Below are 144,179 nucleotides of genomic sequence, written 5' to 3' on the forward strand. Positions count from 1 at the left end.
GGAGAAATTTAAAAACGAATCCCCCCCGAGTCCCCAAACCCCTGCCCTCCATCCTCTCTAGACCCTCTCCTGTGCCTCAGACAAAAACGCGGGCCAAACGCAGAAAAGCAAGAGGAGCAGCGACTGAAGAGGATCCGAGGAAACTCGCAGGAGGAAATCCAGCAACCGAGATGCTGAGGGGAGATGTGATGTTGGCGCTTTTTTTTTTTTTTTTTTTTTTTTCAACTCACGGATTAAACCAAAAATGAAACCAAGCCAAAACCAATAGACTAAAACTGAACTTTACTCAATGGAATGAAACCAAATACTAGGAGTGGACCACAGGAGGTGCACGAGGAGGAGGTTTTTAAGAGTAGCAAGACTCTTGAAAAACTCGACATGGCTTCGACCAGAAGATCATTCCTTCACCTCCTCCCTCCTCCTTTCCGTTTAGTCGATGCTTTCACTCTCCTTCCTGGACGGGAGAATATTTATTAACCTCATCGAACTGAACTTCAGAATATATATATATATACATATATATTTTGTTTTATTGCTTTTTCCTCTTGGTCTGTCTGTTTATGCTGTATGACTCGTCTCATTGCTTTATATTTTTGGAATAATGGGGTGACGTATTGCCTATTTTCATATTTCATGCGTTTCATCATTTTGAATTGATCGTGCCGGGGAGGGGGCTCCCTCATAAGGCGGTTTGAAACAATACTGTGAACATGTAGCTTCTAAGTTTTGCTTCGATTGCGAATGTTGTGAAATGATAAGCCAAAACTGATGACATACCAAAAGCAAAACTTTTTCTTTTTTGACACCAAATAGCAACCTAACCAATGCACAACGCGTGGAGAAAGACCATATTGGTGCTAGGTCTCTTCGAGGAGAGATGGGGAGACTTGTGTGAGACGTGTGTGAATGTGGAAGCTCATCTCCAGCATGGAAACCAAACCGAAACACGACCGATAGGCCAATATAACTTTCGCACGGTGTGTCGGTGAAACTGTTTTTAACTATGTGATCTTAGACGCATACAAAAACACACACAAACGAGAAATGTAGAGGTGGGTGGGACGGGGTGGGATGGGGGTTTCAAAAAAACTGGAAATCCAGTTGACATTACACTTCTAGAGGGAATGTACCTGTTAGTGCTTTGATAGATTTTGTAGGAAAAAAAATCTATGTTCAACTGCTTACTATTGCTAATGTAAAAAAAGAAAAAAAAAGGCTGTGATAAAAATAGTCCTTATGAAATGTTGATGATGATGATGACTTGATTTTAGACCAAAAGCTTTAAACTGTCTCTCTTTGATTTTTTTTTTCCCCTCAAAAATTTGTATTTATTGTGTGAGGGGAGGGTGTATCAATGATTTATGTTTCCAACTCTTCATCTTATTTATTGGCTTATGTATATTTATAGCATTTTAATTTATCAATTCAGTCTTTTTTTTAATCTTCGTAAAACCAAACTGGGGAAAATTTGGGGTAGCTTCAGGACAAAAGCGAGTGTCAATGTTTAACTGATGACAAACCAAAACTAGCTACTAAAAGTGACTGCTGTTTTTGTGGGCACCTTTTAAAACAAATGTGTCCACCGCTTTCGAGAGATGACAAGTTTCCAATCTATATCTCTCACACTTAGTTGATGTAATATATAGTTATGGGCTAATTTTAAGTATAACTCTCGTTCCAACTGTTGTTTTATTTCGATTTTGCTTCGTTTTTTTTTTTTTAGATGCGTTGGATGAGGGAAAAAGAGTGAGAGAGATACGCTTCTGCATATACCTCATGTTTGATTAGAAATGCCAAATAGATGGGAAAAAAGCTTTAAGAATTTGACAACGGGGAGCAGAGGAGATGTTGCTCAGGAGAGGGTCTTTTTCGCGTGAGTATAAGGGTTCACAGATTTCCCCAGATTATCTATCCTACGTCCGGTTCAAATATCTGGCCCACGATCGGTTTTGAAGGACAGTTTATGGCAGATTTTGTTTTCACAACGGTTTATGTATGTGTATGTTGCTCATGTGATGATTAGTTTTTGTATATATCTCTGTGTGTCGGTGTGTGGACGGCTCTGCCCTAGAGGGCCCTGAATGATACCAAAGTTAAACCTGTACCGCGGGACCTCTCACATGCTAGACGCGCTCAAATGCATGGACGTTCTTGTAGACATGCACACGAAAAACTGTTCTTCAACCATTTACAGCAGGAATGTCCATGACTGCATCGTTGTCATTGTGTGCAGTATGTTCTGTTGTTTTGCATTGCCAAATAGAGGTGAATCTCACATTTAAAAGGAATTATCAGAAATGTCATTTCAAATTAGAATTTAGAACAGTTATTTTGTCTGAGTTTAAATTAATATCCAATGCAACATGCCATTGCTTTTCCTGTTTGTTTCCCTTCGGCTTCTACAGCTTCAATCCATAGGTAACTGATTAGGTCAACAAAGGAAGATTTTCATGCTAAAACCTCAAGAGTTGAAACCAAAGAGTTCTGCCGTAACATTTTGTCAGGAAACATGCAGATGCTTTCCTTTTTTTTCTCAGAACACATACCCGCTTCTCTTTTTAACATGTGATGTTAACTCCATGACGATGGTCACTTTCGACTCTATCTGCGTTTGTGCGAAGATCCTTTTTCCTCTCTGTCGGTGTGTGTCTCGCTCTTACCTCAGAAGCTCTTCATGGAATTTGTAATCCGCTCTGGATTTGAATACGGTTTTTGTTTCAGAACTGTTGAACTGTCTGTTACTCATCGCTCTCTGTGTGCCTGTTGTATGGGGAGGGAACGGGGTGGGCAAAGAGGGGAGGGGGCCAAACAGCCAATAAGTGTTAGGATTAAAGTGCAACTTTAGACCAAAAATGTGTCCATGTCTGGTTCTGTCTTCTCCTTTACCTTTTAAAAATGCTTTTGTGTGTGTGAAAATAAGGATTTTAATTCTACACTTAACTCTGGGTTCATTTCTTTTTAACCCGGGGTTAAAATGAGTTTAGTTTCGAGTGTGAAAAGCCCAATTTAATAGTTTAATCAACAGCATTAGTGGCATAATGTTAGTTACTACAAAAAAAAATAAAATTCAATTTGTCCTTTTGACTAAAAATTTTAATAAAAATAAAGTCCGCCATGATGCATTTACAAAAGACTGATTTTTGGAAGGTTTAAAAAGAAATTTTAAATTTCTATAAAAACAGTTGCTACACATTTCACAATTCTTCTAAAAATTGACAGTTAAAACTTACATTACTTGAGCTGTAAAGCTGTTTAAATCAGTCATGTTATGGTAGGGTTTATACTGTTATGTTGCAGTTGTTGCAAATATTAGTAAAATTGTTTACACAAAAGAAGGTATGATTTTATCACACTAAAATCATTTTGATTTGTATATTAAGTCTTGTGGCCATACACTGAGTATTTTAACATTCACGGATTGGCCTCTTTCACTTCCATTGTAAGTGCTTCACTGTAACCCAGATTTTTGTGATTGAAGCGTGCCACAAATGCTGTTGAATTAGTTTGTTGTTCTGAACCTGTAATAGTCCTGGTGTAAGTATTAGAATGTGGTGGGAGAGGCTATAGAAGCAACTTTCAATTTGCATTAAATTAATTTGCAAAATTGACGTTGCTCACTTCTGGCAAACTTTCAGTTGCCTTTATATATCTGATCTGACACAATTTTATATACCTAACTTTTTATACATTGATTATTTTTGGAAACGAAGTGTTTGGAAAAACTTTTATTCTAAATTAAATTTAAACTCTGGAAGTATAAACTGAATACGGAGCCCCTAAAGGGACATTGGCAAAAAAATTAAGACTTTCGCGTGCACACGACAAACTATCGCGTGCTCACGAGAAACTATGGTGTGCGCACGAGAAACTTTCGCGTGCTCACGAGAAAGTATAGTTTCTCGTGAGCACGCGATAGTTTTCTCGTGAGCACGAGAAAGTCTTCATTTTTTGCTAATGTCCCTTTAGGGGCTCAGTAACTGAAGGCCTGGAAGGCTAACACTATTATAATTGCACTGTAGGTGAACTCTGCAGAGTTGTTCTGAAGAAACCATCTAATATTATTCCACAGAGCAACCTCACATTACTCCAGAAGGATGTACACGTCAGTAACTGTGTCTTCTATAAATGACACTTAACTGTCCAAAGTTAATTTTATGTTAGCTAAGGAATGGTTAGTTCTAACAAGAAAACGTTCATACCTGCCAACTGTCACGCAAGGCATTCCCAAACACGTTCAAGTTTTAACACTAACAAGCTGGAGTCTCTAAGAGCCACTCTTTTAAAAGCTGGTTATGAGGTGTTTTGAGAAGTCAGTCAAGAACCACTTTTTAACATCTACAGCGGTTCTTGACCTCTTTTGCTGTGTGACATCATTGTGCTGTCACTTCTAAAACTCATGACACAAATATTTGGACATTTTAAAATCCCTATAACAGTCTATTTAACTTCTATCAATCTACCTTTAATGAAGCACAACATAGCTAGTCTCAAATAGCCTATGTGGCAGCACCATGGTACAGCGTATGAGAGATGGTACGTCCATTTGGTACTAAATAAGCACAGTATTCATGTAGGCCTAACAATACACTTTTAAAGATTCATTAGAAAGGTTGTAGCCTACCTCCACATTTCATAAAAAAATGAGAGTTTTAAACAAATACTTAGAAACTACCCTGCTGGAAAAAAACAATGAAAGCCATCACAGAAATTCTAATGGTTTCCATTACAAACCATCAACTTTTAACCATTAAATCCATTAAAAATGGTTTTCTGAAGTGTGAAATATTCCAGTTTTAGTGGTTTTAACCAATAGAAGGTGGTTTCCATTAAAACTAATGCAAGTCCCATAATAACCAGTAAAACCATTCAAATCTCTGATGGTTTATTTTGTTTTTTTCAGCAGGGCACCTACAAAATAATTTGTTTCTAGATCCACTGTTTTGGAACATATGTTTCACAGACACGGTTTAAAACTAGTTCCAGACTAAAATAAATAAATGAAATAAACTCGCACTGACTGATCTTAAAACATTTCAGTGTCTTTGTTTTGTCTCAAGATGCACGCCAGTAATGTATTTTTCTAAGGCATGTTAATAAAAATTACCTAATTGAACTATGGCCTAATCCTGGTTTAGTCTAAACCCTGTCTGTGGTTTCTAACTGGTTCAAGTGGGTTGAGAGCAGCAAACAGCACCATTTGTTCCTGGTAACTATTTTGAAGCAGCTAATGACCAGGTAGAAAACAGCACAGAGCAAACCATTTAAACTAGACTGAACCATTGTGTCACTTATTCACACACGCTTTTCGCCTTTTTTCATTCTGACTGGATTCACAGAGATGTGCAATACCAAGATTAGCCACTAGATAGACACCAACCTCTATCTGATTTCACACGGCGGTTTACAGCATCAAGCCAAACAGATTTGACTAGATTATGAGAATTCATGTAAATAACCTGACTGTTAACTTCCCATCTCGTAACAGAACCCGGTGTTATTTTGAATACAGATTTGAATGTCGACTAAAAACCTGTGGATTTACTACAAACACGTTCTCACGCAAGACAAACTTATTTTTTAGCATATTTAGTTACACTTAAATGACATAATTTATTATATTTTACTTTTAATTATAGCCTACCAAAGTATTTACATACATGAAGACTAAACATGTGATGTAATTAAATAAGAATAGTCTAAATTAGTGAATTTACAAAGGAACTAAAATCTTTAAATGGTCGATTTTGTTACAAGTACTTTAACTATTTAGCATTTTGTCATAGAACAGCTTTATTACTCAGATTGTAACATGGATGGGTCTCAAAGGTTGTCCAACTAGTCTATTATTAAAGCAGACTAGCTAAAGGCTCCTATAGAAAACACATATAATTCGGAGTGAACCTGAAACCAGCCTATTTCTGTAAAACTTATGTTGGCAACCCACCATAGTTGTTGTTGTTGTTCACATCCCTATTAACTAGTTAACTTTAATATGTATCATTGAGCTGTTGTCACTGATGAAACTTTTTATATCATTCATATTGTAATATTGACGTGTGCAATGGCAGACATTCAGAATCCCTCAATAAGCATATAATGTTATTTGTATAAAACCACACAAAGGCAAGACATGAGAAGATATCCCACTCTCGCTAATTTACTCATCCATGTCCTCCGCATTTAAACACAAAACTAACAGTTCCAACAAACAAGGTTGTTCACATTCAAGGCCTTGTGTTATACATCATCCGGCCAAACATGTAGGCAGGAGTACTTGCAGAGGCAAGAAAACAAGATGCGGAAGACATCGACACAATGCATGTCAGCTTACAGTTTAAAATGTACAGACTCACAAGCAGTCGGCAGAATCCAAGGCTACATCCTCAATGCATACAGTATCCTTTCACAAGAATATCTGAGGAAATGCTCATTCCAAACCTCAATGACTTTATTTCTTCTGCAAAACAAACAAGAAAATATAAAATTCGACTTTCTTTGTCCATATAATAAAGGTCAGAGGGGTCCAAAAGAGTATTGGATACCATAGACTTTCATAGTATTGACAAAAAACACAAAACTTTGCTGAAAATGTGCTCACTCTAGGCCATCCAAGATGTAGATGAGTTTGTTTCTTCATCATCTGCAGTGAATGGGTGCCGTCTGAATATCTGATAAAAACATCACAATAATCCACACCACTCCGGTCCATCAGTTAATTTATTGTGAAAAGCTGCATGTTTTTAAGAAATCCAAACATACAAATCCATTTTAAATTTATACTGTTTCTTCTGGCCAAAATACGAGTCCATAATAACGTTTCCTCCAGTGAAAATGTCCCCTGTTGTCCTCTCACATCGAGATCCACCAATATATTTGTTTAGAACCATTTTGGACTATTTTTGCTTGTAAATGATGCTAGATCTGTTCATATTTCTCTTCTGATTTAGATGACTTTTTCACAGGAGAAAGCAATCTTATGGATAGAGGACTCACATTTTAGCTGGAAGCAACGAGTTGAAATTAAGAATGTCTTAATGATGGATGTGTTTATACAAACACCCAAGACGTTAATTGTTGGACTGGAGTGGTGTGGATTACTTGTGGATTATTGTGATGTTTTTATCAGCGGTTTGGACTCTCATGCCGACGGCACCCATTCACTACAGAGGATTCATTGCTGAGCAAGTGATGCTAAATTTCTCCAAATGTGTTCTGATGGAGAAACAAACTCATCGAAATCTTGGACGGCAAATTTCCAGCAAAGTTTCTTTTTCAGGGCTAGTCTTTTAAGTGGTAGATGCATTTGACTAAATTTCACAGCCTTCGAGAGGTCACACTGCAATTATATAGCGCTCAAACAAAAAAAAGGCCTAAGATTAAAAGTGTTAAATATAGTTACTCGAATCTTTTGTTCAGTATGCCAAACTGCGACGTAGGCATCACGGTGGTTTGTCATTAAAACAGAGTTTAATGATTATGTATTATTATCTTGGCTTATATCTATGTGCGGTTGGAGACTAATGACCATAGCAACAGACACTGCGAGGTGTTTCTTGACACCCGACGAACGTGATTGAGGTTGGAGCGTTGGCAAGCTGTCGGCACACCACAGTCATCCTGGCACTGGGTACTCAAACACATATTCTCACCCTCTTTCTTTATTTCTCTCCCCCTCACAAACCGACACTGTGTTCCTCTCACTGCAACACACACAAACACACACACACATTTCCTCTGTGTTAAAAGGCAGGGCCGAGTCTTCATTGCCAGTGAGGTAATGAGGCCGCAGTTGCCACACAGTCTGCAGTGTTCAACAGACTCACCCCGGGCAGCGTTTCACTCTTTCCGAACCCTGCATTCTGCCTCAAGTTTACTTTATACCCCGTATATCCCAATGTTACCCCATCATTTCTATCCCCTCTCCATTTTTTCCTCATCTCACTGTCCTTTTTTCTTAAATATAACTTTGAGCTTTGTTGCTTTAATATGAAACAAATTATCGGGAGACTTTGAGGACGTCTCCAACCAAAACAAAGTGTAGATGTCAGTTTGAAATTTTTCACTCCGCAACTATTCTGGGCCAAAAGAAGGATGGAAAGAGTCCGCGTTTGTGCACGGGAGGGCGGTAAAAGAAGAGTAGGAAGTCGCGAATAGTGCGAATAGGAGTAGGAAGAGCGAGTTCCTAGCTGAGATACAGGAGACGCTGTCAACACGCACATGCCGGGCCCGATATAGACCGACACCATACCAGCGGCCCTCGCAGGCGCTTATAAACACGTGTACGCTCTCGTGGCTACGTTCGGTGTCCTCTAACACTTAACCTCGCTCATGTTTCTTGCGGCTGGTGCCCTGTGTCTCTGCTCCACAATTTACTTCTGTTCTCACTTTTAATTCCTCACCCTCGTTCCATCGCTCTCTCTCTCTCCCTCACACGCGCGCTCTCATAGGCTTGGCACAGCGCTTGGCAAAATGCCTGAAATGGGTCAAATATAACTCCTGCATTCCTCTCCTTCAGTCTCTTTTCCTCACTGGCTTTTGAGGCCTCACACACACATACAAACAGTCTTGCTCTCTCAGGGATTACAGTCGACTTTATTTACATCTAATCAAGTGGTCGCAGGGCACATGGTTTTACCACTTTTGAAATATTTACTTTAAATAGTTGGAGGGTGCCCATGTACGCGTTGCCTGGCGTGTGTGTACGTGTGTGTGATGAATTACCGCTGCATTCTCATTGCATTTGCTTATAGGAAGGAGCTAGTCAGCATCACAAGCCCCACATGAGTACAGTATCCACCTGTTTTTTTTAAATGAATTGATCTGTATTTAATTTTCCATCACTTTTTCAGTCTTTTTCATTTATATTGCTCATACTTGGTGGTAAGCCTGAGTATTAAATGTCAGCGAGCGCTCCCAGCACAGGTTTCCATTGAAGGAGGGATGTGAGCCATATCTAGGGACTAGGATATCATTAGCTTTTTAATTTTTCCATGCACGTTATGAATGTCATTTGTGTGGAAAAATGGGAATATTTGCAAAAACAATTGGGAAATAAGGCAGTGCTTCTGTGCCATGTGTTAGTGGATGATTTAGTTTGATTTTGGGGCAATAAATGCAAATTGAATAAAATTAGAAAAAAAATTGGAATAATAAAAATAGAAGTTTATAGAAGCAGCCATTGCAGATCCCATGTGGCTAAATTTTAAATAATTTTAAATATATATTTATTAATTATTCAGTCATGTACATTGACTGAATAATGTCAATGTACGTGGCTGAATTTAAAAATTCAGTTTTTAAAAATTTAAAATGTTTAAAATTTATTAGTTAAAAAATATTTAGATGACTTATGAAGTCAAATTTAGCATTTTTGACTGTTGGTAAGTAAACATTTTAACACTCTGACAAACACCGGGAACACATTAGCAACCACCTTCAGAGCCAGCAATGTCCTAGAAACCAAAAACACCATAGTAACTGCATAGTAACCCCCTGGCAACCACCCAGAATAGCCTAGAAACAGCCTAGCAACCACCTTCAGGGCCAGCAATGTTATAGAAATAGTAACTGCATAGCAACACCCTGGCAACCACCCAGAACACCCTAGCAACAGCCTAGAAACCAACTTCAGGGCCAGCAATGTTCTAGAAACCAAAAACACCATACTAACCGCATAGCAACACCCTAGCAACCACTCAGAATAGCCTAGAAACAGCTTAGCAACTACCCTCAGGGCCAGTAATGTCCTGGAAACGAAAAACACCATACTAACCGCATAGCAACACCCTAGTAACCACCCAGAATAGACTACAAACAACCTAGCAACTACCTTTAGAGCCAGCAATGTCTCATGCCACCTCACTCATGTTTCAGCAATATCCTAGAAACCAAAAACACCAGAGTACTTGCATATCAGCACCCTGGCAACCATCTCGAAACATCCTAGCAGCCACCTTCAGAGCCAGCCATGTCCTAGAAACCAAAAACACCATAGTAATTGCATAGCAACACCCTAGCAACCACCCAGAATAGCCTAGAAACAGCCTAGCAACCACTTTTAGGGACTAGCAATGCTCTAGAAACCAAAAACACCACAGTAACCACATAGCAACACCCTAGCAACCACTCTGAATATCTTGATGTAGTTTTGCATATGCAAGCACCATTCCATTTCTCTCTCTTCCACATTTAACCCCATAAACTGCTTTCCCTACCTCGTATCTTCCACCCCTTCATCCCTCGTATACATCTATCTGCTCTTCCCCAAAGTGAAAGTGTGCTAATCCTATTAGACGTGTGTGAATACCAGCTGGGACAAGGAGAAGCAGAGAGCGAGGGGACACTGAACAGGACGAGAGGGAAAGTTTATGTGTACTTGAGAGAGAAAACATGGACGTCAATTTGCACGCTCCTCATCAGGAATCCCTTTGAGATGTACATGCGCGTTTGAACAGGAAATATCGTCCATAGGATCGCTTCACTGTAAAGTCTGTCTCTGGAGTCAAAGGTGTGTGTCTCGAGGTTAGTGTGGCAGACGGCGGAGAGACAGGCCAAATGTGTTTCCTGAAGAGTTCAAGTGCCGAGAAAATAAACAAGTCTTTTGATCACAAAGAGTCTATTCACACGCTCCTTTACACGCACACACACAGATGTATACATAAACTCTCTCTCTTTTTTTCTTTCCCCCGATGCCCTTCCCCCTCCATTTTTTGGGCTGCTGCTTTTACCCCTTGCACTTTCAGCATTTTAGCCCCACCCCTTCCTTTCTCTCTCTCCGACACTCTTTCCTAATCCCTGATTCCCTTGAGAATTCCTCCCTGTTGGTCCCACAGCACTTCTATATCTCGGCCTCTTTTTCTCTCTCTCTCTGCTAGGAAGATGAGACCTTGGATGCCGTAGTTTAACTTTTTGAAAACCTGGTGAGAAAAATGAAAAGGTATGCCATGCCGCTGACTTTGAGACCTTTAAACACCTTCGTAATAGCAATTACACATGCACACACACATAAGAACCTTCCATCATTGCTGCACAAAGCTCCCTTTGTGCATTTGAGTGTGTGTGTGTGTGTGTGTGTGTGTGTTTGGATTCTGCATGCGTGCATATGTGGATGTGTATATTGGGCCCCCTTCACGGGGTCAATGGAGGGCATTTACTTGTAGAACTATAGTTGTGTTTGGAAGATGACTAAGAGAAGACGCTTTTGCCTGCTGAACCTCAATCGCATTATCATTAGATTTTCTTCATCAGAAACACCCTTCCGCCCCATTCTGCCTTGCTCAACAAGCTTCTATTTGTTGTGCTGTAAACCTGGCCGCAACATGTATACGAAGTTGCTTTGATCAGTCCTTCATGAAGTTTTAATGACCGTTCATTAATCAGTACTTTTAGCTGTCAGTGATTAATCTTCCTCATTCATTCTGAGTCCTCGTCTGAGTGATCATTGACCTCAAATGTGTGGGAGATGGGATGCTAATTGCAGTGATTGTGGTGTTTTGTGTAGACTTGTCAGCGGGTGAGAAGTTGAAGTAAAGGACAACAGGCTGATGGATCACTTTGATTTGTTATGACATCTATCTTGTTTCTGTGTAAGACAAGTAATTTAAAGCAGCATGACTGATACGCCATAAAGATGCAGTCATGCGTAGGAGTAAAGAAATTGGTAATTGTTTGAATTTGTTGGTTATATAATTCAAGGTGTTAATTCAAGCTAAAATCTATTAAAGTGTCCATTTTACTGATTTCACACTTGATTTGATTGCTTGGTCTAAACGTTATGTCCTCAGTTCCCTATATAGTGATCATTTTAATCCCATAATGCTCTCTGATTTATGGTGTACAGCTCTTTCACTTTTTATCAATTGATTAAAGAAACATTAAAATTTAGTGAGTTCAAATTATGTATTATGTTTGTTTTAGCTGTTAATTAAGTTTAATGCCATGTTCATCTTTTTTGATGCTGTATTTCAATTTAACCAGTTATTTCTGTTCACTTATTTTCACTTATTGTTCAAAAGTTTGGAGATTTTTTAAATGGAAAAAGACTTTGAAAAAAGACTTTTATACTGACCAAGGCAGATTTTTAAAAAATCATAAATAGAGTAAAAACTGTAAAATTGTGAAATATTAATACAATTTAAAATATCAGTTTTGTATTTTAATATATATTAACATATAATTTATATCTGTGATGCAAAGCTGAATTTTCAGCATCATTACTCCAGACTTAGTGTCATTCTAATATGCTGGTTTGCTGCTCGAGACATTTTTTTTGAGAACATTTGTGCTGCTTAATATTTTTGTGGGAAATTTTTCAGGATTCTTTGATAAATAGGAAGTTCAAAAGAACAGTATTTATTATGGTTTTGCTGAATAAAAGTATTAATTCATTTCAAAGCGGTAAAATACATGTTGAAAATTGTGATTAAGTGAACAAGTGAGCAATTTTGGACACAGCAACAGTGCTCTGGTCCTGTTTTCGTCTTCACATGATCACGTGCATGTCAGCGTTCAGATTCGTGAACACGCAAAAGTGTTCTGTGCATCTGAGAATACCATGGAAAAAACAGCACATAAATTACCTCTTTCTTCTCCCTACGAATCCATTTTGGAGTAATCTTTATGACGTATTTACACTGCTATGTCCTTCCATCGCTTTGATATTCTTGGATTCCCAAAAAAGGGTTATTTCTGTAAGCGCACGGTTATGGTTTTCATTAAGTAACAAGAATATGTGAATTGTCCATTAGTGCTGCACTAAAGAAGAACTACAGGTCGTCCTGTGCCGTGCACCACTTTGTAGGTTCCCAAGGCCCATTTGCTTTGAGTTTGACTCCTCTTTTTCTCTATTTTTTCTCATCTCCCTCTCTCCCCCCTCTCTTTCTCCATTGCGCGTCTGTCTGTCATTCTGATTAGAGACGGCGGGGTCGTGCCACAAAGGAGAGGAGCGAATGAAAACATCTCCGAACGAGGCCACAAACCAGATCTCTGTCTCTTTCTCTGTCTTACTCGTTTTGAGTCAGTTGCTTATGCACCAGCAAATGGCTGTATTCAGTGATTTACACCCAGAGCCGTCTTTAAATGAACATCAATTACTGGTAGACGTCAGTTTTTCCTCCAGTGCAAATTAGAGCGTAATGATTGAGGTTGAGCATTATGTGTGAAATGTATCATGGCTATTGAAAGACAAATGTTGTTTATCATTTATTTTGCCATCGCTTACATTTAAAGATTAAGTGTGGGGTTTCGTCGCGTTCTCAATATTTGGAAGTCCCCGGAGATGAGGTTTGCATACATGAAGTCAAGTCCTGGCCTATGTGCGTGTGTTTGCTGGTAGCATTAACGCTGAACTGGTAATTTAGCACTTACGTGCAAATGCTTTACAAATGTCATCTACCCTCCTTGAGTTTCCACTGACAACTGCTCCCGTTCTGAGAGCGAGAAAGGGAGGCGGTGGAGGAAAAGAATGAGAGATAAGGAAAAGAGAAGGCCACCTACAGACTCTCATTCGTTTCTCACTCCAGCCCACATTTAGCACTCTCTATAACAATTGCATTTTTCTGAGTAAACAACCTTGAAGAACATTGTCGCGTTCGATCCATATGCTCCAACACTGTGACACTTCGCTTCGCACAAATAAGCTATAATTTCAGCATCTGTTGGATCCATGGCCTTTTCTGCAAAAGGTTATTGCTCGTTCTATATTTACAGTCCTCTGCTTATATTTATGTCTGTTAAACTTACTTTCAATGCCAACAATGTTGGTTTCCAATGTTACTTTTTTAAGCAAGCTCATCCTTGAACTTTGAGTCATATCAGCAGGGGCGAAGGAACATACAAAAAAAAGTGTTTGTTTCATTGGTTGAATAACCTTAGTTGCACTTTCCCACAAAAATACAAGTTGTGAAGCTTTAAAAAATTACTAAATTAATATCAAAGCATCAAGTATGCACAAGTTGTATGCGCTACCTCTATAAACTCTGCACTGATATTCTTCTAAACTGAGTTCAGAAGAATATCAAAAAAAGAAACAAATAAAACAAAACAGATTTGCAGTCTCTGTGTGAGCCATTATTCACCAAGTAACACAACAAGCCCTAATACAAAGCTCATTTTTAGCAGTGTCAACTTTGAGAAATGTGAGACCACCACTGATGACAGATTTGAATGGTTTTCGGTGTTTTTCTGTGGGACATGTCATCAGCACCTCGCTATGTTAGCAATTTTTTTTTTTTTTTTTATTGCATCAACTTTACAACCAAACAAGGTACATAATCACATTCAGTATATAACCCATCTCATTCAGCCTTGGTTGAGCATAACCGAAAACAGAAAAAAATTTAATTAAATTAAAGCGTCAAAATAACCCAAACTAAACCAGAAAAAAAAAAAAGAAAAAAAAAGAAATGCATAAGATGCTTCAAAAATAAAATACAACAAAATGGGCTATTAAAGTAAATGATAAAAATCCAAGAGAGAAGTCAGCTTAAGGGCTTTCTTGTTCTCATTTAAAGATTTGTGACCCTGGACCACAAAACCAGTCATAAGTAGCATGGGTAAATTTGTAGCAATAACCAAAATACATTGTATGGGTCAAAATTATATATGTATATATATATATATATTATGCCAAAAATCATTAGGATATTAAGTAAAGATCATGTTCCATGAAGATAATTTGTAAATTTCCTACAGTAAATATATAAAAACTTAATTTTTGATTAGTAATATGCATGGTTAAGAACTTTATTTTCTGAATATTTAGATTTTATTTTTTTGCACCCTCCAGATTTTCAAATAGCCTATAGTTGTCTCTCGGCCAAATACTGTTATATCCTAAAAAGCCATGGAAAGCTTATGCATTCGGCTTTCAGATGATGTATACATCTCAATTTTTAAAAAAAAAGGACATTTATGACTGGTTTTGTGGTCCAGGCTCACATTTTCAGATGATGTATAAATCTCAATTTTTAAAAAAAGGACATTTATGACTGGTTTTGTGGTCCAGGGTCACATTTGTATAAGGCATGTTAGCCAAGATCAGACGGCCTTGGCGGTCTCCGCAGCAACGCGCTGCAGTGACTGAAGCACAAATGGCGAGTGGGCGTGGCTACGCGCGCTCTCCGTCCCTCCTTCCCCCGCTTCGTGTGGGCTGTAGAAACGAAACACGACACCCAGATAGAGGAGGAGGAGGAGGAGGAGGAGGAGGGAGAGAGAGTTACACGGAGTGAGTGGAAAAAGAAAAAGTCCGTGGAAAGAGAGGGAGAGAAGTGGATCGGGCATTTCTGCCTTCTCGTTTGTTATGATTTTGTCGGCTTCGCCTCGTGTTTCAGCGAGAAGGCTTGAATATGCAACTTCGCAGCGTATATGAAGTAACGTTAATCAGGAGTTCAGCGCGGACACGGTCCTCCTCCATCGGCACGACGCGCTCCGATATCTGACCGTTAAAGAGCGATTCTGTCCGGCCACAAGGCAGCGGCGAGCGTCCTCCACGTTGGGGAGGAAAAACAAAACGCGAAAACTCCAAACAAACCGGGGGAGGACGAGTGAAGGGGCTGGATTTGAGGAGGAAAAGTTTACAGAGGAGCTTTGTGTGCGATCCTGAGCTCACCGAGAGGAAGAAGTTAATTTAATCTCTCTCTCTTTCTCAGTTAGCACGACTGCTAACGAAGCGGCTAAACTCTCCAACATGAAGACCCCGGGCGATACGGGTAAGTTTTCCCACACAACAACAACAACAGATCGGTTTAATCCAACTTTAGATTACTGTTATAAACAAGTCAAGATGCCAGAAGCGTATTTTAGAGAGTTTTTGTCGTTTTAGATGAGTTTAACTGCAGCCCGCTAATTCCGCTCGGATTGGGTTAACGTTATGTGTTTATAATATTAGTATTTCAAGCTACTTTTTGTGCACAGACTTTAGTCAGACAAGTGTTAAAAGTCACGGTGTGCCATACAGTGGTTTGTGAAGATGAAAGTATGAACAAGCTGGCAGCTAAAGTTAGTTTTAATGAGTTTTGGGTCTTTCGTCAGGTTTTGTGTTGCTATACAGATCACTGCCATATTGTATGGCATCTACAGGTATTTGTTTGTAGCTGTCATTCTGTCTGGTTCGTTTACCCAAAAAGTTTGCTTATAGAGATTAAAATCGATATTTTGGAGCACACAAGTTTTCACAACTTTTGAACCGTCCCGACTTGGACAGTCAGGTCTGTTTTAGATGTAATTCACATGGTAAACGCGTTTATTACGCTCCCAGGTGCATATAAACATTATGAGAAAATGTGAAGGTGTTTAAAACGGCTTTATAACCGCTTGTGTTGATCCAGTATGGCATCCACCATTTGCGAGCAACTTTCAGCCATTTGGCCCTGAGAAAGTGGCATCCCATCACAGCGCCTCTCTGTGTGTGCTGGAGGATTTTACACAAGATATTTCACATTTCTGCTTTGTTTGTGTTTACTGGTGTGTTCAGTTGCTTTAGAGGGTCTTGTGTCTACAAATGTAACGTTAAATGTCTTTTAAATGTTTCACGCGGCTACAGCTCTTTCAGTATGTCCTACTTTTCTTTGTTTACTTTGCACGGAGGCTAAGCTGACAATCACTTGGTCTGGTTGTTTGACAAGCTAAAACCACTTTTCTGTACCCTTCAACTGAGCAGGAACGTAATAAGATTTTTACTTTCAGTTTTGCGTTTCGTAACTGTAATATAAACAACATGTCAAAGATATGCAAGTACTAGATTAAGACTCTACTACTAGATGAACTCATCTGACTATTTGTAATATCACCCTTGTGCATCTGCTATCTTAAAGTAGTCTTGCATTGTAATCTGCGCTTTAGCAGCTTGATTCATAATAACCTGGTGAATATTCATCTGCTTGTATGGAAAAATGCTGCCAGTTCATGTCAGTTCAGTCTCTGTTGGGTGTCTGAGCTCCACCAATGCTGAAGTCGTGGTCTTATGCATTAAACCATTAGCTAATTCTTCCATTCGTCCTCCCCCTCATTTGGTCTGCAGTATAAAGTAAGGCTTCTTATGGTATGGTAGAAGTTTTCCATGTTGTGCGTCGTGTCTGGGACGCAAGTCTGCGTTTTCGTGTGGGTGTTCAGAGGTGGGGTTCTGCACACACTTACTAGCTCATGTCAACTCCAAACAAAGTGGGATTTTAAAGGTAGCAGAACTCACAAAGTCTCTGATCTTAGTCATTTTCATTGACCCCAGGGCATTTAATTTAGTGTTCCTGCATGAGAAGTGCATTGTGGGTAACAATGCCCAACATGTAGGTCAGGTATGTGCTGGAATTGATTTTATCCATCACCCAACCCTTTACTTTAAGATTGGAAAACAAACAGAAGGTGAAAAGAGTTTCTACAAGCGGAATTGAGCTGTACGTTTAGTCTTTGTGCCATATCAAATTGTTCTTTTTAGGTGAAGTCTTCCCCGCCCAGGTCACCTAGGCTTTGTGTTGGAGCGATGAGATCGGCCCCTTTCTTTTGAATAGCTACTTTGCCACCCAAGGGATTAAAGAGTCACCTAAACCAGCTATTTTACTTGCTGGTTAATAATATTGTGTTGGAATGAAGTCACTGCCGTACTGCTTTGATCACATGTCAGCTTTTTCTACTGTTAAGTTTTGTATCAGAATTTGGCTTAGATCACAGAAAAACACATTTATTTTGTATTAAACCGCTGCTGTTGTAGGTCCAGTGTGCTTCTCACTAGGGTTTATGCAAAAAGATACACCGTTGCATCAGTTTGTTTGCACTTTGGCACTCTTGTTTGGCCGTCAACTCTTGCCCAGCTAAGCATGATATCTGTCTGTCTGCCTTGTAGGCCAATAAGTGGCCTATTTTTGGTGCCTTTTTCCAATTGCGTTATTCGTTATATCAACAGTTTACCACATGTGGGTCTCACATCTGGAACCGGGCTCTCTGTTGTCTCTTCCAGCGTATGAAGTTAAAGGGACCCACATGGGCAATTAGCCAGCGCTTTGGGAGGGTGGAGGTGGGTACCATTATTTTTCAAAGGACGGTCAGGGTGGGCTGAGCATAGGTGTTGGTGTTTAATTTCTCCTTCGCTGCATCGGCAAGAACGTGCCATGGGTGTTTCTTTTTACTATTTGGATGTTTTTGCATATTTTTTACTCTTTGTGAGCATAAGTCAGTGAGATGAGTGTTAACGCTGTGTTAAATTCACCCTGAAACCTTCAGTTTGAAAATGCAGCTTCTCCATAACAAACCATTGAGTATGGAGGAACCTTTTGTTTCTGTTTTAAATGTTTGGATTCCTTTTAGACAACTAGTCTTGCTTTTTGAGTTAACATGTGTAATCAGGCCCGCTTACTTGTCTAGAGTTGCTCAGGAAGTGTGCATGCGATTGGCTGGTGTGTTTTATGTGGCTCAGCAGATTGGCAGTGTTTCCTGGCCTGTTGTTTTTCCTGGAAACACTGTCTATAGAAAACATCTAACCCAGCCACACAGTGAGACTCGTTTACTACGATTTGACCTATAGTGACACAGTTTACTTTCTCCCTATTAAGCTTCTTTTCAGAATATTTAGAAAATTATCCTTGCAGAAGTGAAGTTTAGATATCAGCTACCAGATACTTTGAAGCTTCCTTGTCACATCTGTAGACTTTTTTCCTTCCATTAAAAAGACACACGAGTTATTATTTTTCAATTTGAACGGGGATGACTTCTGCCAGAGCTAAAGTTAGTTCAAACAGAAACCTCTGTCCTAAATTTTCTGCTTAAAATATAGACAGTAATATATAGTAGGAAAGCTTGTGATGAGCTCCTGTTGTCATAGGACATCCTGTTGGGTTTGTGCAAGGCATTTCCCAGCATCTCAAGATGGATTCAATCACTGTGACCTGAATAATATTGCCCATCTTATTTCAAAAGGGCTTGAAATACCTTCTCTTTTTATCTTTCTTGAGTCAGTCTCATTTGTTTTCCTGTTTGTAGTCTCAAATCAATAGGCCTACCTGTCTGTCGGATTCAAGCTAGTTTTCTTGAAAAACAGGGTTGATCTTATGATGAGCAATACGGTTTGTAACGGTGTGCTCATCGCATATCTTTGTTTCTCTATAGTACGCAGGTGGTGTAAATTTCAGGTGGCGCTTTGGCATCTAGCGGCACACCTTTCTTTAATCTGCATTTCAGGTGCCTGTGTATCTAATGCCATGCACGCTGTATCTTTGTGCCAAGCAGGTTGCTAACCGAGGTTTGAGCTCAACCGACTTGTGTCTAGTGGAGACCACGGTTTGGTGGGAACTCTGAGGTTTTGTCGAGACTGCGGCTGACAGTTTTTCCCCCTGTGTGTGTTTGTCTGTGTGAGCGTGTGGCTTTGGCCGTCCTTTTGGTGTGTGTGGTCTCGCTCGTGTAACAATTTGTGAGTTTTCGATAATTTCCCTGACATTTTCAAGAACGTTCCCCTTTGGAGTTTGTGCCCGGGCTTATGGTGAGGAAAGTTGTGAAGTGTTAGCGAGCATTCGAGAGTTTATTTTCAGTTTAGAACTCGATCTGAAAAGGAAGAACGGGGCAAAAAAATAAATTCCTGGGTTACTAGGTTGGGAAGATTTGTTGGCGTCACAAACACCACAAATCAGGTTTTTATGTCACGTCATATTGCACACTGCAGGCAAACAAATTGTCAAATAATCAAACACACTTGTCTGAACTCTCTGTCTCTCATATGAAGTATTGCAAAGTCCTATTTGTTGTAGTAAATCAGTTTGTTTGGAATGTTCATTTCAGAGAACTAGTTAAAAATGATATGTTCTCTGTGCAAACGCTTGTTTTATGTTTTCTTTTTGTACAGAATATTTGTGGCTTTAAATGCTGTGTTTTCAATGATAATTATAAAATTTGAGTGTTTTTTGGTATGCATGAGTCAGGATGGATGACTAGTCAATTTGTTTTAAACACTTTTTTAATAAAAAAAAAAAAATAGTTTCTGTTTTCTAGGTTTAGCCTGTTTTAGTGCACATTTATCTGTTAGAATGTTTAATTTAGGACCTTATTGTTTATGTACATTTTTCTTCATAGCTTGTTGTGAACTATATTTTCCAGAGTAACGTTGAACAACTTAAATAGGCAGCTTATAGCTTTGTCACCATTTTAAAGTATTGTCCCCAAATAAAATTAATTGCATTGAACTAGTTTTTGAATTTGTCTTTTATAGATTCTATACTAAGATTCTAGATTCTATCTGTTATTTTGGTGACAAATATAAATCTGGGTGATTTTGTGACAATGGTGCACCCTATTCCCATAATATGGTTGTAATGAAGACAAGAAGTCATGGTTGAAGTATGTGTGTTTTGTGTGCGTATGTGTGTAGAGCACATAGTTTATTAGTGGGGCCCAGACCCCCCACATTCCACTTTAATGGCTGCTGTCTGTGTTGCATTACACACACACACCAGCCTACGCTCAAGGAGGCGGCACACACACACACACACGTTCCTAATTCTCACAGTTGCACGCTTTCTCCGTCTCTTGAGCTGCCATCTTTGTGGTGACGCCACTTTGACTTGCTCCCACTTTTATTTTTATGCAACCAATTTATTTTTGCAGGCAGGATCCAGTGCTGGTGCAGCATGGCTAGGAATACAGAGACAGAGAGGAAGCGAGTCAGTGATCATGATTGATACTACATAAGGGTCACACAGACTTGGTCTGGGCTCCTGATCTGAGTCACGGAGGTCTGCGTGGAGGAGAGAGTACTTTCAGAACCTGTCAGTGGGTTTCCGATTCCGTGTAGGCCACTGAATGTGGTGGTGGAACTTTTAGCCACTTTTGCAGAACAGTGGAAATTAGAGTATTAACAGACAAAATTATTCGCGAACCGAACTTTTTCAGTGGGATTCTGATGTCTTGTGGCTCTTAGGTGATTTCCAGACCTTTTAAGCGTGTGGTTTTGAGTAGAACGACCTATAAAGTCATGCCGGCCTCAATGGGACATTTAGCCTAATTCTAACTTCATCGAGAGCTAGTGGCTGTGACTGACATGTGGCCGTGCATAGTTTGCGGAGGCCTGATGTCTGTGCGCTAATGGAAAGCTTGTAAATAAAAGGCCCATTAGCAGCGAGGGAAAGGATTGGCGAGGGTTCTGGGTGCTGCAGTCTTGGCCCAGGGTGGGAGAGAAAATAGGGAGCGACCGTGGAGACGACGTTCTAATCCCACAGCTGGAGCTGCGGTGTGTGCCGTCAGCAACTGTGTGCGTCTCTGTGCGATCGTCTTTGGAGGAAAATGAAAGTGAAGCCCAAGTCTAGAGACTTAACCACAACACAGAACTTGAAAAGAGGCAATCTATTGACTTCTCGTTCTCGGCCCCACACCGCCACCTCTTTTTCCACTCCATCATGCTCTTGATCTCTTTTGTGATATTACGTTCTTGCGCGTTCTTAATTCTTTTTTATTTCAACCCTCTTTCCAGATGGGTGGTATCGGCGCTGAATGCGCAGCACTCTATAGTCATTGTGGTACTCTACAAAATAGTGTCTAGGAAACTACGTAATACAACACACTGATATGGAGGTGGAAAGTGGAATTAAAGTCAATGTGAAATCAAAATAGATTCCCATTTACTTTCTAAATACGCACTCATGGTTTTAATGTGCTCAAATGATCAGTAAGCTTTTTTTTTAAATGAAAAAATAATTCCTTTTTCATTGTTTTAACTTTTTTTTTTGACAAAAATGCATGCTAAATTGAGCATCAATCTATTGTAAAGAGACCTCAAAATGCTTTCATTGCTCTCAGCCTTACTTTTTAAGACGTTTTGAACTCCTTTTTCAATATTGTCTAATATGTTTAGATAACAATGGTTGCAAATGCCAATTCTTGTTGACTTTAGAAGTGAGATGCAAGCCATACTCATTGCCCGCTGTGGTTGGTCGTTAATGGGGGAGGTTGAACACACCAAACGTTGCCTCCAGGGTCCCCATGGAGATATTCAGACACCTAGTCTCCTGTCTGCCACACTCTCAAACTCGTTCGCTTTTCTTTAGACATTCCACAACACACACACACTTCTCAGCCAGGTCACACACATACAATCTAGAGAATCACCTGGGGCCCAGATGACTGTCTCCTGGCCAGCCTTTGGGTTTAATGGTGCTTTCTTGCAGTTGATGTGGACCAATCATAGCTCTCAACAGGTTGCCAGGGCTTGAAATCAGACAATCACGTTGCCGTTTCACGTTATTAGACGTTGCATCATTGGCAAAATGCAAGCTTAGGTTTATTACAGTGCTGGCTCCACCCGTTACTTCAAATACAGCATTCAAGGTTTGAATGATGCTGTTATGGCAACTATTTTTTTGGTATATCTTCGAGTCAACATTTGCTAACTTGACCGATTTTGCATATCAGTTGAGTACCTGTCCCCATCCCCCAATCGACAGGTAAATCTCACAATGGGGACATCAACCGAGAACGTCTTCAGACGTGCTGCAACAAGTTACAGAGCTTTGTGTTAAATGCTATCTTTTAGACGTTGTTGCTGGAGAATTGTCTTAAATCCTGTTTTCAACATCATGGAAATTGCAGGGTTCACCAGCGAATACGCCTCGTTTTTCAGCAAGACAGAAACTTGCACAGCTTTGCATTGCTGCAAGGGGTAGGTATGGCGTCTATCGCCAGTTGCAGCCACGTGGAAATGGCAATAATAGAACAATGATCTCCGACAACTGGACGAGGAAGAATCGGAATCAAAGCCCACAACTGGGAGGGAACATCGTAGAGAATTTAGTAAGCTGTCTTCTGAACAGACCAATAATAGGGAGTGCAGTGATGGGGCGAGACAGACGCACACCATGTTTATTGCTCAGCTAAATCGGTTTAAGTTTGTGTTGCTGTTTTCGGCAACTCTGGAGAAGAGTTCTCCTGGTCGGTCCTGCCCAACCCTGTATAATCTGGCACAGGCTGGGTGATGGCAGTTAAAATTAGCTGCTCTGAATGAGCTCGGAGCATCAAGGAGAAAACGCTGAGCTTGATGATTGTAGCCAGATTCAGTCTGGCTGACTTCCACCTGCCCTCCAAGACCAGGAGGGTGAGGTTCGCTTTAGTTTCTCTCAAGTCGTCAGCATTACCATGCACAATGTCGCTGAAAAATATCTTGAAGTCTCCCATTCCTTGTGTTTTTTGACCATACAAAGTCAGCAATACTTCAAAATGTCTTCCTCCTTTCTTCAGGTTCGGGTGAGTAATTGATGACATAATTTTGGTGAACTTGCTGAAAAGTTCTTTTAAATTTGGAAGAACATGCACCTATATAGCGGGAGCATTAAACACACCTAGGTTGAACTTTGTGGCATAGACATCTTATCAGTTTTTTGGGGGTTTTCTTATCTATAACCGGTATCTGGAACTGGAAAAATCAAGCAGATCTGCACTGGTTTTCCTTTGATTGATCTTGAAGTGCGAACAGAAGTGGGGGAAGGAAAAAAAATTGGTTAAAAGTTCATGTAGAAGTGGCTCCCAGCAGGAGATAAAGCCAGGATGAAAGCTTTACTCTGATAAGATATTAGAAATCCACGTCTCTCTGATAAAACGTAATGCCACTATCACCCTTGCAACCTCGGCGGTTCTAATGACTTTTGCTCGGCTGCCGGAGCGAAGGCCACTGGAGTGTGTGTGATTTAACACTCTGATGAAGAGAACATGATGGCTGGGAGACTTTCAAGATTGAACCGTACCAATTCCACATTACCAGTTAACTGAAGGGCTTGCTGTTTTCTGCTTCTTTTAACTTTTTTCCTGCACTGGTAAATCATGTTTTTAATATCTTACATTGAAGGAATTAAACTCTGTTTTCTTTCAAGAATAATACGGGTATAATTTACGTTTCCTATTGAGTGGCCAATATCCATTTTGAATTCTTAAGAGATTGCATCAAATATAGGCTTATAATTAGAGGCTGGCTTGTAGGATGATTTAAAGGATGGTGGCTGGCATTGATTAATTGACCAATTTATCACACATACTTAATCTTTACTGCCCTGGAAAATAAACTGATTATGTTGTATTAATTAACTTGATTAATAATTCATGATAACTTGATTATGATAATTTCTTTTGAAGAAGTTTGGCAAAATTATACCCAAAATAGATAAAAAAAAAAAAAAAAGAGTTCTTGTTTTTCATTCTTTAAGCATTGGTGTTTGTTTAGGTTTTGTGTTTTTTTTTTTTTCTTTCAGTTTTGTTGTTTGATTTTCCTCCGTATTAAATACTTGTTAAATGTATTAAATATTTCTTAAGTATGGTTACTTTAGTTTCGGATTAGTTTAGTTTCTTAACGTATTACATAGTATTTCAGTTCTGTTTGATTTATTCAAAGAATTTGATCGAATTTCATTTACATTTTGTTTTCTTTTTTGCAAATTATATTAGCAGCACTGAGCATAACATGTTTACATGTGCACCACATGTCAAACAACAAACCGTAAGCTGTGCATTTTTATAGACTTGAACATTTGCTTTCTATAGTAAATCCACAATTAGTTCTTGACAGACACTGAACTTTTGTGCAGCTAAATCCCTTTCTAAGGTAGGAATAATACAGTTCATGTTTCTTGCCATCTTCAAAAAAAAAAACATAAATATCGGCTAAGTTTTGGAACAAAACGCATGCAAAAACATGTATAGTCTTCAGGTATTATGCTCATCTTGCATATTGAACCCAAACAGCCGAGTATTGGTGTGTCGTCATGAGGCACAAGCTAATGTTTCAGAGAGGTTTCTGATGATGCTTGCAGGCCCGGTTAGCGAGTGCACACGTGGTTCAGGAGACCTGCACAGGCCTGTTGGTAAGGATTATTTGGCAGGTGGCCGTCACAGGCTGCTCCTCATGCTCGGCAGTCCTCACATAGCAGGAAAATTGGCCCAGAAACTCGCCCTGCCTGACCATTTATGGTTGATTTAATCATATCCCTACGAGGAACTCCCCTGTGACGTGTCTGGTTTCTGTCTGGGCAGAGTTGGCCGTCGCGTTGCGGCGTCCCGGACATCTGGAGCGCTGTCTCCACCGCCGTGTGCCGGTAACTGGAGTTTTTGGTCTCGCTGGTATTGACTTGAAGATTGTAGACATGAAAATAACGGCTACTTGATGTTTAGCTTACGGAGCCACAGCTGTGAAAGTATTAGACATAGCTAATGGCTCCTCCTTGGCGACGGCGTTCGGGACACAAGGCGCTCTTCAGTGTCTGCTTGGGTGGGAAATACCCTCATGGTGTGACACGGGTGGCAAAATGACCTAGAGTCTTGCGTAGTGCGGAGGATAACGCGCGTGCAAACATAATTAAACACTTGATCCCTTTTGCCCTCGCTTCTCTCATATTTGGGTTAAAGTGTTCCCAAAACACCTGTCCTAGTGCGCAAAACCACACACTTTAGATCAAGGAGACAGATTATCTGTATTTTGACTATAATGTAGATTGTTGGCACAGGTTGCCCGTTGCATTATTTTCATACTATTGGGATAGTGGAGTCTACGCTTGAGTGTGAAAAAAAAAAAATTCTGGGTTTTTTTTTTTTATTTATTATTTTGCATTTCACATTTTAATGGTTTAAAAATGGTCTTTAATGTTAAAAATGGCAATATTATCATAATAAATAGGAATGCACTATGTGTGCAACAATGTGTTGTTGCATATTAGCTTGTTTTTTTCCCCCATTTAATTATTATTGTTATTATTATTATTTTGTATTGGTCAATATTGGGTTAATTTTTTATTGTGCATGCTCATTTCCCCTAGTTTTGCGTTTAGATTATTTTTCCCTCTTTTTAAACTTTTTAGCACTCACTCAAGTTAAAAACACTAATCTAACACTAATAATTTAATAATATTAAATAATATTTTAAATAATAATTTATTAATAAATAAATAATTTAAATAATATTTAATAGCACTGTTAAATTTAATTTATACATTATTGTACAATTGTACATGTGTAAATTCTGTTTGAGCATTTAAATGTTTGATTTTATTTTATTAATTTGTTTTATGTAATGTGAATAAAACAATTTGATTTTGTTAGTGTGCATTTGGTGCAAATCTTTTGCTGCTTGTTTATTACGTCAGTTGCGTTTCACTCTGTCAGCTCTGAATTAGCTTTCCTTTATTCTAGAGATGCCGCTATCTGTGTAAACTTGATGCTGATGCCTTTTCTATAAGTGCTTTTCAATTTCATTTTGCACTTTGTCACGCCTCTGTAAACTTCTGCGATGGCCCTGACGGAAATAGCCTGCTGTGATCAATCAACCTTGACTCATTTACAGTTAAAGTGATAATGCCACACTCGCGGCACACAGGCAAGTATTATTCAGTCAAATAAGCTAGTTGTGCTGTGTGTCAAACACATCCTAAATTAAAACTGTCGCAGCGTTTACCTAGCAACCGTACCGTTCATTTTTCAGTGTTGTTGAGAGCTTATTATTTACTCCACCTTGGTCTGTGCGTTGATATTAAAGTCATATTGACATCATATGTGATGAATTTTGTTGCAGTAAAAAGGTGTTTAGAGTGTCAATTGAAGTTTAATGTTAATGCATAAGTAAGCCGCCTTCATTATATATTAAACTAGCATCCATTTTGCAACCAAGTGCAACTGTAAACCTTTGCGCTTTGGTGGCGGCACTTTATTAGCATAGACGGAAAATCAATAAAATTAATTTGGAAGCATGTAAACTGGTTGTAGCAATTATTTGAATCTTCTTCAATACAGTATTGAAGTCAGCTGTGTAAGCAAATTTCATTGGATGGCTGCATGTATGTATCATTCATCCACTTTCAGACAGTTTCTCTGCCCTTTTCCAGTCTCATCAGTGTCCTCAAGAAACTCACACCGCTGGCCTGACCCTTCAGTAGGAAACTAGAGATTAACCAGCAGAGTATCAGCACACCACCTCCAGTTAGCGCTGCACCGGTGGCTCAAATGCATCCGAAAGGTTGTTATTTGCTTTGGGGGTTATAGAAATGAAGTGGAGGGATTTACGTGCCTGTCTGCTGCCTGTTAGGGGCAACAACCCTGAACCTCTCCTGTCAGGGTTGGCAAGAGGAGGCATGACTGTCTTGTGGGCAGGCAAATACACACTCGGCACGTTATGTAAGAGCACATGGCGGCGATCATGTGAGGGCTGCAGGCTAGTGCTGCGCATCTACAGATACCTGGCCGACGCTTTGATCCTCTCCTCTCAACCTGAGTGTTTGTTCTCTCTTTCTGGTTGACTCGCTCTCTCCATATTCTCCCCTTTCCCTGTCTGTCTGTCTGTCTGGCTGTTGTCCACTGATCACCTTATTCTGCTCAGTGTTATTTAACATTTTTCCTGTGTACACTAAGAGCGATAACTATAAATATTTACTATTAATATTTATTAATGCTTTCCACACCAACAAATAATATTATTTCAATGCTCAAGCTCTTTAAGTTTTGATGGATTCTGATTGGCTTTCAGTAGGGATGGGACGGTACACCTACCTCCCCGATTTGATACTATCGCGATACTTGGGTGCCGATATGATATGTATTACGATTTTTTATTTTTTTTTCTAAGAATTTTTATTCTACAAGTATTGCAATTCGATATTGCTATGTGTTGCGATTTTTGTTTTTAACTCTAGACCATGGGAAAAAGTTGAAAGATACATTTAATATACAGACTGTCACAAAATACAACAAAAAAACACACATCTTAGCAGTTACTACTGCGATTCGATATTACAATTTGTGATTTTTGATTAAAAACTAGGCAATGGAAAATAGTTGATTATACCCTTAAAAGAGACTGTATATGATGAATCATATTAACAAAAACAATGCATCAAATTTTTCTAAACTTTTATTTCAGGAGCAAACGCATACACAGTGTATGTTTAAAGGACCTTGAACCATGAAACTTTAAAGTACCAAAACCATGAACTTGCAAATGGATATAATAGTCAAATGTTCAACAAAATGAACAGAAAAAATACTTTCTGAAATAAAATGAAGTGCTATGTTACTTTGCATACCATTTCAGTCATGTTTAGTCATGTTTTCCCAGCAGTTGGGATTCAAAACGTGAAGGTGCAGAAAGAATTCTGGAAGAGGTTTGATCTAGGGGTGTGCACGAATAGTCGAACATTTGAATATTCGGTCTGTAATTATTATTCGAACAATAAAAACACTATTCGAATTTTACTGTGTTAATTTGCTGGCTGTAAATGCAGGGAATCCATGGTAAATCCTAAGCAGTTATAGCTACATGCACTGGGTGGCGCTGTGGAGCATGTCAACAAGTTGATAGTATTTGACTCGAGTATATGTAGCTTACGTTCTGTACTGTAATTGGCACAGTGTGCTTGATTTTTCCGTTTGCTCTGCTTGATCGTGAATGCTTTTTAATTTTTGTTTACATGTTTTCAACCAAAATAAAACCTTGCGATATAACGTAACGTTGTAGAGCATTGCTGTGTAACGGCTAATCATAAGCTTGTTCAGAAATAGTGATAACTTGAAAATTAAAAATAACGTCTTTCTCATTAAACCTCATTTACATAAACGAATATTAGTTTTTTATGAGCCCTATTCGAATGCTAAATTTTTGGAAAATGACCATCCCTAGTTTGATCCTCTGCCTCCGTCATGGATTTGCTTTCTCACGCTGACTTTAAATGTATATAATGTCATCTAATACAGCGGCACTGCGCACACAGAACGATCGTTGTATGGCATCAAAGCACCGCGAGAGCTACAGAGAACAGATAGCTCCGCACATAGATATGTATACGGCTCCGCATGCTTTCGAATCGCCCTCGCTGTACTTTGATGTCATACATTGATCGTCTGCGCGGTGCTGCTCCAAGTCGAACACACCGATACATTTCGCCCTCTGTTGGAATTACAAAGCGCTAACTTCTCCCCGCCACCTCTTAGGAAAAATAAAATTATGAAAAAATTGATTCTGAGGTAAACCAATCAATTTTTAAATCATTTTAAAAAGAATTGCGATAGTTAGGGGAATCGATTTTTTTTTTCTCCCACCCCTAGCTGTCAGTATTTGTATCATTCTTCAGTAGGAACAATTTGTTCTGGAAGTGATTATTTATACTATAATTTGGTTCTTCTGCAGCATTAATGTGGACTTGCCTAGTATCATAGATTTAGAGTGATTATTAAGTAAAAATTATAGTTATTGTTATAGTTATCGTCCCTTTAATACAGCTAAAAACTGTATAATATTTAAATAATTTTATTTATTTATTTTTGCTAATGTTCTTAGTATTACTGGCACTTTTTAAAAAATATTTATTTTAAGCTTTTTTTTGTCCTTTTTATTAGTATAGAACAATGTAGAAGTGACAGGAAGCGAAGTGGGAGAGAGGGGAGGGGGGGATCAGGAAAGGTCCTTAAGCCAGGATTTGAACTCGGGACGTCCGTTGTGCAACAGCGATATATGTTGGCGCGCTGCTAATGGTGCGTTCACACCAGACGCGAATGAAGCGTTAAGCGCGAGTGATTTACATGTTAAGTCAATGCAAAGACGCGAATAGACATCCTGCGGCGCGAATGAGGCGGCGCGAATTGAGCGTTTCGAGTGTTTGACCGCGCGGAATGCGCGAATCGCGCAAGTTCAAAAATCTGAACTTTGGCGGATATTCGCGCCGCGCTAACCAATCAGGACTTTGCTCTAGTAGTGACGTGATTACGAGCGAGGCAGAAATCAAAACAACAATAGAGGACTAAATCATCGTAGCTGTATCCGGAGCTGTACTATAGACCAAAGATTACCTGTTAGATTTACCCAAAACAAATTATATCTTATGTTTATCCACTACAGAGACATCAGAGCCAGCGGCAAATGTCAGAAGGACTAGCCGAGGTTATGCTCCTCTCTTCGGGATACATGAGCACGAGCGCCCGGTGATCACCTGGAGCTCACGGCTCCGAAATCGGCGAAGCACATTTTCAAATAGGGGCTGTTTTTATGAATAAACCGCAGATTTGAGTTTTAAACAACTACATTCTCGGCTGAAATACACGCGTCCAGTGTTTCCATAGCACATAAAGGGCTGATTTTATTTGCCAAATTCTATACATATGCTCTCTCTGGCAGTCATTGTGCCCCCTGGCAGAAGCCCCGCCCATGACGCGAATTCGCGTCTGTTGTGCAGTGAATTTCACGCGCGAATGAAGCGAATTTCATGCGCGAATGAAGCGAGTAAACCCAAAATGTTCACGCGTCCAACTACGCGCGAATAGCGCGATTTATTCACGCAAGTCGCGTCCGGTGTGAACGCACCATTACAAGGCTATCGGTGCTGACTCGTGGCAGGGTATCTTAAGTTTTATTTTTATTTTTTAATGGCTTAAAAGTTGTTGGGTTTTTTTCAATCAAAAGAACCTTGATAAGTTTGACTAAACAGCCTTTGTTGAAAAGTCTTTGTTAAATCATTATATATAAGTGATAAATCAGTGAAAGTCTTATAATTGTTCCCTTAATAGGTTTTTTGTTAATTATATTTTTGCTTAATGATGCAAACAAATTGCTGAATCAGTGATTAATTTAAACAGACAGTTCAAAAGAACTGATTTGTGGAAATGAATCAACTCTTCAAACAACATTGGCATTTTTTATTCTTGAGGTTTAAATCAGAGTTGCTATTATAAATGGCACAGTCTTGACACTTTCATGTAATTTGTGACCAGCAGCAGGCACAAAACTGATGGTAGAAGTGTTAATTATCACAACTTTCTTGGTAATGATTAATTTTGTACTGGTAACAAAATAATATTGAATATGTCATAAATATTTCTCATATCTCCATGCTATATTGACTGCTCAGTCGTTATGTCATTGTTATATCTTATATGACTGATTATGTGTCTCTAAACAAAGCCTCCAGGTATCACCCAGATTAGTTGTCTTAACGCAAATAATAAGGGGAGATCCGTATCGCCCCGAGAGAATGTGAAACACATAAACATGCAGTTGCAGGGTTTTGTTGTATTTTTCATTGGGGGCGTTCTAATTAATGCAAAACAACACTGACTCATTCCACGCAGCTCGGATCAGTGCAACCAACTGCTGAACGTACGCGGACCGACGCCAACGTGCCCCATATCAATCGATCGTCAGTATTTTTCAAGGCAGAGTGACATTGTCGATTGTAAGTGGAACATTTACCAGAGTGGCTCGTGGTTCTTTTGTATTACTCATCATGCACACATTCACGTTGGCACACACTCATACCCTTTTTTTTCCCTGTCGCCACCATCATTAGTAGATGAGAACGACCTTTTCCTCTGCCTAAATATAGAGCCCACAAAGAATAGGAGGAAGGGAGGGAAGTGGGGGAGAGATGGAGAGAAACAGAACGAATGAGCCCAGGGGCCCTAAACATTTCTGAGCCTTTAAATACAGACCAGAGACGGCGTTTTTGTTTTCTTTTTCGTACTTGCGTCATGGCCTCGCCATAAAAAAGAGCTGTTGCAGCTGAACACTAATCGCAAACAGAGACTACGGCAATAGGTGCTGTTTTTAGAGACTTTACACACAGAAATGGCAAAAGAGCGATGCCAAGGCAGATATTAGTGTCCAATTTCCTCCAACTTGCATGTAATGTTCGGTCAGATGTTCGTCAGCCGGTTTGTTTGTTCGTGCCGGTACAGTTTGTACAGGTGCTATCATGTGAGGCTTATGTCATATTGTTTTTGTAAGCGTGTGTACAGGGCCCTGTCAAGTGAGGGTTTCGTCTGGCGGTCTCCTGACTCGTTACCCATTAGTGACAGTAACCGTCAGAGAAACAGCAGTCCCTACAGAATCCACAGACACCAGGGGACGTGCCTGTTTTAGCTGTTATTGCGCTTTGATTGAGCGTGTTTGTGTGCACGTGCTAAGTTGTCTTGTGGGCTTGTTGTGGTCTTATGTGAAAAAAAAGTGTATTATGGCACACTTTGTTTTTTTTTTGTTTTTTTAAAGTACCTCAGAGCGGTTTCTTGTAAAGTCATTCCTCGGCCTTCCCCGGAGTTTGGGGTTTATTTTATGTCCCTTCTTCTTATTAAGGGATGTCTACCGGCTGATCGTCACCATATTGCCAATTGTGGCTTTCTTATTCATTCTTTTTGAGCAAAAATCACTGTTACCAGTTAGAGAACAAACCCTGAGCGTTTGTATTAAAATTTGGCACAGAACTCATTCCACTACAGTCGAAATGTGCGGCTTATTGAGTACTTTTCAAATATTTTTGATAAAATGTAAGTAAAACTTATTTTGAAGCAACCACCTATCAATACCGTAGCAATAAACGGACTTGGATACTTTAAGGGAAAGTTCACCCATAAAAAAAAGTCTGTAATTTTACTTCATATATTAAAATTATAATGTATATAATTATGTAAAATTCATTCTTGCCATTTCAAACCTCTATGACTGTCTTTCTTTTGCAAAACACACAAGAAGTTATTTTTAAGAATGTTTTTGTCCATTTGTCCGTGTTTTTGACAGTGAAAGTCATTGGGGTCCAAAACAACTCTGGAGCCCATTGACTCTTGTATGGACAAAAACAGATATTTCTTCATTTTTTGTGTGTTTCAAAGAAGAAAAAGTCATACAGGTTTTGATACGACGTGAATGATTTTTCATATTTGGGGAAACGGTCCCTTTAATCTCTCTTTGTTTATTAGAATCAAATGTACTTTTACAAAATGTATTTTAGCTTGTGCGTTTTGATTTCATTAATTGCATTCATTTTTTTTTTCTCTCTCTGCTATACGTGTATTTTATAGCACTAAAGTGTCTTGTTGCTAGGAGATGGTGTGGGAGCCAGGGACCCAACGCACAAGAGAGAGAAAAGGTAGAGAGTGGAGGGAAAAGGCGCACTTTTTGTGAAAGCTGAATGACAAATACACTCACGCATACGCTGTGAGTCAGCGCTGACGTGTACACGCTGTGGGATGCTTTGTGTTTCTGTGTGCCCACTCGCTCGGTGGAGGTCTGGTCCCACAAACACACAACTAATCATATAGGAGCCGTTTAATGTGACATATCTTGGTACAGTTGCCATGAATGGTGATTAATGATGAGAAGACTTTTTGAAGTTACGTTCCTATAAATCTCTTTAAAAAAGGTGCCGAAATTACAGGCCCATTTGGTGGGGTGCATTTTTTTTATTTTAGAATAACCAGTTGCAAATACTAGTTTGCAGTCTGATTTGAGTGATTTGAGTGAATAATGGCAAAAATGCATCTTTCTGTTGAGTTGATTCAATAGCAAATGACTCTTATGAGCTGGATCTTTTTAGTGAATCAAAAACTGTGTAGTCCATTCATGATCGAATGTCTCTTATTTGCTGGAATCGGAAGCATTGTCTGATTGATGAGTAAACAACTCTTATGAGCTGGTCTGAATCAACCTGACGTATCCTGCACTGAATGAACTTGCCAAGTGCTTACTGAATCAACATCTGACTCACTCACTGAACTGCAAGTTGTCATTACTTTATACATGAACCAAATTTTTGTCCTTAATGTTTTTGTAACTTAAATTCAGGATATTCACTGACTTGTTGCTCATTGTGTTGTTTACCTCAAGAAATGGAACTGATCTGCTGCTTTTCAGTGGGTCAAGTGAGTTTTACATCTCCGATCTGCCAGATCTCTCAACCAAACATCTCAATCATGAGTCAAGCCATATTGCCGACTGTTCAGCAGTTGCCACGGACAGTTAGTACCAGCCCACGGTGTCCAAGTCATCCTACCGCCCCCCTGCGCAGCGTGGGTCCCCGCAGCACATGTGTGCGGTTGGCGGTGGAGGCATTGCTGAGCTGTTCTGCGTTTGCTACCTAACACGGCGATAGGCTTTATTAGCAGCCAAGCTCTAAACAGTCTGAAAGGGGCATTCCAGTGAGCACAACAACACGTTGTGCGCCAAGACCCTCTCTTTCTCTTTTGTGTGCGAGTGTGGGAATTATGCTGTTATTTTCGGTCGTTCCCACCTGACATAGCGCGCCTGAAAGATAAAATCTCGGTTCATTGTTTTTTTGCTCTGATTTAGTTTTTTCGTTCCTAATAGCACATTGTGTCTTATTTAGAGCTGGCAGAAATACTTCACCTCGTTGGGGTTGTTGCTTTTTCGTACCTGTCCAAATGCACCAAAGGCTAACGTTCTCAGGTGTTTCTCGTGCTCCTTTCAAAGAGCTCTTCCGCCATCTCACAATGTCACGTTGATTCAGCGTTGTGCATGGATTCGTAATAGGTCTGTCACTTAGCATGATGTGTAACCATCTGTCCGCGTTAACGTCTCAAAGTACAAACAGTTCCTGTAATGAGACAGAGGACCGTTAAAGTCACGGCTGTGTTTTTGTCTCGCCTCCAGCAGCCTCCTGCTTCTTTTTCTGCAAGCATTGAGTCTAAAAGTAGAGACTGTGTACCGTCTCTGTGTGAATATATGAGTGTTATTTTGACTACTGTCTCAAGGTTTCTGGATCAAAGCGCTCGTTAACTAGACGCTAAGGAATTTTTTACAACTTATTCAGACTTGGAGGTGATTGAGAGATAAATAGAAATCGCAAAAACTTTTACCAGACCAAAGTCTAGAGAGTGAGTCTACATAAAGGCCTACAGCCTTGGAAACGCATCGTTCCCTTGGCTCAATGTCCTTTAATAAACAGCAGACGTGGTGAAACGTGCCCTCACTTTACTCTCGCCAAACGCTGGCTAGATTGCATCGAAGTGGCAAGACTCAAGTGTTTTGTGTCTGACCTCTAGGGTTTGCCTTCCCAGACTGGGCCTACAAGCCGGAGTCGAGTCCTGGTTCCAGACAGATCCAGCTCTGGCACTTCATCCTGGAGCTGTTGCGGAAGGAGGAGTACCATGATGTCATCGCCTGGCAGGGGGATTATGGCGAATTCGTCATCAAAGACCCGGACGAGGTGGCCCGACTGTGGGGTGCCCGCAAGTGCAAGCCCCAGATGAATTATGACAAGCTCAGCCGAGCGCTCAGGTGAAGACTAAATCTGCTTATTAAATCCTTATTAAATCGTAATATGTCATTTTCACCCACTGTATCTTTGCTGATGAAACCCAGACAACATTGATAAGCACTCTACTGATGCAGTGACTGGTCCTAGATGTGACAAAATGATCTTATTTTGGCCAAGATCTTTGATAAGACATTTCCAGAACAAGCTCAGTTAATATTTGATCAAAAATGGTGTCAAGAAATGTGGATTATACATATATTCCATGTTACACATTATTTTAGTTTATTTAGAGTGTAGACCTATTCCACGCTAACTATATTAACAGTCACACCAATGGACAATAACAGTTTGTGTATTATAAGTGTGCTGTTATGATGTCTTCCACCTTAAATGCTCGTGCAAAAACATTTTGAAAGTGCTTCCAACGTTTCTGTTTCGTTATAGAAGTAATGTGAATGCTGCTATTGTCATAGAATTAGAATGATTACTAAAACTTCAGTTATATAGTTAGCATTATAGTTCTCGTCCTTGGTGTGAATGGGCCTCATCACTTTTGGCAAAATAACTTAAGATAACATGCTAGCTTAACAATGTGCCAACACACTCTATAGCAATAGATATTAGATATACACTGCATATTCAATTGTGTAATCATTCAATTGTGCTTAGTGTCAACTTGATATGCTAGCATAAAAGTAGAATGTTAGCAGAGCAAAATGCTAACAACCAGACTGATGATGCATATTTATGCTAACGTAAAATAGCATCATAGATTAGCAACTTGACAGCATCAGATTATTGATGTTGATGTCAAGTCTCTCTTGTGGTTCATTTTAGTAACCGTTAGCTGAGTTGCTTCCCATGAAGAGCAATACATCTCACTCACTTTAGTCCATTTTGTTTCACAAAAAGTTTGGAATTGCAAGACTGTGATATAAAGGGAATGAGTTTTGTACAAAATCTGAATTTTGTGCTTCCAGCTCAAGGTAAAGTAGGTAAATATTGCTGCCAGTTTTATCTTTGCTCAGTCTAGAGCACTGTTTCTTTGATTTGATGTGCTCTTGTTCTTGTATTAACTGACTTTGTGTTCATCAACGACACCTGCGTTGCTTGTCTTTCTGTGTTCTCGTTCCTCCCCGTATACCATTCTTCCGCCTTTGCCTTTTTCCGTCCTCATCTGTCAGTCGCAATCTGTCCAGTTTTGTCTGTCTCTTCGTGTTATTCAACGCTTTGGACCGGTCACCATAGCAACCTGCGGATGCCCACTCAAACCTGCTGAACCTGCCTTCACTATCCCAGAATAATCAAGCCCACTTAGCGCTCATCAGCCATCACTTACAGGACTAGTGCACGTCCTCCACTTCCGAGAACTCTCTTCATTTCTCAAAGAGAAATATGGACATATGAATGGAAGAGGAAGGGAGGGGTAAGAAGAAAGGCAACAGAAAGCTGTGTACAGTTTAGATGTAAAGCAGAAAGTTCCTCAGTGTCTCACTTCTGAGAAAAGAGAGCGCTCTCCTCTGTTCAACACATGTGGAGGAGACAAAACATGTCCTCCTAAGTTAACTCCAAAAAGCGCGCACACACACACACACACACACACACATTCTACTGTGACCTCAAATTGACTTTTTTGTGCTCTGTTGAAGCTGGGTTTCTTCATTCGCGTAATTGTGAAGTTCGGGGTTCTGTACTTGCGCTCATTTCTAGGCCCACACAGAATCCTCTGACAAAATCTTTGCAGCTTTCTCCAAAATTTGATTGCTTGGTGTTTCTTAATTTCGACAAATCTTTCATGCATTGTAATTTCATTCAGGCAAACATCACTGTTACTTAAGTTTAACGGTTTGTTCAAATGTGACCCTGGACCACAAAACCAGTCATAAGGGTCAATTTTTAGAAATTGCGATTTATATACCATCTGAAAGCTGAATAAATAAGCTTTCCATTGTTGTATGGTTTGTTAGGATAGGACGTTATTTGGCCGAGATACAACTATTTGAAAATCTGGAATCTGAGGGTGCAAAAAAATCTAAATATTGAGAAAATCGCCTTTAAAATTGTCCAAATTAAGTTCTTAGCAATGCATATTACTAATCAAAAATTAAGTTTTGATGTATGTACAGTAGGAAATTTACAAAATAGCTTCATGGAATGTGATCTTTACTTAATGTCCTAATGATTTTTGGCATAAAAGAAAATTAAATTATTTTGACCCATGCAGTGTATTTTTGGCTATTGCTAAATATTCCCCAGCAATTTAAGACTGCTCCAGGGTCACACATGGCTAACCTTAAGTACTACATTTTGGTGTTTTATCTGCATTGTTTTGCAAATTCTTGACTCTGGCCAGTAAGCAACAACCTAGCAACCAACCAGAATAAACTTGCAACTTTAAGGTAGAGCTTAGTACTGAATGATTATTATTAAAACAAAATGAAACATGATAATACCATCAGACTCTGTAAGTATATGATTGCATTTTAAAAGAGATTTGAATAGATCAGTTTGGAGTAGACGTCACAGTTACATAATTTACAGCTGCACGCACATAGGGTTGGGAATCGAAAATCGATTCCGATTCCAGAATTGGATACTTGTTGTCAAATTAACATTTGGATTCCGCCTATCGATTCCTCTGCGTTTTTTATCTATTTACATAGATAAAACTCTATTCCTAAATCACAATGATTCGTCTGTTTCATTCCTCAACCTTTGACGTGTGCGATCAATTTTGTGATCACTTGGTTCGTCCATGCAGCGTACGATCACACCTGCCGCTGACCTGAAGAGAACAGCTGTCATCTGTCATGAATGAAACCGCTTCAGTCTTTTCAACCACATAGTTAAACCACATCATTATTTCTGTTACAAACATTCAAATCACAGAAGTACTGGGATAAAAGTTTATAGCTCGGATATAAACTCTGATGTGTACGTATAGCAATTAAAATAAAGTAAATCACCTTTTGAATGTAATTTGATACTTCAAAGTAAGATTTATCGATTACATTGTTACGCCAGTAGGTGGCGAAAAGGGGCTGTTAGTCTTTGGCTGTGTCCAAATTCAGGGTCTGCATCCTCCTTAGGATCCTTCCTACCCGGTTGAAGGAGGAGGGATCCTCCGACGTCCGCAAAACCCGGAAGTCGGTGTTTGTGAATTTGGACAGCCTACCCTTCTTTCAGTTCCCTCCCTTACCCGTTGCTCATATCCTGTCGCCTAGCAACCGTGACAGCGCCAAGCAAGAAGCGGGAAAATGGACAAACAAAGAGTTATTCTCCTCATTTTAATTCTTTTGGAAGAAATAAAGCAATTAAATAAATTAAATACTTTCTTTGCTCGTTGTCGGAGAGTTTTTTATATCAGACTACAAGACAGTCACATCCAGGTAAGCCATTATAGCCTATTTGTATTTGTTTTTAAGTATTCTACTAATTTCTCCTACAAATTCATTGAGCCGAAGCATAAACTTTAGCTTGTTTTGTCAGAGAAACTCCTCTCCCACTCCGCTACCGCTCGCTTCGTCCGCCATTACGCTCTGCCGAAAAGAATTATGGGATAGGTAGGACGGGAAAGGATCCACCACACCCATCCTTCCAATTCGGGGAAAAGGAGGACGTATTTGTGGGCCGCATTTGAAGGATCCTACGAATTTGGACAGCCTTCGTCGCGGCGCTGTGACGTAACATCCTTCAAATGAGTACTCCGAAGGATGCAGACCCTGAATTTGGACACAGCCTTTGAATCATACAAGAGATTTGTTCAACAACACTGATTCATCCAGTAATGAACCAAGTACATCTTGAGTGAGTCATTGAATCATTCATTCATAAATTACATGTGATGAATGATTTTTTCTTCAGAATCATGAGAGAATCACAACTTCCATTGGGGAAAAAAAAACAAATTCAATTTATCCAGAATCATGCAGTCATTCTAAAAGAATCGGAATTGATAAAATTCAAACGATATCCAACCCTAGTGGTGGCAGAAGAACACTCTTAACAAGTGGAGGGAAATGTGTAAAATCCATGGAATAAGAGAAAATAATTATTTTTGTGCCTTTTGGATGTCAGAATTGGAATGGAAAACCTTTTTATTTATTGCACGTGTTCCCTAAAATTCAAACAATATTCAGACAGACTCCAGACTGCACAGGCATCTCATTGTTGAGCTGTTGAAAATGAACAGACTGCAGGCCAACAGACAATGCAAAACAACATGTACACACTCGTTGTATTTACCTGATACTGCTTGTAGACCATCATATAACCAGACCACTGCTTTCATAATGGATGTCATCCGTGTTAAGTTTAGTGAAAGTAAACAAACGGTCATTTGGATCAGCTGTTTCACTCAACAGCATATTTACTGCATGTTTGTGAATGTCTGCATAACATGCGTGTGCAAATACAGACACGCTTAAGAGTTCTTGTGCTCTTTTGAAGCAAGTTCAAATGCACTTCAAAGTGTTGTGCATGTTGTGTATGTGCCCTTTTCTTTGTTGGTTGAGTATGTGCCTGTGAACTTCGCAGTGCCCTTATTCACACATCATTGTATATCACAATCATGTCTTCTCACACATGTATCTCCACGCCCTCAGTGACATCTTAATTAAACACATTGAACCCATAAATCATCTTAACATCTGAAGCTTCAAATAGCCATAAAGTCACGTATCTGCTCTGCACATATCTGAATCTAGTTGGCTGAATCCTTTCATGTATGGAAGAATTTAACGTGTGTTTTATATATATATATATATATATAAATAATAATTTTCAGTGCTCCTTAACGATACAGTAATTACGTAAAAAGGTTTGGTTTTTCTCTCTTTGGAAAAGCTGGTCTGACATTTTGCTTCCTGACAGGTGCTGTATATGATCATAGAATTTTGGCTACACAAGATTTTTAACAGATCTGTTTAAAATTAAGAAAATTTAAGCTTAAGAAACAGTGTGCATGTGATCTGAACTAAGTCAGTTGGATTTAATGTAATTTTCTGTTTGAACGATGTTTAATTGTTTTTTTTTTTTTGTTACATTAAGGCCAGTCCAATTAGAGAGAGAAGAAAATTGACTTCAAATATTTTAATAGAATTTTGAATAACATTTAGATTATTAATATATTTTTTTATAGGTATTGAGAAGCTCATTTAAAATGAACAGATTGGGGGTTTTGTCCCAAGTTTTCAGTCTCAGCCAAGAATTTTCATTTTTGATCTATCATTTATTGCAAGAGAACTATATGTTGACGTGTTCGGAAACCAGTCACTCTGTTTTTGATTAAATGTGCAAATTCCGTTCTTCCGTTGTAACTTTCACCTCTACACTGGTCATTGCCTTTGCAAAGTTTAACAAGTACAAGAATGTCAAATACATACAAATGGGCTGCCTTCAACAAACTGTGACGCCTAATAATGGCTTTGGCAAGTGTGTAACCATGCCAACACTGTCTCTGCAGATACTACTACAACAAAAGGATCTTGCACAAGACCAAAGGGAAAAGATTCACCTACAAGTTCAACTTCAACAAGCTGGTGCTGGTCAACTATCCGTTCATTGACATGGGCTCTGCAGGTGAAGACCCCTGCTTCTTGATCTCAATCTTTCTGAAACCCACTCATTTAGTTTGATGTGCAAAGTAAAACAATTATTAACATTTCTAAACCTTTCTCATAGGTTCTGGTGTTCCACAAAGTGCACCGCCTGTCCCATCAGGTGTAAGCACTCATTTCCGCTTCCCTCCATCCACGCCATCGGACGTCCTCTCTCCTAGCGAGGAACTGCGCAGTCCTGGTGTCTTCAGTGCTGTGCCTCGACGCATAGCTCGTGGCTCCGTCTCCGACTGCAGCGATGGCACCTCCACCAACTCGGAGCTTGAGGAAACTGGCATAGCTCCCGGTGACGATCGCCCGGCCGACCGTGCCTTCAGAAACCTGCTTCATCCACGCTTGTCCCACGATTCCTTGTTCCGTGTCTACGGTGCACCGCCCAACCCAACTGGGCTCCCCAGGAGTGGGCACCATGCGCCCCCACACAGGGTCCACCCTGAACCCTTGTCTCCATTCCCAGTGTCCCCTCTCCCAGGCCCTGGAGGCTTGCTGGCTCCTTCTCCAGCTCTCTCCATGACCCCTACATCTCACATGGCCTACACACCTTCTCCATCCCTGTCACCCATGCTGGGCTCCCACTTCTCGTTCAATCCAGAAGACATGAAGCGTTACCTGCAGGCTCACACTCAGAGTGTCTACAATTATCATCTGAGTCCCCGTGCGTTCTTGCACTATCCCAACATCGTCATCCCCCAGCCCCAGCGCCCAGACAAGGGACTGGGAGTGCCAGCGGGTGTAGGTCCACACCTGTCAAGTCACCCTCTGCACCATCAGGCTGAGGAGCCTCATCTATCTCCGTTCAAGTTTAAGTTACAGCCACCACCACTGGGTCGCAAACAGAGAGAAGGGCCAAACCCAACTGGAGCAAGAGCTGCTTCCTTCTCTTACAGCGGGGAGCCTGGTGCAGCCTCAAACTCTGCTTCATCCGGAATGATGACCAACAACTCAACCCCAGCTGGTCCACCAAAGATCAAGGTATGTTCACCTTTAAAAAAAATCCGCACTGTAGCTCCTTTGAGAATGAAAATGGTTTTCTGTAACACTCATTTTACTTTCTTCTGTAGGTTGAGCCCATCTCAGACATGGAGTCGGAAGAAGAAGTCGAGGTCACCGACATCAGCGAGGAGGAGCATGAAGAGGACGATTGTGATGTCTTTTCCCCTCCCCACACAAATGGTGGCCTCGCCCCTCCACCCAACCACGATCGCATGACTGATGATGATGATCTCGAGGAAGACGTCTTCAAGACCCCAGCTGCCCCTACCTCAGGGCTTGGGGTAAATCTTTTAGGTCTTAAAGCAGAACCCCGAGAGCTAAACCTGGGCCAGGGTGCTCCCATTAGCCCCGGGGGTACACGCTGCATCCCTCTGAAGCTGCGTTTTAAACGCCGCTGGAGTGAGGACCAGCGAATGGAGGCGGAAACCGAAGATGCTGAGGACAAGAAGAGCAGGGCAGAGAGGGAGGAACTTCCCCAGGAGGTGGAGCCTAAACTGGGGGAGGAAAATGGAGAGCGGAAGAGTCCTGAGACTTTGGCTGCACCCCTGGGGACGGGCCAGAGGAGGGTGAGCTCTGAGCTGCAGCGAGCAACAGCACAGCTGTCTTTAGAAAACAACGTTTGCTGAAGAAGACATGGTCAGACACATAAACTTACCAACACAGAGCTGTTCTCCTTAAGGGCTGAAGGCAACTGTTGCTCTCAGAAGTTACGTGAAGACCATCCATTCAGCATGTTCGGATGCCCAAACCATCTTTTAAACTTCTGTACATGCAGGTTCACTCACTTCATAATGTTGCAACACTAAAAATGATTAATGCTGACATCTTTTTAATGCATTTTAAGTAACAAGGCCCCTTTCTCAAGTTTAGCCAGAGCCCCTTGCTTATCGAACCCATTCCTTTTTGTTTGCTGTGTTAGGCTAACATCATCCCACTAGTATTCTTGGACACTTTTTTTCCCCCAAGAAGATCTCCGTTAGGATTTAGGGATCAACCCAATAAGGTTTTTTCTAAATCAAGAGATTACAGAAGTGCCTAAACTGTTGATGTTGGATGTTGATGCACCCCTGTAAAATATGAGTAAAGATAGTGATCTTTTTTTTTTTTTTGCCTTGTCATTCATGCTCATGAAATTTAGTCACATGGTCACAGGAAAGTGGGCATCGTCTTATTTAAACAGACACTCTTGGATGAAGTAAAAAATGCAGGAAGGATGCTGGCCCAACCTCAAACTCGATCATAGTTCTCAGACTTTGCGATTACAGACACTCTTTCATTTTTTTGCATACCAAGATTCAAGTCACAGACTTTTTGCAGAACCAGCTTGCCTTTCACTCTCAAACCAGGCCCTTCATGTCACTGCCTTCAGAGCCATTAACGCTAGCGTGCTATCAGCCTTCACTGCCGGCTCCGGACACCAACTTTCCTAGCTGTTCAGCTAGCTCAGCCGGCTGACGGGACCACTCAACAACCTCTTAACGTATCTTAACATGTATATACATTGGGGGATTCGTTTTATATGTTAGTCCGTCTTCATGACCACCAGCTGGATGACAAATTATAGATCTCACATGATTATTCCTTCACCAATATATTTATTTATTTTTTATAATGCAGTTTTAACCCTGAGGGGAATGTAATAGGAACATTGGGGCAAGGTATCAGAGGGCCCTTTATGATATATTTAGCTTCGTAATCATCCCTGAAACCACTTAAACAATCCTGTACACCCTGCTGAACGCAAATCTTCATGGTTTGTTGGCTGTAAATCTCAGGCATACCACCCCACACCCCTTTCCTCTACCTAACAGGTTGTCTTTGAATATAAAGCCTTCAAATGAACAAACATTTGTGCCTTTTTACGGAAGACTGACCGCCCAGTGCTTTTCAATGGGTTGCTTTATCGACACGTACCAACTCACATACAGCAGAGGCCTTAGAAACATGACCTCAAACACTGCTTTTATGCCTTATTTAGTTTTGTACCTTAAAAGAAACTATCCTAAATAAGATTTGCATTTAGAGTCCATATATTCTCACTTTATTGCACGATAGTCGTATATATTTGATAAAAGAACAAACGCTGGTTTTGATACAAATTCTATTTCAGAAGGTAAATCTATGTCAGCGGGATGTTTAGTTTCAGGGCCCTACAATGCTTTACTGTGAAAGAAAAGTGTTGTTATAGACAAAGTTAAACATAACTGACCAATCATTGAGAACCCTGAAGGACACAGCTCACCTTGGCCTTATAAGGTCTGCGTATAGTTTTAACTCGACCCGTTGCATTTGCATTCTCCATCTCAGTCTCTCTGCAGTGTTTTAGTTGCAGGAGGCTGTTATTTATCTACAATGATCAAGATTGAACAGGTAACGCATCTTATTTGGCTCAGCGTTTGGCTACGGCCAGCTCCATTTGTAGCGAAATGCAGGGACTTCGTGGTCAATGACGTCCTCGAGAAAGGGACCTCACTTCACCGAACTGACAACATTCAGCCTCTTAGCCCTCATCTGAGGAGGAAGTATAGGACCTGACACACTTAACACTCATTTATTTCCCTCTTTTGACTTTTTTTGGAGTTTGTTTGGCGGCCTTACACCGGTTCAGTATCTGTATTTTAACTGATAGCTGCCTTATTTGTTAGAAAATCCTTTGTTTTCCTCTTGCTCTCTATTCAATATAAACAGTGCTGTTTTATTATACTTTTTTTGTTTATATTACCATTTATCATTTTTAATGTTGATATTATTGCTGGTATTTCGTTTGTACCCCTTACCTGGGTTTTAACCTGTCAAGATGAACATTTTAATAAAGCGTATTCCTCTACCCTCTTTGATACCATGATATAAAAGTGCTCTGGCTTTGTATTATTGCTGGTTTTTAGTTGTAATTAAGAAAACCAGGTGAAGAGGGAGGGGGACATTATGCTATAACATTTTTATTTGAATGTTTTTTTTGGTTGTGTACATATATAAATATATATTTTCCATTTTGAGGGGATGATGTAAGAAAAAGACCATTATTTCTTTGTTCAAGGTCTCCTTTTGCTTCTTAAAGCTTTCCATCGGTCTCTCAACGGTTATGTAATACTTTGTAAAGAGAGACAAAACTTGACGTTATAAGGAACCGTGCATACTTTAGTTTCTCATGTGGTTTCTTTTGCTCTTGTAATTAAAACTGTAATGAGGGTTCATTAAAACAGGTCAAAATGGATCTGGGGTTCTTGTCCTTCATTTTCATCTCCCCTGTTGATGGTATCTTCCAAGTACTGGTAAATGCAACTAAAATACACTTCAAAAACTAATATTTCAACATTTTAACTATACTGTCTATTACAGCAGAGGTGGGTAGTAACGAGTTACATATACTTCGTTACATTTACTTGAGTACATTTTTTGGGTAACTAATACTTTTAGAGTATATTTAAAAATGGGTACTTTTACTCTTACTCAAGTACATTTTTAGTGAAAAAACGGTACTTTTACTTAGTTACTGTGGGCGACTCTCCTCTCGTTACTTTATCTTAATGCAATACGTAATAATAAACAGAGTGTCTATTTACACTAACTCCGCCCACTAACGTGTGATTAGGTTAGTCAACATTACAAAAAGAAGCTAGTTCAACATCAGTTTCAGTGGTGTAGATGGTAAGGCGCATGCTTTTTGACCCGAGTTCGAGCCCACCTTTTGCCAAAAAATTTTTTCTCCCTTTTCAAATCTCATATCGCATCAGAAAGGCATTTATTTTCAATAAAAATTAAGGAAATAATCAAAAAGTTGAAAATAAAGTATCAGGTAGGTGTAGGGAGGGCTTTATTGTCCCAATAAGGTGGCATCCATTTAATAAATCGTTATTATTGCGTACTGTTTTATAATATACTACAATACTGAGGTGCAGATAATTGCCACTATTTGCAATAAGTAGTATAAATAGCAGAAAATCTTGCTATTTTAACATAGTGTAAATAGAATCCATCGCTATTTGCACTTAGTGTAAATAGCATCTGTCACTAAAAAAATATGCTATTTGCACTTAGTGCAAATAGCCGCTGCCAATAATAAAGTTAAAAATGCTTCAGTTTATTCCAAACGCGCCGTCTACTTTTCTCTGGGCAATGAACGATGCCCATTCGCGAATGATTCATTCTTTTGAGTCAATTCTGTTCGAAGACTCGAACAAACCTGTTGGCAAACCAGTGAATCGGTTCGTGAATCAGTTTGTGAATGATTCGTTCAGTGTCGTCTGAAGCGGTTCTCTCTCAGATAACAGAAAGTTTAAGAACATCAAGAGCGATGAAGACGTGGCTTTGGATCTACAGTCAGTTGAAAGCAAATCTGCAAAGGCTGTGGTTTGCTAGCTATGAAGATCTTTATTAGATGAACACCGCGTGTGCTGTCGGTTCCACAGGAATAGATTCGATTGCACTGACTACACGATGCCACTATGACATTACCAGTTAGTTATAAATGTACCTTATACATTAAATACAATCTAGAATTAATTCATTAAATAAGCTGTCACAGAGTATGAAATGAACACCCGCCAAACCCGTGTTAGTTCCAGGAGGAATGCCTTTGCTTAGACACAATTAATGTTGATATTTTCACAATATTTACGCTTGCAGAAATAAAAGCTACATTTGTTTACATTTTGCGGAACAGACGGAAGAAGATCCGTCATATGCATTTATTTCGTTATGTGCAGATGTTCTGTAGCGGTCATGTGAGCAGATTTCTCTCTTCTCCATGTCAGAGGTTATATACATACACAATACATAATTAATAATTAATTAATATACTTTAAAATATAATTTAATTCAGTGATGCAAATCTGAATCTTTATCAGCTTACTCCAGTTTTCAGAGTCATATGATCCTTCAGCAATCATTCTAATATATTGATTTATTATCAGTGTTGTTGAAAAAAACAGCATATGCTAGTTTGGCATGTTTTGAAGCTGTGATGCTGGTTTATGCTGGTCTTTTGCTGGTTTATGCTGGTCCTTAGCTGGTCATGTGCTGGTCTTAAGCTGGTCAGACCATTTTAGGACCAGTTTAAACCAGCATCCCATGCTTCAAAACATACCTATACCAGCATATGCTGTTTTTTTCAACAGGGTTTTGCAGTTTTTTTTTGGAACGTGACATTTTGTTAAGGATTTTTATTTTTTTTATGAATAGAAGGTTAAAAGAACAGCATTGATAATAAATCAACATATTGGAATGATTTCTGAAGGATTATGTCACACTAAAGACTGGCTTAAAGGCTGATAAAAATTAAGATTTGCATCACTGAAATAAATTACATTAAAAAAAAATATTTTGAACGGCAGTGTGTATGTATATGTATATATATATATATATATATGTGTGTGTGTGTGTGTGTGTGTCTAAATTGTATCTAAATATCTATATATCTAAATAAAAATAGACTATATTCAGTATATGATCCAAAGTAGCGAGTAACTAACTACTTGAGTAGTTTTTTTATCCGATACTTTTTTACTCTTACTCAAGTAACTATTCAGACTATTACTTTTACTTTTACTTGAGTACAGTTTTGGGCTACTCTGCATTACACCTCGACCCTTAAACATTTTAAACTAATAATATACTGAAATGATCTAATTCAATCTAAAACTAACTCAAACACCAGCAATCAAATTCACTAAACTGATATAATGTGTTTTATTTGTCGTAATACTATGGTATTTTTTTGGACTGGTTGGGACAGTAATTCTTGAAGCTGCTAAACATGAATCCAGGCCTGTACACACACACACACACACACACACACACACACACACATTTAAGGTCTTCATGTTATCTGTGTACTCCAGTTATGCTTCTGTAGTTTCAGTTTCAAACACAAAAGAGCAAGGGCTGTTATTCCAGATCCTGTTTGAGGTGAAGCCAGATGCAAAATCAGGATTTGCTTTCCTAATGAACTGGAAATTCGTGCCACAGCAAGACAGCTAACTAACGTTCCTCCACAAACCAGACAGCATTTGTGATCTTTCGTTTTAGAGAGAAACCTGGAATCAAATGTACACTCAAATAATTTCCTCAGTTAGACTGCACAACCGTGCAGAAGAAAACGTAAAACTTGAGAATTTTATCCACATGTAATTATTGGTAAAACAGCGCCCTCTGCTGCTAAAATATCGCCATCGTTCACTTTTGTTTAGAAGCGGTTCTCGAGGCTCTTAAAGGAGAAGTGTCATTTTAGATGATTTAACACTTGTCTCCTATTCTAGTTTAATGTGCAAGGCCTATCGCCCGGTTTCACAGTCAAGGGCTAAGTCTAAAATTAAACTGTTTCAACTGAAAGAAACTTGCACTGACTGATCTTAAAATAGATCAGTGCCTTTGTTTTGTCTTAAGATGCACACCAGTAATGTTTTTTACTTTATAAAAATGACTTAAATGTCCTAATTGAACTATGGCCTTATCCTGGCTTAGTCTAAGCCCTGCCCTATAAATCAGCCACTCGTAGTCATCAATAATCACTATTTTTGCGATTAAGTTTGACACCGCTAACAGTTCACCTTTAAGATAATGTCCATATCTTCCCGAGTAAAAATGAAGCTCCTTATCTTTCAGAGCAGTTCAGTCTTGATGTCAATATATAGGCCAACCCAGAAAGCCATGGGTTTACTCCAAAGGGTTTTTAAAATAACAATTTAAAGTTTAAATCAGAATTTTCATTTAAACTTTTTAAATTAAACAAAGTTTTAGGAATGCCTTAAAGTTAATAGTGTGAGTTTGAATTATGATGAAATACAGTGGTGGCCAAAATTATTAGAACACTATTATTTTCACCAGCTAAAATAAAAATGGTTTTAAGTCAGTTATTTCTATCTTTTATTTTATTATTTTATTTAGTCATTTAGCAGACGCTTTTATCCAAAGCGGTTTACAAATGAGGACAACAGAAGCAATCAATTGTAATATTAAAACAACTAAAAACAGATCCAAAACTAAAAGCTAAAACTTTATAAATACTACCTATACACATTTTAAAAATAAAGAAATTCAATAAAAAGGACAAATGCATACAACAAAATGTCAAAACTTAACATTTAAATGAAAACACAAAAAATAAAGCCAAAAACAATTCAAAATATTAAAGAACAGGTATAAGAGTATAATAATGATTCTAACATAACACCAAAAAAACAACTATATATATGTACAACCACACACACATACATAAATATATATGCATGCACATTTATAAATTCAATATATATATCATTTCATTTCCATTTAGTTTGTTGAAGTATTAAAATAACTCAAATAAAACTTAATAAAAGACTTAAACAGACATAATAAATTCCGACATAATTTAACTCAAATTAATAACAAATACAAATCAAATGACAGTATAGTTTATCAGTAATCCTAAGAAATAACACTGATCCAAACACACATGCTAAAAAACAACAACTTACACATAGCGAGAAATGGTTATAAAACCTGAAACAGAAGTGAAACAAGTAGTAGGAGACTTATTTAGTTTATTTTTGTTTACTTTATTTATATACTATCTTTTGCTGCATTGTGTCTGTAATATCAGTTTACATTTCCAAATGTTCATTTTACCATTAATTGTAATAATCCAGTGAGATTTTTCTGTTCAAAGTTTTAAGCACTTGTGTAAAAATTCTGTAAAATGAGGATGCTTTCAAAAATAATGTCATAAATAGATTTTCTTTATCAATTAACTTCTATTAACTAACTTAAGTTGTGACCATCCTTTGTGTTTAAAGCAGCTTTTGGCCTCGGTGCACTTGCGCATAATTTTTCAGGAAGCTTTGCAGGTTTCTTGAAGCATCTTGGAGACGTTGCCACAGTTCTTCTGGATTTAGTCCGTCTCAGAATTGCATATTCTGTTTAGGTTTTTCATCACTTTACACTATAGAAGTCTGATTTCTTTGTTCACCGTGAAATAATAAGATGTTTTACAAAAGAGTAGGGGGTGGAGGAGTTGAGGTCACACACTGCTTGAGTGACAGAGAAGCCTGGACGCTTGCTGTGAGGGCTCGTTGACCTGGTAAGGGGAGGTCAAAGGTTACGTTTTCCTGGAAAATCAGGCACAGTGGTTGGTCGTAACAAGGAGGCCTAATTTGTCTCTGATTGCGATTGTTTGTGTGTTTTGAAGAGACAGTGTGTATCCGTGCCATTTGACTTGATTGATTGACAGGCTTTTGACTTTCTCTAAATGCATCCAAATAAAGAAACAGGAAATACAAAGGAGATAATGCAGTTGTATAGCAGATTATTATATAGCCTAAATTAATCATAAGTAAATATTTTAAAATTAAAAGCAGTTTAATTAATTTTATTATAATAATTAACTAATTTTGTGTGTATATGTGTGTTTTTTAATATACAATTATATATATTATAAAATCCGTGTGTGTGTGTGTATGTATATATTGAAAATATATACATACATGATTGCAGGGAACACATGATTTTCATTTTAAAAGTATTGTTTTGGTGTTCAAGAAAGTTTACTGTAGGGTGTGTTTATATGTGAATTTTCTAATGATTCCTTTCATGATTCAAAATTTGATCTCTATGTCCTCTCAAGACTTTTACGTTCTCAGACTCTTGTAAACATGTTTGAGTGTTTGTGTATAAGTCAGACCACAGCGGTTGGTTGTTTCCTCATTGAGTCAAAAAAACTCAAATTGTCCCTTTTATTCTGAAGGCCTCATAACTTTTCTTTGTACTTCATAATATCCCCATCAAAGTGTGAATCGAGTCAACCTGAAAGTCTCATTATGACTGAATAAGATACATTTTGGCCTGCCTTTCTCTTTCGTTTTCACTTTGTTTTATAGGTCAGGCCGAAACTGGCCTTTGAGCACTGACATAACTTTATCTTCTCGTAGTTAAATGTTAACCTTACACAAGACAAACAAGCGCTCACGTATCTGTATTGGACATCAAGGTCTGCCAGGATTTCTGAGGAGCTTTAACAGAACAGGGTGTGGTGTGTACTAAGAGATTACTGTCACTGTGTGGATGACTGAGTGCTTAAGTGTGTGTTTGTGTTATGTAATTTTCCATTGCATGTCATAATTGCATGCAGAGTGCGTGATGATCCAGCTGAGCAGTGATGCATAAACTGATCATCTCCATAGAATGCAGTTCCACACACAACCATTTGCATTCGTTGAAACCACACATCTATTCAAAGGAGGCCATCCACAATGATCACACTAAAACTGAATTTGCAATGCAGAAACCTATAACTGCTACACTCCCACTGCATTTTAATTCCACATTTAGACTAATTTACTCTAAAGCCTTCCTGTTTGGTTGCAGTGATGGCAACAGGCGTAATGAGCTCATCACATGGCTTGGTCATTGGTCTGGAGACCCCTGCAGCTTGACCAATCACAGGTCGATTAGATGACGCTGCCGGCGGGAGGCGGGCTTAAGACTGCCCCTGACGTCACAAGTAGTCTGAGCGAGCTCTGTGATTGGCTGGATTCGTGAAGCTATAGAATGTGTAAAATGAAGCTGGAGTCGTTGAAGTTGTTGTGTCTGGTTTAATTTTGCGTATTTCTTTTATGAATGCTAAAATAGAATTAAGCATACTCAGACCTGGACGTGAGCTTCCTTCCTGTTTATTATTGAAATGAATGTCATCCCTGTTTGAAAAGCGCACAGCTAACAGTTTTACTGGGATTTTCCAACGGGGCTGATGTTTTTTTGTTTTTTAAAAGGGCTGATTTTTTTTTTTTTTTTTTTTTTCTTTAACAGGGCTGATGTTTTTTTTGGTTTTGTTTTTTTTAACAGGGCTGATGTTTTTTTGTTTTTGTTTTTTTTTACAGGGCTGATGTTAACGTACATAACAAACAGGAAGGAAACTAATTTGTAAGTATGTTTGTGCTATTTGCATAAAAAACAGATAACTATGTTTTATTCATTAGTCTGCACAAGTGATTTTTTGCATCTTTTAAAGGTTTTTAAACAATTTAAGACTTAAAAAATAAAAAACAAATAAACGTATACTTTCATTTAACCAACAACTAGGCTTTTTGCATTTTTACAATCACGAATGTCCTGCAGAAAGTTTATTTTAGTCATTTTGTTAACATTACTGGCTCGCTGTTTTTGTTTTATTCGTTTATATTTTCTCTTTTATGTCACATTTGCTCAAATCGACTGCAGGAGTATTTAGACATCGCAAATTGTTAATAATCCCACCTACTCGCTTCGGCTACCCCTCCCTTTGAATCTCATTGGCTGATGCAGCGTCAGGATCGACCAGCTGTTTCTTGTTTTCCCAGAGCGCGATTGGTCCGAACGACCTGTCGATCAACGGGATTTTGACAGGTGACTCCGCCCTCATCACCGCTGCCCGAGTACTGATAGGCTACTGTACCCTTTTGTGAACGCTGATTGGCTGAGAGCGCTGGTTGTCAAGGCTTAGTGCTTCATTCACCATTTTGCGACTGTAGAGTACCCTGGAACCTCAACGGCTGGACTTTTTCTCATTTGCGGAAGAAAAACACTCTTTGCAAAAGCTTTCTCGGGGATTCCGTGGTTTTATAGGCTTGGTTTTCGCATCGACGGCACTGTAAATATTCACGGGGTGAGTCGAAAGCTTTCATCTGCAGTACTGCAGTGAGCTGCCTATATATTTAATGCTGTGTTTTGCTTTACGTCGCGGATCCATCTACAATGTTTCGCCGTCAGTTGTTTAATTTTTCTTAGTGGATTGGATAAAATGGCGGAGTAAGCATTTTAACACACACACACAAATTGAAAGGGAGGGGTGGAGGTGCACAGTCAGCCTAAAAACTTTTTCTCCTGAAAATATTTTTGTGACACAACAGCTACAGCTTCAACAAACTGCTTTTGTGTGTTCCTTTAGCTTCCAGGAGCTGTCACTGCTTCTATCCATAGCTTTTTACGTAAACATAACGCGATTATTTTCTTCCTTAAACTTGACTATAATATAATAATATGTTTTCAGTTGCATTCAGTAAATTTAATTCGGATGTTTTCATATTTATAGCCTATAGGCGCGTATATTTGAGAAGGATTGTATGTTTTTTCTCATTTTTAATAATATGGGCCCCGTCGCCCTCGCTTCAGGAGCCTCAGGAGACGGGAACTGCTCTGCGGCCTTGTGTTATGGAGGAGGCCTACACCACTCCACTGTGTCGTAGGTGGTTGTAAGCGTAGAGTAAGGCACTACGACCAATAAAAGCGCTTGACACACATACGGCGGTGTACTACTACGACAGCAGCACCATTGTTGATGGGAAACAGGGCTTTTACTGTGTTTCAGGACATTTGTATTTATTTGGAGACTTGCTGTTGCATGGGAACATTTATTATTGTGCATCTGGCGAGTCATTATAAGATTAAGTTGTTATAATTACTTGAAGGGTCAGTGAGTGCAGTGAGGACAGGCCGAGAAACCTAAATAGCTATTTAGTGCATTGCACATAAACTTGCCAATTTTTTTGCCAGTTCAAGTTCAATTTTTTGCAGACATTTCATCCAAAGTGATTCATATAGCATTCAAGGTTTAAATTTTTTACCAGTTCATTCATTCTCTGGGAATCAAACCCATAACCTTGATATTTCTGGTGTCATGCTCTACGGTTTGAGTTACAAAATCATTAAAGTTATATATATATATATATATATATATATATCCTATATGGGTTGACATCACATGACACGTGTGTCATGCAGGGTTGAGTTACTGCTATTTATTATATAATTATAAAACATAGGCCTATAAAAAATTATATTAGATTAATAGTGTTTATAAAATATTGAATATTTTACATTTATTCATTCATTTAGCTGAATATGAATATCTTTATTTTATTAAAAAAAAGCACAAACATAACCATAGTGATGTATGAGCATGCAATCATACGGAATAAGGATGCAATGAGTAAAAACAAGTGATATCAGTATAAAATCTGAACCAGTGGTACTATTGGTATACAAACCGAGTGCCGAATATAACCTTTCATAATTTTCACTTTGTGTTATCTTATATGCTTTGGAATAATTTAGTGGCCCAAAAATTTTACTCACCTACATGACCAAGCAATAAATGTAATAGCAGGTCTTAGTAAACTATTTTATGATGAAATTTTCTTACTGGAGGTTATATACTGCATATCTTAGATTTGCATATTGTCTGCAAACTAGGAGTGTGCGATATTGAAAAAAAATGATATCTCGATATATTTGGGGATTTTTTTGATAACGATAATTAGGCGATATTTTGCAGAGTGTGTTAATTGTGCTGATATCTGACTACCGTGGACAGCTGCAGTTTTTGATATTCTTCATATTCTGTGTGGTCAGTTCACATCAGTGATTAATTAATCCTTTCATAAGTTTAAATTTATTTTGAAGTTTTATGGGCATTTTTACCTTTAATAAATCCTTTTTTATTTTTTTCTAAAAGTGTGCATGTTTTGAGTCAAATTGTTACATTTAATCAGTCAATTAGAATAAAAAAAAAAAAAAACATGCCAAAAGTGTAAGCGCGGAAAAATGGAAGTCATAAGAATGCAGATCATATTTATTTTGCGCTAGCATGAAGCTGTAGTTTCACAATACATGAATTACACTTACGAGTAACAGTAAAATGCTGCAAATAATTTTTTCTTGCGCTTGAAACGCGATTTACACCTTTACAAAGCTTCTCTTGCGCATACAAATTTAATTTACGCTTACAGTCTTATGTACACTTTCACAAATCTTACCCTGCGCATGCAAATCTTTATGACATCAAATTACCTTCATACACCCCTACTGCAAACTTGTATTACAGTGCAAATGGCAGTGTGGTTACTGTGGTTTCTGCTCACAAGAATGGGACAGTTTTGCATTGCGTACCTAAAACGATCTGTTACATCTTTATCAATTCCAGCATGCATTGGCTCATCAAAAGAGGTCATTCATGTTCTGACCTTTAATTACAAGATATTAGATGCACATCCTTAATTTAATAAAAACCAGTCAGTCGTATTTTATAGTTATAAACCCTGCATGCAGTTTTTGAGGATATTCAAAGCTTAAATGAATTGTCATTTGACTATACTGAATTATTTGTAATCTGCAGGGTGTATTTAAACTGGGTTGTAGAAAGTGTATCCAAGTGTCTAAATATATTTATGCAAACATTAATGTTGATAACATATCTGTGGGTTTTAAATGGGCTTTATGGATGGTGAAGAAAAGGGTGTTTTGGTAGGAGGAAAGAATGTGTAAATAGTAATGTGTAAGGATGGTATTGTACATTGAGATGTTGTAGTGCTGTGACAGGAAGTGAGGACTGTAGGGGTGGATTGCCTCTGTAACGAATGCAAAAAGGTCATTTGAAAGAGCGAGCGAGAGAGCCTTAGAGTCACAGAAATACCACTGAGCAAGGAATTCCCCCGCCTCCTCTGATCCAGCAAAAAAAAACAAAGTGTGTGTGTGACTTGTCTGGCAAGCATTTTTCTTTGTGTTCTGTCGTTGTCAAATTTTCTTGTATTAAATTGTTTTATATCCACTTTTTAAGGCTACGTTATATAAATTCACACTGAAGATGTTTTGATGAGATTAGGCACTAAACTTAAAACTTTATCTTGTGCACTAACTTGTTTTTGGTTGTATAATCTGTTTTCTATACTTCCAATACTGAATTACAAACTGATCCATCTCATGTGCTGTGTTTCATTGCAGGCTATAATTTAAGAAGGAAAGGACAGCGCAAACAGGAAGAGGCTTGGACAAGAACAGAAGAAAAAAAGAAGGGGCGGGATGCAAGAGGGAAACCGAGTGGAAGATATTGATAGGCTGGGACTTGCAGGAAATCAAGAGGATTAGAGACTCTCTTAGAGCAAGACAAGATGAAGCCCATTAAAAAGCAAGAAAGGCGGTCACCCCCATCCACTCGCGCCAAGGGAGTTAAGAGGAGGACAGCGGACAGTAGCCCACAGGAAGAGAAGAGAGAAACAGAGGAAAAACCCCAAATTTCACCTACCTCTCCCAAGACACATATCTCCTCAAATTCTGACTCATCACAGGAAGGGCCACTGAGAAGAAGCGGGTCTCCGGAAAAGGAGGGGGTCCTCAGTATAGCAGGCGATTTTGGGAAGACAGAGGAATGCCCTGGGAGCTCAAAGTCGGGCAGAACACAGAGTGACAGCAACAGTAGCACGACCAGCGCCAGCAACAGCCCCAACCCTTCGTCTAGTCGCAAGACGGCCACTTTTAAGGCCCGCGTGCCCAAGAAGAAGTACACCTCGGAGCACTGTGCCGGAAACCATGGCAACGGCAGCACTCCCAGCACACCCCCACAGAGCAGCAGCAGCTCTCATAACGGAAGTGGTGCTAGCCAGGGCCCATCTGCCTCTGCTGCACACACGGACCTACACGGTCAAAGTCAGGTGGCTGAGGACAGCATCACTGGGTACGGACACAAGAATGTACCTGTGCCTACAGGTAGAACTGCAGGCGAGTGCGGAGAGAGGGATGGGCCGAGCGCATCCAGCCCACAGCGTTGCTCCTCAACCGACACAGCCAGTGAACACTCAGCCGACCTAGAAGTGACAGCTTCAAGACGTGATTCTCACTCCAACTCCCAAAAGGCACAAGCACATAGCACTTCAACATCCTCACAGGAGAGCCTGTCATCTGGTCTAGCCGGGGTCCTCGCCAAAGGTCTCAAAAATCAGAGAGTTCTGGCCCGACAGGGTCCCAGATTAGGGGAAGGCTGGCCTCACGATCGGGGCCGGGAAATGTCTGATGTGTTTCGCACTGGAGTTGTGCGGAGAGTTAGCGAAGAGCATGGGACTGTGGAGGTGCAATTAAATGGAGAAAAGACCATATGCAAGTACCCATTTCGAGTGGCTACTGATTCTGTTGACCTTATTCTAGATGCATCACCTCCCGGTGTGACCCCGGTGGCTATAAGCACACGAGTCTGCATCCCCTTCGGAGGAGGTGACGAGGGCAGTGAGGGAGCGCAACAGTGGTACAGAGAAGGTATAGTCACTCAAGTAGATCCACACCCAGCTGTGTCTTTCCCATACCGTGTTCAGCTAAGGGAAGATCGTTCTGACGAGAGAAGGGAGAGGAGAGGTGTGGAAGATGACGGAAGGGCACAGGCCATTTGGGTCTCACGACAAAATCTCCGCCTCTTGGTTCCTCCTTGGGACTTAGAGCCGCCCCAGCCAGCAGATCCAGGGATTGGTGGTAGGAGGGTAAGAGAACGAGAGTGGGAGGAAAGAGAGGACATGGAAGTGGAGCAGGAGGTGGTTCAACTGACTAGACCAACATTTGTTCAGAGTTTGCTGCAACCTTTCCCCTCACCCCATTCTTCGTCTTCTGTCGTTAACACTGCCATCACATCTGTACTCAGTGTGGCCCCAAACAGAGACTGGGAACATCACAGAGAGAAGGATCAGGAAAGAGATTTGCATAGGCACTTGGAGAGAGAAAGGGAACGAGAACGGGAGAGGGAGAGGCAAAAGCATCATCCTCTTCATTCATCCACCCCAGATGGGGTGGACTTGGAAGTCAGCTGTCTTAGCCAACTAAGGGATGGTGGCATCACTGCCTTGGGAAGCAAAGCTCTGGGGGCTCCTTCTCAGAATCGGCCCATTCTTTCTAAACCAAACTACCTCAGCCCTCACCTTTCTTTGGTGAGAGGGCTCAGCACCCCGATTGCACCCCACCTGCCCCTTGCTCCCCACCCAAATCACCCCCCTATGCTCCTGGGCCTGGATTCAGCCACAGGTGCGGCAGTCATCTCCTCCACATCCCAGCTTCCTCCCATGCCCCCAAGCTCTTCTCGAGGCTCCCTTGACAAGACCCCCAGCTCCAACTCGCATGGTGCATCAGGGGGTGGCTCTGGATCCTCGTCCTCTTCATCACGTTCCCGCACACCCCTCACGGCTGCTCAACAGAAGTACAAGAAGGGCGATGTGGTGTGCACTCCTACAGGCATCCGCAAGAAGTTCAACGGCAAGCAGTGGCGCAGACTGTGCTCACGTGAAGGCTGCTCGAAGGAGTCGCAGAGGCGCGGCTACTGCTCGCGGCATCTCTCCATGCGCACCAAAGAGATGGAAGCCGGAGGCGGGGTTGGCCGAGACAGGAGTGGCGCCAGTAGCACGGGCACCCTCACACCTGACCTTCGTTTAGGTGGACGCACCAGCAGCGAGTATGACTGGGACGACAACTCAAGAGACAGCAGTGAAGCCAGCAGCCGTGGTGGGGACTCTCGACCACGTCTGGTGATGACTTCTCTTATACCACAAGAACTGCCACGTGACATGTCGCGCTTTGACTTTGATGAGTGCGAGGCTGCAAATATGCTGGTCTCACTTGGCAGCTCACGCTCGTGCACACCTTTGTCCAATCAGTCACCGTTCTCACCTGCACCGTCCCCCTCACCCACACTATTTGGCTTCCGCCCAGCTAATTTCAGCCCCATCACAGCACCACTGACCCCTCGCCGCCCTCGCCACCTCAGTGGCACGAAAATCCCTGGCACTCCCTGCACAGAACGTGAGCGCCACATCTCTGGCATCGTCCCCACTTTTCAGACCAACCTGACATTCACTGTACCCATGAGTCCCAGTAAACGTAAGCTGGATGTCCCTCCACCCCCACTGCCCAGTCCATCAGACTATGTGAAATCTGATCCCCAACTCAATGACCACGGCCTCAGCCTCAACGCAGCAGCATTCAGGGTTCTATCCCCTCAAAGCCAGCCTACCACCCCCTCATCTCTCTCATTTCCTCGACAGAGGAGCATCACAAGCCGACCCTCATCCTCTGCCGCTTCCACTCCACCTCCTATGCTGGTTTCTCCAACACCACCCTCACCACTGCCACAGGATCCCAGCTCACGTCGTATCGTTCCCCTACGCGATTCGCCTGTCATTGTTCGTAACCCAGATGTGCCGTTGGCAAAGTTCACTGATGGTCCCCTGAGCCGTAGAGCAAGCTCACGCTCTAGGGAGTACAGCCAGCCCCCTCACCATGCCATTGGCCTCCAGGCCCCTGTGCCCATAAATGGCGCCGCCACCAACGGAGCCGTTCTCCTTCGTAATCCTGCTCCCACCTTAGTCCTGGTGACTTCCTCTCAGTCACTGACGCCTGTGGCTCCTGGACATCCTGCCCATTCAAACTCTGCTGCTTTGAATGTGTCCACCTCTAATGCAACCACTGGACCTGCCATTGTACTATCTGGCTCAGGAGGTAAAGAGCAAGAGAGGAAGTCAGGTGGGCCTGCAAATGCAAGTGGTGCTCTCCCACAGCCTGTGGCTTGCCATCCTTCACCCACTGCTCTGTTGCCCCTCATCCTGCCAGCCGAGTCCCCTCACCCTGCTCCTCGCAAAGACATCATCATGGGACGACCTGGCACTGGTAAGAAACCTGAAAGATAAATAAAACTAATTAGAACACTAACGTTTGTAAATTGATCTCCATAGCCACCAAAAGTTTAAAGTATGTAAAATAATTTTATAATGTGAATGTGCTAACTTTATATTATTTGTACACTATGATACAAAAGCATTATTAAAATAAATTAATACATTATTCTTCAAGGATGCATTAAATTAACGGTTATCCCTGTAAAAGATTATCACGTGTCTCTAGAGTTTCAGAGTACATCTCAAAATGTCACACACTATGCTTAGATTTCCCAAAGTAACAAAGTCAATTTCAATGTTCTTTTAAAAATTAAGTATCAAATTCTTCCAGTGCCAAATTATATAGGCAGTTCTATTCACATTTATTTTATTCAAATAAATGTATTGCGCAGTTTGTTTATAGTTTATTTTTACAAAAGAGGAAAAATAACTTTTTTTCTGGACTAGTTTGTGCAGGCCAGAATATGTTGTTTTGTAAGTTGGAGGACACCAGCAAATACTTTCTATTTCCTCTCAGACTGACAAACTGTAAAAATAAGGGTGACTTTGGTATGCTGGTCAGCAGCAGGTGTGTTTGGGTGTGTGTAGTGAAGAATGCACTGTGCTTTCAGGGTCAGTGTTTCTTTAGACAGTTGCAGCATGTCTCAAATGATACACGGGAACTTGCCCAGACATGCATGGCTAGAGCGTGATTGGACCGCCCTGATTCTCATGAGTACTTAATCTGAGATATACAGATCCCTTGAATGACAGATGCACAGGACAGTTACACTCTTTCTTTTCACCAATCACTGATACACAGACATATGTACATGAATGGCTTTCATTCAGGTTCACTCTGACACAGAAATGTGCCTTTTCACCAGTTCCTTCCGAAGAGAATAGAGAGGCTGTAGGTTTTCCGAAAGAGTCGTGTGAATACATAATAGGTTTGTCTGTTTCTGCATTTAGTTTGGACCAACGTGGAGCCCCGCTCTCTGCCAGTGTTTGCGTGGCATTCGTTGGTTCCTTTTCTGGAGACCAGCCAGACAAAAATGTCCATGCAGCCTGCAGATGGCCAAACACTTGTAAATCAGAGCAAAGGTAACATCTGAACACTATAATTTGACATTGCAACACTTTCTTGTATGATACTGCATAGAATATACACAAAATGACATTCAGTTGAAATTTTGAAACTGAATAAACTTGCAGAACCTCGCTGTGGAGTTGCCCTTGTGACTGAGGGACCTACTGACCATCCAGCACCAGAGAGAGGTTCTCCGTCTTGCCCCCCTCCTACTGCTGAAGACCCACCCATGGAGAGAGGAGGTGACAGTGAGACTGAGAGTGATGCTGACGACCTGTAAATATCTGTTTGCATCTCACCTCTTGACAATGACAGCAAACATTTAGATTACAATATTTTAAAAACAATGCTTTGTAAGGACATGCAATATATACACATTATGGGAAAAATATTTTTATAAAAAAAAAAAAAAATCACAATAATTTGTTTTTACTGTTTTTGATGCAGTTCTCTTTTTTTTTTAGTTTTTTCCCAACTCAGGACACTGCTCCATCCATCAGCCCAGGGAAAAGGCGCTCACAATCTCTCAGTGCTCTCCCAAAAGAAGCTGACAAGAAGGTAAGAACTGCTATTTGTGTCCTTTTATTAAAAATTTTATCAGCTGCCTGGTTTCCTTTGAGTATCACCAGACAGCCCCGCCATCTCTCTTTTTAGTGAGTGCTGAAAAATTACCCGGAAACTTGTCAAGGGTTTCAGGCTACAGTTGTTAAGCATTGCCATCATTAATTTCCCTTTATATCGTCTGTTAAAAGTATTATACAAATATAAACTCATTATTTCTCCAATCTATCTCTCTCAAACCACAAAGAGGGAAAAGGACCACATCAGACGGCCAATGAACGCATTTATGATCTTTAGCAAGCGTCACCGTGCGCTGGTTCACCAGCGGCACCCCAACCAGGACAACCGTACTGTCAGTAAAATACTGGGTGAGTGGTGGTACGCGCTGGGACCCAAAGAGAAGCAGAAGTATCATGATCTTGCCTTCCAGGTACAGTCATTTTGTGAAATATCATGTAAATATTTATCAAATACTGCATAAGAGAAAGATGTCATGCCAATCTGTTGTACTTCCTTTGAAATTAGGACATAACGTGGCATTAAAACGTGGTTTTGCATCTGAATTAGTGATAGACCGATATCAGTTTTACAGTGGTCGATATACAGTATGTACTGTAGATGCAAATATCTGGAAAGGAGGATGGTTGATGGCCAATTTAATGCCAGTATGCACTAGTATCATTCAAATTGTTTTAATGTTTTTTTCTCTCATGCCAATCAAGGCTCCTTTGTTTGCTCAAAAATACACTAAAACAATAATATTGTGAAATATTAATACAATTAAAACAACTGTTTTCTATTTGGATGTATTTTAAAATGTAGATTATTTCTGTGATGCAAAGCTGAGTTTTCAGTCCTCAGAGTCACGTGATTCTTCAGAAATCATTCTAATATTCTGATTTACTGCACAAAACATTTCTTCTTATTATTATTATTATCATTAATGTTAAAAAATCATCAATGCTTAATATTTTTGTATCAACAATGATACATTTTTATTCAGCATTTTTGATGAATAACAAGTTCAAAAGAACAGCATTTTTTTTAATAGATATCTAACAATATGAATACTATTATATTATATATATATATATATATATATATATATATATACTATTAATGTATAAAATTCATAATGATTTTTTTTAATCTGACCACAAACATTTAAACGGTAGTGTAATGTAGTGTAGTGTTATCAAAATTAATTATTCATCATTTAGTAATACTATAGTGATTACAAATTTATTAAATAAAATGATCATAGATTTCAAAACTATGCATTTACAGACATCTGAATATATGCATGATCCAAGGGTTGCACTGTTAGTATTGATTAAGCCTGTTACTTTATTATTAACTTATTAGTAACTCCTCCAGTACAAAAGTAATATATTTAAAATACATTTATTTCATACTAACTATAGTTCAAATCTATTAACATATTTACTGACAAATCGCTTGAGACTTACTGATATAAAATTATAATTAAACTTTATTTGCTACTTGTGCACAATGCACATTTCTTAATTAATATCAAGCCTAAAATATGTTTTAATGTCACTATTGACGAGAATTGTATGATCTTTGAATAATATTGGTCTTTAAATGCAAGATATTTAAGGTGCACCTAAAGTATACTTGCAATAGTTCCACTTTAGCACAATCAAATATACTTCAGTATATCTTTAGTTGGACATCAGCACTACTTCCGCACAATTAAAGTGCATTAAGTTCAAAATTAATTGTTCCAGTTTAGCAGACTTTAAGTATACCAGTTTAGTATATTTTAATTAAGTACACAAATATGTAAATGTATTTATAGTATACTTAAATATACATGCATGAAATAAATGTATTACAAATTTTAGTATATTTATTTTTCACTTTTTTTTTTTGCTGGTTTTGCTGTCTTTTAGGTGAAGGAGGCTCATTTCCGAGCTCACCCTGATTGGAAATGGTGTAACAAGGATAGAAGGAAGTCCCTGTCTGAGGGCCGGGGAACTCCAGGGGCCAAAGAAGCTCGCGAGCGCAGCGTGTCTGAAAGCACAGGTCTGTGTGGGAGTTTGTTTATATGCGTGGGCGTTTGTTGGGCTTGTGAAACTATGAGTGCATAGTAGTGTGAAACACAACTGATGTTGAATTAACCTTCTTTGTTTCCCCAGAGGCCCATTCCACATCTCAGGGGGCAGACCACAAAGGAGCAGGGCCCAGCTGGACTTCACCTCGATCTGACGGTCACGGAGGATTAATGGGAGTGCAGCTTCATCGGCCTCGCGCCTTTTCCCAGAGTGCTTTGCATTCTCTGGAGAGGAGGGAGAAGGAGAGAGCAATGGAAAGCACGGGACTGTTTCATCCCCGTGCCCCTGCTCACCATCGACGACCGAGTGAGGATGTGACCAGTGATGAAGAGCCTATGGTGATCTGCGAAGAGGGGGATGATGATGTCATAGGTAAATTACGTGCCTCATTTTGCAACACAAAAGTGAGCTGTTTTCTGTGAATATGATTCATTAGCTGTTGTAGGTAAATAACTGGAGTGCAGCAAATGGTAAAACTATTTACACTACAAACCGGTGTGTTTATAATACATTAAAATATGATAAGAAATCCAGGTTTGCTATATCAAGCGGATGTGAATGACATGGAAGTTCTTGCACATTCAAGTTACAAATTGCCGTACATTAAAAATAAGATGGATACATCTTTGTCAATATGATAAATAGCAGCAACCCAGAACACCCTAGCAACCACCTTGAATGCCCTAGCAACCATCCAGAACTCCTTAGCATCACTGTGGCTAGTTTTGCATATGCACCACTTGTAGTTTCTTCAGAAATGCAAAAAGTGGTTACACTTTATTTTAAGGTGTCCTTGTTACAGTGTAATTATACATTTAAGTATTGAGTATTATTAATGAACTATGTACTTACTATATGGTTAGGATTAGGATTAGGGTTTGGCTTAGGGTTACTTGCATGTAATTATGCATTATTATAATAGTAGTACATGTAATATGTGTGACAAGGACATCTTAAAATAAAGTGTTACCTAAAAACTTTCTAAGTAATAACCTGTCAAGAATTAACTATTGTTTTAATGTTTATTAATGTAAGTTATTATAAAGCATTGCCAAGAGCAAGCCTCACTTTTTATGTTAGAGGCCTGGATCTGTTGAAAACCTAGGGTCTTTATGAAATCTGCTTTATTTTGTCTGGATTCCATATTTAATAGTTTAATTACATTTTAATAATTAAGAAGGATAACAAATCAATTGATTCATACAGTTTTAACAATTTATTCAAAATTGAACAATATTAGAAACCTATGAAATCTATTTATTTTTTGTTTCGAAATTCCATTTTTAATAGTTTAATTAAATGTTAATAATCAAAAAGTATAGCTAATCAATTGAAGTCATAACCTTTTTATAATTTAATGATTTATTAAAAATGTAAATAATAGAGCCTTATAAAATGTGTTTTATTTTTTTCTGAAATTCTGTGTTGTCTGTTTTAATTTTTCTGTATTCTGTGTTTTACAAATTTATTATTGAAGTGGTAATAATTGAACAGTGGTAATCGAATAAATATGTAAAACCTTAACAATTTAATGTATCTTAAAATGTAATCAAATTAAATTTGAACAGTTCCTTTTATTTTTTGCTAAACAAATTGTCACACAACAGAGTTTGAATGTCCTCGTATAGTGAAACGGTAGACGAAACTGCATCACTAATTTACACAGGCATGCAGAACATGCAGAATTTTCATGGTTTAATATTCACAGACACTATTTTTTATCAGGATTTGTGTACAGCCCTACGTTTGATTTATTGATCCAGATATAGTCAAGTTCTATGACAATCGGCGTTATACAATAAATTCCATCTCTATGACTGGATTCTGCGATTCTGTCTATGTTTTCTGAATTTTGAAAAACATAGGACCCCAAAACCCCCAGATCTGTAGATAACGCTGTTATATGTGGAACGTACCCACCATCAGAAAATGATTATCTTTCAGCGATTCGGTTTTGATTTTACAAGTGTTTTGCGTTCCATTCTCATTATTAGTCAGTCCTGACTGATTCTTGAGTCTGTGTCTCCCACGAGCTCTGTGCTCTCTGATGCACCACCACCACCATCCAAACATCATTAATTCATTATGGAAAGGCAAAATCTGCTCACTGCTCGGCGCTCTCAGTCCCATGAGTGTGAGATCTGCAAACCTTGGTCTCACAGCTAACGTGTGATTCCCCCACAGAAGACTCGTTTGCAGACGGCTCCATTGACCTGAAGTGTAAAGAGAGAGTGACAGACAGCGATGACGAAAACGAGCATGCAGATGAAGCTGACAGCAAGGTAACACTTAATACATCACATGACGTCAAGTAATATGTCCCGCATTGCATCTGTTACAGTTCAACAATTTTCCCATTTTTTTTAAACTCTTGTTAAATTATTCATGCAGTTTTAAATCATTTTTAAGTGAATAAAGTTCACTACTACATGCAAACACCAAATTCCTTTGGAAATCTGATTCAAAACAGTGACAAAAGCACACTTTCACATTATGCAAGTTATGAAATCTCGATGTTTTAAAAAAAAGTTATTCACATCCTAACCACATCCAGCTGTCATATGTTGTCTAGAATAAAGTTCATGTTCATATTTAATTGATGAAAAGACCATAGATCTCTTTGTTGAGAAATATGCTTTAAATTAGATAAGTCAAATTACCATAGCAACAGAAATGATATTTGCTCTCATCTAGTTATTATTCATAAAAAACAGATTATTTCAGCATCTGTGTGTTTGGTTGTCTGGCAAGTAACTATTATTTCTTCAGGATTTTCTCATGAGGTTTTCCACGCCAATGGATATACTCACAAGGCAGCAGATGTCTCTAAGCGTTCTGTCAGTTTTTATTTTTTATTGTATTTTATATTGTTATTGTAGTACATCAAGTTAAATTAAATGAGAAATGATGTCTTGGCTATATATATTTTTTCCCTCCAAAAACAACTAAAATATATTAAAAGTAGTCCATGTGACTTTTGCACTATATTACACATTGAGCCTTCCTGGAGCTAAAACAGTAAAAAGCATGACGCTAACAGCACGAAGGTCATGCATCCCAGGGAATGCATGAACTTAAAATTTTTTTTAGTTTGAATGCAAAGTTGCTTTGGAAAAAAGTGTTGGCCAAATGCATAAATGTCAATCTAAAACCCAAGTGGTCTGTAGCCATACATGAACTTTGTGTAGAAAACTGAAGCTGTTTTTCACTTAAAATTTTATTCTGTATTCCACATATGTGAATTGTAATTTTATGTACAGTTGCGAAACACACACACTAACACAGACATCAAGTCCAGCATGAATGTGAATGAAATAATTATCAGAGTATAATAGTGATCTTATCTCACAAATGATCTTTTTCTCTTCAGCGCACGTTCCAACCAGTCCATTCCTCTTTGGCGTTCTCTCCGAATGGAACAACTGGCAACAAATACAACGAAGAGGGGCGTGACAAGAACCTGGAGAAGAAGGAGAAGAGAGGCATGGGTGGTGCAGAACTGGATAATGGGGGGCCCAAAGAAGGGAAAGGAGGAGGTGGAGGAGGGCAGGTTCCTTTCCATGTTAATTCGGCCTCTGTTAATTCGGCCACTTTGCCGCACGATGCCGGGACATACCTTTCACGAGGCGCTGTCAGGATGGCCCCCACCGTAGTGACCAATGTTGTTCGTCCCATCACTAGCACCCCTATCCCCATCGCCAGCAAGCCAGCTGATGGGGGTGTGGCTGTTGGGACCCTTCCTCCAGACGGGAAGCCCAAGCTACTGATCGGTGCCGGCGGAGCAGGAGGAGGTGGGTACTTTCCCTCCTCTTCTCCCAAACCTAATGGGCAAGGAAGCTTAGTAACTGGCCTAGTCCTGGGAGGAGCCTTCCCAAACCAACCCACAGTTCAGCTCATCACCCCACCCCAACCTACATCATGCAACGGAGCCCCTAGTAACAGTGCAGTACCCCTTCCCTTGCTTCATCATCAGTTCCTCCCTGCTGCCTCCATTACGCCGCCTAGTGGCGGGAAACCCGTAACACAGGTGCAGTACATCCTTCCAACTCTGCCTGCAACTGCCAATCCCAACAGTTCCTCCTCCCAGCAGACCCAGCAGCCCTCCAGCATCCTTACTTTGCCCAGTGCCGCACCCACCCATGTGACTCTGGCCAATGGTGTACACTCAGGGGCGGGGCAAGGAATAAGATATGCTTCAGTCCCAGCGGTGGGAGGAGTCAGCTCGGGAGGTGGAGGTGAGATTTGGGGCAGTTAAATTGTGGTGAAGAAACCGGGCACGCGCTAAGTTAAATTCAGGGTTCCCACACGGATTTTCAGGACTGTAAAATTCATGGAAATTAATCAAATCTTTAAATGAATGGACAATTTTATAGTAAATAATAGACATTAAACTTCATTTAATTTTCTCTCTTAAAAAAATTATTTGATCAGTGTAAATTACCATACCGTTTAGGGGTTAGCAAGATTTTTTTAATGTTTTCGAAAGAAATATCTTATGCTCTCCAAGGCTACTTTTATTTGTTAAAAATACAGTAAAAATTGTAATATTCAGAAAGATTATTACTATATAAAATAACAGTTTTCTTTTTGAATGCATTTTAAAAAGTAAATTATTTCTGTGATGAAATCGCATTTGAAGTCATTGTAATATGCTTTGAGTTGGTGCTCAAAAACATATCTTCTCATTATCAATGTTGAAAATAGTTTTTTTGGTGAAGTTCAAGAGAATTTTTATACATTTATTTAACTGTCACTTTTAATCAATTTAAAACACCATTGCTGAGTAAAAGTATTATTATTATTATTAATATGATACTTCATTTTTTGGAAATAAGAGGTTCATTTTAAAAAAGTTTAATTATTTTAATATTTTCAAGTTTCTGTTTTAGAGGCTTAACAGAGCAAAACCTGTGGTTGTGAATGACTGGACTGGATATTGCATTTTGTGTAAAACAGGCCCAATATATGATATATGAGTGAATTGGTTCTTTTCAGTGACTCAGTCGAACCACTTCACAAATTAATCATTCATGAACAAGTCAGTGAAATTCATTTCTAAACATGTGGGAAGCCTATAAGTTATATGCTGTGTCCTCATCCAAGGGAATGTGAGCTTTATTGATGGTTTTCAACACATTTAATCAGGTTTCCCAAGCTTACAAGGATCAGGATTATGTACACAGTGTTAGGGAAATGAGTTTATGAAGTCTATTCTCGGTCTCTACTATATCAGTCCTTTTCATCTCTTTGCACAGTTCAAGCGCAGTCCCCAGTCACACAGAGCAAGATGTTGGTTCCCATGGCAACAGTCGGAACAGGATCTACACCTCCGCAGCCAATTTCCCTGGTGGGTCCACCCCTTCCTGTTCAAAATGGGACTCAACCAGGAAGTAAGGTAGATCGGCTCGGCTTACTATCCTGGTACATGAGCGAGAAGCATTTATTGTATTTTGCAACAGATGTGTCGGATTCATGAGCTGCTTTGCTTTTCAGATCATTCAAATTGCACCAATGCCTGTGGTCCAAACAAATGTGCATCCTGGAGGATCAGTGCATACTGGCAGTTCGTTTCCTGTCTCTATGCCAACGGCAACTGTCATGGCCCCTGGGCCCACCCCTCCTCAGACGGTGCTCTTGACGCCACAACCTACAAGGTACTTTACTGCCCGCTGTCTCTTTAAAACTGCTGCCAGACATCTGAGCACTGAAATATAACACAATCTAACCTTCTAGTGACTGTGCCAAGTAGGACATGTTCATGGAACAACATCCTTGTTGGTCTTCAAACAACATCTGATTTAACAATGTACTAACACTGTTTGTTTTTAGAAGACAAAAATCTTTATATTCTTTTATATTATACAAAAATATTGATTATTTCTTTGCCTTATACATAATAATAAATACATTTTGACCATGGGCGCCAAACGCTAAGAAATTTACTAAATTTGTTAGTTGACAAAAGTTTTTAAGATGAAATGAAAAGATGCATAATTATGACTATAATTAAAGGATTTTACTGAAAACATGCTGATAATACTGTCATACTGTTACAAAATAACACTGCAAGATTTAACAATGCACTAACAATGTTTTTAGAATGTGTGCATATATCTATCTATCTATCTATCTATCTATCTGTCTGTCTGTCTGTCTGTCTGTCTGTCTGTCTATCTATCTATCTATCTATCTATAGAGACAGCCATATCACCCTGTAGCCCAAGACTGGTTGCCCACTGAAGCTAAGCAGGGTTGAGCCTGGTCAGTACCTGGATGGGAGACCTCCTGGGAAAACTAGGTTGCTGTTGGAAGAGGTGTTAGTGAGGCCAGCAGGGGGTGCTCACCCTGTGGTCTGTGTGGGTCCTAACGCCCCAGTATAGTGACGGGGACACTATACTGTCCAAAAAAAAAAGCACCGTCTTTCGGATGAGACGTTAAACCGAGGTCCTGACTCTCTGTGGTCATTAAAAATCCCAGGATGTCTTTCGAAAAGAGTAGAGGTGTGACCTCGGCATCCTGGCCAAATTTCCCCATTGGTCTCTGACCATCATGGCCTCCTAATCATCCCCTTACACTGATTGGCTTCATCACTCTGTCTTCTCTCCACCAGTAAGCTGGTGTGTGGTGGGCGTTCTGGCGCACTATGGCTGCCGTCGCATCATCCAGGTGGATGCTGCACACTGGTGGTGGATGAGGAGACACCACCCCTCACAATGTAGAGCGCTTTGAGTGCTTAGAAAAAGCAGAAAAGCGCTATATAAATGTAATGAATTATTATTATTATTATTATATAATTATTATTATTATTTTTTTTAATTATTTTTTTTATTCATTTTTGATTTTATTAAATATTGAAATGTTTAATCATGGGCACCAAATTATAAGAAAAAAGTCCAAAAAATGTCACTGATAACAAAAATGGGATTAAAAGGATTATTTTTAATTTTAAGGATATAATTTTTATTTGTAAAATTATATGCCATTTCAGTCGAAGTGAAATTTTTTTCACTTCGAAAAGAGTTTTGAATATGGCATGATAACTAAATATCTACGACTTTTTTGTCAAAAAACACAAACTGTCTAAAACTAAAATAATGGTGTAAAAATGAACACTTCTATACCATTTTATCAATTATTCATCCTCTGATTTTAGTAATTAGGGTTAGGGTTAACATTTCTTTGACAGGAGTGTTAAGAGAGATCCAGATACATGACTTGGAAAAGTCACTTCTGCTGTGCTTTTGTTGCACAGGATCACATATGTCCAGTCATCTCCTGGAGTTGCAGCTCCTTTGCCATTGGGTTCAACACCTGCAGTCTCTTCCACCCACCAGACTCCGTCACCTGCTGGCCCATCATTTTTGCAATCTCCAGTGGCGACCCTTGGCTTCACGGCAATTGCGCCAGCCGGTCAAACCTTGGTTCAACCGATTGTTGCAAGTGAGTGTTACGACTGAGAGTTCTTTAAACCACCAACACATATTTAACACTGCGTGACAAACATCATCAAATTTCTACCACAGGTCAGCCCCCCCTCCTAGCTCCATGCCTGCCCCAGAGCGGATTGTCACAACCTGCACAAGCCTCGACGGCCACCCGTCAACTTGTGACCGCCATTTACCCCGGTGTCAGTTTAGCCGGAGGAGTTGTGTCAGTGACAGCCGTGCCACAATGCACAGCAAGTTCCATATCAGTTCAAGCATCATCCTCGACGCCTCAAGCGACGACCCCCTCAGCCGCAACAGATACGCAGCTGCAGTCTCAGGTAAACATGCACATGGAAAATGAGAGAGGACCAGAATCTAGGAAGGAGATGGAGAAACAGAGAGACCTGGTGGTGTCAAATGATGGACATCAGACGCCACCTAGTGGTTTGGAGGAATCGGTGCAACACACACATAAAGGTAAATCTAACCTCATTATCAAACCTTGTTAATTTCATTTATAAATTTGGCTTTAAGTTAAGGTGTGTTCTTGTTACAGTGAAAATACACATTCAAGTAATGAGTAATAATTAACAGCATGTACTTACTGTAAGGTCAGGATTAGGAATAGGGTTTGTTTTAGGGTTAGTTGCATATAATTATGCATAATTTACTGTTATTACAAAAAGAAGTACATGTAACGTGTAAAAAGAACACTGTAAAATAAATGTAGTTCAAAAGATACTACAAAACCGATATTATGGCTATTTCAAGGTCTTTAACAGCAGTTGTTATTAAATATTAATCAAGCATTTGCATTACTGTATGTTCTTGCAGTCCCTCGAAAGTCATGTTCAAAATGTTCAATAGGTCAGCATTGTGAAGGGAAGGAGGATGGAAAGAAAGGGAGCAAAATGGAGCGAGAGTCTGAGAGAGACGTAGGAGGGGGCCCGTCTCAAACAGAGAGAGCTGAGAGAGCAAGAGCGATGGAAGAGGAGACAGAAAGTCAAGCTGAGATCAACCGCAAAGACGAGAGTCGAGAGGTGAGATGCTTTTCACAGCTGTACAATACAACTCTGGTAAATTCAAACAGTTTTCATATGAAACTGAACTGTGCATGTTCAGATATCCACATTATTCTATAATCACTTTTTGATTTTTGTTTTTCAGGCAGGACGCAGGGAAGCTTCTGTTTTGGACCCCCCGCCACCCCCTTTGCAGACTGACCCCCCTTCAGTTAAAAAGACCAAGTTCCGCCCACCTCCACTGAAAAACACCTCTGATACTGGTGACAAGTGAGTGGCATTGCCCGTGATGTAGGGATGTACTAGGATGTAGTGTGATGAATAAATAAGGTTATTGCACATTTTTAATGCACAGTGGGAGAACATTTAACAGTTCATGAGGTAGATTGCCTGGGGAAATAAACTGTTCTTGTGCCTGACTGTCCTGGTATTCGGTGCTCTGTAGTGCCGACCAGATGGCAAAAGTTCAAAAAGGAGATGGCATGGATGTGAGGGATCCAGGGGGATTTTCTGAGCCATTTTTCTCACTCTGGATATATACAGTTCTTGGAGGGTGGGAAGGGGAGCACCAATAATCCTTTCTGCAGACCGAACTGTCCTCTGTAGTCTTCTGATTTCTGATTTTGTAGCTGAGCCAAACCAGACAGTTATTGAAGTGCACATGACAGACTCAATGATGGCAGAGTAGAACTGTTTCAGCAGCTCCTGTTGCAGGTTGAATTTCCTCAGATGGCGAAGGAAGTACAACCTTTGTTGGGCCTTTTTAGCAATTGAGTCTATGTAAGTGTTCCACTTCAGGTCCTGAGAGATGATAGTGCTGCCCAAGAACCTGAATGTCTCCACTTCAGTCACAGTGCTGTTCCTATTTCATTTTTCAACAACTATATTTGATCTTTCACAGGGCGCTGTTTGGCTCCTCTTTTGAAGAGCGTCTTAAAGAGCTGCCGGAGTTCAAGCCTGAAGATGTGCTGCCCTCTCCCAATTTACAGAGTCTAGCAACTTCCCCTAGAACCATACTGGGCAGCTACCGCAAGAAGAGGAGGAACTCTACAGGCGAGAGAAGATTATAAATATAATGTGAAATTGCACAGTCCAATACCATGGTTTTTCTCAGACAATCACATGTACATTTATGCATTTAGCAGATGCTTTTATCCAAAGCAGCTTACAAAAGAGGAACAAAAGCAATTCATCAAAGAGCCAATAATATTTGTTATATACGATGCCAGGTTTATTAGACATATTTATTGAGAAGCAAGCTAGAGAAAGGGATCTAGGGGATTCTTTTTGCCTTACCTTTTTTTTTTTTGATCCCTCCTTTCATAACATTTTCTTTCCTTCCCTAGATCTAGAGTCCGCCGACGAACCCAGTTCACCACGGAGGAAGAGTCGCCGCCTGTCCAGCTGCAGCTCAGAGCCTAACACGCCCAAGAGTGCTGCCAAGTGTGAAGGGGACATCTTTACCTTCGACAGGGCTGGTGGGCTCAGTTTTATGTTTAAACTCAGTTTCATGAACGCATGCATAAAGAGATATATTTATATGCGTTTTCTCATCTTCTGTGTTTATCAGTTGGAGACACGGAGCATATTTTGGAGGAGATGGACCGCGTGCCGTCTTCGTCTCTGCGTAGGATGTTGGACCAGCGGCGTGCGCTCGTTATGCAGCTCTTCCACGAGCACGGCTTCTTCCCCTCAGGTAACATCAAGTTAACCATATCTCAGTATAGCACAGCCAGACTATTGACTTAAATGGACCCTTTTCACATTTCCGGGTTTCTCAGCAGAGGAAGTCGTTATAGTTGGGTAAACTTCAATAGCAGTGAATGGGAGACTATCACAAATATATATTTTTTGCATCCCCATTTGCTCAAATAGCAAAAGAAAACTCCACGATAGTGTTTTCATGAGTTTCGAAAAAAAGAAAAAAATAGAGAGAGTGAGAACGGCAGTCAGAAGAGAGAACAATGTCAAATTTACCGTCACTCCCTAAGCCACTGCATTAGAAACACCCTCGCATTAGTGTTAACTATTTTTTTGTAATTTGACGCAAAGGTAATATAATACAAAGTATAGTGTTATAAATGTACATACACGTTTTAAAAAAATCTAAATCTAAAACATTTGGAAGGATTTATGATGCTGATGACCAGTGAAACACGACAATCACAGTCTTATAAAAAGGGTCCATTTAATTTATACTTGTATTGAACAAAAAAAAAGTCAATTTCAAATAAATGCTGTTCTTTTGAATGATCTATTCATCAAAGAATCCTGAAAAAATATCAACATTTCCTCAAAAATATTAAGAAGCAACTGTTTACAACATTGGTAAGAGTAAGAAATAATTGAGCAGCAGCATACAGTATAAGAATGATTTCTGAAAGATCATGTGACACTGAAGACTGTAGTAATGGCTGCTAAAATCACAGGAATAAATTAAACGTTTAAATTTAAATTTAAACTATGAATGTTTGTTTCCACCAGAAACAAGTTTGTTTCTCACAATTCCAGTTTTTCATATCACAGTTCTGACTTTACATCTCAATTCTGAGAAAAAGTCAGATATAAAGTTAGAATTGTGAGATATAAACTCAGAGTTGTGAGGAAAAAACCCTCAAAATTGCGAAATGTGTGATTGAAAAGTAAATTTTTATAAATTAAAAAATACATTTTTATAATATACATTTAAAAAAGAAAATGGCTTCAGAGGCTCAATGAAATGCATATTTATTTTTTGTTTTTTACTGTCAGCATCAAATGGAAAAAAATTGCATCAGCCATTGTTGTGAAGGCAAAACTTAGCTTGCATATCTTTTTTCTTTCTGGTACAGCGCAAGCCACAGCTGCCTTCCAAGCTCGCCACTCGGACACGTTTCCCAGCAAGGTGTGCCTGCAGCTGAAGATCCGCGAGGTAAGGCAGAAGATCATGCAGACCGCCGGCAGTTCTGAAAGCGTGGGAGGTGTGGCCAGCGGAAGCTCTGACTCCGCCTCTACTCCCGGACCATCCAATCCAGCGTCCAGGGAGAATTCCGAAGTGGACGAGAGGAGCAGGGCCACGGAAGAGCCAAAGAAAGATGTGGGTGATCCGCATGAGTCAAGATAGGAGGAGACAAGCGGAACGAAAGAATGAAAGACGAATGAAGGGATGGATTCTAGAAATGTGTAAACCCATTTCCGCTGGCAATATACAGTACAGCACTTATGTGGATTTTGCTTCGTTCCTAATCGAACTGATTTCGTTGCCATTGCGTTCACTTCGTTGATGTTCTGTTGTTATGCACAGTTACACAAACACACACACGCACACACTTTATGCAATTACATAATAATATCACTTTCACACATCAAGGACTTGCACAAGGAACGCATGAGGTCACACTCATTTACATATGCCACTCCTGTTAGGCCGTCATTTGTCCACCTCTGCATTAGGGCGTGGCTTCACTTTCTGTCCGAATTTTAGAGCCCTTCAATGCTGCACCACAGGCAGCACCAAACCAGCCTGTCTGCACACGCTCAGTAAAGCCCCCTGCGTGGGGCCAGCACAGATTTTTATCGAATGGACTGAATGTTTTAGACGAGCAATTAGACTGTTTGAGGTACTGGTAACTTTTGGGGGGTTACAAATGCGCTTGCACTTTCATTTGTAAAGACCGAGACGGAGGAAAGCAATATCCGGGGGAGGAGAAGGGTCTTCATGCGAATGTTACGCCCCCGTGACGGGATACATGCATCGGCTGTTACTGTTCTTCAGCACGGGCTGTAAATTCACAGGTTTTCGTCCCAGAGGCAACAAACTCAAGACTCGTAATCACTTAGACCAGCGGATCAGAAAACAGAGGCTACGGCGGCCACCACAATCGCATAAACAACAACAACAACAACACAGCACACTCAAAAGCGAGAGAGGAAAACATTGTCCTAACCTCGAAAAGAAGACGCAAACGAATAGAGACACTACCCCTCTTCGAATCAACGTGTAGTTATGCTTTGTCGTTTTGTTGTTGTGCCGTAATGGTGGAACTGACTGATATCTTATTTTGTATTAGCTTGCGCCTCTCTTCTTCTTCTTCCTCCTCTTCCTCTAGTAATATTTTCAGCATGGACTAATCCAGCTATCTAAGTGTTGGAGCGATTAAATCGAAAAGAAAAAACACTCTGTTTTAGCCTCTTAGCTGAAGCTCCTCTTCTCTGGCCGCCAACTTAGGCTTTTCCCTGTACACTGTATATATATATAACCGTGATGGCTGGGGAGGGGGGCAGAGGGTGGGCATGAGGCTCTCTCTGTGTTCTTTTCCTCCTTTCTTTCTTTTTTATATTTCAATCAGGTGTTTGCACAATATATGGTCCTAGACCATGGTTTAAATCAGGAAAGTATTTGTTTTTAGATATTTAAAACCTAACCAACGACTTTGTTCCATTGCGTTCGATTCTCCCTTTCCGCATCCCATAAGGAAAGCCCTTGTTTTTTCATCTCCTTAAGACTTTTAACCGAAGTGTTGATGGAAAGCGCCACTTTAAGCGCTGGTCTGGAGTCAGAGTAAGCTTTGTAGTTTGCGACGCCATTTCGATTCAGGATTACGCAAGGGAAAGCTGACCCGAGACCAGCGCTGGGGCGGCATTTCTCAGGATCTCCTCTTTCTTACTCTGCCTCATCTTTCATTGGTGCAATAGGACGTGGGTGGGATTTTTATTTTGAAGTAGACGAGTGACCTGTTAGTGCCATAGAATTTCACTGTACAAGCTGTAATAAATATATATATATATATATATATATTAAAAGGAGAGTGGGGGGAAAAATCAATGAGTATCCAGAGAGAGAAATCCAAACTGAACAAACAAAAAAAAAAAGAAAAAAAAATGTAACCTAGCACTTTCTTGCGTCTGTTTTTGCTGAAAGAGGAGTAATGAGTATAAAAATGCTACTCAGTCTTCACTTGAATGTGTGACAACATAAATGTATAAATATACCTATATATTTCTATATGTCCATGATATACAGATGTCTGTGTGTGTGCGAGTGTATGTGCTTAAACATTACATGCACCCTGACAAATCAAACTTACTCCCGAGCAAATGCTAAAATGCAGTGGCACTACATTAAAAGACTGTTAGCATATGCCTGAAAACCGGTGGCTTCTGATGTGTGCGAGGAGAAATCGGCATATTTCATATTTTCTTCCCTTCCCCCAGTGACAGACAAATGCTTGCACACACACACACATACCTGCACATGTATGCGTGTACACCTTATGATTGTGTATCCAATAAACTGTCTTTACTTTGGAGGAGTTTTAGAAAGAGAAAGGTGAGTGTAAACTCATCAACAGGCATGTTGACCATGTGCAATATTTCTAAACGAGATTATTGAAAAAATTAAAGACCTAACACAACGCTTGGTTTTTGTGTAGTCCTTTTCGCATGTATGATAAAGGTATGTTATTGATGGATGGACAGACACAGACAAATAGATAGATATACATACATACAGAATAAAGCATATTGATATACAGTATTATTTTAGAATCTTTTCTGTTTTGATTCATTATCTTTGTCAGACCCGATTTATCTTTATCAGTAATAAGGAACAGCTTATTATTTTATTAGTTTTTTTATTAATATGAGTTTAATTTGAATTAATTTTAAATGTTTTGTTTGCTAATTATTATAATTATTATACACTAATAATTTATTATATAATATATTTATCTATCATCTTTATCAGATCTAAAGTTTTATTTACAAGTAGGAACTGCTCTTTTTCTTTTAATATCTCTTATCATTTGTCTGCTTTTGTTAGTTTTAATATGCATTTTATTTAAATTAATTTTAAATTATTATTATTGTTTTTTTTTGTATTATTAACAACGTACAAAAATAACTAATTGTGCATGATAAAGTTAGAGGCAGATAGTGTGACACCTGCTCCTGGGGATCAATATAGCGCGCCTACAGTCCGCCGGACTGCATTCCCCATGAGGCTGCGCGTATTCTCAGCGCGTGAGAGAGTGGGTGAACGCTGAGGGTCGCGGCAAAAAGGTTTGTCATCTTTTCGTTTTTAACCTAATGTTTCACCCTGCACCAGCCCAAGTCGACGAGGGAACCGCTGATCCTCGCCCCTCAGCCTCGGCACACTTTCAGTCAGATATGAGCGGCAGCGGGCGGCCCAGGACGACCTCGTTCGCTGAGCCTCAGGGGGCGTCCGGAGCCGCTGCAGCATCCGCCGGATCCGCCGCTGTCGTGGGGAGCAACGCAGGAAAGCCCGGGGTCTCGCAGGCCTCGGCGGACAGTTCATCTGCTTGCGCAAATTTAAAATTATCTAGTGAGTATATAAGCGAAGTTATCTCAGTTACGAGTGGACATATCGTACCGTGTATATAACTGAACAGCACACCCATGTGCTTTTTTTTTTTTTTGGTTATAGACAGTTATGTCATCTTCACGAAACTAGCCTAAGCTAACCAAGGAAATCTGTCACAATTTTGAGTTAAATTACAAACCGAGAAATACTGATCAACTGTGCGGCGTAGACAGCCTTTTGTGACATTAGCTAAAATGCCAATAGCGTTTCCATGGTACAGTGATGGTAATACCATGGTACTTTTATATAACATGGAACTGGTTTCCATATGAATGTGCATTGGTATTCATATGGAACATAAAATAATACAATGCTGCTACCAGAGAAAACTGTATTACAATGCTCCCTTACACCAAAATAACAACTTTACCATGGTAAGATGTCAGAAAACATGGCAGTACCCTAGTCAGTTGTGTAGTGTAATAATGGATAGTGGATAATGCTGGCAGCACACTTGGATTTGAGACACTATCATAAACTGGTTGACAAGCGTGTTTCTCCATGGCTCTGCTATTAAAGTGATTGTTTAAATGCTTTACTGGGCAACTTACTAGGTTGTAGGGCATGTTGAATTGGTGGTAACTACCCTTCCTGACACACCCACTGTCATAATGTCCTGTGTGAAGGACACAAACAGGTCAGGTCCATATTTAATGAGATATGTGCCATGTTTCATTTAGACTTGCACACTGTTTTTTACTAAGTACACTTGCATGAGGCTTTTTAGTTAAGTTTATGTCCAACATGCATATCATTCTACAGCTTTTATACCGCTAGAAATTTTACGGTGACTGATGCTTACGGTCGGTAAATTACCTTTTTTTTTTAAAATCATAATATGTTAATATATTTCCTTAAACTTGTGTTTTGAATCAGTATGCATATGGCAAATCGGTAGGAATATATTTATTTTTGAGAATAGCACTGCTGAATGAATGTAGTTGCTGCAAGAACATCATCCCTGACCAAAATTTCCTGGTGCATATTTGTCCGTTTGCAACAATCTGATCTATTGTCTCAAATGTGTTGTAGGAGACAGTGGGAAGGTGACCACAGTAGTTGCCACCCCGGGCCAGGGCCCGGATCGCCCGCAGGAGGTGTCCTACACTGATATCAAGGTGATCGGTAATGGCTCCTTTGGCGTGGTGTATCAGGCACGCCTCATTGACAGTCAGGAGTGGGTGGCCATCAAGAAGGTACTTCAGGATAAGCGGTTTAAGGTATGACACACCCTCACACAAGCATATAAATACTTGCTGACTCACTCTTTTCAATAACACTAACTTTTTAAGAGTAATTTCTGTGTAGTAATTCTCAACTGCCTAATTTGCTACTAAATTACAGATGAAATGTAGTTTGACAACAACAAAAAAACACTGTAAATCCTAAAACTAAAATTGTGTTAACAAACTACTAAATTAGTAGAACTTTAGAATTTTTGTCTTCTATTATACAAGGATGTTAATTGTAATTAAATTGAAATATTGACTAGCTCACAAGCTCAATTTTATTGTGTAAACATCATAACATCATAGTTAACTGCTAGCTAGCAATAGCTCTCTTGCATGTGCTGATGTAACTAGCAAAGAGACTACCAGTGTAAACAGTAAGCGACATGGAATAGTTCATTTTTAATAGTTAACAACATGTTATAAATGTTATTTGGTAGTTAAAAATAAAGCAGAAAGAAATATAATAATAGATGAAAAACAAAAACTTTTTTTTTTTTTTTAAGTTATGGCAACTAATTGAAATCAATTTTTAAATACTAAAATTACTAAAACTGAAAAAAAATAAAATAAATTAAAGCTATATAGAAATATTTATTAAAAAATGAAATGAAAAAAGAACATACCAAAATAATAAAACTTAAACTAAGATTAAAACTGTAAGTGTTTTAAATTCTTTCAACAGATGCTTTTCATTCAGAGTGACTGGCCTCACACTAATTGGGAGCAGTTGTGGGTTAAGAGACCTTCTCAGTCTCAATATTCTGAATTTAATATCTCACCACCAGTATGTTATATGACCAACACCACCCTCTATTTCAGCCTTTCTAACCGTTTCCATGACCCACGTGTGCTGTCCACTACCAAACCTAACACTGTGCCCTTGAACGAGGCACTTAAACCCAGGCTGCTGTAGGGGAATTTGCTCTGTTGTGACTACTTGCGTGTAAATATTGTGACGTCTCTTATCCCTGAGAGCTGCTAACAGTCTTTCTTCTGTGTTCATGAAGAACCGAGAACTTCAGATTATGAGAAAACTGGACCACTGCAATATAGTGAGGCTGCGCTATTTCTTCTATTGCAGTGGAGAGAAGGTAAAAGAACTGTGACATTTGTTGCAAAGATCTATATTTACACTACTGTTGAAAAGTTTGGGGTCAGTAATGATTTTTTTTTATTAATAATTTTCAGCAAGAATGCATTAAAATGATTTAAAGTGACAGTAAAGGCATTAATGATTTTAAAGAAAGAATCCTGAAAAAATAATCCAGGTTGAATCCACAAAAAATATGAAGCAGCACAACTGTTTTCAATATTAGTAATAATAAGAAATATTTATTGAGCAGCAAATCAGCATATTAGAATGATTGCTGAAGGTGATACTGAAGACTGGTGTAATGATGCTGAAAATTCAGTTTTGCATCACAGGAATAAATTACGTTTTGAAATGTATTCAAAAATGCATTTGCTTTAAATTGTAAGACTTGTTGAAGCTAAGAGACTTCTTTCAAAAGCATTAAAAACTTACAGGCCCCAAACCTTTGAATAGTCTTGCATGTCATGAGAATACCTCTTAAATTAGGTTCAGATCGTTGTAGTTAAGATAATGGTGACTCTTTTCATTCGGATAGCCTGTTCTATTGACAAGTATGTGCTTGTTGATTCTATGGGCATAAATATTGAGTTGGACCTGCTATAACAGTTTCCACACTTCTGGGAAGTCTTTTGGTTAAAAGCTAAAATATGGATACAAGGGCTTATAGATTTGGGCATGTAGTTTATTTTTGGCAGGTTCAATTCGATTCAAGTTTATTTGTATAGCGCTTTTTATGATACCAATCGTTGCAAAGCAGCTTTACAGAAAATATTAAGTTTCTACATTATATTTAGGAGTAGGTTATTAGTGGTGACTATGGCAGAAATGTACAGTAAGAATCATGCCGTTAGTTACAAATCACACATAATCAAACAGACGGTGAACACACTATTAACTGCAATGATTAAATGTTGCGATTAAACTTTGCGATTAGGCAAAATTTGGTAGTTTTATATGTTGTTCCAGGGTTAGCATCATCTGGTTATTGTTTGTCACAATTTACAGAGGTTAATGTGTCTTTATTCCACAGAAGGACGAGGTTTACCTCAATCTAGTGCTGGACTATGTGCCCGAGACCGTCTACAGGGTGGCACGGCACTTCAGCAAAGCTAAAACCATTATTCCCATCTTTTATGTGAAGGTAAAGTTGACTAAACAAACTCTTCAATTCTTGAAATTTCAAATCAAAAAACACAAATCACAATTTACAATTTTTATTCTCTATAAATGCTTTTGGTTAATGTTTGGCTAATCTTAGTACAGTTAGAGCCATATTAGTTAGCAGAAGCATTAATGCTATCATGATTAATAAATTTAACTGTTTGTCTACTGTTTGATTAGATTTCTTTTATGTCATCACTGTGGGAAAATCACTGACACACAGCCTCTCAAGCCTCTTAACTTTTCATGCTTCTAAGACAACTCTTATTTTTGCTGACATAACCAAAGCCATATGGATAGGAAATAAATTAGATAATAATATTACTGCCTATGTTTCCCAATCCAGTCAAATCATGATGGATAAAATAAAGTCTCAAGGCCCACCACAGTACATTATTTCCTGTATAATATTCAGTAGTGCTGTGTTCGATACATTGACACAGACAGCTGTATCGATATCGTGGCACGTGTGCAGCAGTGGACCGTGCTTAATTTGAATACAAGGACACAGTTTAAAATGGAGTAGAAAAGTGCAAGGTTTCTAAAAAAATAATGAAAAGAGCATATATATATATATATATATATATATATATATATATATATATATATATATATATATATATATATATATATATATATATATATATATATATATATATATATAGGCTAATCTGGCTGCAGAGGAACACAACCGGGGTTGCATGATATAAAAAGACGTAATCCGCAAAACAGAACTTCCCACTTGCGCAATATGGAAATATCTGCTTAGTGCCGTGGTTCTCAACCCGCGGGTCGCCACTAATCCAAATGCGGCCCACCATCCTAAATGTTGCAGTCTATGTCAGGGGTCGGCAAGTACGTTTGGCATCGGGCCCAAAAAAACTACTAGATGGCAGGCCAGAATATAGTCAAAGGATAATTTAAGATATGAATTAATGAAAAATGCAACCAGAATTGCCTGTGACTGACTGTTACAGTGTATTTTGTAACTGGTAGTGAGCTGTTACTCTGTGTAAAATCCTGCGACAGTCATTAACAAAAAGCCACATTTGGTATGTTAGCGGAGTGGAGCGTCAATAATTTCCCATCCGCACATTTAATAATTACTCCGCTCCCGCTCAACTCCGTGCTCACTGATATCAGAAACACCGCTCCGCGTCTAAAGTATTTCAGTATGTTTGAAATATCACAGTTCTATGCCCGTTTCCCCCACTGAATAAAAAATAAAAAAAGGTTATTGTGACTTTTTATCTCACAATTCTGACTTTTTTTCCTCAGAATTGTGAGATATAAAGTCAGAATTGCGAGTGAAAGTCCAGTTTTGAGGGGGGAAAGACTATGTTCTCAGAATTGCGAGTTTGTATTTCAGAATTATGACTTTTTAACTCGCAATTGCGAGTTTATATCACGCAATTCTGAGAAAAAAACGTCAGCTGTCAGCTGAAAATATTCAGAAGGAACAAATAAATCCCACTTCCTGCTCATGTCCACTGCAGTCATCATAGCCTTCACATTCTTTCTGATTTGAGTGATCCTTTTCTATCAAGCTAGCTAAATATGTTTAACGTGAATTCTTGCTAAATATGCAGTTATATTATGGGTCGTTGGCATGATTTGTGCTCGTGATGGAGCGGTGATGGAGCACTCTTGAAGCGAGTGAAAACCACGACGCTCCGACTTTTAAAAAAATCCACTCCTCGCTCCATTCAAAATCACACCGCTCTGCTCACATACTCTGATTGTGAGTAACTGTTGCTGTCATGACAGATCTATTTCAGAACCAGCCGCTATCAAAATAATCTGGCTACGGGCACGCGCCAGATATTATTGCTGGCGGGCCACTTTTGGCCCGCGGGCCGCCTGTTGCCGACCACTGGTCTATATGCCGAACACAATTAAAAAATAACTTTCAGTTTTACGATTCATTTTAGTTTTTGCATTAATTAAAAAATGTACTGAAAAAATATAAGCTATAATGTTTTTATGTAAAATAATTTAGTTTTTCATATATTATTTTCAGACGAGCAGATCTGTGTACTCACGTAATTGATGTTACGCATTTAACGAACACTTACAAGCGTGCACTTTTTTTTCAATTCAAATAGTCAGCAGCAGCCATTAGTTCTGTAAAATTGAGCATCAGAATGGACAAATTTGTTTAGGGAGAAAACGAAATGTGGAAAATGCCAGCGAAGGAACGCATTCAAACATGAATAGTCACAGCATCAGCAGTGAAGAGAGTGCTGGACTTTCGGCATCAACTTTCAGTTTGCCCCGCCACTCACTTGAAGATGTTCAGGCAAAAAGAAACACCCATTGGCTACTACGCAGCAATCATCCTTAATTACAGAAATGTGGCAAAACATCTCTGGAGAAAACCTCAGATTATTAAATTTGAAAATGCTTTCCATAACATAGGCTACAGTTGTGAACGTACACTTTCTGCAATGTCGCGTGTCAAGTCATGCTTCCGTGTGCGTCTTACAGACTGCAACTAACAATCGCAACTTCATTGAGCTGTTACTCCTTTTGAGCAGAATTTCACAAAACTGGTCAGTTCCCGACAGCATCGGGTGTTTTATTAATGGTGAGTAGAATTATTTATTTATTTCAATAAATGTAATTGTTTAGATATCATAATATTTAGGCTATGAATAATGTTATAAATCTGGTTGGTTTGTATTGATGACGTAATATGTAAATGACATGCGTGCAGCCCGTGAGACTTGCACTTGGACCATAGTGCGGCCCGGTGGAAAAAGAGGTTGAGAACCACTGGCTTAGTGTGATGCTTATCTTTGTCAACCTGGCAAACATGCTTACGTGCACGCTCTCCACTGCGGATAAACACGCTTGCTTTCTGAAAACACCCCGGTGAGCTTGCAGTTTAGCGATCTCCACTTAGATATTCTATTCTCAGAAAAGTGTAATTCATCAAGTGTTCACTTAAGAGAGAGAGAGGCTGTGTATGTATGAATTACCACCATTTTGCCGCGTTTCTGTATTAACAGCGAAGCTGTGGCTTTCATTCCTTTAGAAACAATGATGTTACGAGCTCCTTGTTGAGAAAGATGTAGTTCTTGAGCGATTAAAGGGGACCTATTATGCTCCTTTTTACAAGATGTAAAATAAGTCTCTGATATCCCCAGTGTGTATGTGAAGTTTTAGTTCAAAATACTCGACAGATAATTTTTTATAGCTTATTAAAATTGCCACTTTTAGGGTATTTGCAGTGTTTTATAAACAGCTGTTTTACTCAATTCTGCTGAGGTGAAATTCAGCTCAGTCTTGTATCGTGACTTTGCTTGTGATAAACAGGCCTAATATTCGAGTCGCATTGATAGAATTAGTTTTATTTATTTATTTTTATTTTTAAATGTATATTTTAATTATGTTGCCAGGGTTAATGAGTGTGGGCGAAAATGTAAAATTTTGCATTAGTAGCCTATTACATTTTTTTTGTTAATGCTTTGGAAAAGATCAAAAAGAATATTAATAATGAATATAAAAAAAAAAAGCTAAATATAAAAAACATTACTGAATAATAATGTGTATATTAATTAATAATAATTTAATTACATTATTTAGTCTTTAGAGTAATATAAAATGCAGGCTGATTAAGATATTGCCTTTTTTCTTTAACATAAAGATGCTTACTTGTCGTCTTGTTTTCTCTTAGGTGTATATGTATCAGCTTTTCCGCAGTCTGGCCTACATCCATTCCCAGGGCGTGTGTCACAGAGACATTAAACCACAGAACCTCCTGGTGGACCCAGAAACGGCTGTTCTCAAGCTCTGTGACTTTGGCAGGTCAGTGCTGTGTGTGAGAGAGAGCTGAGAGCGAGCGAGTGGATCTGATGGCTTCTCAAATGTGTCCTGCTCGCCAGTGAACAATGTTATACTATAATAGTCATTATATGTTGAGAGTGCCCCTCTTTGTAAGTGTGGGCTTTAGTTTGTGTCAAGATTTGGTGTTTATTGGGGATGCATTAACGCGCCCTGCCTCCGGTCTTAGTAAGTTTTATTTGTTTTTGATAGTGCATTGTTAAATATATTAGCAAATGGAACTGTTCTTGTCCACGGTTCATTGACAAAAGCGATATGAATTCAGATGTTGATGGGGCCCTTTGTCCTCCAGGCCAAACTCTGGCTGCTTTTTCTGATAGATTCCCATTAAAAACAGTCTTTTTTCAAAGCCGTTTTTATGAGAACCACTTGAACCGTTGGCAGACGTGTTGACCACTGTAATCCAGACCACATTTGTTTAATTTATTGCAATTTCAAGTATTTAATTTGTGATTGTGTAAGGCACTTGATGGCATTCAGGCCGTTAGGTTTTCTTTTGAGGCAACATGAACACTGCTTTTTGTGTCTGTAAAAAAAGTGGACAATTTGGCAACTCAAAGGCTTGAAAAGAGTTATTTGGCTGAGTGGAGAGATGCACATGAGAGTGTTTGATCGCTTTGTTTGAAAGTGAAACAGCTGTATTGAATTTAGGAGCTGTTTTCCCAGCAGTTCTGTCACTCAGGCATGTTTTAGTCCATTCGTTTTTACTCGCTTTAATTTTAAAGCATTCAATGCCAAAACCCCTGCATGAACAAAAGTGGTGAAATAGTCTCTTTTGTAGACTATTTCTACAAATTTCTACAGATGGAGAGGAAGGCTGCTCGATTATGACAAAAATTATAATCAAGATTATTTTGGTCAATATTGTAATCACGATTATTTAACACGATTATTAGTGGGCCATATAACCAAAACAAATGTTAATGCAAGTCTAAAGTATTCAGTTAACAGCCTACTATAGAAATTGAATTAACAAATGTAAAATAAAACCGCATAGTCTTCACTGTAAGAATTAAACTTCCTTTGTTTCTTATTAAAGATGCAAAATACCTTCTGTGAAGAGCAGTGAGTGATTTTATCTTTGTCTTTTGTTGTTTGATTAATATTAAGCACACAGTCGGCAGCAGGAATATTAGCCCGCTGTCACTTTAAGAGCTGCACGGATCCACGGATTTACTGTTACACGCATATCTTCAATCTCAACTGTTTACATTCATTTATTACATAACGGACGAGGGTTTACGTGAATAAGCGCCGCATTTTGACACATTTTTGCATGTATTTGACCGTTTAGGTGCATACGTTCAGGCTCAGCTAAAAGATGACTTTACATGTCCTTGCTCTGCTCCGTCTCTGAGCACATACACAGATATCCTCCTGAAGAACAGCGCAAGTTCTTTTTTGCGCTTTTAAAAACATTAATAAATGGAATCAACTTTAATAACTGAAGCACGTCCCATTTTTGCAAAAGTCAAGTTTCGTGATTTTATTGATTTACACATGGAAATGGGCTTTTATGGAAAAGTGAATGCGCACTGCTGGAAAGGGGGCGGAATGGGGCGCAATAATCGCTTTATCTCGATTATTGTATTATCATTATCGTTGGAGGCCGAGATCTAAACTGAATTTCGATTAATTGCACAGCCCTAATGGAGAGAGATTTTTATGGTGTTGAGCTTGATTCAGTGTTTGTTTTGATGAGGAGCTATAAATCTATCATTTTTTTTGACTGATACTGACTGTCTAAAGTTTTTCTCATAATTCAAATATGTCTCTCAGTGCAAAGCAGCTGGTGAGGGGTGAGCCCAACGTCTCTTATATCTGCTCACGATACTATCGCGCCCCTGAGCTCATCTTTGGTGCAACAGACTACACCTCCAACATTGACATCTGGTCAGCTGGATGTGTGCTGGCCGAACTGCTGCTGGGGCAGCCCATCTTCCCTGGAGACAGTGGTGTGGACCAGCTAGTGGAGATCATAAAGGTAAACTTAACCATTTACTTTTGAGCTGTACTTTTAGATTCAGTCCAACACAATGATTTTTAAAAAATAAATAATTTTTTTTCAGCAAGGGTGCATTAAATTAATCACAAGTAACAGTAAAGACATTTGTAATGTTACACAAGATTACTATATCAAATGAATGCTGTCCTTTCTAGTTATCAATAAATCCTAAAAATGAAATATGAAACAGTTTTCAACATTGATAATAAGTGTTTCTTTTGCAGCAAATCAGCATATTAGTATGATTTTCAGCTTGAAAATTCAGCTTTGCATTACATGAATAAATTACATTTTAAAATGCATTCAGTTAGAAAACCGTTTTTAAATAGTATTTTATCGCAATATTACTGTTTTTTTTTTTTTTTAATAAATGCAGCCTTGGTGAGCATTAGAGACTTCTTTCATAAGCAAAACAAAAAGTCCTTGAATGCTAGTGTTTTTTTTTTTGTTTTGTTTTTTTTAACCCAGCATTCTTCACAGCTGTTTCTGTCTGTCTGCTCAGGTACTTGGAACACCCACAAGAGAACAGATCTGTGAAATGAACCCAAACTACACAGAGTTCAAATTCCCACAGATCAAAGCACATCCATGGACCAAGGTAAAATGTCACACTAGTATCTGACTCGCGTCTGCAGCCAAAGCCATGAGGTATCAGTTAGCAGTGTCACAAATCTGGCTTATAAATATACTCAAGTAACACATTTTGACAATCTGCACGTTTACTGCTTGTTCTGTCCAAGAGACAGGAAGAAACCATCTGACCGACATGTAAGGTAACAGTTTGAATATATTACAAAGGTTTTATACTTGACAAATTTACCAAATTCAGTAGTTACTATGACCCTTTATTTATCTTTTTATTGTCTACAGGGCTCCAGACAAAAAAACAAAACAATTAAAGAGCCATCGGCTCCTATAAGAAAGAAAATTAGGTGCCAAATAATTTTTTTAGGTGCCACAGAATAAACGTTTTATTTATTTTTTAACACCGTAACATTTTAGTCAGACTGTTATGTATTTGTGTGTGATCTTTTCTTGTCTTTATCAGCATTTTAATCCATCTTGTAGATGTACTGGGAACTAAGGTTCACTTAAATTGGGAACTAAACGTCTTTTCCAACTTGAACTATATACAGCCGCAAAAAATTGTTTATTACACTGAATCTGTGCCAATATCTTGGACTATAATGTTAGGATCACTTGGCCACTGAGTGTAGTTTTAGCTCCTCCTCAATGCATCCTAGAAATGTTGTCATATGTCTTGCACACATCCAGTCTGTTTTTCTTCATTAGTAAAATGCAATTTTATAGGAGGTGTTTTAGCCTTAGCTCCTAGCATTCTTTCTTATCATGTAGACAACAGGTTAAGTAAAAATATAAAAATGCAATACAGCGCATGAATTTAGCAAAGTGCTCCTCTGTATAGTTATTTTTCTAAGCTGACTGATGAGCTTATGGACGCCAAATGGTTATTCTGAGGTCAACATGTTGTTATGGTGCATTGTCTAAGCTTTACACATTTTCCACACTTTAAAAACACTGAATGAGCGATTACATCAGACCTAAAGCGATCGCTCATCCCACATTAAAGAATGCCAAAACGGTATTTATTGTTTGAATTTCATTATGAATTTGGCCGAATTTTAAAGCTGAAGCTGATGAAGGTAACGGCACAAAGCTTATTGCGATTATTGGACGGGAAGTTCTTTACAAATAATATGAAGTTCACGCATTAACAGAACACCGCATATAGACAAAAGATCTTGATAACAATAAGCCATATTAGTATCTATAATAAACGAGAATTGTTTATGATATTGTTAATGTCCACACAGCTGACAGCTTTACCTGTTGTAGTTTGTTGAAAATAAACACTTTTATTTTGCATGTCTCTGTCATTTTCAGTCTTTCTCATGCTACACACCTGAAGATGAGGACTGTTTGAAAGCCTTTTTTCCACTAAAACTTTGATGTGCGTCATCTCGGTTTATTACGGCAAGACAACAAGCGATGTGATCGCAAAACAATCAGGAAAAAAGACATTACATGTATAAACTTAGATCATAACGTAAATGTATATAGTCGCCAGTGGCAAATATTTTGCTAATTAATATTTTTGGTCTTTGGCCCCGGTCTATATTCTGTAGTTTATAAATCAGTGTAGTCTAAGTTGTGTTAAGCAATGTTTCGTACAAGTAATGGTTAAAATGGGTGTTTTGTCAAACTTCCATCTGCAGGAGCATCTGTAACCTCAACAGCCCAATTTTTTAGTGTTTTATGAACAACAGTCTTTATAACTATTATGACTATGTACACAAAACATGGCGAGATTCATCAAAGAAGAAGAATAGTGCACAAAAACTGAAAGTGAATGATGTGATGGACCATCAAACACTAAGAAGGATTTGTATCCAAACAACATTTACTGCAGTAAAGTGACAGCTATCCTCAATATTCATTTTAAGACCCTGTTTCCACAAAACCCAACATTCACATTATTTTGTCCAACTCTAACTCTAATCTAATTTCAGTCGGCTGTCTGTTAACTCTAGTGTTGTTTCCTTGTTTCTTATGTCATTCCTCCACAGGTGTTTAAACCAAGAACTCCGCCTGAGGCAATAGCCCTGTGCTCTCGGCTGCTGGAGTACACACCAGTGACACGACTGTCTCCGCTCCAAGCCTGCGCTCATGCCTTCTTTGACGAGCTGCGCCAACCTGGCACCCGTCTGCCCAGCGGTCGAGAGCTGCCTCCGCTCTTCAACTTCACCACCACAGGTGAGTCACAGGAGCCTTTCATGTGTATCCTTTGCACCAAACTTCTCACTGATTGCATGCAAAGGTGTCATCCAAGTAACGCATCTCAACAAAACAGATTTTTGTAGGATTAGTGTCAGTTTCAGCCTGATGTTATTCAGACTCAGAACAAGGATCCAGATCAGTATTTAATCCGCCTTTATTGTAAATCCAGCTGTGAGAATCATTAAATGGAGACATGAGAAATCCCTGCCCAGTGCACCAGACCATTTATTAAAACTAGCCTGTTCAGAGCTGAAGCGGTCTCCCATTACGATATAACTACCCCCATTTATGTATTATATCAACACCTTTTTTCCCCACTTTGACCTGTCCAGATAGAAGACAGTATATACAGCAGTCCGTAGAGGTTAGCCAATTATTCATTTACATGCGCTGAGATTCAAAAGTTTGGGGTCTAATTTTATGTTTTTAAATAAAATGGAATAAATTCTTTTTATTTATCTAATCCTGAAAAAAATGTATCACTGTTTCTACAAACATATTAAGCAGCACAACTGTTGTCAATATTGATACTAATATTAAATGTCTCTTGAGCAGAAAATCAGCATATTAGAATGTATTGTTGTCAAAAATATTGATATTTCGATAAATATCGATACTGAAATATCTGAACGGTACCAATATTAATTTCCCGAAGTATCGATACACCGATACTAGCCGAGCTGTCACTTTCACTTCTCTCCAGAGGCGTGTGGACAAGCACCACACGTGACCGCACTCGTCTCCTTCGCTCTGGTTAAATAGCAAAAGTGAAGTGAATAGAAAGATGACTGCTCTGGTTGTTAAAGAACACAGCAGGAGCGCTATCTGTAGGGATCTATGATCTCCGCGATGCAGAGAACGCGCACGGAATCCAGTCATAAAAACGGAATTTACAGTTTAACGCGGAATGTCATGGAATTTGTCAAAGTTTGGATGAATTAATCAAAAGTAGGTCATTACACTTAAATCAAATCGCGATATGGACTAGTATCTGTAAATATTAAGCTGCAAAAGTGGATTTAAATATGAATCCTGCATGATCTCCGCGTCTCTGTGTGAATGTGCTGCACGTGCGGTTGTGTTTACTAATGTGGCGCTCGCGGTGATTTCAGCGTCTGCCGTCCCAATGAGTACATAAATACATCAACAATATCTCCAGAACTGATCTGAAAGGCACTTTACCAGCATTTTACCATTTAATTTGAGTAAAACTAGCGTCATATCATACACACACAGAACTTTAGAAGTATTCACGGCAACCCGTCAAAATAAAAGTTCAGTTTAACTTAGCCTATTAAAGACCGTGTCCCAGAAATAGGCTATATTACTATTATTTAGTAGAATGTACATAATACTACTACTTACTACTACTGTTAATTTTTTTTAAAGAAATAATCACAAAATATTTAAATTTTAATAGTAAATCCCCTTCATTTGCCAAAAATGTAAATGTTTAATTTTCATTAATTCAAATATAAATGAATTAAAATTGTTTTATGCCTTCATCTGATATCCAGTAAAATTGAAATACACAACACAGAATTTCTGAGGGGGAAAACATTTCATAAGGCTACTGTAAGAATAAATAAAAATAGTTTGTATGCATTCAAATAATAGACATGCTAAAACACAGAATCTGGTAACAATAAAACATAAGGTGAGGGAAAAAATAAAACTATAAATTTTTGTTACACTTTTAATAAATTAAATGTTAAATTGTATAATTTTCATGATTTTAATGAATTAGACATGCTTTTAGATTAATAGCATTTAATTTGACCATTAAAAAAAAAAAAGAGTCCAGAAAAATTCAAACGGATAAAAACGGAATCCAGAAAAATTAAAATGTAAAAATTGAATGTAGAAAACTTTTTAACGGAATTTGGGGAAAAATAAAACGGATTTCATAGGGCCCTATATCTGGAAATATTTTGGTTATGAAGCAAATGAGAATATCAACAAATAGAACTTTGGATTTTAATTAGTGCATGTATTAGTAAACGTTAGTTTCAATTAACATTTAACTAAGATTAATAAAAGATTAATTAATAAATCAACAAATGCAGTACCTCAAGACATTTTTTTGTTCATGTAAAATATACCGCATGTTCTCGACTTGTTATATTTATCTTTAAATTAAAAAAATTACCCCCTTAATATTGTGGCAGCTTTTTTCTCCGTGGTATCGAAAATGGTATCGAATATCGATATTTTTCAAGGTATCGTATCGAAGTTAGAAATTCCAGTATCGTGACAACACTATTAGAATGATTTCTGAAGGATCGTGTGGCACTGAAGACTGCAATAATGCCTATGCTAAAAATTGAATGTTCAAAATTTATTTTAAATTGTAATATTTCGCAATATTACCAGTTTATAGATGTGTAAAACAAGTGTAGCCTTGATAAGACATCTTTCAAAAACAAAAAAAAATCCTACTGACCCCAAACTTTTAAAGGTAAAAAGATTTTAGTTATTTGTCATTATTTACTCACCATCATGTTTGTGTGCATGATGACATGTATGATGTTCTTCAATGCAGCACAATATGTTTATCACTGAAAAGTGATTTAAATGTCAAATATCATATGATTTCAGAAGACGTCAGAGGAAGTCCTTTGGACTACTTTATTATAATTTTTTTGAAGCCTGAAAGCTTAATTCTTTATGGAAATTAATTGCACAGCCAGTACAAATCTCTTTTTGTGATCTGCATTAGAAATAAAATTATACACATTTGGAAAGACGTGAGTGTGCGTAAATTATGACAGTTTTTTGTTTATGGATGAACCATTCCTTTAGTTCTAAGGGTTGGAGAGAGGGCGGCAAATGGTCATGTAAAACTAAATTACAGCTGCGTTTGATGCAAGAAACCTTGACTAATATAATTGGACTTCAGGGAAGAAAATTAAATACTACAGAAGCGATTGAGAGGAGACTAGCAGCACTTTGCTCAGCCCCTCCAAAATATCCAGTTACCTTTCTTATTTGGATTTTTTCCCCCCTTTGGTATTACTTAGTGATGCAGTGCTTGCACATTTATTTTATTTATTTATTTAAATTTTTTTACCATTCAACCCAGAGATAGTTTGTGTGAAATGTTTCTGTTCTTAAAAGAGCATTTGATATTTTTTCTTCTTTGTTTGTTCCACTTCGAGGTCTGTCAACAGAGTGTGTTTCTCTTTGTTTCAGAGCTGATGATTCAGCCGCAGCTCAATTCCACTCTCATTCCACCTCATGCCCGCGCACAGACCGTAGCTTCATCCAACGGTAATGCTGTTATCCTTCTCACTGATGCCCTTTGAGTGGGTGGGGTTAAGACAACATTAAATCAAAACTCACCTTATTAACTTAATGTTAATAAAGCCTTCCTGTTCTTTATAGTGCACAATTAATCAGTGCATTTATTCTAATTAGAAAAATGCTGCTTCTCATTATCTTTCACGGACAATAACTTTCCCTGCTTCTGAAATTACTTTTTTGATGTAGTAACGTCCCACTTGGGTATTAATTTAACTCCTGTTAAACTACCATTCTTTTAAATATTTTTTTTTGAAGTGTCTTATACTTACAGAGGCTGTATTAATGTAACCCAAAATACATTCAAAACTGTAATATGTGAATATATTATTACAATTTAAAATAACTGTTTTGAGTTAAATGAAATGTATTTCTGTGACGCAAAGCTGAATTTTCAGCATCATTACTGCAGTCTTCAGTGTCACATGATCCTTCAGAAATTGTTCTAACATGCTGATTTGCTGCTCAATAAATGTTTTGTTTTCAATGTGTGGTGCTTAATATTTTTGTGGAACCATGATGATTTTTTTCAGGATTCTCTGATGAAGAAGTTCAAAAGATCAGCATTTATTTGAAAAAGAAATATTTTTAACATTATAAATGTCTTTACTGTCACTTTTGAATCCTTGCTGAAAACAGTTTGAACACTAGTGCATGTAACATTTTATGTGTTTATGCCTTGTGTTTGCTGATCACACTGACAAATATAATTTTTCAATGTCCTTTTTTTTTTTTTTTTTTTGTCCCCTTTATTCTCTGCTAGATGGATCTGAAGGTTCTGTACAGCCTGGATCTACTCTGACCAACAGCACCTGAGGCTGTCTCTCAAAAAATTCAAGCTTATACACCACAGCATCTGAGCCACCACCGCGCACATCTCTCCCTCTGACAAACACACACACAGTCTTACACACTCTTTACCTCATACACGGCTTCTCCTTCTTATAGCTCCAATTCACACATTTACCACCTGAATCAGATGTCATGTGTTGCAGAATTACCAGTTACTGCACGGCGGTCTGGGAAACCCGATGTTTGTAGACTGCAAGTTTGTTCAACAGTCAGCAAAGAAACATACTGGACACACACATACACACTCCGACACACTGCCATGCACATGCAGCAAACAACTACAAAATGTTATACTGCTAATATTTGCTTCAGATAATAGAGGTAGTCAATCTCGAGAGCGCTCCGAAAGGCTACGCCCATAGTAAAGCTCACGTGCAACCATAACGCAACACCATGTGTGTTTTGGAGGTCAAATATGATTGGTTCAGTGGCTAGGGGCAGGTCCTCTGTCTTAATTTGAATCGTAATTTATTTAAATCAAAGTTATCGGTGGATGTTTTCCCTTGATTTGTTTAGGAGTAACACTCTCGTCCCTCTCAATATCCCTATCCGGTGTAAAATACATTTCATGGGGAACAAGCAGTCACGGTAAATGATGTATCTTGTTGTAAATGTCAAGGAAAAGAGGCGAGACTAAATGTGGTGGTTTTATATAGTTATTTTATTGTATTTAAAAAAATAAGAATAATATCTTGCTTTTACCCTCTTGCAAATATATTTATTATTTTAAAATGGTGGATTTGAGAAAGCATCTGCAATCGTTTCCCTGTGGAGTAAATGAAAAGCTAGTTGAGAAAAGGTTTAATGCTGTCGTTGACCATTAAGAAGGGAAAGAAAGAGGTATGCAAGACAATAGCTTATTAATATTGTTGTACTGAACTGAAGTGACTTTATATTCCTGGGCATTTAATTATCATTAACTGTTAATGATGCTCTGGGTCTAGGCTTAATTTATGCTTGTGAGATTACATAGTCTTCATCTGTTTCGTTCAAAGTCATTTTTAGGTGACGTCAGGTTTGAAGACTGAACCATGCTTCATAATTCAGTGTTTCAGTACGTTTTCTTTCTGTTTTAGCATCTATGCTATTTTTATGGTAACTAAGCTACTTCTAAGGACTTTGTGGTAGAACAGTTCTAGAATGTTTGTGAATCTACACACGAGTTGAAAATAGTCACGTCAAATGGTCTCAGTCAACCGCATCGATCCACAAACTGTCCAAAAATGACTGATATCATTTATTTTCTTGAACACATCTGTTAGCCTCTCAATAAACCCTGTTCTGAAGCCCTAGAGGGCCCTTCTTCCAACTTTCTGTGACTCTCATGCTATTCTCCTGTTCTTTTTCATTAGTCTTTTTACGTTGTTCGGTGGGTGTGGTTTGACCAGGTTTGCTCCGCCCACCTGTTTGTAAATATCCTTCAGTTTTTAAGCCCTGTGTAAGATGTAAATACCGACACTGTACCACTTTTGTGTTTTCGTCGATGTCTTTCTCTCCTTTCATCTCTCTTGGGCTGTCTTCTCTTAGCTCTGAAGAGCTCAACGTCCGTTTTGTTTGTCATTTACAGTATTTATTGTTTTGCACTGTAATGTTGAGCCTGAAAGTTTCACTTTTTTTGTGAAACAGTAACCCTTGTCAGCGTACTGTATGTCAGTTCATAAGCTCAGTGCTTGATTTGTGAGAAAAAGGGATTTGTTTTTTTTGAGTAAAACTTGAGGTGCGTGTCCAACAGGGTCATGCTTTGTTCTCGACTTGGCAATTTGAGCATATTTTTGCAAAGGTGCACTGAAAGTCTGTTTTTCATGAAAAGGACGGTCTCTGAAGTGAATCGGCTGCTTTGTGGAGGTTTTGCCAATCTGGCTTGAAGCCTCAAAGACAGTGGAATGTGTTTATTCTTTAATCTGATATCTGTGAATCAAGCCCACAGCATCATGTATGTGTACTCTTAGAAAAATGTGAATTTTTAATATATCTAGAAATGCGTATGTGGCTTTGAAGTTTATTTTCCTCTCCTTGAAGGCTTGTTAAATGAATTGAAACCAGCCTGGAAGTCTCTTCCCCTTCATTGCTCCTATAATCCTGCCCCCCCCCCCCCCCCCCCCCCCCCCATCTCTGCCTTAAGCCTGCCATACAAACGTTAGTCTGTTATTACCTTTTTTTTGTTAATTGTTGGAACTTTCTGCCTCAATGTTCTGGCCCAGGGGGAATCGTGTCCTAAGACAAAGATAGAGACGAATGGAGAGAGCTTGTCAGAATAAATTGAACTCATTTAATAAAGTGACGAAACTGAGTTTTCAGTGGCAGTGCTGGTGTGTGTGTGCTGAAAGTGAATTTTAACATGCCTTACCTGTTAACATGAGCTCAATTTACCATCAATTTGAATACATTTATGGTGCAGCCAAAAGTGAGACCACACTGAAAATTTGTGTTTTAGAAAAGTTTGTATGTTTTATTTAGAATTAAATATATTTTTTTAATATAATTTGCATAATAGCTAATAAAATTTTGTAATAAAAACAAATTGTATTAAAGTAGATAAATGCAAAACAAGCATTTTTACTAGTGGTCTTGAACCAATAAATTGGCATAATTTTAAATAATATATTTACTAATGGAAACAAATTGTATTAATATAATTAAATGCAAAACAGAAACATTTAATAGTATTCTTGAACATTTGAACCCTGCTGAATGTATATATTTGTATATTATGTATATGTCTGTGAAATATGCATTTGGTACAATATGTTTACTTTGTTTTTCATTTCAAAAAGGTTGTTTGTCATTTAGCAGATGTTTTCTTGCCCAAAGCAACCTCTAATACAGGACCGGCAGTCTGAAAGTGACCTGGAGTGAAGGGACATTCTCAAGGGATTTAAAAAACAGTGAGTACAGTATTATTATATGTCAGATTTTCCATGTGCGATTTCTTCCGACTTGTGTATTGTTACAGCAGGTGAGGCCATTTCATCTGAGAAAGGTACTTTCTAGGAACCTAGAAAATTCTAGGTTTCTAAAGCTAGTGTCACTGAAACCTGTCATCATTTATTTACTGTCATGTCGATCCAGACATGTATGATTTTCTTTCTCGAGGAACACAAAACGAGATATTTGAAGAGGCTTTCCCAGACAATACAAGCAAACCAGGACATTTCAACCTAAAAAAAAAGACCAAAAGATGCCATAAAAATATTACATAGTTGTTTTAATCTTTTTAAGTCATAACGCTTTCTGTGAGGAACAGAAATTATAATATCTACCTAATATAATTTCCACATATCATATGGCTTCAGAAGAACTGATATGTGGTGTAAGTTAATGGTCTCTATTGTGTTTTTCCATCTAATTCTTGTAGCTTGAAAGTCATACAGGTTTGAATCAGAGTAAATATGTTGATAATATTGTTTAGTCATTCAGGAAAGTACAATATTGACAAAACAAGGCCATCTGCTGTTTCTAATACAAAGATTTAAAAAATAGCTGTTTGGATGTTGTTTCACCTTCAAGCCTAAAACATTTTCAAACCACATCGTTGTAAATGAGCAATAAAAACAAGCGTGCACCAGAGGACATCATTGCACAAAAATACACAATAGCGGACAATAAACATGCTTCCAATCGATTCTATTTATGGAAATGGTTTTTGAGGAACTTGTCGAGCCCATCAAATCTTGGCCTCACGGCATGCATTAGCATGCGATGCTGATTGTCTTTATAATTTCAGCCACCTCTGGCCTTTCCAGATTATCGCTGTTTGATGTGCGCAAGCCTTAAGAGATGGTTGCCAGGAAACAGCCTGCACATTAATTGCCAACACTTCCGATAATTCAGTGTAATCTGTTCAGTAAGATGGACTTGCTGGTGCTCGTCTAGGTGGTGTCAGTTTAAATGAATGGTAAGCCAGGGAAAGTTTCACCTTTCACATTTGTATGGTTGTTTCTGTCCGTGTCCATGGGTCAGTGCTCGGCTGACAGGTCATTACTGGCAGTACTCATGCACTTTGAGACGACCCACCAAGCATCTGATGCTCTCTTCCACGGTTTAATACTGTGTATTGTGAGTAAACATGTTGACATCCAGGGAACTGTACTATGCATTTAGTGTGTTGCTGTTTTTGAAAAAAGCACCTGGTGTGATATGCACCAATGCTGTTTTTTCTTCTTTTAAGTGCTGATTTTGGTAGTATGTCCATATCTTAATTACAGAGGGACTAAAATCCTCCCACTGGGGTAAAATATCCTCCAGCCAGTAGGGTAAGATGGGGCAAGATGACCCTCCTACCACAATTTTTTCTCTTGACCATAGATGGCACAATCTCAACACTTTTGGTGAATGTCTATGCTATGATATTTTTAATTTTATTTCATCAACATATATAAGACTTAATCACTCAACTGTTGTGAAGTTAATTGATCTAATTTTGTGTTTCTGGGAAATAATCTGACTTTTGTGGCTCTTTGTTAATGGTTTTAGATGTGTGAAAATTATAGATTTTTTTTGTTATTATTATTATTTAGTTAAAAAATAATGTATTTATATATTTATTTACATTAGAAGGATAAAATTAGACTCTAGGGGTAAGATGGGCATCCCAGAATTGAATACCTATTATAATTGAGTGTTATTTGTCAGTATTTCCATGAATTAGATGTACATTATCATTGCTTTATATTAAAACCTATAGGCTAATTGAGTGAAAATTCAGTTTGCATTCATAGTGTTGCTATTATGTATATTATTATGCATATCTTTAATTACAATATGGGCAATTAAATGAAAACTGGCAAATATGCATGTCATTCATTCATATATATATATATATATATATATATATATATATATATATATATATATATATATATATATATATATATACATACACACACACACACACACACACACACACACTATTTTCACTTCACTTAATTTTTTTAATTTTTTTGAGATTCAGAATGTTTCAAATGTCACCAATGGGAGTTCATGAAACAAGTGCACACATTTTGACGCAACTTTAGATTTTTATGCTTTTGCTTTTATTCAGAGGAATTTGCTCATCATTTAATAATTTTTAGTAACTATCAAATAAATTGTATGGCAATATTTGCATACCTTTAGTGCAAATAATTGGATTAAATTTATTATATAGGATTGGAAAAGTGGGCTCACAATGACACTTTCAACCCAAGACCTCGCTTGCTTTCTACATCAACATGATTTTTAACCTAAAATCACTTCTTATATAAACAATATTCTTTGTGATTGTGGCAAAAAAAAATCTTGGTAACACTTTACAATAAGGTGTCATTTGTTAACATTAGTTTTACTAATGCAAACATTAGTTTTAGTATTAACTAACATGAACAAACAATGAACAATGCATTTATTACACTGTTAATGTTAATGAAAATACAGTTGTTTATTTATGTTAGTTCACAGTGCATTAACTTAACAAACAACATGTGATTTTAATAATGCATTAGTAAATGCTGAAATTAACATTAACTAAGATTAATAAATGCTGTAGAAGTATTGTTCATGTTTACTAATGTTGTTAACTAATGAACCTTATTGTAAAGTGTCACCAAAATCTTGTACTCTGAGATCATATCATATTTTGCTTTAAGTGGAGCCTTTAGCCGTGGTGCAGCTTATATACAGTGTATTTAAACGAGACTATTTATAAAGCTTAGAAACATGTTTCCTTTGGCACTGAATCTTGAATGACTTTTCCTCCCACTTAAAATATTCTGAGCTGTGTGAAAGAAAATGTCAGGTGTCTAGTAAAAACATAGCTTTGATGGAATTAAACTTTTGCAAAAAGGTTTTGAATACCTCATCCTTTATTCTGCATGCATGAAGAAAGTCTGAATTTGTGCAATGGCAATTTAGCAGTAAATTTAGACTTGGTTAAACCTGCTCAAGGTGCACGAGGAGTCGTTTGGTGAAAGTGGAGGTGGAAAGTGTTTTGCGAGAGCATTCGTTCACAATGAAGCGGATCCTTTGGATTTGTTATTCCGAGAAGTAAGAAAAAGCCTTTTGCGAGCCGTGTGGGAGTGAGTCATTAATTAACTTTCAGCAGCCTAATGAAAGACCTCGAAGGAAAGAAACGCACTGAGATTAACAACGGTGTAAATAAATGAACTTCAGTACAGGCCTATCAGTCACCAGTGCTGCTGACACCAATTGCTGTTTAGCAAAATCAGCTGGAAAAAAAAAGACCTAATGCTACCTAATTTGATGATAAAATATTAATAATATTAATCAAACATTCATGTAGGCCTACAGATAAAAATAAATTATGGGTAAGACTTTACATATAATTAACATAATGAAAAAATACTTCTAAAACATTTATTCATCTTAATGTCAATTTCATCATTTACTAATGCATTCTTAAAATCAAAAGTTGTCTATATAGTATTTAATAAACTTAAATACCTAACACAAACTATTTTTTATTAAGTAAAATGACCAAAGTTTAAATACTGTAAAAAACATTGCTCATTTTTAATGTTAGTTCAATAAGTAATGTTAACTAATTAGACCTTATTGTAAAGTTTTCCCAAATTATGTATATGTATCATAGTTAATGCACTTATTAAAATAACAAACGGTCAAACGTTTTGGTTTTAATGACAAAAATGAGCATTCATAAAGCAGCATTTCCAGTCTGCAAAAGTGTGTAATTTTCTGTTGCTAAGTAAAACTCGCAGCAAACATCTGGGTCATGTTTGCATTTTCTTCACCTCCGTCACTGTCATAAAATTGTGTTCAGAATCCTTCATACAGTACATCTGAAAATTGATTGAGAATTGAGCAAGTTAAAGTAATCTGGCTCAGAAGATAGGAAACATGTCTTTTGTGGCAGTTTGTCTGCTGATGAATGAAAAATACAAGACTTCTTTACCTTACAAATGCGATAAAATGCACATTTTGTGAGAATTGTGTCATGTTTGAACAAAACAGGCACTACTTTTGTAATCAACACGACTTCATTGGGCAAATATGTTGCATGGTGGTGTGATGTACAGGGTTATACGTAGTCTCTCCCAAATTGTAGTTCATAAAGTTAAAGATGCTTGCATAGCATAGCATTTTCAAATGATTCTGTACATATTTTTTTAGGCTAACTGGCTTGAATTGTCCAAACGTACAAAAGCAGCGTACTTTTCCCACTTTGTAGAAGTATGCAAATTGCTCTTAATCTAACATTAGCACTCCTTTGTGTTTGAGAAGGCTGCTGTTTAAACCACAATACTAGTCGCTGATTCATTAAAATTAATTTTAGCTTTTGAATGTGTTAACCATCATCACCTCAGCCTTATTAGTGCAGATAGTGTGGACTCTTGGCTCGTCCTAATAAAAATGCCATGCCTGCTTATATTTTTAAAGCCTGCACATTTTCATTCAGAGTGCCGTTCTGATCGTGACCCCAGACTGCACCTCCACAATCTGTTCTTGATTATTTTTTTTTATTGTTGCCGATGTGGGACTCGTCCGTCAATATTTCATTCAAACCACTGAACTCCAGACAGAGAACTGAAAATGCATTTGTCATTATAATACGCATCAGAGAATATCTTTTAAACATTTATTTGAAAAATAATAACATGAATATATCTTGATAATAATGTTGTTGTTTATAACAGTACATTTGAAAACAAAGTACAGAATTTGAAAGCAAATCATAAGATATATAAGACATTGCAGAGGATATATAGCCTATATATCTCCTCACAAACGCATATTATATCCTGTTGAGTCAAATAATGCTTGCTGTGATGAATGTTAATCTTATGTGTTTTAACTGTCTTGTTTGACTTATGACTAGTATAAAAGTATATAAAAAGTGTAAATGTGTGTGTATATATAAAATTTAAATTATAAATATACAATATTATTTAAAAAGCTTAATCCCGACATCTTGATTTATAGTCGTTATATCTAATATTAATGCTTGTTTATTTTTAATTAATTTTAAGCCTTCTTGAGACCTTCTGTTTGAGAACCACTCTTCTAATATACACTGTACTTCAAATATTAGATGTAGCTGGATTGCAAGCTTTTGTAAATAAAATGGTTATTTTGTGTGGTTTATATCTGAAGAAATTATTTACCAAGCAACAACAAACCTTTGGGGTTTATCAAGCACTACTGCTCACAAAAATGTATCATGGTAACCAAATTTTTTGCTAAAATACCTTAGCAACTGCATTTATTTTTAGTACTAAAACACCATAGCTAAATGTTTACATTTAGTTTAATAAGGTGTTGTGGATTCCTATGGGGAGGTTAGTAATGATGTTATTCATGTCTGTAGACATGGCTTGGTTCCCTCCTTCAGTATAAATATAAGGTCCAAAACTTGCTCTTATATTACTCTTGTAAGTTGCTTAAACATTACTGAAAGATAGCCAGTTATGCAAATACCCAGTGAGAATGCATCAGGCACTTGCATTATGTAACGCATTTGGACACATTTTCCCTGCAAACATTAAGTGTACTTGCTTGATTTGGACTAAAGGGTGTTTTATTGTCACTGCACTCTTAAAGTAAAGATTCTTTATTGGCGTCTCTGGCCCTGTTTACATTTGGGATTAAGATGAATTTTTGTCAATGCAGTCAAAAGTGGACAATGTTAAATACAGTAACAAGACATTTTGAGCTTGTCCAGAGGTAGTTCACAATCAAATTGCTTTCATTTAGATGAATGCATTCGAATAGCCACAAAAGACCACCTACTCGCCAACCTGACTTTTGAGAAGGTGCACCAAAAAAAATCCATTCCGACTTAACTATGTTGTGCCGAAATATACAAATTATGATTAAAATTGATGTTACCATTCCATCCTCTCCATTCGCTTACTTTCCTGCGCGCTTGTAAGCTTTGTAATGGCAAATGGTATTCGTTCAATTTGTTCAATCATAACACATGAAGAACCTCGCCTTTGTCATTCTCTCACCCTGAAGTTGTTTTAAACCTGTATGAGTTTGTTTCTTCTCTTGAACAGAAAAGAAAATATTCTGAAGAATGCTGGTAATCAGACGGTCCCGCTTTATATTGTGTCCCTAATACCTGTGCACTTGCATAGTAACTAGATGTGTACGTATATGTAACCACTGTGAAGGTACACATTGGTACATAGTATTTAACACTTTAATATTTCTGTAACAACCCTCAAAATGGTATGTGGAAATACAAAAGTGTAACGGGACATTGGTAACAACACTTTTTTTCACTTCACTAAGAACTCGTGTAACAGGAATTATATAACTACATTTTATATACTACACAACAGTATGTATAAGAGTAACTGGAACAATTTGATCCAGGGGGTGGAGATGGGATCCAGGGGGTGGAAACGGGTAGGTTTAGGGATATGTAAAGTGGGAGGAGTTGGATCTCGAGTTGGAGTTGGTGCACCACTGTAATACCTGTGTACTTATATGGTTCACTGAAAGGTTCTTTGGGGAACCCAAAATGGTTCTTCTATGGCATCACTGTGGGAAAAACAAACTCTTTTTGGAGCCTTTATTTTAATAGTGTAGGTGAAAATTGGAATCACTAACATGAGCAACAGTAGTACTAATGTTTGTCACGGCGATAATGCAGTATGCCAATAAATCATACAATAATATGGGATCTCAGTAAAAGGAGGAGTACGGCTTTCTCAAGAGAATCTTTATTTTAATTTATTTTTAAATGGCAGTGGTGTCTATCACTATTTTACTGTAGTAATTATAACAGCTAGTCGATATGGTGATTGGGTGGATGCTATGGTTACAAAGCTAATTTTAATTCCTTTTAAAGTTACATTCATAAGCATTGTTATGGTAACCTTAGAAAGGAGATATTTTGGAAAAAATGTGTGAAAAAACAAGAAGTGTGCTTTCTTGTTTCTCATTCTGTAGTGACGACAGAGGTTGATAGGGTGGGCTATCGCAGGTTATCAGTTGATTTGCATGAACATGCTCCGGTAGCTAAAAATCCATTGTTTAAATCAACAAAGCAGCACCTCAGATATATTTTGCTGATATGGGATTTGAGTGCGGAGGTGCGGATTACAGTGAGAAAACTTCAACAAAAGCACCCATATCTTTCACATACCCTTCGGGATGTTTGTCTTTTGTACGTCGTTCATTAAATTCGTTCACATTGACTGCGGAAATTACACCTATATCAGCAACCGTGAGATCTTTTATCTTAAGCTGGTGTTTGTGCGCGACAGTCGATCGTACGGCAGGATAGGATCGACCTAACCTGATCTGTTCGTTCAATACGACGGGATTCACAAAGTGAGACTTACAGAAGAACACGCATATTTCTTTGTTTTTATTTTCATTTTGTGTGACAGTCTTCGCTGTACATATGCTAGGGTGGGTGGCAAGCGGCGTCCGTCGCTAGAGCATTGCAAAACGACCATCTGTCTGCAATGTCTGTCAATACACAGAATCCAATAAGACAGGCAATGTAATTCACAGGAGGCCTTTCACACTTCTAGAGTCCAAAGGGAGGTCCGACACACCGCAGGTTTGGATATAGTGTCACCAAGCCGCCGTTCATCCTCGCTGAACGTGTGCGTGGCATGATAGCGGGTATTTATCACTCGTAAAACCAATCCTATTATGTGGATATGTGTGTTGTTCAGATTCGTTCTCATTATCGCTGTCTCTCTCTCACACATTACTTTCATGTTCACTGTTACTCGGGCAATTGTTTGTGAGTGTGTGTGTGTGTGTTGTTTCCAGGTCCATTGGGATGGACGGTAATTCCTCCCCATTTATGTTCCTCAGCCTTTCGGCAGCTGTTTGGATCCCTGGAGGAAGTTCACCTGTAACTCCTTTTATACAGCATCAAATGGAGCTCTGTAACATCTGCTCAGCTACTGAGAAGTCTCTGAGAATAATGAAGTTAAACAGGGTTTCTGTGGGTCTTAACACATCTTTAAAAGTCTTAATTGACAAATTAAGTCCTTAAAAGTCTTCAAATCAGTCATGGCATTAAATGTTGAATGCACTGCAAAAAAATGAATATTTTCCTCAGTATTTTTGTCTTGTTTTCAAGTTCAAATATTTAGACATCCTTAAATCAAGGGTTACATTTCATTGCAGATATAGTTCAAATATTTAGACATCCTTAAATCAAGGGTTACATTTCATTGAGATGGAAAATGAAGATGTGAAGTCTTATTTTCTGACAATATGAAGTGAGCTTTTACTTGAAACGAGAACAAATATGTCAATGAGCAGAGAATACTCAGCCTATGTTCACTTTGAATCAAGTTCTTCTGAGCCCACTGGCGTATCTTTGTTTTGTTCTCAGAAAACAACACTTCATTGTGCATGCCTTTTTTATACTCCAGTAAATGCATACTGATTTAAGAATCTATTTTTTTACTGGAAAATTAGACCATGGCACTGAGGAGGGAAAGCTTGTTTTGCAGTGTGATCAGACGTTATTTGCAAAAGAAAACCGTAGTTTTCGTAGTGGAAGTTGTATTTTTAATCTGTTATTATAGGGGTCATATGATTTCATGTTTTCCTTTCTCTTTGGAGTGTTACAAGCTGATTGTGCAAAGATAAGATCCCTGAAGTTGCAAAGACTAAAGTCTCAAAACCACAGAGATATTCTTTATCAAAGTTAAGACTCCGCCACACCCCCCCTAAAACGGCTCATTGAAACGCGCCCCCACATGTCTACGTCACGATGTGGAAATATCTGCATAATGCCTCCCAAATGTTCATGCAAAGAAAGAAGGCGTGGTTTCAGTAACCACAGTAGTGTTGACGCTGTGTTTCTAGGCGAAAGCAAAAGCACTTTATTTGGCCTTCCGAAGGTAGATCATTAATCATTAAGCTTACTTACAACAGAACAGCGCAATCCAGATGTTATCACAACACATTTTATGAACGACCGTTTCGTGAACTTAGGAGAGGAGGTAATTCTGACTTTGCTATCAATCTGGCGCTTCTGAATCAGCGACTGTATGTATGAATATTAACCAGTAAGTAAATTATGCTTAATATACAGTTATTAAAATAACTGGATGTCAGGTATCATATAGCAGACTTCTTGTATTTATTTGTGTTACATTGCTAAGTGGTTTACTTCGTTCTGTGACATTGCTGGTGAGGTTTGTTTTCTCTTATGCCAATGATCTGGGCAATAAGGGCATTTTTCCTCACTTGAAGTGGCTGATTACACGTCTCTTTACCCACTGTGGGAGCATCTGGCTGTCACAATGTCCTGTCACAATTACCTTCTGAATTTTCCTCTAATTAAGGGCTAGCCTGCATACTCATAATTCAGCATAAAGTGCAATTTCTAGTGTTTATTAGCATTTATTTATTTGTTAATAGAGTGCTCCATGAATGACGTGACGTGAACGCAACACACATTTCCCCATTTTTGAATGGAATTGAATTAAGTTGATTAATGACAATTAAAGCTGCTTTTATCAGCTATTTAATTAAGGAGACAACATCATGCTACCGTGCAGATGTTGTGTTATAATAAAATGTGATGCTTTTGACCTATCAGCATTAAGTGAATCGAGATCATCGTCTAAATCTTTTAATTTGTTTATTGCAGATATAGTCCTGATTCACCTCAAGCTGACTATCTCTGACACTGGTATGAGCAGTTGATCCAATCAGAAATGGCACAGCACTACATGCAGGTATGAGCAGTGTCCAAAACAATTATTGAAACCGCATTTGGAGGTAGTTAATAATGCATATGAAATCTGTACGCAAGCAGCCACAGGAGATGTGTGTTGCTATCAGGTGTAAACAGAAATCTGTCTCGCCTGACCACTTGTGATCGGATCACCCGAGACGGATTTTAATCCCAGGTGTAAACGGGGCGCGCGGCTTATCTTCAGCACATCCTCTCATCCGTTACCGGTGTCAGGAGTGCAGGACTCTTTGTTTGTTTGTTTGTTTCTGTCCAAGCCTGTCAGAGCAAGAACGCTGCAGTTCTTCACCACTGCTTCATCTGTGCCTGTGATTGTGGAACTCACTACACTTTCAGAAAAAATGCTACAAAAGCTGTCACTGTGGCGGTAGCCTTTCAGAAGGTAACAATATGCACCCTTTAGGTACTAATTTTCTTCCTTTAGGTACTAATATGTATATTTGAGGTAGCAATATGCACCCTTTACATAAGGTACAATGGTGTACTTGAAAGTGTTCCACCCCAATGACAGCTTTTGTACCTTTTTTCCCCAAAAGTGTACCACCAGTTCCAGTATAATATCCAGGAGAGAGCCGAGAAAATGCTTCTGCACAATCACAGCCGATCACAATATAATTAATATTTAAGATGCTTACACATAATGTCAGAATAACAGACATGAATAACAGCATTTAGTTCCTGCTGCTAGATGCCGTAACTGTGTCATTGTGCAGGAAAAAGGCATGTTTCTTTATGTATTTTGTCAATACACACCTGCTTTTGAATAGTCTTTCTATTTAAAGGCAGGTGTGTATTGACAAAATACATAGTTTGCAAGGAATATACACACCACTGTTAAAGTTTAGATTGGTAAGATTTTTAAAGAATTCTCTTCAGTGACTTCTTCAGTGAAGTCACCAAGGCTGCATTTATTTGTTAAAAATACAGTAAAACAGTAATATTCTGAATTGCAATGTAAAATAACTGATTTCTATTTGAATATAAATGGAAATGTAATTTATTTCTGTGATGCAAAACCGAATTTTCAGCATCACTTCACATGATCCTTCAGAAATCATTCTAATATTTAGTGCTCAATAATTATTATTTATATTATTAATAATAAATAAAAAAATACTATTATATTAAAAATAATAATTTATTTACACACTCACTCACCGGCCACTTTATTAGGTACACCTGTTCAATTGCTTGGTAACACAAATTGCTAATCAGCCAATCACATGGCAGCAACTCAATGCATTTAGGTTTACAACTCAAACTTACATTTCACTGCTGGTTATACTCTGTATAATTGTGTATGTGACAAATAAAAATCTTGAATCTTGTGGTGAAGACGACTTGCTGAAGTTCAAACAGAGCATCAGAATGGGGAAGAAAGGGGATTTAAGTGACTTTGAACGTGGAATGGTTGTTGGTGCCAGACGGGCTGGTCTGAGTATTTCAAAAACTGCTGATCTACTGGGATTTTCACGCACAACCATCTCTAGGGTTTTACAGAGAATGGTCTGAAAAAGAGAAAATATTCAGTGAGCAGCAGTTGTGTGGACGAAAATGCCTCGTTGATGTCAGAGGAGAATGGGCAGACTGGTTAGAAATGATAGAAAAGCAACAGTAACTCAAATAACCACTCGTTACAACCAAGGTATGCATAATACCAATCCCCTCACACCTTCTCCAAACAATCTCTCCCACACTCTTACCTGCACTCACACACATTATCAACACATCTCTCCTCACAGGCATCTTCCCCACAGCATTCAAGCAGGCTCAGGTAACCCCACTGATCAAAAAACCTACAGTAAACACTTCTCTTTTAGATAACTACAGACCTGTCTCTCTCCTTCCATTCATAGGGAAAACACTCGAACGAGTTGTCTTCAACCAGCTCTCACGGTTTCTTTCACAGTACAACAAACTGGATGCTAAACAGTCAGGTTTCAGGAGTGGCCATTCAACAGAGACTGCGCTACTTTCAGTCACTGAAGCCCTGCGAACTGCAAAGGCTGATTCCAAATCGTCAGTCCTCATTCTGCTGGATCTTTCTGCTGCTTTTGACACTGTCAATCATCAGATTCTCCTGTCTCATCACTGGGCATCACTGGGATTCCACTTCGCTGGTTTGAATCCTATCTCACCGGTAGATCCTTCAGGGTGGCCTGGGGAGGGGAGGTATCCAAACCACATCAACTGGTCACTGGAGTTCCTCAGGGATCGGTTCTTGGACCCCTCCTCTTCTCCACATACACTACATCGCTGGGTCCCATCATACATGCACATGGCTTCTCCTATCACTGCTAATAGGAGAACTGCTAATCTCTCTTTTCAACCAGATGACCCAACGGTAGCTGCACGGATCTCAGGCTGCCTGGCGGACATCTCGGCATGGATGAAAGAACATCACCTACAGCTCAACCTGGCAAAGACGGAACTTCTTGTCTTCCCTGCCACTCCGACTCTACAGCATGACTTCACGATTCAGTTAGGCTCATCAATGATTACCCCATCAACTTCGGTCAGAAATCTTGGTGTAATCTTTGATGACCAGCTGACCTTCAAAGAGCACATTGCAAAGACTGCTCGATCCTGCAGGTTTGCACTACACAACATCAGAAAGATCAGGCCCTTTCTGACAAAGCATGCTGCACAACTTCTTGTCCAGGCCCTTGTCGTTTCTAGACTGGACTACTGCAATGCTCTTCTGACTGGTCTGCCATCAAACACAATCAAACCTCTACAAATGATTCAAAATGCAGCGGCACAACTGATCATCAACGAGTCCAAAAGAGCACGTTACACCTCTCTTCATCTCCTTGCACTGGCTACCAGTGGCAGCTCGCATCAAGTTCAAGACACTGATGCTTGCGTACAGAACTACCACAGGCTCAGCACCCTCCTACTTCCACTCACTATTACGAACCTACATCCCCTCCAGAAGTCTGAGATCTGCTAGTGAGCGATGCCTTGTGGTACCATCACAGAGAGGCTCAAAATCACTCTCCAGAACATTCTCGTTCACCATTCCTGGCTGGTGGAATAATCTTCCCACTCCTATCCGGAACGCCGGATCCCTGGCAATCTTCAAGCAACAACTGAAAACTCATCTCTTTTGGCAGTACTTGACTTCATCCTAAACTCAAAAAAAAAAAAAAAAAAAAACTTTCCCTCTATCTTTCTCTCCGCTTACTAGCTTGTACTTATTTGAACAATGACTGAGACTTGGTGTTACGAGCACTTCCTCTGTCTGATTGCCTCTTCAAGATGAATCGCTTTTTGTATTCCCCAATTGTAAGTTGCTTTGGATTAAAGCGTCTACCAAATGACTAAATGTAAATGTAAATACCATCTCTGAACGCACAACACTTTGACCCTGAAGCAGATGGGCTACAGCAGCAGAAGACCACACCGGGTGCAGCTCCTGTCAGCTAAGAATTTGCACAGGCTCACCAAAATTGGACAACAGAAGATTGGAAAAACGTTGCCTGGTCTGATGAGTCTCGATTTCTGCTGCGACATTCAGATGGTAGAGTCAGAATTTGGCGTAAAGAACATGAAAGACCATTTGAGATCTGGACCGCCACTGACATACTCAACAGACAGACTTCACCCAACTGCAGCGTACAGGACTGTGAAAGATGTACAGGAGTGGACAGAAGGAACGACACTGGCCCAGAAGTAAGTGTTAGCTCAACATTTAGTTTCCATGGCAACAGTAATTAAACTAATGAATAGGATTGAAGTAAGAGGTTATGATTATGATTAAGGTCACTTCAAACAATACGACAGCAGTTTTATTCACAGGCCACAGTGATTTCATTGTTGGCAGAATGGCTTGCAGAGTGATAGCACTGAGTGTCATTACCCATGTATGGGGTCAGTCAGTAATGTCAATTATGGTCTTGTATCAGTCACATTATAAATTACACTAATGATAATGCCATTCCTAATGATTTCAGTTGCTGTGACACAAGCAGTAGTCATTTGAGGTGCTTGCAGTCTAAGCAGTGGAGGAAAATGAACACACATCCTGTACTTGATTTAAAGTACAAAGATCCTGATGACAAAGTCAAGTCAATATTATTTGAATAGCGCTTTTAACAATGCAAATTGTGTCAAAGCAGCTTTACATCGGCTTGATATAAAGCTGGGTGGCTTTATATCAGCTTTACAGTATTTAGACGGGGAAATAGTTTGTTGAAATAGTCATTCTCCTCTGGCCAGACAAAATCAGCAGTTTAAATCTAGGCTAAAGCAGAATCAGATTGTGCGAAGGACTCATCTGGTTCCTGTGGTCTTGTCCCGATGACCGTCTTGGAGACATGGTCTTCACTGGGGATCAGTCTCTGAGGCTCATCTAGGTGTCCTGGCTGTAGAGGTCATCTCTAGGTGCTGATCCACCATCTGATCTGGATACAGTCTGGATCTGGGTGGCTACGGTGACCTCGGAGTAAGAAAGAAAGACTAATATTAGCGTAGATGCTACACTAATATTAGTATGTCAGTGGCTGTCCAGATCTCAAATGATAGGAAATGACCTATGGCGCTCCTCGTAGCAATGAGGTTTCCAGCCGCGCTGCTTAAAAACCTTGCTTGCATGTTGGACATAAAACATGATGAGATGAAGCTGGAGGCGGGAACAGATACTGTAAGGAGGCTTGAGGCAACACTATGATGGAGGTCTTGACATTTTCTGTGGTCTTATGGTGAGATCCTCAAACATGGCTGTTTGGTCTTCTGACCTCTCTTCCAAGGAGCTCTAATATACCTGGAAAATATCCATTAAGCATTCCCATCCATTACAATAGCAATTGCTCAGTTGGCCCTGAAGTGCACAGCCTGGATGCAGGTTCCAGAATTTTTTATTTTTTTTGGCCTTTTTTGCAAAGCCATAAATGTCATGTGACTGTTTACTCTGTACTTGGATGAGGTAGAGAGACTCGCATCATGGTGCCAGGACAACTGTCTCTCTCTGAATGTATGTGGTGGCTTCTGGCAGTGCTATGAGGAATCATACTCAGCGTCTTGGAGTTTTGATGCCAGAATTTAGATTTTATTATCAGAGACAATAAAACCGAGAGACGCTGCAGTGAATCTCTCGAATCTATGTTCGTTCCTCTTAAATACAGTTTTTCTCCTAAGGCGTGTTCTATACATTTTCTATAGCATTATTGTTTCTAAGAAACAGTCTCCATCAGTTTGCTAGAGCAGACAATAGCCCCTCTGTATGTTACGTTAAATGAAGAGGCATGACTTGGTCACAACAGGATGTGCAGCTTTACTTTCAACCATACGTCTGCACATTCCATTCTTCTGCAGGCCTCCACACATGCAGACAGATACAATTTTACAATAGTAGAATAACTTGATACATACATGGCTATATTCACATTGATTACACAAATAAAACTCACGTGGCTATATTCACATTGATTACACAAATAAAACTCTTCGTCATTCCCCCTTTTGAGACTTACTAAGTCTCACCTTTACTTGTTTTTACCCAGAGTGCTGTTTCATGTGCTGTTTCATAATTCAGTCTCATCAATTATTACTACCTAGTGACCAAATTAAGTCACAGTTTTATCACCAATGACTAGACTATACAACAGTACTCTGGCGGAGCAGCAGGACCAAACCTCTCCCCCATAATTGACTAGGAAGGAGTAAAAGATGCTGTCTCCCTAATTCCTCATTTAATATAAAACAATGTTTTACGCATGAGCGTGCAATTGGTTCAGCGCTTGCCTGTGGTTGTCACAGTTATGTATACAACAGAAATAAAAATTCAAAATGTAAAAAATATATAACATCACACAAAAATAGCATAGTTGATCTTCAGCCCAGACACTTTGCGCATCGTAGAGGGCCACCCTTGGGCAGAGGTTAGGCTAGCACATTCACCCAGGGTATGGTTCATCTGTAAACCTCTTCTTCGTCCTCTGTTGAGGTACTAGAATCTCCATCATTTGACAATGTTTGTGACTTCCAGTTGGGTGCATAAGCCCAGTCCTGGTAGTGTACATTTTGATTACACTTCAAATTCCATTTTTCATCATCTTGACATCTTAGGATTTCCATTTGCCTAGCTGTGGCTTTGACAACTAGTGACCTCAGTATAGGAAGCACACAACAAAACAGTAATCCTCCTATTGATACTGCAACTCCTAAAAACATTCCTAATTTAGCTCCCCATGCTCCTAACTATAGATCAAACCAGTCCCACATTTTATTATCTGTCCCAACATTTGCTTTAAGTTTTAACTTTAGGTTTTTTAATTTGATTATTACTTCACTAAAAGCTCCTTTTGGAGCAGTATTATTTGGGATATAAGTACTGCATTGTTCCTCAAACATAACACATACTTTTCCTTTTTCAGTTAACAAATAATATAAAACCATTCTATTTTGCTCTGTCATTCTGCTTGTTGCATCCAATTGCTCTTCTAGAAGTTATAAGGTCTCATCAGTGTAATTATGAAATCTTTGCTGATTGTAATATATGTAATTGATCCATTCTGTATTTTTATTTTGTGTAATCCAAACAAATATTGATTCAAACCCTGATTTGACTACATCTCTTGCTTTAAACTCATAAGGTATACCTCTTGGTTGACCAATTGAATCTATATAAACTACAGGGTCTTTTTCATAGGTTCTTTTGGATCTGATTTTCTCTTCATTTGTTTTTTCCTCTTCTAGAAAGACGTGACTCATTTTATGTGTCACCATAACCCTAGTACATAATCCTGACTATTTTTCTGGTAATGTTGTCAAGAGGCCTTATTCTAATCCACACATGTCTGTCACTGCAATATCAATGTCATCAAATATAGGTGGTTGGCCTTGTTTTATCATTGAATAGTCATCTTTACAACATGGTATTTTCCATATTTTGCTGCATTTCCCTTCAAATCTTGCTACATCAATATGTCCTTTCTTTTCATAACATTCAAATTCCTGATCTGCCATTAATTGTATTCCTCCCCATGGCTTTTGTACCCTTGTTCTCTGCACCACTGGGCATCTATGGGTACGCACGCACTGCAATCCAGTTGCCCCTCCGCAGTCCGTCGCAGACCGCAGAAACTGGCACCAACATGGGCAAAATGCCATCCTTTGGGTACAGCCTCCAAAGACATTTATCTCTCTGCCTCTCTCTACAAAACATCCACCTCCTAATCTTACCACATCCAACCCCATCACACTAGATAGTCTTGGACAGCTCTCAAACCATTCATCATGAAATATTCTACAACTAGAATTGTGTATAGGTATTGGTACAATATATAGAATTGGTCTTGCTTCAAAGCAAACTATGCAGTTTTTCCATTTCTCCTTTTCTGCTGTGTAATTTATCCATTTATACCAATTATTGTCTTCTGCCTTTTCCCATAATATATTTGAATTGTTAATTTTTGTTTTTAATTTTATGATTATTATCTACAATGTGTCTATTTTATCTAGATATTTTTTGCTTCTCTTCCAATTCTTATTCATTTTGTATTAAGTAAAAGCCACTGCCAGATTCAGATGAGAGGTGAAAAGTCAATTCTAGGCAAGTCTGGGTGCTGTTGTCTACGGCTTTAGCTTGTAGAATTAGATGCATTAGGCATGTGATGATCATCAGATATCTTTTCTATTTTCTGCTTCTCTGACGAAAGAATGTGAGCTTCTTGCTTCTCTCTTTTTGAGTTGTCATCAGTTTGCATTTCATCTTGTGTCACCGGTCTCTTCTTGTCACTTTTTCCTGAGTTGTCTGCTTGTCGTTTCATTTGCTTTCTACTTCTTGTTTTCCATTTGTTGGCCCACATCTGCTCCAAAGTATTTTGATCATCTTATTAGCCATCTCCCATCAATCATTCCATCTTCACTAGGGTGACTCTTTGCGAGTCGTTGCAATGGTCTTTCCCTCGTTGGCAAGGGAGGGTCGTTACTAGCACGCCCTTCATCACGCAAGTGTGGCACTGTTTTTCTTTCTGCCACAATAATAACCTAGGTACTGACCAGGAAACTTAGCCAAATTCATCCATGGTCATTATTTTACTGGGCATAATTTGGGCATAAAATACCCACATTTAAAAATTTGCATACAGCTGTTTTGGCAAAATAATTGATTTGCCTCAGTGTCTCGTCAGACACCTTCATTCACTCCACAACACCATCATTCACAATCTTTTACACCCCCCTTTTCGGCCAAAAACATGTTTTTCTTGAGATGCCATCTGATTGTGAACTGAATGGTTTTAGCTGTGGAATGCCATGTATTCTGAATAGGACAAAACAAACTATTTTCGTTACACTCTACTGAGCGTAGACCTGGTAGCATTCCACATAGTTTCTGGATGCCCGATGCATCTGCATTTAACAACGCAGTATAAACCTTTTTTTTTTTTTTTTTCTAACACAATTTAATAGATTTATTTGTTTAGAATAATTGTCTGCTTTGTGCAATTGAGAGAGCCAATTTTAATTTCTCAAATGTCACTTGTTTGTGTAATTTAAAGTTTAGTCACATACTTTTTCTTATTGCTCATGAGCTACTTTGAGAAGAGGATTGGAGATCTCTTTTATTAGACAGTTTGTCTACCCTTTTTGATGCTATTTTTTTTATTTGTTATTAATTTGTAAAGCTCAGCACTGTTTTCAATGATTAAGTTGTACATTTTCCCTTAGTTGGTTAATGAGAGAGCCCTCACTATGCCAAATCCAGCTCCATTTTTATCTGATTGGTCAGTCAAGCACCCACTTCTGTCTGTCATAATTCCTTTTTCTTTCAGACATAAGGCTGGACTGGTACCTACTGAAAAGCAGATTGAGAATGTTAGTTAAAACAGAATTCAGAGAACTGCTGAGAGACCAGTGGATAATCAAAATGAATACAGTTAATAAAATAATTAACACAATTTGAAGCAGTCTCTATAGTGAGTGATCATTAAATATGCAGCACCTGTGCACACAAAGGGAAGGAATGGAAGTGCTTCTGGTTAGAACATCAGTCTGTTGAAGCTGTTTAGCTGTTGCACTGGGTTGTCAGTCAGTGATGGCACTCAAAGGTCTAATGTTGTGGTGTATGGTCTCCATTGTTTCTCTGCCTCTTCCTCATTGTGGCTTTTGATTGATCCTGCCAGTTTTGCATTTCAGGATGTTCTCATTACCCGTAGGAAAAGTCTCAAGTGAAAGATTCACCTTTTCCTGCTTTAAGTCAGCCTTTCTCCATGTTGACGTGTGCCCTCCTCTTTCAGGAGGTGAGTTGACAATCCATCAGCCCCTCACTCTTCTTCTCTCTGCAGCAGAGTCTTTGCTTCGTCGAGACTCATTGTTAGACAGACTCCAGTTCTTTGCTTCCTTTTGTCAAGGCTTTGTTCCAGAAGCCATCTGAAATTTTTAACACTCAGAGACTGCATTAATCAAATTGAACCTTTATAAACTCTGGCTAAATTGTGTCTGAGCAATCAGCTCTTTATCTAATTTTCACTTTTCAACCATCTCTTTCAATGGTTCCTTAATAAAAAGGTTAAATAAAAATAAATAAATGAAAAGGGTTATTTGGTTAAAAACAGCAGTTCCCTTATTCTATTTTAGTCAAGCAAGTTCTTCATTGCAGAAAAACAGCAAGCAGTTTTTTCTTTGCAAACTGCAGAAAGCAGCTACCTTTTATTATCTAATTATACTACAATAAAACAAAAGAATCCTTCATTCTACAACAGCATGACATGCATATGGTAAAACTAAAGACTTCAATCATAATTTTTCTTCTATAATTGCATACATGGTTCAGAATAATCTAGTAATGGTGAATGAATTTTCCCAACCAACATAAAATAATTCCTTTTTATCTTATTTTGTTATTTAATCAACAAGTTCCATTATTACTGTAAAATGTAATGGGTGGTGATGGCGCAGTGGATAAGACACATGCCTTTGGTGTGAGAGACCCGGGTTCGAATCCACTGTGAGACACCAATGTGTCCCTGAGCAAGACACTTAACCCCTAGTTGCTCCAGAGGCGTGCAACCTCTGACATATATAGCAATTGTAAGTCGCTTTGGATAAAAGCGTCAGCTAAATGAATAAATGTAAATGTAAATGTAAAATGTCCTATAGACTTTGAATTAAAATTTCTGTGAACTTGGTCACCCAATCTTGCTCTCATTCAACATTTCACTACACAAGTTATCTTTAATTAACTCAAAACCAAATCTTTGAAACTTTATAATGTATTTACTTTCACACTGTCTCCCAGGGATAACAAGATACAAATTTTAGACGTCTTCAGATATAATATATAAAGTTTTAAGCACGTGCAATATTTTTATTAATCTATTAAGACATGTCATCTAATAAATGTATATCTTATTTTAATTAATCTATTTCAATAATCTGCAAAATCCACATCTTGGAGCACCTTTTATATCCAACATTTATACAAGTCCCTTTATCATTTAAGGCTCATAAAATCATCCTTTGTCCCTATTTCTTTTTATTTAGGGCTCATATATTCATTCACTGTTCCCTAGCGTAACACCAGCCGCGCCCATCTCCGCTGCCTGACCACACTCACGTGATGGTCTAGGAGGGGTGCACACCTCTGGTCCAACAGATACAGAGCTTATTTCCTCATACAGCCACACTTATAGTCACACATACACTCAGACAGACACAGACAATGACACATACATTAAAACAGACTACACTTACACTCTTCCTGAGTGACCTTGTCAGTTCTGCTCGCTCTTTTACTATTACACTTCCTCGACATAGTAAAAAAACAGCACTCTGCAGGATTTTTGCCTACCCGTACAGACCTCCGTAACCTTCCTTTCGCCAACAGAGCGGTAACCATAGGACTTTGCGTGCTTTCCTATACTTTATCTGCTTAACGTTTAATGTTATCCATCAAAGGCCCACTTAACAAAAAACACAGACCATTGCATGCAATGTATATCTGCTTAACATTTACGTCATCCATCAAGGCCCTCTTGACAGTAAACACAGATTTTTGCATACACAATCTGCCCTAATTCACTGCTATCCATCAAAGGCCCTCTTAACAGTAAAACAGATCTGTGCATGCAATTATTTATTCTGGAATCAAAACCCCCTTTCTTTTCTTTTTGTTCTTTAAATTTGGAAGATCAATTTTTTAAGAGTTCTTACCACCAAGGGCTAACTGGCAAACAACGCAAACCAATTATATAAGCATAAACTGCCTACCTTTTTAGTGGCCACTTAATTTGTGTTGCTCGTCAAGTAAGCCAAACGTGGTCTTTCACCCTCTGCTCCTTTCCATCCTGTTCGTGACGCCAATATGTGGTGGCTTCTGCCAGTGCTATGAGGAATCATACTCAGTCTTGGAGTTTTGATGCCAGAATTTAGATTTTATTATCAGAGACAATAAAACCGAGAGACGCTGCAGTGAATCTCTCGAATCTATGTTCGTTCCTCTTAAATACAGTTTTTCTCCTAAGGCGTGTTCTATACATTTTCTATAGCGTTATTGTTTCTAAGAAATAGTCTCCATCAGTTTGCTAGAGCAGACAATAGCCCCTCTGTATGTTACGTTAAATGAAGAGGCATGACTTGGTCACAACAGGATGTGCAGCTTTACTTTCAACCATACGTCTGCACATTCCATTCTTCTGCAGGCCTCCACACATGCAGACAGATACAATTTTACAATAGTAGAATAACTTGATACATACATGGCTATATTCACATTGATTACACAAATAAAACTCTTCGTCAATGTGAGCAAAACTAAAGAGCTGATCATGGACTTTAGGAAGAGACAGCAGCGGGCCTACACTCCTCTTATGATCAGTGGGACCCCTGTGGAGAGGGTGAGCAGCTTCAAGTACCTCCGTGTAGGGGTGGCCGATATGGGAAAAATATCATATCACGATTCACGATTTTATCACGATTCTTTGTCATTTTGGTTTTACAAGTTGTCTGAACATTACAGCCAAACTAGAAAGACAAAGCCTTTCAAGGTAACAAAAAAAAAAAAAAGACATGGCAGATATTTAGGCCAAAGTGGGCGAAGATAAAAATCTTTGTCATTTTGTCTTTCTTATTAAAAAATAAGAACAAAGATGCACATTACAAATACACATAATATACAAATAAAATAAACAGTGCTTTATTTTCAGGTACAATAGGTGTATTTAGCAGGAGCATTCAATGAAATTGAATAAACAAATATAAAAATAAAACACTAGACTGATTCCTAAAGCAACTGTATTAAAGTTTTTCAGTCAAGAATAGTGAGTGATTTTTCTCTTTGCGTTTTGTTGTTTTGTTAACGTTAAATGAATAGTTCCCCCCAAAACTAAATAGTCATCTGTCTTTCAATTCTGTCATAATGTTTTATTTTTATACCATTTACTCAAAAGTTGTTTTAAACCTGAAAGAGTTTCTTTCTTCTGCTGAACATAAATGCTATTTTGAAGGTGGAAAACCAAACAGTTGCTGGTCCTCAGTGACTTCCATAGGATTTTTCTTTCCTACTATCAAATTCAATGTGGACCAGCGACTGTTTGGTTTCCCTCATTCTTCAAAATATCTTCTTTTGGGTTGAGCACAAGAAATTCATAGAGGTTTGGGACAGAATGACAGAAATTAAATTTTAGGGTGAACTATCCCTTTAATGACAGTCGACAGCATGTTTAGTGTCCTGTCCCTTTAAGAGCTGCACGCATCTGTTTCTCTCTTAACTATTTACTTTTATTTTAGAGATAACCAACTGAGTCTGTATGCAAACCTTGTGTGTTTTGACAGTATTAGCGCAAAAGATAACTTAGTTGAGTAATCAGGCGCTGTTAGACAGGCTTTTTAGTGCGCATGCTTCAGGTGTATGCGCTCAGAAAAAGCGCACATCAGACCAGCGCGCGAATGAAACATTTAACCATCAAGGCTTGTCTGCAAATAATGTACTTTTGCGATCGCGATTAAGTGCAGTGTCCTGTCAGAGTAACTCGCTGTATGTCATGTTGTACAGTATATAGAGACGGAGGCGCCAGAACTGCATTTGATATAATGTGTGCTGTAGCACGATACTACGATATTTGGTCCCACTTTATATTAGGTGGCCTTAACTACTATGTACTTGCATTTAAATTAATCATTTGGTACAATGCACTTATTGTGTGCATACATGTTTTTGCATTGTACTTATATTTTTTAAAATACCTATATGTAATTACACCTGTAATTAATTTCTGTAATTACATTTTTAATTACACTGTTGACCCATCCCTTACACCTTAACCCACCCTTAAACCTACCCATACTACCAAACCTGTCCCTATAACCTTACACATATCCCACCTCAATAGCAGCAATAGTGTTTTGCAATACAGTATGAACACAATAAGTACATTGTACTTATTTTTTTGATGCAAGTACATAGTAGTTAAGGCCACCTAATATAAAGTGGGACCCGATATTTCTTCAAAAGCAGATCGTGGAGACATTTTTATCGTCCACGATCAAAAATCGTCATATCGCACACCCCTACCTTGGTGTAAACATCTCCGAGCTGACAATGATATCAAGCATGGAAACCCATACTCGGAATTCGTGCTCTGCATTTAACCCATCCAACGTGCACACACACAGCAGTGAACACACTCACACCGTGAACACACACCCGGAGCAGTGGGCAGCCATTTATGCTGCGGCGCCCGTGGAGCAGTTGGGGGTTCGGTGCCTTGCTCAAGGGCACCTCAGTCGTGGTATTGAGGGTGGAGAGAGCGCTGGACATTCACTCCCCCCACCTACAATCCCTGCCGGCCGGAGACTCGAACCCGCAACCTTTGGATTACGAGTCCGACTCTCTAACCATTAGGCCACGACTTCCCACTGGTTATGTAATATGTTAATGTAATTAAAATTAGATTATTATGCTTTGAAATATAGTGAAGTAACAGTTTTCCAAAATAAAACTAATAGTGCAAATGTTCTATGGACTGATTTTAATGATGCTTTATCCTTTTTTTGTTTTACAGTCCCTGCACATTCTTCAAAACATCTCCATGTATGAAAGAAACACTTTCAGAACAACACAAGGGTGAGTAAACTCTTAATTTTTTGGAGGAAACATCCCTTTAAGAGTTTTGTTCAAGACCACAATATTAATACATCATAGCTTGCAGGGTTTGCAACCTTTCGTTTCCCAACACATTACACAAATGCGGTTTATCACTCGACCAGCATGACTCAAACCTCCTTTGGCCTAGTTACACGGCACCAATAACCTGCGACAGTTTGAGGTTTAATACAACCCCACAATGCATCTCCTTCAACCACCCACACAAACTTCCGCTCATACACACTCGCTTGGTCGCTACAGATAAACACTGGCAGGGTTGGCCGAACAAGGCTGGCCATGCAGACACGACTGCAACAGGCCAGGCAAGCGCTCATAAATTAGGGTGTGCAAGCGGAAGTAATAGCGCAAGCAAAACGACTCATTAACTTTGATAGCAGGGGGTTCTGTTTGCACCAGTGCAGTACCGCAGCCTGCCACTGTGTGTGTGTGTGTGTCACTGAGGCCGTGTCCTCTGGCGGATGTGTTTTGAAGGGCAATAAGAGAAGAAAAAAGATGAGTGGTGTAATAGAGCCTGTGTCTATAAAATAATGGCAAGCCGGAGGATCGGTTGGGCTGCTCGATGAGAAAAAATCCTAATTGGTTTATAGTCAATTTCTTAAATGAGGGAGCTGTAATGAACTTGTTATTAGCCATTAAACGAGTCCAGTGCATTATCTTCCGCTGAATTAGAGGGAAAAAATCCTTCCTAAGATGGCTTCCCCAGAATAATTGGTATGGTACAAACCACATCTTTGTTGTGCTGATGCAAGAGTTTGCAAAAAGATTTGTTTAATTATTTACTTTAGCTTCAAGCATTACATATAGCGCTCTGAATATGACTACTGACTCACTGGTGCACGGTGCAAATTTAAGCAATGTCCTCTCTGTTGGTATGTTTCTGTGCTCGTTCAGTCAGCCTTAAGGGATTTAAAGAGTTTCTAATGCAATTTTAACATATATACTAAAGATGCATTGGTTTGGTGAGTTACACACCATTGTTCATTCCAGTGTGGTCTGTGATAAATCCTTCCCTCGCTACAAGCATCTACTGCCGCACTCGCTCTTACGTCAAGGTCAGAAGGAACATGTCAGTCTGAGGGTGAGATTGAAAGAGGGAGAATTAAAAAATAGTTTGGCCTGATGTCTTAGTAATGAGTCATATACCTTAAAGGCATAGTTCAGCCACAAATTAAAATGGCGTATGGTGGTATTTCTTCAGTGGGGAAACAAAAGGAGACATTTTTGAAAACTAGAAAAAAGGAGCTCTTATTGGGGGGATTTAAACCCTTGAAATCTGGCAACTGCAACCATAAAAGCTTTGGAGATTTTGGGATAGGCAACGTCGGTCCTGGAGTGCCGATGTCCTGCAGAGTTTAGCTGCAACCTTGGAAAAAAAAACCCTCACCTGCCTGTAGCCCTAGTAATTCTGAAGACCTTGATTAGCTTGTTCAGGTGTGTTTGATTGGGGTTGGAGCTAAACTCTGCAGGACAGCGGCACTCCAGGACCGACGTTGCCTACCCCTGCTTTGGAGGCTTGATAACAATAAAAAAAAATAATACAAATGAAATGTTTTGAGGATAAAGAACCAGTGGGCAAATAATGCAGACAGTTATGCTTAATAAATCGAGAGAAGCTGAAATCATGGTCACAAATAAAACAAATCATCATGCAGCCCTACCTTGACATTTCTTTGTAATTAATTGTAAGATTTACTGAGTGAAAATGGTTTCAAAGTACAGTGTAAATACAGAGATATGGTGAATAAATGACACAATTTTAGTTTTGCGTGAAACATTCTTTTAACTGTGGATTTAAAAAGCTTCACCTGGAGGCCGAGGAGATGATTCACGTCCTGTGAATGTATTTTGGTTTGTTTGTATTTATTCATGTGGCACACGGTAGAAGTATCTGATTTTCTAGTGCATCTGCTGCTAAGCCAGACTGAATTAATTTTATCGCTGCTGTTGCATCACATGTGTGTTTTATTCTGAGTTCCTTCTTTCTACCTCCATGCACATGTTTGTAAAGTTTCTCTCTGTCTTCCTCTACCTGTCTTTGTGGATTCGTCACATCGACTTTACATTCTCACTGATCTGCATTTGACCACATTTCCACCTCGGCTGCTTTTGGCAGAATCGTGTTAATAAACTGCAATCTTCTCCTCCTGCTCATCCAAAAAGCGATGAACACACAGCAGCAAAGGGAGAGATGAAGAAGAGATGTAGCGGAGCGTAACACATCGAGTCGTCCTGTGGCCCGCAGCAACACTCGTCACACTACCCACTGCCAAAGCTCATGATGGCTCTGGAAAACAGCTCCACTGCCTCTCCGGCTCGTCCTGTTCGCTGCTGCTGTACATCATCTCTGTCCTGCTTTGTTATTGTTATTGCAGGGTGCAGTGCTCTTGGGTGTCAGGAAACTTTCAGAGTATTGTGAGAAATTATTCTGAAAGTTAGTCTAGAGTGTCTTGGCAGGCTTGGCATGCAATTTGGAGGAAACATTGTCATAATAATAATAATAATAATACATTTTATTCATAGAGTGCTTTTCAAGGTACTCAAAGAGTATTAAAGGAACACTCCACTTTTTTGAAAATAGGCTAATTTTACAACTCCCTAGAGTTAAACAGTTGAGTTTTACCGTTTTTGAATCCATTCAGCCGATCTCTGGGTCTGGCGGTAGCACTTTTAGCTTAGCTTATCATAGATAATTGAATCGGATTAGACCATTAGCATCTCGCTCAAAAATGATCAAAGAGTTTCGATAATTTTCCTATTTAAAGCTTGACTCTTCTGTAGTTAGATCGTGTACTAAGACCGACGGAAAATGAAATTACGCAATGATATTATGCAGCGCCTGAAAGTAGTCCCCAGCTAGGTAACTAGTTGTGATATAGCTGGGGACTACTTTCAGGCGCTGCGTAATATCATTGCGCCTGATGCACACATGGTACAGCAGCAAAGTTCCTTGATTATTACGCCGGAATGAGAGTATAGTTCCTAGCCATATCGGCCTAGAAAATCACAACTTTTCATTTTCCGTCGGTCTTAGTACATGATGTAACTGCAGAAGAGTCAAGCTTTAAATAGGAAAATTATCGAAACGCTTTGGTAATTTTTGAGCGAGATGCTAATGGTCTAATCCGATTCAATGATCTCTGCTAAACTAAGATAAAAGTGCTACCGCCAGACCCAGAGATCGGCTGAATGGATTCAAAAATGGTAAAACTCAACTGTTTAACTCTAGGGAGTTGTAAAATGAGCCTATTTTGTTTTTGTTTTTTAAAAAGTGGAGTGTTCCTTTAAATATTTGTGATGCTTACTAAGCCGTTTTTATCAACATCTCTTCCTGAAGCGTTTGTGCTACGAATATGAAGGATGAATTAAATCAGAGTTAAGGCTTGTTTACATCAAGAATGATAACTATAACAATAACTATATTAGCATCCACCCCAACGGACAATAACTTTCTGTTTATAAGCACGCAGTGCAGTTTTACGGTCTGTCACTTTAAATGCTCAAGGTCTTTAAAGTTGGGTAGATTCTGATTGACTGCCAATGTTTTTTATTGTTCATTAGCTGGAAAAATGGTCCTGTTTCAGTCAGTATCACTGACCTACTATTATTATTATTTTTTTTATGAATATGTTGATTACACTTTATTATATTTTATATATTTGTTTAAATATGTCTATAGAGTTTTTATGAATTTTATCTCAGCTTTTTTTTGTCCCATTGAGTTGAACTAAATGAATGGCAACTAGTTGAAATATAGATGTTTTTAAATATATAATTTTTTTATATATATAAAATTTTAAAAACACTTTGTTTTTGTGATTCCAATAATATCATTCCTCTGTCGTTATCATTATAGTGTATATACTTTTTTTTTATAGAATTCTATTTTCATATAATCAGAATGATTATTAAAACTTAAATAATAAAATTATAGTTAAAATGATAGTTATTGGTCTTGTTTTTGGACAGCCATTTACAATTATAACAATTTTCTATAATTAAAATTGTTCTTTTGTTTTTTTTATGGTTATTTTGCTCTTAGTTCTCTGCTTGTATCTGGTGATGCGCTTCAAAACTATTGAATTGGTTTTTGGTCCTTATAGCTGTTATTTAAATCAGAATCTTTATTTCCTCACTGCATTTCTGTTTTGCAAGCATTCAGTGAAGGTCAGCCAGAAATGGCAGAGCCATAGCAGGATAAAACCTCAACCAACTTGGCAAGGGGATGAAGAGGGCTGGTGGTGCTCGGTGAATAGTAAGGCCGCGTTGTGACCTATGTGGTCATCGCAGTGTGACTCAAAAAGGAGCTTGACCTTCATTGGTTCTCTCACTCCAGGCTGAAACCTCTGTTCTGTGTGTTGCGTATGCCGTGCACACAACGCTTTGCTTTCAAATCTGCCCTTCAGCAGCACCTACTCACCACGACCCATCATCCTCCACAACCACTGACATGAACAAATGTGCAACGCCACATCCAATACCTCTGCCAATACCGTAAAATACTTCCTCGCTTAATAGTTATCTAATGACAATAGCTCAGCTAAGAAAAGTAGAACACATTAGAAGTAGCACAACTGTTTTCAACAATGATAATAAGAAATGTTTCTTGAGCAGCAAATCAGCATATTAGAATGATTTCTGAAGGATCACGTGACACTGAAGACTGGAGCAATGATGCTGAAAATTCAGCCTTGCATCACAGCAATAAACTACATTTTAAAACATATTCAGTTAGAAAACAGTTGTTTAAAATTGTAAGAATATTTCAGAATATTACTGTTTTTTTCTGTATTTGTGATTCAAATAAATACTGCTTTGGTGAACGGAAGAGACTTCTTAAAAAAAAAAAAAAAATGTTTTTGTAATATTATTTATATAATATGGTGTTATCTTCATTTATTTTACCTGCATAACAATTTATCTATTCAAGTTTAATGTTGTAACTTTAAGGTAACTTTCCTAACCATTCCAAGGGGGAAAAAAAATCTGTCAAGTTGGAGGTTGAAGTTCACACTGACTATAAATCTGAGTTTGCTTTCCAACATAAGTTTAATAAATTTGCAGATCACTTGCACATTTAGAAATCTGTATTTTGACAATGTTGCTTTTTCTGTCATCTTCTATTTCCTTCTCCATCTGCTTCAGTGGTTAGTGTGGGAAGCGTTTCCAGCAGAACATTGGCCTGTGGAAGTGCAGGCCTTCTGCATGTAGCATGTGCGCTCACTGGCTGGCAGAACATCCATGCCCACACAATGGAAAGAAACCCCTTCAATGGCACCTGTGCTACCTGGCCTTCCAGTCGATGTCCAACCTGGACAAACACAGCTGCTGCTTGTTGTGAACGGTCCACAATGCTGGCAAAAGAAGGTCTAGAGCAGCCGTTCTCAAATCGGTGAGTACTACTCAATCACCTGGTTACATGACATGATCATTAAATTTCAAACAAATGAGTTTTAAACTAATACTATGTATATTTTATTTCTACTTTTATGGTGCCGTAATGAATCACAAAATATTATTGACCTTAAAATGAGAAATAAAATAAAATGGCATTTCTAGTATGCAATTAAAAGCACTCTGGGTTCACTTTACTTGCATATTTGCGTGACAATTAAAAATGAAGGACTGAGGGTTTATCAAGGATTTTTCACTGAAATGTAAAGTTTAGGGTAAGATTGTTCAAATATTTTTTAATTGTCTCATGCATTTATTTGATCAAAAATGCAGTAAAACAGTAATATTGTGAAATATTATTACAATTTTTAAAATAACTGTTTAAAATGAAATGTATTTCTGTGATGCAAAGCTGAATTTTCAGCATCTTTGCTCCCAGTCTTAAGTGTCACATGATCCTTCAGAAATTATTCTACTATGCTGATTTGCTGCTCAAGAAAAAAATTCAGATTATTATCAATGTTAAAAACATTTTTGGTGCTTAATTTTGTGAAACCCGTGATAACTTTTTTTAAGGATTTTTTTAATAAGTTCAAATGAACAGCGTTTATTTAAAGTTTCCCAGACTTTTGAGTGTAATGTCTTACTACAGCAGAGTAAAATCCCAAGAACCAAATGACATTTGCTTTAATCTTGCCATCAACACTTACTTAAAGTTCATCTTTAATAACATTACTATTTTAATAACACAGTTCAATAAAATCTTCAGCAAATCTTGAAACGATTAGCAAATACTGGCCAAGTAAGTATTAGCCAGAATTTGCATCATCTTATTTTGTAATTGTATTGGTCAGGCAGTTCTCTCGTATTTATCAGTTTATCTGAACTAGGGCATTTACTGACAACACAGCAACTGGAAGAAGCAGCACCATGCTTACCTGCCGTTTAGCATATCAGCAGGGATACTGGCTGAACGTTACATCACATAATTAATATTCATGAGCCAGCCAGATAAGTTCTATAATGTGTCCCTCCCACTTTTCAAATTGCTTACACGCCTCCTTTTCTGAACCGCTGCTTTGTGGAACCACAATAGAGACTGATATGTGCGGGGGGATTAGTATTATGAGATGGCCGAGACAATGGATGTGGACAGTTGGCCGCTGCCCGGGAACGCTGGCCAAACTCTAATGGTGTCAGTCTTCCAGCATTGTCCTCTTCCTAATGCCCAGCACACTGACCTCACAGTGTCGTGATACTGGCTCCGGCCTGCCTCCACCACTTAGGCCTGGGTCTGCAATGCAGGGGAAGAAAAGTTGGGAGGGCAGAAGGGGTAGAAAAAAGAAGCACTTGAGTTTCCTTGCACGCAATGACACTATCGTGATGCCTACAGGGTCCTTCAACATTTATTGCTGCCTCCACTTTACAGGCAAATAACATTATCTTAACATTATGGACAACCAGCCAAATTACACTTGCAAAATGACGCTCTTGAAACTGATCTGAGATCTGTCCTCAGGGGAGTGAGGTAGGAAGTCACCCTTTGCTACTATCAGCATTTATCAAGAGCAACATTACATTAGGCCTCATCTAACTCCTCAGCTGCACACATTCTCACGGAAAGCTGATTCTAGCAAATCTCCGACTCAATGTGAGAGTGCGTTTTAATGCCCATTTTCCCATAATTCATTATTCCTTGAGCCTCGTGTCTGTTTGCAAATGTCCGAGGTGCCTGGGGCATTGTGATAGTCTTCGGTTGGGTGGAGCGGGTGAGAAGCAGGGTCAGAAATGTTCTAACATGGGGAACAGATGGTAATCTGAAATGTGTTCAAGCAGATGTTTCTGATCATATCTTGTGTGTGATTTAAAGCCACTTTTTTTCATTTGATTTTATAGATCAAGCCGATAATTGGGTATGTATTAATGTATTTCAATTATTCAATTCAATTGAGTCATTTGGCAAAAAAAATTGTTTTTTTAATATATTTAGAAAAAAAGTCATCATGAAGCTAAAAATTACCCCTGAAAATCAATTTAAATGGTAATTCAGTCATCTTTTACGCACCCTCATGTCATTTCACACCCATATGACCTTGTTTCTTTTGTGAAAGACTAAAATGAATTTTTTTGAACAATATCTTGGCTGCTCTTTTCAGTATAATGAAACTTAATGAGGATTGTGAACGTGCCAGAGTTATCGTATGGCTTCAGAAGACTTAGAATATAGCATATGGATGGCTTTTATATGCTTTTGTGTTTTTTTTTTTTTGTCATTTTGGAGCTTAAAATCGGCATGAAATGAAAAGTCTATTTTCTAAATGCAAGTTATAGAGCTTATTGTGATTAATTCATCCATGCACACATACACACACACACTTTGTGTGCATAAATTTAACTCATTGCAAACAAGTTACTAGTCAGTAATCTTTCTGAAATCTGGAATCTCCTTTCCATGTTCGTGAGAAATATAGTTTGAAGAATTCATTAACAAATCATTCTTTTGAGTCCTATCGTTAGTCATTTTATTTAATATAGTTCACAAGACTAGTCTAAATGATTTGTTCATGATTTGAATCTTGAGTGACTGGTATGTTATTCTCAAGCAAAAATAAACATTTCAGTTAGTTTCCCACAAACAGCTATCAGTTACTTTCAGAACACTTGGAATATAGTGCACGACTCATGCGATTATTTGTATGACACTTTAATCATGCTTTTGTGTCCCTTTATTTCTAATGAATTGTAATTAGAAATACATTATACAAAAAAATACTTTTCCTTTGAGAAAGTCTCACATATTTGGAACAACATGCTTTTTACCTTTTAATTCCTTAAATAAAAAGGATTATTTTCTGACAACGGTGTGGAGAAGTTAGAGGTGAGCAGGAGAGACAGGGCACTTAACCTCGTATAGACCTGGAGGGCCCAGGTGTCTTGTGGTATATGGACTACAGTTCAAGTGTCAGGTTAAATGTAGTGACCTTCTATGTAGACAGCGCGTGGGAGTCTTGAATGACAGGAGTGCAATTATTTCCAAGCCATTTTCTCACCTCAGTTATAGCTGCTTTCTTTGTGCGGTGGTGCTTCAGGTGGTCACCGTGTCATTTTCAGCTACGTCACCTAAAAGCAAGAAGGGGCTAAGCACGACATGAGCCTTCATATGCCACTGAAGGTTAACGGCACTCTGCGATTCCACCAGTGCCAGTGAAAAGTGTTCCGGCGTTAAAAATGTGATCACCGTAGACAAATACAAAGAAGCAAGAAAGAGAAGTGAGAAATAAACCAATGGCAAAGCTAATCAAGTCTCTGCCTGGGGCACAAGGCTAACAGACAAACTCATAAAGAGTCCTAAAAGCTCTTGAAATGCACTTCTCCTTAATGGCTTCCATCTTCATTTTTGCCCTTCGCGCCGCTAAGCCCTGCATCGAGCGTTTGATTGCTTCTATCTGAGGTTTTATTCAGATTATGCTGAGAAGAAATACTATCGAAGTTATGTTGATGCGCACCCTTTAAAGCCTTATTATTTGTGTTGAAACCTCAATTTCACAGCGCGTGAGACTGGCATACTGTTGAACGGATGGATTTTAAATTGACTGGAGATTTGGTGACACTGTCTATTTGAAGACAAACAAGATTTCTGTGTGAGTTTATAATAGTGCAATGTTGTGTGCTCTGTACAACCCATGTTTTTTCATTTGCCGGAACTGAACGGTAGAAATTGCCTGTAGTAACCTTCATTTGAGTGTGGCGTCTTGCTTGGTTTAGGGTTGTGCTGTAAAGAAAGTAACATTTTATTTTTATTATGTGTTATAATAACTGTACTACTACTACTATTACTACTAATAAATTATTCCACCAATTACAGATTAAAGTACTGTGAAGTGATGGTATCAGAGCAATTATGGTGCATGACCAGAAAAAATGGTTGTATGATAACATGTTGCTTATGTTGTAAAATGTTTGCAGTTTGTTGAGTTTATAGTATACACACCACTATTTACAAGTTTTGAGTCAGTAATGTTATTTATATATGTTATTATATATATTGTCAGCAGATTACCATAAGATAGATGGGTCAGGTTAGTCAACATAGAATGTTTGCGACCAGACAGTGAGTGAATGGGAGGAGTGCAGGGATATAGTGAAGTGAAGTGACATACTGCCAAGTATGGTGACCCATACTCGGAATTCGTGCTCTGCATTTAACCCATCCAACGTGCACACACACAGCAGTGAACACACACACACACCGTGCACACACACACCGTGAACAAACACCCGGAGCAGTGGGCAGCCATTTATGCTGTGGCGCCCGGGGAGCAGTTGAGGGTTCGGTGCCTTGCTCAAGGGCACCTCAGTCGTGGTATTGAGGGTGGAGAGAGCGCTGGACATTCACCCCCCCCACCTACAATCCCTGCCGGCCCGAGACTCGAACCCGCAACCTTTGGATTACGAGTCCGACTCTCTAACCATTAGGCCACAACTTCCCCAAATATATATATAGTGCTGCTGATGAGTGCTGACACGTGGCGGTGATCAGAAATCAGGGGATTGGGATCTGGTGAGTGTCGTTGGTGGAGACTGCGGTGACTGTGGTGACTCTCTGACATACATGTATATATTTCAAAAATCCAGTACGTTGTGGTTTGCTGAATACCTCAAGCGTGTGACGAAAATGTTACACCCCTTACTGTCTTGTGATGCCGTGTATATATATATATATAATGATGCGTGACAACACAAAAACAATAAAAACCCATTATAAACGAGGTATTTGTTGCATCCAGTGGGGACATGCTTACTGATTCTAATGACTTGTACTGTCTTTTTATGTGTCATGTTGCATTGCACCACGTAAACATTACCATGTCTGCATTTGTGATTGGAGAAACGACAAACAACAAGCGCTACTCTACACAGCTCAAAACTCGCGTTTGAATAGTCAGTGGCAAATTCTTTAAATATGAAAACATACTTTACAGGCTGCGAGTTAGAAGCGCCAGACTGTCCTTGCAAAGTTGGAATTGCCCCACTTTATAGAAACAGCCTTTGTGCACAGCTGGCATTGTAGGTTACTCTCCCAGGTTCAGGAAACAGTCCTCCGTAAAATGCGCTGCAGACACTCTTAATATTTGTGTTGAACTGTTCTGGAACAGTGTTGTAAATACAACTTAACCACTGATTTCTAGTTGTGTCCTCTTTTGGAAGCCCAAACAAAGTACTTTTGCTTCCCCAACGAAACACAGAGTCTCCAGGACATGGCGCCGGCGGCAGCAACAATACAACAGCAAGAATAAAAATCACGCCCCCTTTCTTTGCGTAAGCATTTGGGCGGTGTTATGCAAATCTTCCCACACCGTGACGTAGACATGTGGGGGCGTCTTTAAATGAGCCATTTTAGGAGAGCGTGGACAAGTCTTAACTTTTATAAAGTATATCTCTTTGGGTTTGAGACTTTTTAGTTTTTGCAACTTTAGGGATCTTATCTATGCACGAACAGTTTGTAACACTCCAAAGAGAAAGGAAAACTTGAGATCGCATCATATATGACCCCTTTAAAAAACAGCAAAACTGTCTTGAACATTGATAATATTAAGAAATGTTTCTTGAGCAGTAAATTGGCATATTAGAAGGATTGCTAAAGGATCATGTGACATTGAAGACCAGAGTAATGATGCCAAAAATTCAGCTTTGACCACAGAAATAAATTACATTTTAAAATATATTCACATGTAAAATAATTTGTAATAATATATCATAATATTACTGTTTTTACTGTGTATTTTTATGATTAAGCATAAGCAAGAGTTCTCTTGTATGAATGGTAAATGTCGATACTGTGATTCAGACATGGTGTTTCCAACTAATACATCCACAGAACTGATTGTTAAAATGCTGTCCAGTCAAATCAGCGGACCGGAATTAAATGTTGTCTAATTGTGTTTTTATACATGAGGTTGGAAAAAAGCATAGGCTTGTCCCATAAGTCAAGTCTCGTGTATGGATAATGTGAACATGTGGTTGACCATATTGAAGGATGTAATCTCCACCATGCTTGGTTGCTCATATTCCATTTGTCCTGAGCGTTACGGCATGCAATTATGTGCCGGAGACTCACCTTCCCCCACACCGTCCCACAAATCACTGTTACATAATTGCAGATGTTGTCCAGATGGTGATTATGCTCACCTTGAAGATGACCACATGTTTCGGTGAAGCTCACATTGAGCTGCTCATGTTTCAGTTCACCCTTTCAAAAGTCATTGGAAAGATTTCACACTCGAGCCTGTGCAGATTTCACCGCCGCATGTAGTCTGAACCGCGTTGAAGTTTTGTGCCGCGTCGGTTTTGAACAACAGAGCAGCATGCTTCGTTAATTGCAGTCAGCCTCTGGTGCTGTCGGACTGCAGTGCTGCTTCAGTGGCGTGTGTTTGGAGGAGCTGCTGTGAGATCATTTTTCCTCTCAGATTCCTATCATCACATTGATCACTGCATGTAGCACATATACAGCGAATGATGGATCCCCTCTGTGAGAGATGATTCCCTCCTCTCATCCCGCTCTCTCTTCCGCTGTCAACTCTTCTTTTTCATCTCTGTTGTCTCTTCATCTCATCCCTCTTTTTCTATCATCTCTTCTTTTATGCCGTTTTACTGTTTATTCACCCCTTTCCTTCATCTGTTCTTGTCCAATCCCATCTCTTTTCTCTCGGTTTCTTCTTCATCTCTTTCCTCGTATGCTTTCATTTTTTTTATTCCATTTCTTTCTGTCACTTCTCTTGTCTTTCATCTGTCCATCCCATCTTTTCTCTTTGTTGTCACTTCTTCATCTCATCCCTCATATGCTTAAATTTTTATACCATCCCTTTTATATTTTTCCTCCCATCTTTTCTGTTCTTTTTTATTCCTGTTTTCTTCTATCTCTTCTTTCATGTAATCTATTTTCTCTTGTTGAATCTACTTCATCCTCATCACTTTTTTTCTTTCCTCTCTTCTTTTTCTATCATCTTTTTTTCATGCCATCTCTCTCTGTTATCTCATCTCCTCTGCATTCAATTTTATTTTTCTCTCTTTCGTCTCATCCATTTTTTCTTTCATCTATTTTTGTCTTCCATCTCATTCCCTTCATGATTTTCGTTTCATTTCTTTTTCTCTTTCATCCCTTCTTTTTATATCCCATCTATTTTCTTTGTTGTCTCGTTCATCTCATTTATCTTTCTTATCTCATCTGTTTCTTATTTTGTCTGTTTCATTTCCATCTCATCCCACTTTTTCATCTATTATTTTACATGCAATCTCTTTTCTTTCTCATCCCTCTTTTTCTTGTCATCTGTTTTTCAAATCATCTTGTTTCTCTCTTTTGCCTCATTCCTCTTTTTTTCATCTATTCTTTTTTGTCTGCTGTCGCTTATTTTTCTTGTCATCTGATTTATTTTATAAGATGGTAAAGCACAGACCGTAGTAATTTGATGTGACTGACACGGATTCAAAACTGCCTTTTGACAAACTTTTTTTCCTCCCTTTCAAATCTCAGATCACATCGGAAAGGCAATTATTTTCAATAAAACAGGAAATAATCAAAAAGTTTAAAATAAAGTATCGGGTAGGGTTAGGGCAGGTGTACGGACGGCTTTATTGTCCCAATAAGGTGGTATCCATTTAATAATTTGAATTAAAATTATAATACGTTATTGCGTACTGTTTTATAATGTACAACAATACTGTGGTGCAGATAATTGCCACTATTTGCATTTAGTATAAGTAGCAGAAAATCCTGCTATTTTAACATGGTGTAAATAGAATCTATACCTAGTGTGAGTAGCATATCGCTAAAAAATACTGCTATTTTCACTTAGTGTAAATGGAATCCATTGCTATTTGCGCACAGTGCAAATAGCCGCTGCCTTTTTGTTCCACCTCTTTTTATTGATCTTTTGTAATATCACTTTTATCACTTTTTCTATTCTGTCTCTTTCATCTAAATACTATTTCTATTTGTCATTCCATCTTTTTCTCTCTCGTCTCTTTTCAATCTCATCTTCCCTTTCTTTCTTTTTACAGCTGACTTATTTTCTCCTTGTTGTCTTTCATCTCTTCCTCCAGTCTGTTATATTTTTTTTATCTCAAACCTTCTTTCTAATATCATATTGCCTTTTTCTTTCCATTGCTTGATTTCATCCCTCTTTTAGTCTTTCACCTCTATAGGAAATAAAACAAAATCTCTTTAATATCCCAATAGTTTCTTCTTACACTAGAGAGCAACGGAGAGGTGTACTGCTTCTCAGACTTTTCCTCCTGAGAACAACACCTCAGTAATCTCTTTATATCGTTTCCTTCTCTTTACCTTTCCCCTCTGTGTTCCACCTCTTTCCAGCACACACACAGTCCTCTGTATCTTAATAGCCGTATCTCTGTGGCCTTGCAAAGGTGACTGTACCTGCAGTGACTCTGCCAGCAAGTGTAAGCGTGTGTGAGAGAGAGAGAGAGTGAGCACACATCTGCACATGCGTGTCGGCCTGTGCTCCTCTTGCTCTCCTGCCTTCTGTGAGGCAGTATGAGTCAACACGGTGAACATGCATGAATTTACATGTATGAAGCCTCACAGGCGTCCTGTGGTTTGTGTGTGTGTGTGTGTCACTATCTGTGATGGACTGTGTGTGTGTATGTGCACTCACCATACATCTTCATCAGTCACGCTTAATTCATCTCTGCATTTGTCGGTACTTTGCATCAGCATTCCCATGCTTCCCTTCCCCTCTCCTCCTCCTGCTCTTCCCTCCCACTTTCCATCGAACCTGCAGCCCACCCTTTCCCACCTTGTCTCTCTCTCTCTCTCTCTCTCTTTCTGGATGGCTCACTATCTCTTGCTCTGTCTCACTCACTCATTGATAGTGGAGCTCATGTGACCGGAATGCTGATTGGCTAATCACTATTCCATGGATGAGGTCGTGTTGTGGGATGGAATGCCAATCTGTCTCTCTCTCTCTATGAACAGAGGGACCACACAGTCAACTGTGGGGGAACAGAACAAGTCTCTCTCTCCGTCGTCTCCACTTTCAGTCCAGCTGACATATATAGGGCCAGAAAGTGGTGAGCTTGATTTCATTTAACCTGGATTACTTGTCTTTTTTGGCATGGGAGAGAGTGTGGTAAACTCCACCACTTTTCTCCTCTAGTTCTTCTCTAGTAAAGCAGAAATAAGACATTAACTAAAGGTAACTACTAAATATATATATTTAAAAAGTGGTCCAGTGAGACTACTGGCCAGAGGAGAACTGGCCTCCCAACTGAGCCTGCTTTCTCCCAAGGTTTTTTTCTCCATTCTGTCACTGATGGAGTTTTGGTTCCTTGCCGCTGTCGCCTCTGGCTTGCTTAGTTGGGGACACTTCATTTCCAGCGATATCGTCGACCTGATTGCAAAGACACTATTTAAACTGAACTGAGCTGGATGATGACATCACTGAATTCAATAATGAAATGCCTTTAACTGAAAATCTTTTTTTTAATCTTTTCATTTTAAATTGACACACTATTTTCCGTTTTTGATATTGTGCAGTTGCTTTGACACAATTTACATTGTTAAAAGCGCTATATAAATAAAGGTGACTACTTACCTCACATTGGGAGTATACAAGAATCATTGGGAATATGTGAAATGAGTTGCATACTAAATAAATATGTGAGCAAAAGTCATTTGTTAATGCACAATTACTTATTTTGCTCAACATTGATCCCATTTTCCTAAACCTGACAATTATATAATAATCAGAGTAGGAGGGTCACAATAACAAATTTTCACTACATGATTATCATGGCCAAAAGCATTCATGATATAATTGTGATAAAATACATTTTGGAAAAAACAAACAACAAAGCAAAGCTGAATTTTCAGCATCATTACTCCAGTCTTCAGTGTCGCACGATCCTTCAGAAATCATTGTAATATGCTGTTTTGCTGCTTAAAAACATCAAAGCAAACAGTTGTACAATTGTGACACTGATTTAGAATTCATTGATGCAGTTTGATGAATACATTTACATTTATGCATTTAGCAGACGCTTTTATCCAAAGCGACTTACATTGCATACAAGTTACAGTTTTTACAGTTTATCAGAATACAAATACAGCATTCATTTGAAATAGATATATTTAGTACCATCATAAATGAATTTTACTGTCACCTTTGGTTGAATTAATGCATCCTTTCTAAATAAAAGTGTAATTTCTCATAAATTTCTACATAAAACAAAATTAACTATATGTAGATTTGTTATTGAGATGTGTATGGAGAGAGGCAGAATTAAATGGCAATGCTGAAAAGACTGAAGTAGGTGGACATAAATTATCAGTATTTTGTTGTGTTCTGTGTATTTTGTTGTTTTGTAACTAGTCAAATAAAAACTGACAAGATGTGCTGTTTTGCACACCTTAAAACCAATAATCAGTAGACGTTACTAGATCATTTTGGACATTTAAGTGAGTTTTTATTAACACAAGCCTAAAACAGGGTAAGTCTTTGCTAAGAGACATTTTATTTACTATTACTTCTTTGATGGTGATTTGCAGCTGATCTTGCTTTTATGTGTTAACAAACACAGCTGATGATGGTGATCTAACTCTCCACATTTATTTACTCTGTTATTTTTGTTGTGATGTGAAAATGAATGAAAATGATCTAGTAACGTTTCTAGTAACGAAACATTCATATCTCTGTGTACATGACAGGGCGGGCCTGCCATTCGTAAGGAGCATAGAGGAATTTGATTGGTGTCCTCGTTTCCTCTTTCCTTTTATATAACTATCAAGCCCCTAGATATACATAAGCCAATATGGTATTTATGAAAAGCCTTATGTCAGCACATGACCCTATAAATGACTTTATGCTTCAGAGTGATTCCTGCATTTCCCTGATCTGCACTAAAGAGACTGAAGTGCTCACGCAACAGGGAGTCGTGCGTGTCCATGAATTTTAAAATCCTTTTGAATTATAGTCTTGTTTTTCAGTCATGTCAATGATTTTATGTATATTGGATTTGATGGGAGAATCATAAATCCTACTTCAATTTAACTTCATTCAGTTAAAACGCAAATTAAAGCGGCATAAACGGTGCTAACACAAATGTAAGACAGGGGTGAGGAAACTTTTGTCATTTACTGGGGGTGTTCTCTTTTAACAGTTTCTAAATGATATATGTGGGGAAAGCAACAAGGTATTTACAATAGATTTGGCTATTTTCAGAAAGAAAAACATGCCTGAAAATGTAGTTGCCATGCTGTTGTTGTTGATGATGATGGGAGAAACTTCTGGCCTGTTTAGCCTTCACTAAATATGCATCTAGACCAGACCTTATTTTATTTCAAATAAAACTATAAAATTAATTAAAATCGATATAATAATACATAATAAATATTTAAAAAGTTTGCAATACTTAAGAATTTTGTTGCTCACAATTAAACAAAGGTAATGTAAACTAGTAGAAAACGTTTTAATACACATTTGAGTGATTCTGAGGACATACAGAGAGTTGAGTTGATGAATAATGAAAAAAAAAAAATCTAATTGGTTCTAAAAATTAATGTACAAAATAAATGAACCCCCAAAAGTCAAATTGGTGCAGAATCATTTATTCTTTATTACCTCCAATAAATGCTGCTTGTAAGTGCTTAGAAACTTCTGTCAGCTCTCTACTGCAATCTTGGCCCAATTCTCATTTGAACTCTCAGCTTCCAATGATTATCTGGTTTTCAAATCTCCAAAGCTTTCTTTAAATTCAACCAAATATTTTCAATGATATTTAAATCTGAAGACTGAACAGGCCACTCAAGAACATTCTACAACCAATCCCTGAACCAAACCTCAGTAGTTTTGTATGTATACTTTGGGATGATTGTCCTGCAGGAAAGTCCACTGATCTACCTTCAATTTCTGCACTAAAGGCTTCACAATCTTTCCCTAAATGGCCTGATACTTCAAAGAATCCATCCTGTCCTTCATACAGTCATGATTTCCACTTACACCCCGTAACACAACTGGTTCTCCTCCATGTTTGACCATGGGGATGGTGTACTGCTCATAAACCTTGCCTTTTTTAGACCAGACATACCGCTGATCCATGGGTCCAAAAAGTTCCAGTTTGGTCATATGACTCCATAAAACATTCTTCCAGAACTACACAGGTCTATCCAAATGAATGTTAGCATGTTCAAGTCGGCCTTGATGTTCTTCTTGGCCAAGAGTGGCATTTAGCAAGATGCCCCAACATGAAGGCCATACTTGCCTTGTGTTCTTCTTATATTCTGCATTGAAATAATTTTTCCTCCTTTCATCGGGTCATTTTGAAATTCTTTGGCAGTGCATAGCAAGTTTTTCTTAGATGCTCAGATCAAACATTTTATGATATTGTGCTTTTTCTTCAACACCCTCAGGTTTTCTGGTACAACACATTTTAATCTAAGGAATAAGTCTGGCAGCGGTGTTTCCAGGAACTTTTAGTGATTTGGAAATCTTCATGAAGCCTTTGAGTTTCTAAAATGATAAAATGACAGTATTCTTTCTCTATAGCTTTTGTCTAGAGCTCTGTTGACTTTGACATTTTTGCTATTGAACTTTAGCACATACATGTTATGTACAGTATACAGTGCCCTCCAAAAGTATTGGAACAGTAAAGACAAAATTGCTCTGTTGGCTGTGGAGTCAAGACATTTGCAAATTTACATTTACATTTAGTCATTTGGCAGACGCTTTTATCCAAAGCAACTTACAATTGGGGAATACAAAAAGTGATTCATCTTGAAGAGGCAATCAGACAGAGGAAGTGCTTGTAATACCAAGTCTCAGTCATTGTTCAAATAAGTACAAGCTAGTAAGCGGAGAGAAAGATAGAGGGAAAGAGGTTTTTTTTTTTTTTTTTTTTTTTTCAAATATGATTAAAAGATGAATATGAGACAAAATTACAGAATGTCACATTTTATTATTAGCCGTTTCAACACATACATGTTTTACCAAATAAAAAGAACAGCACTTTTAGAGTTCATCCCACTCATTGATGTGAGCATAAGTATTGGGACAGTTGAACATAAGGCAGATATAAAAGATTAAAAGCTATTATTTAGTTGCAGATCCCTTGCACACAATCACAGCAGTGAGTCTGTGACCCATAGACATCACCAGACTCTTGGTCTCATCCTTTGAAATGCTTTTCCAGCCTTTAATGCAGCCAATTCCAATTGTTGCTTGTTTTGGGGAGTTTCTGCCTTTACTCTCCTCTTCAGCTGGTGAAATTCATGTTCAGTCGGATTTAAATCTGGAGATTGACTTGGGCAATCTAAGACTTTCCATTTCTTTGTCCTTATAAATTCCTTGACTGAACTGGCAGGGTGTTTTTTTTTCCACATTTTTGCTTTCCCATCACTTAGATAAAGGTTCATCTTTGTCTCATCGGTCCATAAACACAGTTCCAAAACTCTTCTGGCTCACCTTTGTGCTTTTTTGCAAACTCTAATCTTGCCTTTCTATTTTTGGTGCTGGTCAGAGGTTTGCATCTTGCTGTGTAGCATCTGTAATTCTGTGTCAAAGTCTCCTGAGGACAGTAAATTGTCAGAGCATCACCCCAGCTTTCTGGAAGTTGTTGGTGATTTTACAGACACGTCTTTTAGGATTCATTTTCACAGCTTTTATGATTTGTCTGTCATCAACTACTGTTGTTTTCTCAGCCGATCAGGTAGTTGTAGGTTGCTGGTGTCGCTGGTGGTTTCCAAACTCTTGATTTATCCATGCCCTTTGTTTTTGCTAGAGCTCTAACTGACTTCCTCTTTTCTTTTAGCATCCAAATCACTTGCTTTTCTCTCAAAGTCAGCTCCCTCGTCTTCATCCTGGTTTGTGTGTCATCATCGAATGCAAGATTCAGAATACAGAAGTAATGGATATAACTGATACGACACATTCCCTGCTTTTAATATCTGAAGAATTAATGTAACAGGACACAGCTGATCACTTAGAAAGACCTGTGAGGCAACTGTTCCAATACTTATGCTCACATCAGATAGAGGGATGAAACTCTAAAAGTGCTGAACTGCTTAGCTGGTAAAACATGTATGTGGTGAAACGGCTAATAATAAAATGTGACATTCTGTAGTTTTGTCTCATTTGCAAATATGATTAAAACATGAATATGTCTTGACTCCACAGCCAACAGAGCAATTTTTGTCTTTACTGTTCCAATACTTATGGAGGGCACTGTATATAACAGCTCAAGCCAATTCTGTTTCCTAATAGCATTTCTAATGGCTTAATTGTATTATAAGACAATTTTGTTCCCCACCATACAAATATGTGACTTAAAGGGGTGGTTGACTGTTTTTTGTTTTTCTTTTTCTTTTGCCAGTCTTGTGATTCGCTAAATGACCTACTGCAGTCCAGAAACATCACATCCCTCAGCTCAGTGGCATGCATTACGGTTGTACTGTAATCAATGGCGTTGTCAATATTGCTTATCAATTTGAGCCCAAATGAGACCCAGAGAATGTTAGTGAAGAGGATCACACATAACCTGTGCAAGCACGGCACTTACAGGACATTTCAGAATGGTATGTTTTTGTTTGTTTGTTGTCTCATACTTTTAGATACGCTGTTTTTGTAAATGCTACTGCTTATGTTAACTTTTAATATATGGTATTATCCAGATTAAAGCTTTAATACAGCAGAATACATGATTGTGTTGTAGCATTAAAGTGTACACACAAAGTGTATAATTGGAACACAGTTCCGTTGATAGAGCTGATGATCTGAATCAGGTGAAAGAGAGAACATTGAACATTGATTTTGAAACTTGTGAATCCATTAGAATCGTTTGAAGACAGAATTGTGATTCATATATGAATAGATTTTCTAGTTTTGTAGTTTTGACGGCATGGCAGCAGCTCGTCCTCTTCTCTAAAGCAGCGCAACATGGCCTTGCCCACTTTCTTGCATGTTCCTGGGGGCGGGGTTTAAGTCAATTTCAGGGTTTGTGATGTCACCAACCCAGGAAGTAACTCGTTGTAGTCCCTACCAGCTGTAACTGTAGGCACTTTTAATATGCCAGTTTGCTGTTATAGATGCAATTGTTATAAAATTGTGGATCTTCAGAAAAGCTTAATTTTACCTTGTTACAAAATTTTTACTTAATTTTAAAATGTAAATATAATTTTTGTTTTCATCTATATAACTATATTTTACCTGAAAATGTTAATTTTTCCACATAAAGCTTGATCTCAATAGCAAAATGCATTAAGAAAAGCAGACCAAACTGCACCTTTCAGCTCAACTGCACAGCACTTTCCTTTTGGTTTTTGGTTTTCCACACAGCTCATCTCTGAACAAAATAGCCTGTGCGACACTGAACGATTACAGAGATTGCTTGCCGTTGAAATGTGAATGTCTTTAATATTTAAAATAAATAAATACATATAATTTTAATCACATTTGTATCACTTGTGTGCCATATTGCTAATTCCTATTTGTTTTAGGTTATTTAGTTCCATGTTCTAAGCATGTCATTCTCTCAGATAAATGCTAAATCTATTGCTAGTTTATATAAGAGATTATTCAATAGGAAACACTTGCTCACTTGATACAGGTAGTACAAATCACCAGAAGGGCAACTCACACCATTCTAATGTAATATTCTGGGGTCAATAATAGTTTGTGAAGGCAGTTAACCTTTCATCTCAATGGCCCTTTTGGCATTTTCGTTTTTCCGCACTTCTGCCCTCCATGTTCCCTCCCTTCTTTCTGCTGCTTTAATCTCAGGTGAAAACACTGCTATGTATTACATACATCAATATATTCCTGCTGCGAGATCTCATGTCCCAGCATTCCCACCGCAAAAGCTGACTCTACCAGAACAGAAGGGATGGCTCATGCTAATGATAATAAATCATGTGTGCCGTCTAATCAAAACAATATTTTCCTTCCGTTTGTGGTGCGTTGAGTGTCTCTTCTGCGTGAGGAAAATGTATGGGTATGCATGTGTTGCAGAAAGAGAGGGAAAATGAGACAGACAATGGACTCACAATAACCAATTCCCTACAGGGCATCACTCTGAGCTGGAGCAGAGCGAGAGAGAAATCTGTGTGTGTAAATGCATCTGATTGAATGAGACAGTACATGAGAGACATGAGCTTAAAGCCTCTACCTTATATGTTCAAATATGAGCAAATGCTCTTGTAAATACAATTATGTTTTAAAATGAGCCAAAATAATTAAAAGAACAAAACATTATTTTATTTATTATTATAATAATTTATTATTTTTTTATTTTAATTATTATAATAATCAGTATTATTATTATTTTATTATGGTTCTTCCTCAGCTGTTGTTCCAAACCTGTGTTTTTCTTCTCGAAGCACAAAATAGACATTTTGAAAAATGTTCATGCTGCTATTTTTGGTACAATAAAAGCATATTACAATGCACTGTCAAGCTCCAAAACCAACATTAGAATTCACCTCGCATTGTGACTGACATACTCCTTAGCCGTGGTAAATTCACTGTAACACACAGTGTCTCGTGGCTTATTGCTTTAGTATTTACGTATGTGCATGATATATGTGCATACATCCATGAAAAGCTGCAATGTACATTCTTGATGTCTTCCAGTTACTGTGTGTGACTGACGTGATTTTCAGGGTAAAGCGCGGTAAGACTAGACTTCACACTCCATTGAATTCCATTCGTGCCGCACGCAGAAAAGTGGAGTAGATGGTACTGTAAATTGTATTATTATTCTTTGTGATTTATTGTTTACTATAAACAGAAGCCCTTAGAGCATGACATCACGTCTGGCTTGTTATGTGAATAAATTCCTCAGCTTAAGGCTGAAAATACATTATGTAATAAAGGGATAAAGGTCACCTCAACGGAGCATTCGAGAATATGTACCTGATCATTAAATCTTGCATAATCCTAAAGAGGTTTATTTTGCGATGATATCCAGCTTTCTTTTCTTTTTTTGAAAGAAATCGTGCAAGGATGATTAAGTGACAGATATTTATGTTATTTATGTTTAAATCAGTATGTTTCGATTACACTTTATTTTACAGTACATGTACTTACAGTGTACTTACTTGAGAAAGTACTGGGTAATATAAAGCAACACATGGCATACGGTTAGGTTCAGGGTTAGTACCTAGTTATTACCCAGTTATTGCAATTGCTATGATAAGTACATAGTATGTATACGTGGAACTGGACTGTAAAATAAAGTGCTACCTATTTTTCTTTTCATTTTAACTATTCATTAAAAAATCCTGGAAAAAATCATACCTTTTATCACTATTGATAATAATAGGAAATCAGCATATTAGAATGATTCCTGAAGGATCATGCGACACTGAAGACCGGAGAAATGATGCTGAAAATTCAACTTTGCATTAGTTTAAGTTAATAATATATCAGAATATTACAATTTTTACTGTGTTTTTGATCAAATAAATGCAGCCTTTGTGAGCATTAGAAACTTTTTAAAAACACTTTTTTCTTTTTAAACAGTAAAGTTGACATTATGTGAGTAAAAAGTAATTAAAGAGACATTAAACTACTTATGAAGGACATTTTTTGCCTGGAACAACAGACAATTACACTGTTAGATTATAGTGTCAGTAGTTTATTTAGCTTTCTGTAATGATTTAATTTTGTCAATACACTTGTATAGTAACTTCTAAATGTCTCAATCTATCATTTCTACCAAGAACTGTCGAGTATTGTATGTGGAAATCATCCTTGTCGTGGGGTGTACGTTTTGATGGCGGATAAAGCTCAGGAGACCAGTGTGACTGTGATGAATGTGCATTTCAATGTTTATTTTACAGTATTTGTATGAGCGAGAGAGACTGGGGGGAGATGTGTGCTTCTGATTGGATTGGAGGCAGTGCTGAAGAGGCACTGAGACACAACGAGAGAGTGAGAGAGAGAATGAGAGGGCACGAATGCAGTTTACACATTAGCCCAGCTGCTAGAAATTACAGCAAGCCCAATTCTGCTGGACTGAAAAAGGGGGGAGGGGGCTGAAACAAGAGGATGGCAAGGATGCAGAAAATGAAGAGAACCCACCTTTGCATTCTCTTAGGAAATGATCTGTGGTGAATAAACAGAAACCACAGAAGAGGCTGAAAGAGAGAGGGAGAAC

General features: G+C 38.5%; 3 protein-coding genes across 5 annotated transcripts; all 3 read left to right on the forward strand.

Moving 5' to 3' along the window:
• Positions 1-15,136: 15,136 nt before the first annotated feature.
• Positions 15,137-44,794, forward strand: LOC306847675 (ETS domain-containing transcription factor ERF-like). 2 transcript variants are annotated; one of them, XM_079381771.1, is made up of 5 exons: positions 15,137-15,707; positions 34,771-34,990; positions 40,435-40,550; positions 40,653-41,560; positions 41,650-44,794. In XM_079381771.1, exons 1-5 carry the CDS (start codon positions 15,686-15,688, stop codon positions 42,205-42,207), a joined length of 1,824 nt encoding a protein of 607 aa, XP_079237897.1. In that variant the 5' UTR covers positions 15,137-15,685; the 3' UTR covers positions 42,208-44,794. The 2 variants fall into 2 exon arrangements, with proteins under 2 accessions (XP_079237897.1, XP_079237896.1); XM_079381770.1 differs by having other exon boundaries at positions 15,144-15,707; positions 34,756-34,990.
• A 7,266-nt stretch (positions 44,795-52,060) lies between these two features.
• On the forward strand, positions 52,061-76,538 carry LOC306847105 (protein capicua homolog). Its single transcript, XM_079380886.1, has 20 exons — positions 52,061-52,196; positions 55,310-59,002; positions 59,962-60,093; positions 60,205-60,355; positions 60,544-60,637; positions 60,888-61,070; positions 62,557-62,689; positions 62,803-63,090; positions 64,903-65,000; positions 66,089-66,953; positions 67,974-68,113; positions 68,212-68,372; positions 69,971-70,158; positions 70,242-70,622; positions 71,013-71,185; positions 71,313-71,437; positions 72,069-72,220; positions 72,514-72,645; positions 72,738-72,863; positions 73,999-76,538. Exons 2-20 carry the CDS (start codon positions 55,477-55,479, stop codon positions 74,268-74,270), a joined length of 7,320 nt encoding a protein of 2,439 aa, XP_079237012.1. The 5' UTR covers positions 52,061-52,196; positions 55,310-55,476; the 3' UTR covers positions 74,271-76,538.
• A 612-nt stretch (positions 76,539-77,150) lies between these two features.
• Positions 77,151-96,105, forward strand: LOC306847636 (glycogen synthase kinase-3 beta-like). Of its 2 annotated transcripts, XM_079381694.1 has the most exons (10): positions 77,151-77,489; positions 78,561-78,748; positions 79,768-79,851; positions 80,884-80,994; positions 84,694-84,824; positions 86,640-86,844; positions 87,368-87,463; positions 89,454-89,640; positions 92,857-92,934; positions 93,728-96,105. In XM_079381694.1, the coding sequence occupies exons 1-10, from the start codon at positions 77,234-77,236 to the stop codon at positions 93,778-93,780; spliced, it is 1,389 nt and encodes a 462-aa protein (XP_079237820.1). In that variant the 5' UTR covers positions 77,151-77,233; the 3' UTR covers positions 93,781-96,105. The 2 variants fall into 2 exon arrangements, with proteins under 2 accessions (XP_079237820.1, XP_079237821.1); XM_079381695.1 differs by lacking the exon at positions 79,768-79,851 and having other exon boundaries at positions 77,153-77,489; positions 93,728-95,123.
• Positions 96,106-144,179: the final 48,074 nt, after the last annotated feature.

The sequence above is a fragment of the Barbus barbus genome (assembly GCF_936440315.1).
Source record: "Barbus barbus genome assembly, chromosome: 27".
NCBI lineage: Eukaryota > Metazoa > Chordata > Actinopteri > Cypriniformes > Cyprinidae > Barbus > Barbus barbus.

Excerpts from the sequence above, each read along its gene's own strand:
- LOC306847636 (XM_079381694.1), top strand. The coding sequence starts at position 77,234 with ATGTTTCACCCTGCACCAGCCCAAGTCGACGAGGGAACCGCTGATCCT. Across the intron at positions 77,490-78,560 it reads CGCAAATTTAAAATTATCTA|GAGACAGTGGGAAGGTGACC; the intron begins GTGAGTATATAA and ends AATGTGTTGTAG. Across the intron at positions 89,641-92,856 it reads CTTCAACTTCACCACCACAG|AGCTGATGATTCAGCCGCAG; the intron begins GTGAGTCACAGG and ends TCTTTGTTTCAG.
- LOC306847675 (XM_079381770.1), top strand. The coding sequence starts at position 15,686 with ATGAAGACCCCGGGCGATACGG. Across the intron at positions 34,991-40,434 it reads AAGCTCAGCCGAGCGCTCAG|ATACTACTACAACAAAAGGA; the intron begins GTGAAGACTAAA and ends CTGTCTCTGCAG. Across the intron at positions 41,561-41,649 it reads CTGGTCCACCAAAGATCAAG|GTTGAGCCCATCTCAGACAT; the intron begins GTATGTTCACCT and ends TTTCTTCTGTAG.
- LOC306847105 (XM_079380886.1), top strand. The coding sequence starts at position 55,477 with ATGAAGCCCATTAAAAAGCAAGAAAGGCGGTCACCCCCATCCACTCGC. Across the intron at positions 60,356-60,543 it reads GAGAGTGATGCTGACGACCT|TTTTTTCCCAACTCAGGACA; the intron begins GTAAATATCTGT and ends TTTTTTTTTTAG. Across the intron at positions 66,954-67,973 it reads AGTCAGCTCGGGAGGTGGAG|TTCAAGCGCAGTCCCCAGTC; the intron begins GTGAGATTTGGG and ends CTCTTTGCACAG.